This window comes from Ictidomys tridecemlineatus, chromosome 9 (assembly GCF_052094955.1).
Source record: "Ictidomys tridecemlineatus isolate mIctTri1 chromosome 9, mIctTri1.hap1, whole genome shotgun sequence".
Classification (NCBI taxonomy): domain Eukaryota; kingdom Metazoa; phylum Chordata; class Mammalia; order Rodentia; family Sciuridae; genus Ictidomys; species Ictidomys tridecemlineatus.
Window position 1 is genome coordinate 145,444,149 of NC_135485.1, and position 143,078 is coordinate 145,587,226.

The following is a 143,078-nucleotide window of genomic DNA, read 5'->3' on the forward strand; positions in this document are numbered from 1 at the left end:
AGGGGACGCGGACCCTCCCTCGGGGCGGCTGGCCCTTGCTGCTCATGGGTGCACCCTCTGGCCGCCCACCTGGGAAGCAGGAGTCCAGGGACAGCCACGTTTCACCTGTCCCCAGAGTGAGCACAGAGCACAGGAGGCAGCAGGCAGCAGGCTTTCTAGAGAGAGGGACGAGCAGCACAGGTCAGCTCCCGAGGTCTGTGCCCTCTCAGAGTCCTTGTGAGGGTCCACTGCGTTCTCTGGGTTTCCCCTTTTCAGCTGTGACTGGGAGGCAGGAGAGTGCGGGCCTGGAAGCGATTTCCTCCCGGGTGGGGGTCTGCGCCAACAGGAAGCCCTGCTCAGGGCTCGTCATCTTTCATGGGGAGTCCGCCTGGCTTCCGGATGCCTCAGACACCAGCCTCCTGGGACCAAAACATGCCCTGGGGCTCCAGCCCCCCAGCTCCTCCTGCACCCCCCTCCACCAGACCCAGCTCCCCAGAAAAACCCGCCTCTGAATTGCTGCAGGTGACCAGCAGAAAATGAGTCCTTGTTGGTATCTAACCCATAGTCGCAGGATCAGGTTACGTGCTCTTCCCCTGCTGAGGCTTAAGAAGGCGCGAGAAGCGGACCACACACCAGAGACAACCGTTAGAACCACAGACCCCCGGGGCTCTCCTCAGCGAGGGGAAGCTGGTGTTCCCTAGATATAGAAAGATATTAATCACGAAATGAAACGGAAACACCTTCTATTAAAGTCTTGTAGCCCTTTCAGAATAAAATACATAATACCCTCAGCGTTTGTCTCTAGTTCATATATTTAAAACACACTTTTCTAAGTTAGCAGTCTTTTCTTAAACTTTCAATTGCATCAATTTTGTTTGAACTATTTTGTTTAAACGACTGTTACTGAAAGAACAGGCTCAGCAATTTTCAGGACAAAGTAACATTTGAGAGTTTTTGATTAAAATAGGTGATTTTCTACAAAATGCTCAATATGAATTGGTGATTCTCCTAAATACTCAAAGAAGCCGATGCCGACATTTCAGCCTGAGGCTGTGATGTTTACCAGAGTAATGACACCAACACCTGAACTGGCACACCTGATTCTAGAGCGGAATTCTAGAGCTCGCGCATTCAGGTGGAAGGGCAGGGGCAGATGAGCAGACAACCACCACATCCCAAACCTTCCGGATGGTTCCTGAACCCGACTTCTCTCCCCACCCAACAGCACCATTCAGTCTTGTCTACACGTTGCTCAAAATTGCATTTTTAGAAACAAAGGGGAAAGAGGAAAATAAACTGGAACAAAGCCCTGCTCTTCATTCTCTGTCCAAGAAAATGAAATGTCAGTTTGTTGAGAAGCAGGACTGAATTTCCCCAGGGCGAACAGCCCCTCCAGGAGGAAGCCCAAGCCCAGGAGGGAGGCGCTGGCCCCCACAGGAACCAGCCTCAGGTTCCCCTGTGTGAAGCCCGTGCCTGGCCGGCGTGGTCCAGGCCCCCATAGGTGTGGTTTCCTGTTGTGAAAGTCCAGCCTTTGAAGGTGCTCTGGAGGAGCCGGGCCTCGTGCCCCAGGCATGTGGCTGGTAGAGACATGCCATCACGACACAGAAGCTACCAAGAACACAAGCTGGAAAGAGTCACCTGCCATCAGAGGGCACACTGCAGAGGCACGGTGATCTGCCCCAGCGTCACAGTCACTGCGAGGCAGGCCTGGGAGGGAAGAGGAAGGCCGGCTCTGCCTCCACGCCCACCCGCACCCACAGGCCAGCGGAGAGCGCCTCAGATAACCTTGGCTGGTGCTGCTGGGCACACCTCGGGACACAGGGACACACAAGTGAAGGGTGTATGCACTGCTGCCACAGCCCTGCCCCAGTAGAGACCAGACCCTAAATTGACCCTGCACAGCCAAGGGGCCCAGTGACAGTGCTGTCCTGGTTAATGAGAGGACAGGAGCCACCCAGCCCAGCAGGGTGGCCTCCTCCCAGGGAGGCCACCAGCCAAGGTTGGGGGGGAGACAGGCCCTGGCATGTCTGAGGACCAGGGGGACCAGGAGGCTTGGAGTCACCAGGGTGAGGACCAGGGGGACCAGGAGGCTTGGAGTCACCAGGGTGAGGACCAGGGGGACCAGGAGGCTTGGAGTCACCAGGGTGAGGACCAGGGGGACCAGGAGGCTTGGAGTCACCAGGGTGAGGACCAGGAGGACCAGGAGGCTTGGAGTCACCAGGGTGAGGACCAGGAGGACCAGGAGGCTTGGAGTCACCAGGGTGAGGACCAGGAGGACCAGGAGGCTTGGAGTCACCAGGGTGAGGACCAGGAGGACCAGGAGGCTTGGAGTCACCAGGGTGAGGACGGCAGAGGACCAGGAGGCTTGGAGTCACCAGGGTGAGGACGGCAGAGGACCAGGAGGCTTGGAGTCACCAGGGTGAGGACCAGGGGGACCAGGAGGCTTGGAGTCACCAGGGTGAGGACGGCAGAGGACCAGGAGGCTTGGAGTCACCAGGGTGAGGACCAGGGGGACCAGGAGGCTTGGAGTCACCAGGGTGAGGACCAGGAGGACCAGGAGGCTTGGAGTCACCAGGGTGAGGACCAGGGGGACCAGGAGGCGTGGAGTCACCAGGGTGAGGACCAGGAGGACCAGGAGGCATGGAGTCACCAGGGTGAGGACGGCAGAGGACCAGGAGGCGTGGAGTCATCAGGGTGAGGACCAGGGGGACCAGGAGGCGTGGAGTCACCAGGGTGAGGACCAGGAGGACCAGGAGGCTTGGAGTCACCAGGGTGAGGACCAGGAGGACCAGGAGGCGTGGAGTCACCAGGGTGAGGACCAGGGGGACCAGGAGGCGTGGAGTCACCAGGGTGAGGACCAGGGGGACCAGGAGGCGTGGAGTCACCAGGGTGAGGACCAGGGGGACCAGGAGGCGTGGAGTCACCAGGGTGAGGACCAGGAGGACCAGGAGGCTTGGAGTCACCAGGGTGAGGACGGCAGAGGACCAGGAGGCTTGGAGTCACCAGGGTGAGGACGGCAGAGGACCAGGAGGCATGGAGTCACCAGGGTGAGGACGGCAGAGGACCAGGAGGCGTGGAGTCATCAGGGTGAGGACCAGGGGGACCAGGAGGCTTGGAGTCACCAGGGTGAGGACCAGGGGGACCAGGAGGCGTGGAGTCACCAGGGTGAGGACCAGGGGGACCAGGAGGCGTGGAGTCACCAGGGTGAGGACCAGGGGGACCAGGAGGCGTGGAGTCACCAGGGTGAGGACCAGGGGGACCAGGAGGCTTGGAGTCACCAGGGTGAGGACCAGGGGGACCAGGAGGCTTGGAGTCACCAGGTGAGGACCAGGAGGACCAGGAGGCTTGGAGTCACCAGGGTGAGGACCAGGGGGACCAGGAGGCGTGGAGTCACCAGGTGAGGACCAGGAGGACCAGGAGGCTTGGAGTCACCAGGGTGAGGACCAGGGGGACCAGGAGGCGTGGAGTCACCAGGGTGAGGACCAGGGGGACCAGGAGGCATGGAGTCACCAGGTGAGGACCAGGAGGACCAGGAGGCGTGGAGTCACCAGGGTGAGGACCAGGAGGACCAGGAGGCTTGGAGTCACCAGGGTGAGGACCAGGGGGACCAGGAGGCATGGAATCACCAGGGTGAGGACCAGGGGGACCAGGAGGCGTGGAGTCACCAGGGTGAGGACCAGGGGGACCAGGAGGCATGGAATCACCAGGGTGAGGATGGTAGAGGACCAGGAGGCGTGGAGTCACCAGGGTGAGGACGGCAGAGGACCAGGAGGCATGGAGTCACCAGGGTGAGGACGGCAGAGGACCAGGAGGCGTGGAGTCACCAGGGTGAGGACCAGGGGGACCAGGAGGCGTGGAGTCACCAGGGTGAGGACCAGGGGGACCAGGAGGCATGGAGTCACCAGGGTGAGGACGGCAGAGGACCAGGAGGCTTGGAGTCACCAGGGTGAGGACCAGGGGGACCAGGAGGCTTGGAGTCACCAGGGTGAGGACGGCAGAGGACCAGGAGGCTTGGAGTCACCAGGGTGAGGACGGCAGAGGACCAGGAGGCGTGGAGTCATCAGGGTGAGGACCAGGGGGACCAGGAGGCTTGGAGTCACCAGGGTGAGGACCAGGAGGACCAGGAGGCTTGGAGTCACCAGGGTGAGGACCAGGAGGACCAGGAGGCTTGGAGTCACCAGGGTGAGGACCAGGGGGACCAGGAGGCGTGGAGTCACCAGGGTGAGGACCAGGAGGACCAGGAGGCATGGAGTCACCAGGGTGAGGACGGCAGAGGACCAGGAGGCGTGGAGTCATCAGGGTGAGGACCAGGGGGACCAGGAGGCGTGGAGTCACCAGGGTGAGGACCAGGAGGACCAGGAGGCGTGGAGTCACCAGGGTGAGGACCAGGGGACCAGGAGGCGTGGAGTCACCAGGGTGAGGACCAGGAGGACCAGGAGGCGTGGAGTCACCAGGGTGAGGACCAGGAGGACCAGGAGGCTTGGAGTCACCAGGGTGAGGACGGCAGAGGACCAGGAGGCTTGGAGTCACCAGGGTGAGGACGGCAGAGGACCAGGAGGCATGGAGTCACCAGGGTGAGGACGGCAGAGGACCAGGAGGCGTGGAGTCATCAGGGTGAGGACCAGGGGGACCAGGAGGCTTGGAGTCACCAGGGTGAGGACCAGGGGGACCAGGAGGCGTGGAGTCACCAGGGTGAGGACCAGGGGGACCAGGAGGCATGGAGTCACCAGGTGAGGACCAGGAGGACCAGGAGGCTTGGAGTCACCAGGGTGAGGACCAGGAGGACCAGGAGGCGTGGAGTCACCAGGGTGAGGACCAGGGGGACCAGGAGGCATGGAGTCACCAGGTGAGGACCAGGAGGACCAGGAGGCGTGGAGTCACCAGGGTGAGGACCAGGAGGACCAGGAGGCTTGGAGTCACCAGGGTGAGGACCAGGGGGACCAGGAGGCATGGAATCACCAGGGTGAGGATGGTAGAGGACCAGGAGGCGTGGAGTCACCAGGGTGAGGACGGCAGAGGACCAGGAGGCATGGAGTCACCAGGGTGAGGACGGCAGAGGACCAGGAGGCGTGGAGTCACCAGGGTGAGGACCAGGGGGACCAGGAGGCGTGGAGTCACCAGGGTGAGGACCAGGGGGACCAGGAGGCATGGAGTCACCAGGGTGAGGACGGCAGAGGACCAGGAGGCTTGGAGTCACCAGGGTGAGGACCAGGGGGACCAGGAGGCTTGGAGTCACCAGGGTGAGGACGGCAGAGGACCAGGAGGCTTGGAGTCACCAGGGTGAGGACGGCAGAGGACCAGGAGGCGTGGAGTCATCAGGGTGAGGACCAGGGGGACCAGGAGGCTTGGAGTCACCAGGATGAGGACCAGGAGGACCAGGAGGCATGGAGTCACCAGGGTGAGGACGGCAGAGGACCAGGAGGCGTGGAGTCACCAGGGTGAGGACCAGGGGGACCAGGAGGCATGGAGTCACCAGGGTGAGGACCAGGAGGACCAGGAGGCTTGGAGTCACCAGGGTGAGGACCAGGAGGACCAGGAGGCGTGGAGTCACCAGGGTGAGGACCAGGGGGACCAGGAGGCTTGGAGTCACCAGGTGAGGACCAGGAGGACCAGGAGGCTTGGAGTCACCAGGGTGAGGACGGCAGAGGACCAGGAGGCATGGAGTCACCAGGGTGAGGACCAGGAGGACCAGGAGGCTTGGAGTCACCAGGTGAGGACCAGGAGGACCAGGAGGCGTGGAGTCACCAGGATGAGGACCAGGAGGACCCTGCAGAAGAGGGCGGTGGGGTGTGTGCCAGCGACTGCCAGCCGTTTGTCACCACATAGAAGTCAGGCCACAGCCCAGCCTGGGGGCACAGGTCATCCAGGGGTATGAGGACATATCTGGGAACCAGAAATCTTCCAGTCCTGTCACTGTCCCCCCTGGACACCGGCACACAGAACAGGTGGGTGGGGGGAGGAACCAGCCAGACCTCTCTCCTCCTGCCACCCCCCCAGCTGATGCTCCTTCTGCACCCAGCGCAGCCTCCCAGGATGGACACGGGATACTGAGGACACAGGACGGGGAGCAGCAAGCTTCGTGGAGCAGCACTGTTGGGAAGGAACACAGACTCCAAGATGCAGCCAGGAGAAACAGCCGGAGCCGGAGCCGGAGCCGAGGAAGGAGGACCAGGCGGGAGTGAGGAGGGCCGGCGGGTGAGCAGATGCCCTGGGGGAGCCCCAGGCCCGGGCCGAGCAGACCCAGAGATGAGGCACAGGTAGAGTGCCTGGGGCTGCAGAAGGCACTGCTGTGGATGCCGTGGAGCGCACGGAGGGCGGTGCGGGGCTCACTGCTTCAGGTTCCTGTGCGCACAGTGAACCATCTACTGATCGGCTGGGACAGCGGCAGAGACTTGATCCGAGAAGAAGAAAGATGCAGAAGAAGAAAGACTGAACAAAGGGAGAGAAAGGCAGCGCGCCCTCCACTGCGTCGCTGGGCCACCAAGCTGACGGTGCGCTGCTCCAAGTAGCCGCTCACTCTCGCTGCACCCTCGACGGCCTGCTGCTGCTTTCACGTGTCGGGAGCGAGGGCGCTGAGGCTCCCGGAGACCCGGCTGGAGACCTGGCCAGCTGAGGCCACGCGAGCAATGCCCCCCAGAGGGGGCCATCTGAGGGCCAGCCCGATTGTCCTGTGGGACTCTGTCCTGGGCCCCGTCTTGCTGCAGGACCACAGCCTCGCTGCAGGTTGGCAGTAGGTGAGGCCGTCACGCAACTCCTCCTGTGTCTGGATCAACCTTTCTGAGGGATAATGCCTTCACTGCTGTGCTCACACCGATGGTGGCTGGTGACGTCTTCAGACAATTAACACCAACGTAATCCAAACGGCTGAAAATTCCTTCAGCCAGCAGGTCTTCACTAAACGGCCGAGGGGTGGAGGAACAGCACAGGACGATCCTGTCCTGGGAAAGGAGCAGGGTGGTGGACACCTAGGCCCCGCGGCCTAGACAGCACCTCTCTTCACGCTCAGGCCACAAGCAGAGCTCACATCTTCCAATAAACTGGCAAACTTTCACTCTGTGCCCCTCCAGGCCGAGCCTGTCTCCCGAGGGGCAATGTTTGCTCAGTTGACTTTTCTGTTTCTGTTTTTTGTCAGCCTTCACACACGATTAAGCACCCAGTCCATGGAGCAAGGTTTCTACTTCTGTGGCCATGGTGAATAAGATGCCTGATATTTTCACTTTTCCTTTCTAAAAATCAGCAAAGCGCTAAGAGTTTTTGTGAAGACAGAAAACCAACGACAGAAAAAATTTGCTTTTTTAAAGTTACAATGTCACATCTTCATGTCACACTCTCCACAGTGAAAAACTGACTGTCCCCTGCAGCCACGCTTCTTGCTAGATGAAAAGACCCAGGGCTTTCAACCACCAGAAATTGAAATGTCTTTCTTCTTTCAGAAAAGAAAGACCCACCCCATGATTCAACCTCACCAGAGTTGCTTTTAAAGTGTAGAACTTAAAAAAAAGAAGAAAAATAAAAGAAAGAAAGGTGTTCTCTTGACGCTTATCGGCTCTCGCCCTCCAGCCCGCCGACTGTGCAGTTCTGTGCGCCCGGGCTGGGGGTCACTCAGGGCAGGAACCGCCCGGCCCTGCACTGTGCCCAGCAGTGCCAGCAGACAGTAGCCTCGAGGACTCGCTGTCTTTCCACTGCCTCCTCCAACAGGGCTCCCTCCCCTCCCAGAGGCTCCCTCCCACGAACGCACAAAACATTCTCCCAGTCCAGCTCGAGCTGCCTCAGAACACGGGATTTCCAGCAGATACAGCACCTAAACCACATGGCCACTCGCCTTTCAGTACACGTCGGCACTGCCTGTGAGTCTAAGTGACCTGTGTGCCCAGCACCGACTGGGCATCTCCGTCACTCGGGTCTCTTCCTGGGCCCTGGGGGACAGAACCTTGAGACAGTGACGGTCCCTCAGCGGGGAATGGAGAGTCAGGGGGAAGGAGGGAGGGCTGGCAGGCTTCTTGGAGAAGCTTTTGACATCACCAAGGAAAGATTTTATTGATATTTTGAGAGTCATCTAACTGAAAGCACCAAAAATTGATTAAAAAATAACAACAATAAAGACAGACCACAATTCCAAGCCACTAGATCACAAATTGGGATTCTATCTTGGACTAAGGATCATAGCTAAGTTTTATAGTCTTGGGGAAAAACCCTGAGAAATAAGATTCGCAGGACTCAAGGTTTAAACCGTATCCACTGAAAGACACGGCCGGTGTGTCCCCAGGCACCCGAGGGACTGGAACTTCTCTCTAGTTTTTGGCATGTGACTGCAAGAGTCTGCAGAGACCCTTGCTGCTGTCCCCTGGTCTGTGCAGCTCAGGGTTAAGGAAGCCACGGGAGGCCTCACCACCTCAGCACAGGCTCTTCCACATTCAGCCCTCATCGGGCAAACTTTGCTGAGCACCTACTGTGTGCAAGGCTCTCTGCTGAGGAAATAGAAATGACTAAAATACAGTCCTTACCTCCAAGGAGCTCCCAGCAGGAGAGCCTACATTTGAACAGAAGCAAAACTAGAACAGCATTTACAGGTTCCTAGGCGAGGAGCAGGGGGCAGACAGAGGGGCCTTCCGTGCACACAGAGAAAGGATAGAAGCAGACCAGGAAGGCCCCACTAGACATCACTCAGAGGAGCGTCCAGCACCGTGCTGCAATTGCCTGTAGGACAGGGACAAACTGCTGGGAATGAAGGTCGGAGCCAGGGTTGAAAGGTCAAGCAAAGCTAAACTACGGAACCCGCCCAGGCTGGACTGGGGACTTTAAAAAAAAATACAGCAAGAGGCCGTTTTTGGCCTCACTTGGTTTAGTGTTGGAGAAGTCAGAGGGAGAGGAAGTCCCAGAGGAGAGAGGATTTTAGAGTGACCTTTGGGTTTATCCTCCCTGCTGTCACTTGTATTTCTAGTTCCCTCTTGGAAGACCTCATATTTAAAGTCACCCGAGCAGGTTAACAATGAGCTATCTGGAGGCTCCCTGCCTGGACACTGTTAGCCACATCAAACCTGAGGGTGAGCCTGGGACTGCCCCTGACAGCTTCCTCCCTGAGCCCCACCTGAGAAAGCAGAGCTGGCCCTAGCAGAGGCTTGGACCCAACACTAAGCCGTCTAAGACCGGAAATGCGCTTATCTTCCCACTAGAAGCACACTTCAAAGAACCAGGCGCACTTCAAAGGGTGTTTACCAGCCTGTCTCCAGGGCCTTGGCCCAGTATCCCCTAATAACAGCCCATTAGCACCTCATTAGCCAGGGCTAGGACGGGAAGCACCCAGGCTGATTCCCAGAGGGTTCCTGCTATTCTCTCACCACGTTTTTAAATGCTCTAGGATGTGTCTGAGATGCCCCCCAAAATGATACGCATCTGAGTTCTGCACTGGTGACTATGGTCACCTCAGCAGGTGCAGCAGGGCAGGGCGAATCCTACATCCAAGGATCACATGTACAAATCTTCCTTTAAAAGTACAGAAAAGTGAGCATCGGGTCTGGGAGCCTCTGGCAACCTGGATCCCCAAAATCTTTAACTGAAAATAAATCTCAGACCTTTACAATAACCTCTGGGTCTCTCGTGCTTTCTGCAGATTGGAATCCCTGTGGCTTGTACATCATTGTGTCAAAGCACCGCACCTGCACCTCGCAGGCTCTGAAATTCTCATTCCACAGCTCAAGACCCGCTTTGCTCATGAAAAGCAGAGCGGTCTCCATTATTCACAAGTGGCATCTGCTGACAGGGCACCCTGAAAGAGAGCTGAGCCCCCACGTTTTCCCAGGTGCCTGTCACGTGCTGGTCGGCCAGTGAGCGGTCCAACAGCCACACTGAGTCACCGGGAACTGCAGGGCTGCCACAGAACCAGGACCCTCAAACTCTGGAGTGCCCTGTGAGTGCTGAAGGAATCCCACCTATGGAGGAACAGCAGCGAGTGTGCGATGCCGATGTGCAGTGCAGTCGAGCTTCTCCAAGCAGCTGGAGAGAAAAGTGGGAGTTCACCATGGAAAAGCAGCCCCGCGTTTCTGAGGAGCACTGCATCCACACGCTCCGTCCCCCCGCCCAGGAGCCAGGCCGGTTCCCATGGAATGCTGAGCCACGATTCCTCTGGAAACTCCATCTATTAAAGAAGGAAGGACCTGCTGTCCTGTGAAAGCACGTGGGTAAGACAAATGTCAGGCCCCAAGTTCTAGACCAGTGGTGGAACCCAAGAGCAGTGCCTGGACAATTCACTGACTATGTGAATTCCACTTGGTGGCCAAGTATCTGATGAGCAATTAAATGAAAATAACACACTCACACAAGCCTCTAGAGCTGGTTAAGTATAAAGAGGAAGGCAGAGTGATACCTGACCCTTCCTCTTCGTCCTGATGTCAGTTACCACCACCAACACTTAGCTCCTTGTCTCCCATTGACAAGTCGATGAATATTTTTATTGAAATGATGCATATTATAGGCATTGTTCTGAGTCTTGCTTTTTTAATAATACACCTTGTAGATTTCTCCATATGCACATAAAATAGTTCTGAACATTTTCCTTCTTCATAGTGGTGTGGTATTCTACTATATAAATGTATGAAATTACTTAACTTTGGATGGATTCCAGTTTACTAAGCCAGATATTAAATTCCTTTTATTAGGATGTGGCTTCAATGTCATGGTAGTTTCATGAAAATTTGTTGGAAACCTTTCTCGGTTCAACTCTGGAAATCCACAGGGTGCTTTGGTACCTACTCTCATGGTTTGAAAGTTTAATATATAAAATATCATGAGTGAGACCTTTTAAAGGAGGGGTAGCGCTAATCTGGTTGGACTTTTAGCCTCCCAAACTATGGAATAAATCAAACTCCTTTTCTCATTTAAAAAAATTAAAATTAGGGGCTGGGGCTGGGGCTTACTGGCAGAGCGTTTGCCTAGCTCAGGTGAGGCATTGGGTTCAATCCTTAGCACCGCATAAAAATTAATTTCTGATACTGTATATTCTTGCTACCTTCTCGTCCAATTACAGTAACCGGTGATTTCTCTGTGGTTTGGGGGCTCTTTATTTACTTGTTAGTTCTAGTGTATTCTAATGTTTTTCTTTTGGCTATTGTCTTTATTTACCTCTGACTTCTGATTTCTTAAAGACAGTTTTGCTGGTCTCTTCCTGATTTCTTATAAGTTTATTTCATTTGGTGGACATGTATGGCTTTAGCTGTATAATAGATGTTCTCATACGCCATGTTTTTATAGTAGCTTTATTTTCCATATACTCTGCAATTTCAGTTCTCTTTGACCTAAAAATTGGTTGTTTCTGTTGTGTTGTTGTTAATTTCAAGTGGTTTTGGGTTTTGTCATTATATTTTTATGCTAGATTTTTATTTTCAGTGTGCTGTGATCTATTGCTGTCTTCTTTCTGCTTCATGGAGTTTGTGATGGTTTTATCTGGGTCTGGGTACATTTTGTCACTGCACCTGGCCGACCCTCTCCTCTTCTGTCCGTTGTCGTCTTCTATTGCCTCTCATTTCAGTTATATAGTATCGCCTTTAATTTGTTTGGAGTGTGCGAGACTGATGCGTGACCCATGTTTACAGCCCCCTGGCATAGCCCAATGTGGCCGTTCCTCTCTCTCACATAGTGATGGCAGTGACTATGAGCAGGGGACCTCTGCTGGGGCTCAGATGTGGTGTGGGCATGTCCCCCAAGGTCCACCTGCTGGTGCTTGGTCACTGTGTGGTGATGGTGACAGGAGGCAGGTTCTGTAGGAGCCGGGGCCTGATGGTCCCTGGAGCACTGCCCCAGGAGACTACCCCCTGTGCTTGGCACCTTCTCTGGGCCACCATTTCTCTTTCCTTGGTTCCCCATGTTATGAGCCAGCAGAGGCCAAAGAGATGAGGCCACCTAATCTCAGACTTTCAGCCACCAAAACTGTGAGATAAATAAACCACTTTTCTTTATAAGGTTCCAGCCTCAGGCATCTTGTTATAGCAACAGACAAAGACAAGCTCCTATTCCTCTTTCTCTCATCTGTATATCAGTATCTGTGTACAGATCCTGTGCTCCTTCTTTTCAGATGACGACTGTCTTGGCTTGCTCAGGCTGCTATGACAGATGACCACAGAAGGGTGCTTACACAACACCAAGTACATCCTCCAATTCTGGAGGTTAAAACCCAAGATTAAAGTTCTGGCAATTGGGGGCTGGAGTTGCGGTTTAGTGGTAGAGTGCTCACCTAGCATGTGCAAGGCACTGTGTTCGATCCTCAGCACCACATAAAAATAATTAAATAAGATAAAGGTATTGTTCCCAACTACATCTAAAAAAAAATTTTAAAAAAATTAAAAAGTTGTGGCAATTGTGGTTTCTCCAGAGACCTCTCTTTCTGTTTCACAGAGGGCTTGACTTGCCCTCCCACGTCTTTCCTCTGTGCACACAAGGATAAAGGAGGAGCTCTGGGTTTTCCTCATTTTCTTATAAGAACTCTGGTCCTGTTGGGTTAGGGATCTGCCTCGAGGACCTCACTTAACCTTATTGTCTCCTATTAACCTGTCTCCAAAACAGTCCCCTGGGGACCAGGCTTCAGGGTATGGACAGGTGGGGACACAGCTAGGCCCTGGTAGGGCGTCTCTGAATGGGGACAGTTGAGATTGGCACAGGAGAAGCCAGGCGGGCAAACAGAGGCTGCGACTACCTTGAATTTTAAAATACCGTCTCAAAACATTTTCTTCCTAGTTCTGAGACCCAGATGTGCCTCAGTGACAGGATCCCTGCGTTCCAGTTGCTGGACCCCAGTTCTTCCGGACAGGTCTGTCGGGGCTCCCTCCTGGCCTGAGGGAGAGATGGGGGAGCATGCCCGGACCAGGACGAACCAAGAAGTTAGGTAAAGGTCGACTGGCCGCCGGCACCCAGCCCTCCCTGGCAGGAGGACAGTCAGATGCACCAGGGACAACAGGCAAAGCAGGATCCATTTATTGAGAAAACACACACAGCTCATGTGATGTACAGGAGGCAGTCAGGGTAAAGGTCAGCAGGGTGGGAGAGGTGACATCTGCACCCATCCTACAGGCGGTCATGGGAGACACGAGCTGTCCCAGGGCAGAAGGGTCCTGAGCCCATCCTAGAGGGCGTCCGACTCTTCATAGAACCCACGGCAATTCTGGCTCATCGCTAGGCGCTCTCTTAGCCACACGTGGCCCCAGGACTGGGAAGCGGGTAGCAGTCAGCAAGTTAGATTTCCTCTTTTCTGATGCCACATGCCCCAACGTTACATCGTGCCCTACAAGGTCTAGATGCAATTTAGGAGAAATCCCACCAGGGCTTTGTGAAGTGCGAGGGGCGTGGTAACCACGGTTTACTATCCTAAAAATATAATTTGCATTTTGTGTCCGCAATAGACATTAGTAGAATTTTTATTAAAGGATATAACACACGGCTTAAAAATTAGCAAAATAACAAAATAACTGTGTGAAATCCATGTAGTCAACTGATTATCACAGAGGCTTCTATTGCGTTTTGTTTGACTCAAACGCAACCTCTGATTGTGACTGAGAAGTGTAACAATGACATGATGTTTAGGGGCCAAGATGAACAACCCTGACCTGAGTGCTTGGAACCACAGGGACTGGGATTTCTTTTTAATTCTGGAATGCCTGCGTGTGCGTGACGAGCTGTCCTGGGGAGACTCCCGGGGATGGGTCTCAGGTTTGAACGTGAGATTCATGTGTGTTTCAGATGCACGTTACACGGCACACAAAGCCTGAAGGTAAAATCTCACCATATTTTTACTAATTTTATAACGTGAAGCCAAGTTGGGTCCGTTGACACATGGGGGAGCACAGTGTGGCATCTCAGCACCACCACGTCCCTGATGGATCTGTGTGGCCGCCCTGGGCCACTTCTACTCCCTGACGCAGAAGCTCCGGGCAGCAGAGCACGTGGCTGTCCGTGAACACACTGTGCAGGTGACTGTGTGCAGGGCCCATGGCTGCTCCGCTGCTGGGCGCAGGCCGCGGTCCTGGGGCGGGAAGCAGCTTAGGCTCTGGGATGGGGCGGGTCCTTGCAGAGCAGCTTCCAGGGGCTTCCTCCAGAGCCGTCGGGGCTAGAAGGCTCCCTGGCTTCACAGGCTCACATGCTCCGGCCCCTCAGTGAGCCCACGGCACTCGTCCCCGGGCCCCCTCTCCACAGTGTTGACACTGTCATCTCCGTCTTCACTGGGAACCACGTGGGCCGCTTCACCATGGTCATCGGGAGCTGGAGCCCGTGTTGAAAGCCTCTCATGGCTCCTCTCCCGGCTCTCGGAGGACTCTGGTGCAAGTCCTCGGGACTCACCGCCTGGATCCTCCTCGCCACGGCACACAGCGCCGGCCTGCGTGCACACCCGGCAGGCACCGCCCGGCGGGCTCAGCCACTGAGCCCCGGGCCTCTGTCCTGGTGAAGTTCTCAAACCCACCCACCCAGCGCCTCTGCTCCCGCTGCTGGCCGGCTGCTGGCCGGCTGCTGGCCGAGTGGTTTTGCACGGACCCTTCATCCATCTAGAGCACCGTGCACAGGGCTGAGTGAGTCAAGTCACGCCTGGAGAAGGGACGTGGCCCAGAGGTTTTCTTGAGTATCAGCTGGAGGCCGAGCAGAGCAGTGGTCAAGGAACAACAAGACCCTCCCTTGTTGGTGTTCCAGCTGCCCTGCAGGAGCAGCGACTGCTAGCACAAAACAGAACCAACCAGAAAAGTTGTCTGGTGAGCAAGGCTTTTGTCGGCAGACAGTGGGCTGGTATCAAACAGTGGGGACGTGAGCTTCTGCTCATGACACCCTGCTCGGCTCAGGTATGCCTGTGGCACCAGCACGTCCAGCTCGGGCACTCTGTTCATGGCAACTCCTATGGGGGCCCTCGCTAGCCGAGCCAGTGCCTTTGTGAGGCAAAGCACCAAAAAGAGGGGTTTCCCCAGCATTCTGGATGTTTTTGGGCATCAGATTTTCACAGGCAATGACCTTGGCAAACTCGTCAATGAACACACTGCTTTGTCAGCAGCAGATACTTGATCACATCTTTAAAAATTCAGTGCCGTGTCTTCAACTTCTGCAACCAGTTTGCTCAGCATCCACGGTTCCCCTGGCTTTCAGCTCCTGTGGTAGACCTCTGCCTGGTTCCTGATCAGCGCACCATCGAGTGGCATGTGCCCACGGGAGCTCTGACCCGTCCATTTTTCCAGTTCTGAGTCGTGACGTCCATCATTAGTTCTGCACAACTATCTCTTGCTAACTTCTACCCCCACTTTCAGCGCAGACCCCTAAGAGTTTATTATCTGTGTCTTCAGGTAGCATATGGAGGTCCTTCCCATGCCACAGTCTTCTAAAAGCTGTTCCCCACTTAACTCTGCTGCCCAGATGCTCCAAGTGCTGGAGTTAAACACAAATGTCCCCTTGTGTGCTCGTCATCATCACCTCTAGGGACATCTCCCGGCTTTTTAAATGGTTTCAGTAATGTCCCCATGTCACCAAGCAGAGAAAAAGCAAGACACAGAAGGACCATGCACACAAGTCCCAGCCCCCCAGGGGCATCGTGGGGACCCCCATTATCAGGTCTGGCCTGCACGTGTTTGTGTGGGGGACATGAATGTGGGAAAGGACACATCACAGCTGCAGGGGGTGGGGAGGTGAGCAAACTGTGTGGCGTTCTCACATTTCAACTCTGACCCACACGAGAGGTCAGGCGAGGAAATGTCAGCACTCGAAGTCTCAGATTTGGGGCATTTTGGAGTTTGGATCTCAGATTCAGGATGCTCAACTGTGTCTGTTCGTGTTAGTAAGTAAAATTAGGATGAAGCAACAAGTCTGTGGACCCGCCGCTCACGCCTGTCGATCAACTGAGCAGCTTCTCTGCTGGTTCAGGTGGTGGTTGGGATGCTAGAAAATGCTTCTTCAAAGAAATATGACTGGACAGCAAACCCATGAAAAGATGTTCAAGACCTCTCGAGGTTAGAGAGATGCAAACTAAAACTACCCTGAGATTTCATCTCACTCCAGTCAGAATGGCAATGATCAAGAATGCAAGGAACAATAAGAGTTAGCAAAGATGTGGAGGGAAAGACTCATCATACATGCTGGTGGGACTGCAAATTGGGGCAAACACTCTGGAGAGCAGTATGGAGGTAGGTTACTCAGAAAACTTGAAATGGAACCACCATTTGACCCAGTTATCCCACTCCTAGGCGTATACCCAAAGGACTTAAAATCAGCATACTACAGTGACACAGCCACATCAATGTTTATAGGAGCTCAATTCACAATAACTAAGCAATGGAACCAACCTAGCTACGTTCCCTTCAACAGATGAATTAATAAATAAAATGTGGTAAACATACACAATGGAATATTATTTAGCCATAAAGAAGAATAAAATTATGGCATTTGCCCATAAATGGGTGAAATTGAAGAATATAATGCTAAGTAAAATAAGCCAATCTCCCCCGCAAAAAAAAAAAAAAAAAAGAACAAAGGCTGAACGTTCTCACTGATATGCAGAAGCTAACACACAATAAAGGGGAGCGGGTATAGAAGCTCACTGGATAAGACAAAGGGGAATGGAAGGAAGGGAGAGGAGATAGGAATGGGAAAGACAGTGGAATGAATCAGACAGAACTTCACTGTGTTCATTATGAACATGTGACCAGTGTACCTCCACATTATGCACAACCACAAGAACGGGAAGTTGCACTCCATGTATGTATGAAATGTCAGAATGCATTCTACTGTCATGATAATCAAAAAGAACAAATAAAACATTTTCAAAAAAAAGAAAAATATTTTTTCATTTTGTGTGTTCGTGTGTGTGTGTGTGTATGTGTGTGTGTGCCACAGACAAAATGCTGTGTATTTTACTCTGAGTTATGAACATTTTCTCCACCACCTGAAGCCTAGGTAATAAACAAAGCAGTTACGTGTGTTTTGATTTGTAGGATTTGCTGATTCCATGGTGTCACCACTGCCCTCATAGATGGTTCCAAGCCACCAATATGGAACAAGCTGAGGGCGCCAGATGCATGAGGTCAGCGTGAAGACCTGAGAGCACTGAGTCTCAACTGAGGACTGAGTGCTTCTGAGTACTCATGGACTTTGCGTTTAGTATGCAAACATAATTTTTAATAAACTGTAATTTTTAAAAAAGCTGCGTTACCACAATGTGCAGGTCGGCCCCAGGAGTGCTGCGGGTGATATGTGAGCCCCCAGCTGCTGGAGGCTCCCGCAGGCTGTCCACCTCTGTCTTCTCCCCTCCTGGCACCCGCACACGCGGGGCAAAGCAGCTCAGCCCCGGCGACTCTGGGGGCACCTGAGCGTGCTCAGCAGCGGAACCAGAGACCCCCTCCAGCGCTCCAGCACTGCAGCCAGGGAGCCCGGGAGGCCCCAGGGACGGGCTGCCACTGAGCAGCACCCTGCTGCCCGCCTGCGGCTCCTCGCCCCTGGACAGCTGCTCAGTGCCTGTGCTCATCCTCATGACCTCCGCACGGGCTGGCCGTCTCACTAGCCGCCGTCTTCCTGGCCTGCTCTGGCCCTTGCTGCTGGTTTATCCTTTCAAGGAATCACCTGGGCCACCCGCCCGTTTCCTCTGCCACCTGCAGAGGTCTTTAAACACCATTCAGTGCAGAGCCAAGTGACTTGTCCCAGGGGACACAGTCAAGGCACAATTTAAAACAGGTTCTGGGAGAAAATGCCGTGTGACTGTGGACGCCAAAACCAGCGTCCTCCACAGGACCAGGGCTGGGTGCAGAGAGAGACGCCCTCCCGCAGGGACGCAGGCGGCCTCCTGCAGAGGGACCAGGTGCCCTCTCTGCGGCCCAGCGCATCACACACGGCATCCAGTGGTGACAAGGGTGGACCTTGCGAGCAGTGTCCCGTAGCGCACAAGTCATTCCACAGCGCAGATCCTGTGCTGTCTGTTCTGATGGTGGAACACTTTCAAGTCAGGAAGAAAAAAAAAAAAAAAACAGCTGCACATCCTTCCCACAACGTCTCACATCTGCTGAGAGGAAACGTGGAACAGAGCAAGCAGGCCGGGTGACCAGCACGCTCTGGGCGAGAGAGCCTCGTAGTTAACATGGAAACAGTTGAACAACGGCCGCTTCCACATGTATCTCTTCAAAATTCCCTTCCCTGGGAGGGGAAGAAGGACTGTGGCCTAGAGCAAGATAGCGGGAGAGAAGAGTCTGTCTCTGGGGAGGGTGAGAAAGGGGACAGCACAGGACCCCAGGCTTCGGGGCAGCTCTTATCAGGGCCCATCTCCCTTCCCGCAGGAAGCCGTGGGGGGGCCTGGGGGGCCTTGTCGGCCAGGGACGGAGGCCCCTGGAACAACAGTGACCCGGGCTTCACTGAGGAGCTTCCAGCAAGCGATGCCTCCCCCCAAGTGACGTGCTCTGGAAATGCCCCCAGGCGAGAGGCACGAGGAACGGCCAGGGCCTGGACTTTTCCGAACAGAAGTAAAGAATGCAGCCTTTGTGGTGGAGAAGTGAGATCACTTTGAAAGATGAATGTCTAGAAACCCGGCTCTTGCGCAAGTGGCACGTCTTTTTGGAGACTCGGGAAAAAAAATGCCTCCTGGAGGTTGATCTTACGTCTGTTTCCAGAGGCCCCACTCAGCAGTGGGCGCTTTTGAACAAAGGGCGCCCCGGCTGCCGGTGGCTGCAGGCGGCCCTGCCACAGGCTCTCTAGCCACCCATAAATCTGTGGGAACTACTCCCCGCACAGTGCAGCCACCCTGCCCGGACACAGCGGCCTCTCCTCACCCCGAAACGTGGAGGCTGAGAGCCCAGGGAGAAAATGGCAGCGACGTCAAGTGTGGGAGAAAGGAGCCGACAGGTAAAACAAGAGGCCAGCGCGGCCGGGCCTGCAGCCCTCGCACACTCGGGCTTCTCCCGGCAGAAAGGCCCACTGTTCCCCAGTCAATTGTCTCCTGTTCCCAGGAGATTGCACGGGCGGCGCTCCCCACGGCCTCCGGAAAGTCCTGCCGACCCTGGGCTCTGATCCGGAGCGCCTTCCCCTTTCTCTGTGAGACCGGAGGATGTAGTATGTATCCGTGCTGTCAACTTGCCAGGCTCACTGGGGTGAGTCAAAGGGACCTGGCATTGCATCACAGGGATCCGAGCTGCTAATAAATGCAGCAGGCCCCGGCCATTGTTGATTAATTCTGACTAAAATCTAAACACCAAACAGCAAACACTCTTCAACTGCTCTGGTACCCATTAGCTTGATGTGTTTATTAGACAGGTCTGTGTTCTTTCAAGTTTATTAACAACAGATTAAAAAACTGCAAACAAACCTAGGTTTCTTTTTATGGTTTAAGAGTGTGGGTACCATTTGCTAATGTTTTTAGGGTTTGCCAGTATATCCAAACAAGGCTGAAAAAATACCATCATGTCAAATTAAGATCCGGGTACAAAGTATGAACAGTTATTGTTTATGTGCAGCTTCTCGTATTCAAACAAATAATCAAGGTTTCTATTTACTTTTATAACTTCTAGAATTGTCATGCTTTTAAAATCTATTTTGAACAGGGATTTAAGCAGTATTGTAGTAGGAGATGTAAAAGTTTTACAAGTCATGACTCAAAGATTCATTCAAAGATTATAGAGGTTAATAAGATATATTTAATTACAGTTACCTGTAGATCAGTCCTGAATTGAGCCAACTAGTACATGTCCCTGCAATATGCTATATGTTATTTATTACTAGTGTTTGAAAATTTAAAAAAAAAAAAGACAAGAAAATGCTCAGCATGCAGATAATCAACAGTGCCCCATAGCGAGGACCTAAGCGATCCCATACCAAGCAAGATTGCAAGTTTTCAAACCTCCTGGAAGTATTGTTGAAGTCTGGGCAGATCCTCGAAAATCCCTTCCCAATGTACCCTTATCAATCTGCTGGCAGCCATGAGCTACTCCAACTCATTCAGTGGAAACAAAGGAACAAGTTTCTATAAATAAACCATATTTATAGACCCAGGAAAATTAACATAAAAAAGATTTACCTTAATGCAAGGTATTTAAAGACTATACATTGACTTTGCTGATTTAAAGACCATTATATAAGTTTTACAACTATATAAAATTTCAATGCCTGGTGATTTTACATGCTTTTTAAAGACTGTGTGAAGGAGAATAATTCTCATGTTTGGGCTAAACAGAAAATTCTCGCCAAATCCAAATCCTCGGAGATCCAGAAGGTCATCTGAGGCAACATTTTGATTTGAGAAGCCTTCTGTGGGTGCATCTGCTTTTGCAATCTCAAAATGTTCAGCCCAAATCTGTCACTTCAATATCTGGATTTTCCCCAGAGATCCCCGACCACCAGAGCTCAGTTCAGCAACTCCAAAATCAAATCTCTCCCTCCTCTAATCCTAAATCATGTCCTCTTAATTTTTACAGCATGTAAACTAAGTTTTTATTCTGTTCCCCCCACCCCGCCCAGGAAAGCATAAAACCCCTGATAGCGAAAATCAGAAGACAAGGCTCGCACATTATAAATTTGATTGGTTCATTCCAACCCAAAGTCACTCTTAAGGTGGTGGCATCAGAGGGCATAATGGTGATTGTGTGAGCCAAGAATAGCATGCTTGAATTTCTGACCTCTGTAAGCAAATCCTTTTTACCAAAAGAAAGCATTCTAAGTATTTCAAAAACCATATGGTGTGAAAAATACACCACTGTACCTACGACGGTAAAGGTCGGGCAGCTCATCGAAATAAAAATGAATCACTGCCATGTTGCTCCTAGCACAAGTCCCCATGAAGGATCCGTCTGTTGGTATTTGACGGAGGAAAGGAAGGGACAGAAAAGAAGGAGGGAGAGGTCAGGGGGAGGAGCAGGGGTGGCCGAGCTTATCACAGTAAATAAATCAAATGATATTTTCAATCCTGGGTAGTGAAGAAAACTGAAAGAGTCCAAGAATAAATGACTCTGACCACCAACAAGTAATGGCTACCCTAGCAATTCGAAAGTTGGCCCTTTATACAATTAAATCTTGTCAGTTTTTTTTTTTAGTAGATTTGTATAATTAGCATCTTGCTATTTTTTTAAGGTAAAGGGAGAAAATGGGGAGATTTTATGAGAAAATCATCTATTTTATGTTGATTTTTACTGAAACAAAATCATTCAATGAGAAAACGACACAGTGCTTTGGTGGCACTCTGGGGCCTCAGTGTAACGTGCCCCTATGCACAATTTCCATGTTTTTGGCCTACGGTGCCTGGTGGTACCCTAACTGTCCAGCCACGTAGCTGGGCCCCCTTTTGTCCTCGGCACAGTCTCCGGCTCTATCCCCTATGAACCTAGACCCGCCCTCCAAGTCGCCTGGTCTTCAGACCCATACAGACACTAACAGCCGAGGGCAGAGGACCTGGATTCAGAAGGAAACGCAGCTGGAAGAATGAGCAATCATGACCTGAATCCAAACACCTCCACATGGTGGGCCCAAGGGCAAGAAAGGGTGGCTCAGTGTTTTCTGGGTGGAAAACAAAATCACTTCTAGTGTTTGTTGAACTGGCAAGTATGCTGAGCACCTTGCCATCTCTCCCTGCACTGTGACTGCCATGCCCCCCTGGGCTGGCTCTCCCCTGTCCCCTGGGCTGGCTCTCTCCCCTGTCCCCCGGGCTGGCTCTCTCCTGTCCCCTGGGCTGGCTCTCTCCCCTGTCCCCTGGGCTGGCTCTCTCCTGTCCCCTGGGCTGGCTCTCCCCTGTCCCCTGGGCTGGCTCTCCCCTGTCCCCTGGGCTGGCTCTCCCCTGTCCCCTGGGCTGGCTCTCCCCTGTCCCCTGGGCTGGCTCTCCCCTGTCCCCTGGGCTGGCTCTCTCCCCTGTCCCCTGGGCTGGCTCTCCCCTGTCCCCTGGGCTGGCTCTCTCCCCTGTCCCCCGGGCTGGCTCTCTCCTGTCCCCTGGGCTGGCTCTCTCCCCTGTCCCCCGGGCTGGCTCTCTCCTGTCCCCTGGGCTGGCTCTCCCCTGTCCCCTGGGCTGGCTCTCCCCTGTCCCCTGGGCTGGCTCTCCCCTGTCCCCTGGGCTGGCTCTCCCCTGTCCCCTGGGCTGGCTCTCCCCTGTCCCCTGGGCTGGCTCTCCCCTGTCCCCTGGGCTGGCTCTCCCCTGTCCCCTGGGCTGGCTCTCCCCTGTCCCCTGGGCTGGCTCTCGCCTGGTCCCCTGGGCTGGCTCTCGCCCACCACTTTGTGGTTCTGCTGGTCGTTTAGCCTGTTTTGCTCTTTTGGTGCTTCAGTCTCTTTGGTCCAGGGCGGAGGGCTGATCACTGCTGTTTATTTTCCATGTCCCACTATGTTAAAAAGGAGGGAGGGAGGCAGAGAAGACAGATGGATGGACAGAACAAGGACTTGTCTTCACAGTCCAACGTCCAGACTTGGCACAGAGCCATGCTCAATGACTATTAGTTAAACTTTTAGAGAATGAAGTTCAAGTACAAACTTCATTTTCAGCGCCGCTAGGAGATGGCCAAAACCCGCCATAAAATATATGAAAGAGTTTCCAAACACAGAGGAGGTGGGCCAGGGAAGCTGAGGGGCCATGAGGAGGTGCCTGGGGGCTGCCGGAGGGCAGCAGAGCCACCCAGCCGCTGGGAGGTGAGGGCCCTCGGCAGAGGTCGGAGGAAAACTCCCATCTGCTGTCAGGATCTCTCATGCCTGGTTTGGTTCCAAGATGCAGAAGAAATGGGCAGCGACGAGAAGCCACAGCAAAGGTCATATTTGCAGAGACAAGGAAGCAGGAGGAAGCTGGGCACTGTGAGGGGCACACCCAGGAAGGAGCCCCACAGCTGCCAGAGTCCCACACCAAAGCCACAGCTGGAATAAAAATCAGTGATCCTGAAGCCCACCTATCCCCCGAGTGTTCCTTCTAGAAGTGACTGGAAAACCGAGAAAAACTCATTTCTTGCAAAAATATTTTATCGGAAGGAAGGAAGGAAGGAAGGAAGGAAGGAAGGAAGGAAGGAAGGAAGGAAGGAAGGAAGGAAGGAAGGAAGGAGCATCTAGAAGGCAGCAAAACTCTAAGTGACTTATACGACAAAAACACAGCCAGGCACATCTGCAAGAGCCGCCTGCGTCAGGGGCTCCAGGGTCTCTGTGGACCTTCGTCCCTGTCCCAGCATCTAGCAGGAGGACGTGGATGGTTTGACAACACACACCTAACCACACACCTGGCTCAAGGCTACCACAGTCCTGCTTTAGGTGACTTCAGCCACTACCTGCTGTGTTCCACAAGCATCTTGTTGCCCGTGGCAACAGGCTATAACTGACTCGGATCCAGCGGGGACACAAGCAGCGTCCCGTGTGGCAGGCTTTTTGTATCACAAGACTTCTAGGATTATACCTTGTGTCTTCAAGCTTCAGCTCAAGAAGCAGAAGGCATTCCGAACATGTGCTGGGGTTGGGTTGCCCCTCCATCATGCGTGTCGGGGTTTACCTGTCCTTGTCATGGAGCTCAGAGGTGGGACTGCAGGAGTGGCCAGGTCTTGGGGCCTCTGCTACCCTGGATGGATCAGTGCCATGGCCGTGGGAGCCAGAGGGTGACAGAAAGGAGGAGGCCCTCAGTTTTCTCTGCTCCTGTGTGCTGGCTTGCTTCCTCCACGTCATGACAGCAAGAAGGTCCTGGTCAGACGCCAGAGCCATGCTCTCAGACTTCCAGCCTCCACCACCCTGAGCCCCCAGAACTTTTCTCTATAAATACCTAGTCTGCAGTATTATGTTTCAGCAACAGAAACTGGACGAAAACACTGTGAAAGCAGTAAAATACTTGATCCAGGAAATAAGATGCTTTCAAAATCACTGGAAATAGAGAAGAGCAGGAGTTAGGCGTTTGCCCTGGAAATACGGAATTAAAAACATATCGCAGTGCACCCTTTGGGAATCCGGAAGCCTCAACAGCTGCCGCTCAGCACTCAGGAAACAGTGACCCACAGCTGAAGCTCTAGGAGCAGCTGCACAGCCTCCAAGAGGTGTGTTCTTAGCATTTGTATGAGCCACCCAATTGTGTTGTCTGTCCCAAATTATGCCATCAAAATGTGTCTGAGATGCAACAATGGCCAGCCAGGATGATAGATTCCGCCATACACCTACTAACGCTCTGTTTAGGATCCCGGAAATATGAGGCCATTATTGGACCTGGAAGAAGATGGAACAGGAGTGTGCATCCATGAGCTAAAGCACATTTATCTCAGATGCATTAAATATCTTTACTAATGAGAACATTACACTGATTCTTACACTTATAATGAGCAAGCACTTTCTAGGACCCTAGATACACAGCTCAGGACACTGACACAGAACTGTGGAAGAAACTATTTTAGCCATCATCTTGTCCAACCTTAAACATGTGTTACCAAAATAAACCCGAGGCCCTGTACCCTGCCTCATACAGTATGCTCCAGGAGAAAACACTCCAGACATCAAAATGTTTACATGCTTTACTTCTTTATTCAGTCCTTTAAAGAAATACCTAAAGAAAACTAAATTCTTTCTACACACACACACACACACACACACACACACACACACACACACAAAATAATCCTCCAAAAATATGACTAGGGATGGAGCTCAGGGGAAGAGTGCTTGTCTGGTGTGCACAAAGCCCTGGTTTTAATCTCTGGTACTGAGACAAAGAAAAAAAAAATTGACTGTTAAAAAAATATTAAAAAAAAAATCTTGTCCTGCTGACTGTGCTTCTCACTGTTGCACACATCCTTTGCAATTGCTCCACTAAGCTCTTACTACTGACAACCCTCAAGAGCAGATGCCCACAGCTTCCCTGCCCCTCCCACCTACTAACTAGATCTGCTTACCCTATTTTTATTATATTAGTTTTTCTCTCTACTTTTCCTAAAACTCAGAAATTATAGATGCTAATCTAACCAAAAAAAAAAAAAAAAACCACAGCTAGAAAACTTGGGAAGATAACTTGATGCATAGAGATATATATTCTATGTTACTCGGGCAGTTGAACAGGATCTGACTGTGTTTTGAGCTTTGTATGTACCAGCCAATAGGTGCCAACTGCTGCCTCTCAGAACAATTGTGTGCCCCAAATGCAAAGCTGATTAGAAGCAATCTTTGCATTTGAACTAAATTGACCAGTAAGTGGCCCTGTTACTAACCATAGCCAAATTAGGATACCAGACAAGAAGTCATTTCTCCTTGATTTGGTCCAAGAAAAATGGAATAATACCAAATGACACAATTCCTAGTCAGGGCAAGAATTTTCACCCAAGAGCCACATGTAAATCTCCACATGAGTTTCTTTCTTTGCTATAAAATAAAAAGGTAAAAATTTGTGACAATCCTTAGAAAAATATTTTTCTTAAAAGCCAATTCATTTTATCTTATTATTAAGAGGCTGTAGACAAGTAAACCAGTTTCAATGAACTCAAACTAGAATTCACTAGAATCCAGTTTCTTACTCAAACAAGCAGCATCAAAATGTGATTCATCCATCATAGAAACAGTAGGAAAATGCAGAACAATGAACAGATTCTGACCCAAGTGAGGAAGAAATTTATTAATGTAGAAGAAAGGAAACAGAATCTAATCCTCCAGAGAAACATTTGCATCTCTGATCCCTGTTACTAGGAGGAATAGAAATTTTTTAAAGAGATTTAAAATATTGGCCAATATTTTATTTTGTGCGGATAAAATATCTTGGTGTTCAGAACAGCGACCTTGGGGTTGTCGGCCATGTGACCGGCTTCCAGACTCACTAGTGAATAGTTCTGCACTGGAGGCTGCCTCACTCAGGCCCCTGGCCAGCCAGCAATGCCATCATCCATTGCTTAGGGGAAGCGTGAGGCTGACAGACTCTCCAGGCACAGAAGTTAGGCAGAGAACAAAACAGCCGCCCGCTCTCCCGTGGACCCTCATGCCACCTTAGGGAAGAGAGGGCACATGAATTAAAGGGCGATAGCCAAGATGGTCCTCCAGGAGGCAGATGAGGAGGGGGCTCTGGAGCCCTCATTTGAGGACTTAGGCAAAGGCTAAATAAAACGTGCATCTGGGCCGAGGAACTGCGCGCAGAGCCTCCGGCCTGAGGAGGCTGCGGTCTGAGGGCTGCAGGAGGCATGAGCTGCTGCGGAGGCCGCCTCCGTGGGGTGAGGGGGCGGCTGGGGCCAGGCATGCACCTTGTTACTTATGGTTACTTATTTATAATTTGCTATTATTTCCTTTATTATTTTATCAGAATGTCTGAAGAACAGGAAAATAGCTTAATACATTGTGGAAAATGTACACAGTTACCAACAAGAATAACAATGTTAATGAGTGTTGTAGAGAACATGCACTATGTATTTTTTAAAGGAAAGCAAATTGCAGATTAAAGTGCACAGAAGAAAACAATTTTTGCTTTTAAAAATTCCTTTTCCTGTAACATGGAAAGAGCTCTATTATTCAATAGCTAAAGCACATTCCTGGGGCTGGGGGTAGAGCTCAGTGGTAGAGCACCTCCTTAACCTGTGCAGGGCCCTGGGTGTGATCCTCAACACCACCACACACACACACACACACACACACACACACACACACACACACACACACACATACACACACATACACACACACATACACACATACACACACACATACATACACACACACATACACACACACATACACACACACATACACACACATACACACACACATACACACACACAAAAAAAAGATTGACAAGTTTGGAGAGTTCTTAATTAACTGATAAAAACTTAGAATGCTCCAATGTATAAAAGCATTAGCAGGAAACTCACAAAAGAATATCACAATTGAGAAAAAAAAGTGTTTTTAAGACAAATGTGTGATGTTGGATAACACCACGTCAGCCATGCTCTAAAGGCTCAGAACACTGATGTGGGACTGTTCTAACAGGGTGAGGGTGAGGAAGTCAGAGGTCTGAACTCCAGTGACACTGAGCGGCTGTCCCAGGACGAGGAGGGCAGGGGAGAGGAGCCCACAGGAGCCCACGCTGGCCTTCCAGGAGCGATCCCAGAGCACTAGCGACCTCCATGCCCAGGAGAATAAATTCAGATGCTTTCAGGAGAAAGAGAACGCTGGTTTAGGCCTAGAACAATTTCTACCAGTAACTTTATAAGTGCAGTGTCCACACAAGGAGAAAGATATCCCAATGAACACCCCTAGAGAAACAGCAGAGAGTCAACCCACAGGAACTTCCGACATCAGAAATGTCAGACACAGACTTTAAAATAACCATGTCTTCCTCTCCCAAGCACATGGAGGGCAGAATCAAAAACTGGAAATTTTGTGAAAAAGTCAAATGCAAATTATAGAACTGAAAATCAAGAGAACCCAGGTTTAAGTTGAATGGGTGGGTTTTAATGATATCAAGGTAGGAAAAAAACTGAAGAAAGAATCTAGAAGATGGCTCAGAACCATCAACACACACAGGGACAGAGGACGGAAATTTCAGAGGAGGGGGTCGCAGAGGACACTGTGGGAGGCCCAGAGGGACACTGAGCTCCCGGGAGACACGGGAACGTGGAGGCAGGGGCAGTGCTGAGGGAACAGGGGCCAACTTCCCACGTTACTCAGAAAAGTTGAGATGCTGACTCCCAGGCTCCTGAACCAAGGTGGGGAGTGCAACCATGGCACCCAGCGGGCAGCAGGAGAAGGCCCAGGGAGCAGGCAGGACAGGACTGAGAGCAGCGAGGAGGAAGGCAGAGTTCTCCACAGAAACCAGGGGAGAGGCGGAAAACCCCCAAGAAAAGACCAGCCCGGGATTCTACACCCATAAAACCCCTTCAGAGAGAAGTCAAGAAAGAGAGGAATGAGGGGGGGGGGAGAGAGAGAGAGAGAGAGAGAGAGAGAGAGAGAGAGAGAGAGAGAGAAAGAGAAAGAGAGAGAGAGAAGAGAGGGGGGGAAGAGAAGAGAAGAGAGTGGAGAGAGAGAAGAGAGAGAGAGAGAGAGAGAGAAAATAGAGAGAGAAGAATGAGGAAGTGGAGGAAGTAGAAGAGGAGGAAGATAATTTGCCCATTTTTTTTCTAAAAAGTTTAAAAATCGAGAACTTTCTACCTGAACTGACTTCTGTGTATGGTGTGTGAAAATATTTCAATTTTACTTTTTTTCCATATTAGTAACCAATCACTTCATAGTGATGAGAATACAGATCCTCTGCCTGCTAAGTGGCTACTGCACTGAGACCATGAACGTGTCCATATGTGGATGCCCTGCACTCGCGCATTAGCTTTGATCCTCTGGTCTACTTGCTTATTTCTATGACCATTCCAAAATGACCTACCTACTGCAGCTTTGTGGTGAGTTTGGTATCTAGGAGGGCAATTGCCACACATGACTCTTCATCAAAAACTCTTAGCTGTTCTGGACTTCTACATACTGCCAGAATCAACTTGTCAAATAAAAAAAAAAAGACCATTGAAAGTTTGATTTTTCTAATCCTTGAACATAAATGTCATTTTATTAGGATTTTTATGTCTTTTAATATATTTCTAGAATTTTTCCATACAGATCTTGCTTGTAAGACAGTTCTGGGTACTTGATATTTTTCATACTACTGTTAGTGACAATTTAGGTTTCATTTGTTAGAAAAACAATTCATTTACTTCTGATTTAACTCAGGGGTACTCAACCACTCACTGAGCCACATCCCCAGCCCTATTTTGTATTATTATTATTATTATTATTTTAGAGACAGGGTCTCAAGTAGTTGCTAGTGCCACACTTTTGCTGAAGCTGGCTTTGAACTTGTGATCCTCCTGCCTCAGCCTCCCGAGCCACACCACCATGCCCGGCTCCCCAGCGCTTTTTGTTTTTTATTTTGAGACAGAATCTTGCTAATGTTGCACAGGGCCTCTCTAAGTTACTAAGGCTGGCTTTGAACTTGCATCTTCCTGCTCCAGCCTCCCAAGCTGCTGGTATTATAAACATGTAGCACCAAACTCACCTAATGATTTATTTTTAAATTGATTTTATATTCAGCAATCTTTGAAATATTCTCTTACAAAGTCTAACAATTTTCTGTGGATTCTTGGGAATTTCCCAGAAGACACCACCAAATCATTTTCAAATCATAGCAGTTTCCTTTCCTCCTTCCTATGTAAAATGCACTCTTTCCTTTCCTTCACTGAATCCAGATCAGTGTCCAAGTGCCATGATTTTGTTTTATTCTGAACACCATTGAAGGTAGCGTCGATATTTCACCCTTTAGTGTCACATTTAGCAGTTTTTTTCCCAAAGACCTTTTATCAGTCATATGTCTTCAACTCCCAATTCACAAAGCATTTTCAACATCATTGGATGTTGAATTTTAACAAATTCCTTTTCTTTCTCATTGCAATGATTACCTGGCTTTTCAATCTATAGTGTGGAGAATTACACTAATTGACTTTCTAATGCTAAACTACAGTTACAATCATGGAAAAATCCCAACAGGGTCATGATAGGATTTTTTTCAAACACTTTGTTGGATTTGGCCTAAAATACTTTGTTCAAGGATGTGGCATCTATGTGTATGAATGAGATTAATAAATCATTTCTGTTCCTTGTACTCTCTTTGTCAAGTTTTTGTTTCAGGGTTATTCTAGACACATAAAATGAGAAATGATTTCCCCTTTTTTCTATACCTTGGAAAAATTTGTGCACCATCTGAGTTAGTACTTCTTTGTTTAGAAAGATTGTTTAGTTTAAAAAAAATCCAGTCCCTGTGGTTTCTATGCAGAATTTTTTAGCTGTTGGCTTGAAAACCATCTTTAATGGTTATGGTACTATTCAAGAATTTGGTCAAAAATAAATACAACTTAAGAAGTTAAGAATTTGGTCAAAAATAAATACAACTTAAGAAGATTCTGGCACTACTACTCTATTTGGGTCTATAACATGGGACACCTGAACAGTCGAAGATTTAAATGTCTTTATTTTCTCCCACTCCATTCAGCAGATTCAAGATCCATCTCAGACAGCCCTCATGCCAGGACACCCGTGTCACAAGAGGCTCAAGAGGGGGAAGGTGGGAAGTGCCCCATGTTTCCCTGGGCCTGAGCAGCTAGCTCCTGGTCACTGCCAGGCACATGAGATGGTGCACTACTGGTCCCCATGCCTGACACGGCAGGAGTGGACCTCCTTCTGTAGTGAGAGCAGAATCCTGCAATGGGAGGCAACGGTCCCTCGTAGCATTGCCATCTTTCCCAGGGCTTACACCTCTGCAGGGAACGCACCTTCCCTGGCAAGATGGCTTCCCACACACTGCTGTGGCCCTGAGACCATCTTCCTCCCCACACCTCCTTCAGAAGCGAGCACCCCACACGTGGCCTGACACGTGGTCGGGCGGGGAAGGGACAGTGCTCCGTGGGTCTCACACTACCCGTTTCATATGTTTCACATTTAAGGGGTTGGGACCTGATCCTCATTCAATCTTCCTAAAGCTCTGCTATGTTCTGGTGCCAGAGCCCATAATTACCATGAAACAGGTTGATTTCAGGCTGAATTGCACTGGAAAATGACATTTTGAATTTTTATTGGCACTTTGAAGAGAACATATTCTTCTCCAGTTATTGTACTTTCAACACTAAAATACTGAGAAATAGCCTTTCCATATGTATTATAAGAAAAATATCTAAAATTTAAGATGTATTCCCTTCTCTTGCAGTTTTTATTAGCATTTTAAGCAAGTTCAGTGCCCATCAGACCTATTCTCGTTATTTTTATTGATGCCATATAGACAATCCATAATCGAAACCACTGGTGAAACGGCTAAGTCGTCTCTGCTCCTGCCAGGAAACTGGCAGAAAATTCTCATTTAAAGTTTGCAGGGAAAACCCAGAGGAAGCCTGCAGAGATCTTTAGCTGTATATTTCCCGGCAAGAGAATATTTTCCTTCCTTTGAAACTCCATTAAATTTTACTTCTCCAAAAGTGTGAAAACCAGGTGGCACTTAGGAGTCCCCCCCCCCTCTGGTTAGCCTTATAAAAACACGCCACGCTATTTTACAGGGAAGAGCCTGGATCCCTTCTGATCACCCTGGCTAAATGACACGTGGGACGCTGGGGTCCCTCCAAGCCTGGGGGGAAGAAGCTCGGGGCCTAATCCCCAGCCCTGGGTCCTCCCCAGGGAAACAGTGTCTTGGGCCGCCCTGCCCCTGATCCAAGCCCTCCCTGGTGTGGGCTCGTCCCACCAGGGCTGCCACGTGAGCCCCGCCCTCGCTGACCTTAAACTCCTCAAGGCCCACTAAGTCACTGGTCTCCCTAAACACCATCCAGCCTCAGAGCACCATTTCCCTCTGCAGAGACGCCTGGTCACTGTTCCCTTGAGGGCTCAGGAAGGGCAGCAGACTCATTTGCTCCTGTGGCGTGGATACTGTTCTGACCAGGCCCGTCTCTCAAGAGGCCCGAGCCCAAGGGAAATGTGAGGCTTCTGTCAGCCGCACTGCGTCTGTCTGCCGAGGCCCAACTCCACTTTGCCTGGTCCCAGCAGCCCCAAGTTCCAGCGGCCCCTGGCTGCACTGCGCTGGTAGAGACAGGCTCACAGCACTCAGGGCACCAAGGAGCTCAGAGTTCTCACAGCAGTGGGTTGGAACCTGTGTTTGGGGGAATCTTCGGGGCTCCTCAGATGGACTGGTGAGGTGCAGCGATGTCCAAATCCACTTAGAGGACAGTGGCCCGCCTAGAACCAAGTGCTCCATCTCCTCTTCCAGCTCTACAGTCCTTACGGGCTTGATGACAACAGGCACACGGTTCAACATGGGTGGGTCCACGTGCTTGATCACTTAACAACAGCACCCTTTGGGCTCCCGATAGAGGCCTGGGCTAAATCTTGGCCACCCAGTCTCAGTCCACATCCTCAGTGAGCTACAGAGGACCAACTTCAAGGGGGCAGGCCTCAGACACGATGAGCACGAGGTGCCTGGCTGAGGAAGACTTCCACGTCATTAAGGAGCCGCGCACTGTCCTGGAGGCCACAGGGCAACTGCCAGTGGAGATGAGGTGGGTTTCTTTAGCTGTTTTGGCACGTGCCCAGTCCGTGCACCAGTCGTGTTTCAGAGAACACTCCAGAGGTCTTGAGAAGTAAGGGTTCCTGAAGACCCGAGCTATTCACCCCTCGGAGGCTCTGAAGGCTGATGAGTGAGACCCCCTGAGGAAGGAAGAGGATCCAGAGACGCAGGGCAAGGTGGCTGGAGGGGTGAGAGGAGGGGACAGGAGATGAAGGCCACGGGTCTCTTGAGAAGGACAAGAGAGAAGCGTCTGGCCTCAGGGTGGCGGTGAGAACGGAACGAAGGGGCAGGTGGGGCTGCGGTGGGGGAAGAGGGGCTGTGTGGGTGCAGACGGGGACCCACACCCAGCTCTGCGACTGCCGCCACCCTAGAATGCACACAGGAAGCCAGGCCGGGCGACTTGGCAAGACCCAGACTCCAAAATCCAAAGGGCTGAGGATGTAGCTCCCATGGTAGAGTCCCTGGACTCCATCCCCACACAGAAGAAAAGGAGGAGCAGGAGGAAGAGGAAAGGAAGGGAGAGAGGGAGGGGAGGAGAAGGACAGGGTCCTGGGAGCTGGTCTCAGGAGGTGCATAGGGCAGAGCTCGTGAGTGACTGGTTGAGTGGCCTGTTGTGAAGGTGAGCCTGGCCGCACCCCCCATCTCTTGCCCCCCCACCCTCCCCTTCTGCCATGGCAGGACAAACAGGAAGGCCCCCCCAGGAGGCTCACCCCGGATCTCGGCTTCTCAGCTCCAGAATCATGAGCGAGACGTTTCTCCTGGCTCTACATCCCCCAGGCCGTCACACCCCTATGACGGCACAGAGAGCCCTGCTGGGTACCGAGGAGCGGGTACCTGCAAACCCAGCAGTGGCTTTGAACTGGGCCAGGACCCAACCTGGAGGAGCTGGGGGCACAGGTGAGGATGGGCCTGCAGAGCCAGGAGCAGAGTGGGGGGGCCTGGGAAAGTCCAGGGCTCAGGGTGGCTTCGGTGGTCACCACCAGGACGTTGCAGAATACCAAACAGCAAAGCCAGCTGAGGAGGCCCTGGGGGACGAGGACACACCTGTTGGTGGCTGAGGGAAAGGCCAGCCCTGCCTGACCTGGCTGAGCTGGGCCCACACTACAGACTGTGGAGAGGCGGGAGGCAGCCATCAGCGGACATCTGGCCTGAGTCATGGCCGCACGGCGAAGCCCTGAGGAGCTGTGGCTCTTTCTAACGCTCTATAGTGAAAATGGAAAATAATTTAAAGATATAAGTTTTCACTAAAAGGAGAGAAAAGTGAAAAGATTTCACAGACCAGCACACTCAGGAGAGCAGGCCCAGGGCGTGGCTCGCAGCCCCTGGCTCAGGAGCAGAGTCCCATGGAAGGGAGCCAGGTGCTGCTTCGGGACAGTGGACCAGGACCCCAAGGCATTTCGGATGTCCTCCAGCTGCCCCTCCCAGCCCAGGCCCAGGGTGGGGCCAGGAGGGCAAGCCTGCAGAGAGCCTGGGACCTCAGCCCCGTCTGCCCAGCACCTCCGCAGCTGCCTGGCCCACCCTCTGTCACGGCACCCAGAGGCAGGCCAGGGGTGGCCCTGGATGTCACCCTACAGGCCTGAGCAGCAGATCTTGCTGGCATCTCTGTGACTCTGCAGAAGCACAGAAGCAGTGACCGTGGGCCCTGACAGTCCCCACTTAGATTTCCAGGGGTGCTGTCTGTGGAGAGCCTGGGTCGCAGCAGAAGCTTGTCACAGTCTTTATCTGGAATTCTGCTGTGGTGCTCACGGTGCTTTTTCTGTTGCACTCATTTTGATTTTTTTTTTTAATACGTCACTAAGATTTCCTAACTGAGGTTTTTGAAACTCTCTTCCATTTTGTGTCTGAGTGTCTCTAATCTCAGCCCTACAACACTCTAAGAAAAAGAAAAAATAACACACAGGGAAAATGCAATGCATACATGATAAATTATGGAAATTATTGACCAGCAAGTAGCCTTCACACTTCCTAGATATCAAAGTCCACCTTCAACACACCTCACATGCAGCCTCGAACCATAAAAACTCAAAGCCAAAACCACGGCTACAGACAGGGTAGTAAAATATTAAAAAGAAATAGTTAATAAAAGCCTGACAAATCCAGCAGCCAGGTCTTGGTTTTCCTGCCACCGCGGTGTGACTGGCCATGTTGAGTCTGGCTGCTCCAGTCCACGGCCCTGAGCATGCGCCAAGGACCAGCTACCGCCTAGCACGTCCCTCGTACACTCTGCTCACATCTGCACAATCTAGAGCCAAACATGGAAGGTAAAACCAACCTCCCGCGGGAACACCATATCATACTTCTCCTTCCATTCACAGTTCTCCAGTTCAAAGTCCTTACGTCCAGCCTTTGCAAGATCCATCCCAAGTGCTCTGAAGAGGAGAAAACCAGGCTTCAGCCCCAAATTGGGATAATTACTGAAGATTTTTTTTTTTTTTTTTAGTTCTAGAATAACAAGCCCTGTTCCTCTCAGTAGATTTTCCTTGTTTCTCACGGTGTCTGTGTTAGGTCATTAATATGAAGTGATCATGTTTTAATTTTCACGAGCACCTTCATGAGCCAGGGAGTGTCACACACGTAGAGGAAGTGGATGCAGTTTTGCTGCTGCTATCGTTCACATTTTTAAAAAGAAAAAGTCCTTTCTGCAACCTAAGTGTCATTTAATGTTTAAAATGTGGAGCATCCTTACTGGGTGAACTGGGCAGCTGGGAGTGGAAGGAGATCGGCTGCACGTCTCCCCATTGGGCATCTCCTGAAAGCAGGCAGGAGAGTGTGTGCAGGATGGTCCTCTAGGAAGCGGGAGGATGGGCACCACCTCTCCACAGCATCCCAGAGAGTGAAATCATGAATGTCTGTAAAGGAATACTAACGAGGAAGGGGGAGTCCGTTACAGGGATAGGGAAGGAAGCCAGAGACTTCTCTAAGTGTAACTTGGTTTGATTTTGGAGTCGGGAACCACATAAATATTTTTACATAATTATAAAATGAAACTGCGTTTAAAGAAAAGAAATCTCTAAAGATAACATGAAGTGAATAAATAGAAATGTGTACCCAGTTTATGGCAAAACCCTAAAGGGAGAAAGATTTTAAAATCAAATTTTTAAATGTATGTAAGTATCTATCAGGATGAACACGGGATATAGCTTTTCTTTTAAAAAATCTCTATTTCTGGTTCTTGTTTGTAAAGGCTGGAAACAATGGTCAGCCGAGTGGAAGTGATTGCTCCTGGGGCCCACCCTGCGTGTTCTTAAAATAGCACCAAGTGGAACCAGGAATCTAGGGAGGTGGCTAGTTTCAGACACAAGGCAGGAAATACTCAAGGGAACCCTGAAACACCCCTCCAGAACTGGGACCCCTCGGACTCCCCGCCGGACTCTGGAGAGGGTCTGAGCAGGCTCTCTCCAGCCAAGGATGGCTGACCAAAATGAGTGACCAAAGTGACGAGCGTGACCACGTCACAACAAACAATGTCCTCGTGGTCCCCTTTGGGGAAGGCCAAGGAACCCACTCACTGTTTAACCTCTGACCCACACAGAGAATCAAGTAGGCTTCTGTCTGTCAGGGGTGGACGGAGCCTCGTGGCAATGTCGCAGTTGGTGAGAGGAAGTTTCTCTTTAGAAAAACACCCAACTAGGAAATAAAGACAATGCAAAGAAGCACCACCATTTTGCACCCTTTCAGGAATCCACAGGCCTAGAGCTGAACTCCACAGTGTGGTGGCCACTGGCCACGCGTGACTGTTTAGAGCCACTGAATTTCTTCACATTAAGAAGTCATTTCCTGTCACCACGTCTCAAGTGTGCAGCAGCCGTGGGGCCAGCGGCTACCCTGCTGTAGAACCCAGGGACAGGAGCTTTCCTTCACATGGAAACTGCTGTCAGAGGCTGCCCACAGGCCCACTGGACAGTGAGCACCGACGCCTGCCAACGCTGAGCACATGAGGACCCAGCTCTCCATGACAAACCCAAAGAGAGCCTCTGACCCACCAGCCTACGGAATAGAGGGACAGAGGAACACGTGCCACGGATCCAGGGAGAAATTCCAGGTGAGGAACACTAGAGAACTCTTCCACAGAGGACAGACGGGCAGCATGGTCCACAAAACCACCGCTGGAAAAATAACCGAGAGAGGAAGGAATCTAAACTTCATAGGTTAAAGAAACCTATCAAGCAATCCATAGTCCTTACTACAAGCCTGTTCCAAACAACCTATCAGATAAATGATCACAAATCTTAAAGTGTTATGGCAACTTGAAAGCTGGCTTGGTAATCGCTGACTTTAAGAAAGGAGTGCTAACTTGGTTAGGTGTGGTGGTGTCTGGGGATGTTTTCAGCATCTTAACGTTTTAGGCACCTACTGAGATGTTCTCCAGGAGAGGACACATGCTTGGACTTGGCTTCCAGCAACCCGTCTGCCGAATCTCATGGAAATCATCAATGAAACCAGATTACCTCTGATATCCACGTTGGAACTGGATCTTGGGTACACAGAGATTCATTAAATTATTCTCTCTGCTTTCACATAGGCTTCAATTTTCTATAATAAAAAATGTATTAAGACTTTCATTACATAAGCCAATTATAATCCACCGTGCTGTAAATCTGCAGGTGAACTAGCATTGGTATTCAACTGCTCCTCATCCGTGATAAACCACTTATACCTCCCAATCTTGGTAAAATTTATCACAACACAGACACCCACTGAAGGATGCTTAAAATTGGTATATTTGTTTTTTCCAAATAACTAATTAGAATGTTCATCTTGATTAGAACATTCTTCAGTTAAAGGGGAGAAAAGAAAGGCCCACAGGACTGGCACAGGGCACCAGCAGGGGGAGGTAGATGCTGGATTTCCTCGGAGATTTGTTTTGTTTTGATTTTCAAGAAATAATCCATGTTTAATCTGCATCTGGGAGGTTGGGGGCCCCTCCTGCTGTGTTTTCCAGAAGCAGCATCCTCAGTCCCTCCACCTTTCATTTCTAAGAAGGGCTCCTCTGCTCGAAGTCATTACGATCCGCCTTCCCACCTGAAGGGGTGACCGCCTCACACCTGACAGCGCTCTGCGGATGGCCCTGCTCCTCCTCCCTGGTCCTGTCTTCCTGATGGACGTCTAGACCTTACTCAGGCGTGTAAAAAGTGAGTAATCTCTCACTCTCCCCCACATGACGCCCATTGAACATTTGGGCTAAACTAGTACTCTCGTAAATAGTGCCACTCACTTACACCATGCCGTTGGACGTCTGCCGTGAGGAGTGAGCGTCAGTCCCCACCTCACGCCAAGGCGGTGGAGGTCAGTGCACTGTGGGGCAGCCACCCAACCAGCAAAGGCTTCCTGCCGGACCTGCCTTTCCTTCAGGCGGATCTGCGCGGTCATCAGCCTGCTCTCCTGTGATTCGTATTCCATCTAGCACACACTGAGCACCTTTGCGAACAAGCTGCAGTGACCTCTTGATTCAAATCCCCATAAGTCCTCCGGCTCAGGACCCACCAGCTCCGATAGTGTGTCCCCCTGTAACAGTAAGCAGCTCTGAACATTTTTTCATTTCTCAAGTTAGCATTTTCAATATGAATTTCTCCTTCCATTGCAAAACCCCCACAAACAGTGCTTCGGTGCATTGCATAATAATTTTTTAAATATTCTGTTTGATTCCCACCTAAAACTGAGCACGTTCTCTCTCCAATGCTCCTACGGTTTCTTACTGTCTTTAACCAATTCACGTGCAGTGCCCTGGACTGGTATCAAGGCCATAACTCCCCAGGAGAGACTCCTCCCTCTGGGTCCTCCCTCCTCACCCAGCCTGGGTCAGTCGAGCTCCGGGTCCTCCCATGGGCCAGGAGGAGAGGACTTCCCCTCAGGAACAAGTCCCCTGGGCCATGGGCGGTGCCACCCTTGCAGGAGTGGTGATTCCTCCCCCTTGCCCAGCCCCGGGCACGAGCTGCTGAATGCACCTCTCTTGGCAGGAAAGCCGGGTTGCTGGGCCTTTGGGAAGATCCGCCAGGGCCTCCTACTACGGCTTTCCTTTGAAGCCCTCTCTCAGGCGCCTTCCAGGTGGAGGCCAAGGCCACCCTGAGACCCAGGCTGGGAAGGGCAGGACCCCAGGCTCCCTGCCTTGCAGGTCAATGAGCGGCTGTCCACCCTCCGCGGTCACTGGGCAGCCCCTCCAAGACATCCTCAGAGCCCTGTGGCCCAGGCGCTTCCCCTCCCACCCGCAGGGCCTCTTCCTCCCTCCTGTTTCTACTGGGCACTTGCTCCGGTCTTCAGCGTCCACTGGATCACCCCCGCAGCGTCCTCCCAGCCCCCCTCCCCTCCCCGTCTCACAGGCAGGCCTCTGGCCTCCTCACGGGTCTGCCCTCTGAACTCCTGAGCGGCAGGTCCCCATCTTAGGTGGCCGGTCCTCCTCCTGGGTCCCCACAGGCTCCTTCCCTTTCCTGAGTTCTGGCATCCACCAAGGACAAACCCAGGCCCCAACCTCTTCCCTTCCTTCTGCTCTGGCCATGGCCACACTGTGTCCACCGGGGTCCAGCCGGCACTGTGTTTCAAACCTACCGCTGTTTTCCTGACACTAAGGACTTAGGGTGCGACCTTCAAGGAGATGAGAGAAGTCAGAGGCGCGCAGGACCTGCTGTGTGGCTTGGCAGAGGTCCAAGAGTCTCTGTCACTCGGCTTTCTGAGCCTGACCTTGGGGGGCCCTGTCCTCAAGTTTCCTCGCCTTCACTCCCTGCCCGGGTGGAGCCCAGCTCTGCTCCCTGCAATGCTGGGCCCTTTTCTAGCCCAGCTGCGTCCTGTGGCTGCCCCTCCATGTGCCCAGGCAGCTCAGGAGCAGCCACACTTACTGGCTCCTTCTCAGTTCCTCCCGACCGTCTCTGACCTTCTCTCAGAAGAGGTCTTGTTCCAGTGTCTCTGTTCATATCCATTCATACGGGAACTGTTGCTGCTTCTGACAGGAATGTGGTGCCGTAGTGGAGAGCCACTGGACAACAAGGGGAAATCACCCGAGTGCAGGCCTCCAGGGCCTAAGCTGCACATCAGAAAGGCCTGGGGCACCCTGACCTGGACAGGTCCTGCCTCTCTCTTCCTGGGGATTCCAGGTCAGGAACCCCATGGAAAACTCAGAACCCCCTAATAACCTCCTCTCCCCTGGAGGTGCTGGGGACAGAACCCAGGGCCTGGTGCCCGCTAGGCAAGGTCCACCATGGAGCTACATGCCCAGCCTTGACCACTTCTCCAGAGTGACCTCTACAGCCCCCGGAGGGGCAGGTGCCTGGAGCCTGGTGTGACTGTCCTCTGCGGGGCTCTGCCTTGGCTTCTTCACAGGAGCCCCCGTCACATGTGTCCACCCCTCCCCCTCCTGCTCTGGTGTTCTGAAGCAACAAAGAGCCATGACCAAGCCAGTACCCTTTCCAAAGTGAAAAAGGGACATGGTCATCACACTGGGCTTCACCTGCTTCGGCCAGGTCCACTCCTCAAGGCTGCCCGAGCCCCCAGGCTGGCCTCTCAACTCACCCATCCCTGGTGGCCCACAGGGTGGGAACAGCTGCAGCAGGCTGCGGAGGGTGAAGTGAGGTGCCCAGAGCAGGGCAGAGACCCACCAGGCCCGCTGCCCTGAGGAGCCTTCTGTCTGCAGAGCCAGACTCGATTTCCCACTGGCTTCCTCTGCCGTTGGTTCCCAGCCCTCTCTTCATTCTGGGAGGCTGAATTGATGGGGGGGGGCGCGGCTAGATTATGCTTTTGGGGGTCCCCATCTCTCACTATTCTATTCCTTATCATCCACTTTCTTCTTCCCTTCTGTTGCCCTTCAATGCTGCAGACTGGGTGCGGCAGACAGGGAGAGCCCGTTTCTCTCTCTGCATGGAACAGACGCGCTGACGTTTGCACAGTTCTTATTCTAATCCCGCTTCGGCTGTGGGTCTGACGATGTGGATGGATTCTAGGTAACACCCTCCCCACAAGTGGGACAAGTCACTCCCTGAAACACCTGAGAAACCACGGAGCAGAGCAGACTCGAGCGATGGACACCATCAGGTCCGACCTCATCAAACCAGCTACGAGCCCACGGGAGGCCATTGATACCCGAGATCCGATTTAACCCTCTGTGAAACAGACACACAGGCCTTCCCAGGAGTCAGGGATTGTAAATGACATCCACTAGCCCTAGCCTGGCTGCTGTCTCACAGTCGACCTGTTTTTACTTTCATTACCTCTCTTCATATCAGCGTGTCTGAGACTCACGTATGGGCTGCACCGTTGACCACTGAGTAGTAGAAATAAAAGAATCTCTCCAAATGGCTCACGGATGAGCACTCCCGTGACCCATGACACACCCACAGCACTCAGCGCTGCTGTCAGACAGTGCTGGCTACACAGGAGCATGTGCCCGGTGAAGGACACCAGCTACGACAGCCACTTTACATGGTTGTCCTGGTTCATTTTTGCCACTGGGCTATTTGTTAGGTTGAGTTATTTCCTATTATTATTTGAAGTTGTTCTCGGAACAGGAAAGAAGAAAGCCTCCTCCTTTGAATACTAATGCTTTAGTTGCATCTGATTGTGAACCCAAAGCAAGGAGATAACTTCAGTTCCCTTCCCAAAGGCCATTCTGTGCACCTCCATCCGTTAGGGGACCCCTTACCCCCCATCAGGGACCCAGGGCTCTCCCAACAGCAGAGCAGAAGGAAATGTTCTAGATGTCATTCATCCATTCATTTCCAAAGTAAGTCATCCCACAGAAATCGATGGGAAAAAAAAATCTAGCCTGCATTCTTCCACTTCACAACGTGATTTCAGATATGGTCTCAGTCCTGTTTTCGTAACAAATCACTTTCTTCACATGTCACACTGCATTTCAGGGAAAGCACTCATTTGTCATGGTTCCAACTTCAATGTCTGAGATAAAAGTGATGTTTTTATAATTTCTAGCTGTTGGAGTTTCTGTTTCTTCATGGTCTCTTCTGGTTCCAAAATTCTGAAAATCTTTAAGGCCACAGAGATGGCGCCTGATAGAATTTCTTTGTGTTACATGACATATTAGATCCACAGAGAGGCCCCTTTGCCTGTGCTGAGAACTCGTTGTGATGGAGACCTTAAGTCTTCCAAAACAGCTCTCTTTTTGGTGGTGTTCCGAGTAGTAATGACCAGAATGGTCACCCTAGGCCAGGCTACACATTGCACGTACAGTAGTTATTTAACCCTCCGAGTGCCATGTAACTAGATTTTCATTCCCATCTGGGACAACAGAGGCTTCAAGAGCTTAAGCCACTGCAATCTACATTTTGGTAAAATCTAGAACCTTCTACATCTCTCCCTGAATCTAAAACTTTTGTACTTTATGCAGTACTAACCAGAATAAAAATGAATTGAATAAATAAATTATATCATGCTTCAATCCGCCTTCTGCCCCTATAACGAATACCGAGTGTAATCCACTCATTTAGAGGAGAAGGTCCATTGGGGCTGGTGATGGGGTCGGCCCTGTAGTTTTGGCCTAGGGAAAGCTGGACTTCGTGGCAATGTGCATGGCAGAGAAAAACTGCTTTCTTCACATTAAAGGAGCAGATGACAGGGAGAGAGGGACCAGGCCCCACCACACCCCCCACGGGCAGCGCCCAGTGAGATCAAGTCCTCCCATTGGGCTGTACCCCGTCAAGGTCCCACCCCCCCTCCCTGTAGCGCCACCAGGAGAACCAGACCTGTACCCGGGGGCACTTCACCAAGCCAGGGCATGCCACCCCACAGCTTTCGAACACCTCCAGTCTGCCCCCGGTGAATCAAGACCAGAGGCCAGGGGCTGGGGACCAGCAGTCCCCACCGCGGGGCCATGTTTGGATTGACCTCCATAATGTTTTGATTTTAATTCAGATTAATTGCCAACCTTTAAAACTATGCAGAATCCACACAAAAGACAGGATAGGGAACTTCTTTTGACAAGTCAGAATGTCTGGTAATATGGGGCTCTCCATTCCCACCTGGGAACAGTAAGTGGGGTGCAGATGCCCCTTCTGACGGGGTGCTCCTCCAGGGGCCACCCCTGTTCTTGGCTGAGTTTGAGGGCCTGGGCCTCTTGGGCCTTGGAGTATGTGCCCCTCCTTTTCTCCACGGCATCCGATGGGGGGAAGCGTCCTCAACCTCATGAGTACACGGTGTCAAAGACTGCAAGAACTGAAGCCAGAGTGTCTTTTCCTCAATGGCTTCTTCTTGGGGTTGACCCAGAGACTGTGAGGCTGGGAGAACAGCCGGGGGCCTTCAATTAAAATAGTTCTGTCTCTGGTTACTACCGGAATAAACCTGTGAGCAGACAGCTGCTTCGCGCCAGCTGAAACGCTGGTCCGGGTGGGATGGCAGAGTTTACGACTTCAGACGAGAAACAGGGAGAGCAGATTCTATGCCTCTGCCAAGTTTCTTCCTTGTTGCCATGGAAGCAAGTGGAGAAATGCAGGAAGGGAAGGCTTCGCTCCACCAGCGTCTCACTTGGGCTCTCTGCAAGGCATCAAGACCTGCTCAAGATTCTGCAAATACATTTACAGGAAAACCACGGCTGTAGAAAACCCCTAAAATTACAACAGAACTGGGAAGGATCAAGACCACGCATTGGTCTTTAAACTCAGAAGTGGGACCCCGGGACTTGGTATTCTATAACAACACTGGAAACATTATTGACGTTAGTAAATGAACATCTGGATTGACTTGCAGTCTAAATTTAAGTGTCCTAGATATTTTTGCTCAGTTATAACTGGGCCGAGTTTTTCTGAGTTCTGAAATCTGTTTCTCCTGCCCTGCGCTTACACTTCTTTTTCTTCTGACTCTTTTATCTCATCTTTTTTCCATGAAAATCGACCTTGTTGTATAAATGTTTAAGAATCAGATGTCCACCAAAGGCTGTGGAGTGGGCCTGGATTCCACCCCTGACGTCCTTCTAGCTGGGATCAGGGGACCACTCCTGCTGCTTCTCTCTCTCTCATCCAGTGCTCTGTGCCTGTAAAGGCCAAGTCAGCTGAAATTTGCCGGCAGAACTCTAGTTGAGTGGAAATTAAAATTTTAAACCTTTCTGGAGCGATCTGTTAATTTCATAATTTAATATAAAGTCAGCCAGGGTCTGTGCCGTTTGGGACAGTAGTGGGGAGAAAACCTAAAGGATGGGGTGTAAGCCACGATCACGGCCCAGTTTCTCTCAGATTCTCCCGTGTACTCAGTGGGCAGGAATACACGTGCCATTACAGGTCAGCCAGACTCCCTCCACCAGGAGACCACAGAGACCAGTGCAAAAGGACCCGAGCCCTCTACAGAGGCTTCCACCACCCCCTGCCCCACAGCTCCCACACGCTCACACCGAATCCGTCCCTCGCCACCTGGGCTTGAAGAGCTTGGTCTCCGGGCCTTGGGTGGCCGCTGCTGTCTGGGGCCTGTTTCTAGCTCTGAGTCAAAGGGAGGCGGGCACCATCCCGTGCCTGGAACCAGAGTTCAGCCCTCACAGGCCCATGCGCCTGAAATAAGATGCTTCCCATTTCCCTTGGCTTATGTGAATAATGAAAAAAGAAAACAAACAGAAAAGATAACTGCACTGTGTTAGAAGCTAATCCCTAGCACAAGGATCCTCCAGCAGGCTGAGCCCCAGTCAGGCAGAGATCCAGTCTGCATCCAGCGACTCCGCGGACATTTATTTATAAGAGATTATGCCGTGACAGGGCTGCACGTCATTTAGAAATGCTCCCATTCCCCAGGGCCTCCGCTCTATTTATATGCAGGATCCTGTATTATTTTTCCTGGTGTTATGGCAACAGGGTTTCAACTGAGCAGAGCCATCAAGTTCTGACAGGCCAGGCTGGGGACTTGGCATTCACGCGGAGCCAGGGACCTGGGGCACTGAGCACAATCTGGGCTGCCCCAGTGGACAGCACCTGAGCAGGAAAGGCAGGGAGCAAAGGTGCTCAGAGCCACCGCCCCCAGGGAATCTGCCCTGGGGACCCCTGGGGTTTAAGGAACAGTTGCAAAGTGTGCTGAGCCTGGAAGTCAGCGTAAACCCTCCAGAGAGCAAAAGCCAGGTCCGGCGGCCACGTTTCGGGCTCCAGGTGGAAGTGTAGAGCACGTCAGGGCCCATCCTGGGGCTCTGGGGGGAGGATGCTGCCTCTGCAACCACGTTTGCTGTGGAGCACACTGTGGCTTGGTGAGCAGCGCAGCCCACCGTCACCCGGCACCACGGTCCAGATGGCCTCTCTAGCGCACTCCAGTTCTGCACAGATCGCAGGATGCCGCAGGTTGCAGAAGTGTCTCACAGACATCATCCCGAGAACCGCCCCTCACCCTGGGGCACAGGGAAGTAGCCCCCTGGGGCCCTGAGTATCCACGTGGAGCTATTTTCTGGAGTCGGCCCAAGCTTCTCCTGGGCCAGCACACTCGAGATCATCACCAAGCAAGTCCTCCCAGGGTACCCTGGACTTCTTGGTTCTAATTGAAGCAGGAAATTAAAAACCACAGGCTTAGCCTCTGACACCATCAGCCGCCACTTTCCAAGCCCAGCTTTGGGCCAAGAAAACAATCAAGTCAGGGTAAGACTCAGCAAGGGCTCCAGCCGCTCTGCCCTCCTGCCCTCCCTCTTTCCTCCTTCTCTCCCTCCTTCCCTCTTTCTTCCTTCCCACTGTAGATGTGTGTTCCTAAGGGCACTGGTGTTTATTGGGTTATAAAAGTGCCACACTGAATTATAGAATGGACTTTACAAAGGTGTCTGATGTTTTTTAATTTGAGGTTTGTTCTGTTTGTAAGTGTAAATAGCAAGAAGCAGGCAGGTCTCCTAACACTTGGGACGAACACTTCAACCGCAGTGGACTGAGACTCGCCCTCTAAGGGAGGTGGGGGGTGGGGGTCACTCACCGGCATACCCTTCCAACTTATATAAAATAAATTTTAAAGTCAGGGGGAGAGCCTGGCACAGTGGAACCTGCCTACAAGCCCAGCAGTTCAGGTGGCTGAGGCAGGAGGATTACAAGTTCAAGGCCAGCTGGGGCAACTTAACAAGACTCTGTCTCAAAGCAGAAAATAAAATGGGCTGGGGTGTAGCTCAGTGGTAGAGCACCCTGGGTTCATCCCCAGTACCAAAAAGAAAAGCCAGTAAGTGGGGTAGCAGCAAGAATGAGTGTAATAAGCTCTCTACTTGTCTTTCTAGGTAGACCAGAGCCTCATAAGAAAGCAGCTAGAAATGGCACGAGACTTCGTCCCTGCCGGGAGTCCCTGCCTGGGAGGGCAGTGCTGGCAGGCTGCTGCCCTGACGTGCTGGAAGGCTGCAGGGGAGGTCTCCTGCCCTGGCGCTTTCTCTCCTGGCTGCCCTGTCACTGTGTGCAGGACCTGTGGTGCTCAGCGACTCGCTGCCTCGGTGCTTGGCGTCCGCCGGCCCCGGGGATCCCAGCACACCTGTGGCCAGTCTTCCCAACAGTCAGAGACTGAAGATGTGCCTAAAGCTGTGCTCTTTAGGGAGACCCAGCCGTTTCCCACGCAGCACTGATGGTAACGCCTTCATCACAAGAGTCTTCTTCCTTCTCGGGAAAAGAATCTACGACACACATAGTTAATTGCTTGGATAACTTTCCTAGAGAAAACTGCGTATGCCTGGGTCTTACCAGGAACTCTGCAAACTCATTTTCCATCATCCCAAGGTCTTTCTTAGCTCTTTTCCAGTACCCGGGATTGAGCCCAGGGGCGCTTTATCACTGGGCCATATCCCAAGTCCTTTTACATTTGGTTTAGAGATAGGGTCTTTCTGAGTTGCTTAGGGCCTCACTAAGTTGCTGAGGCTGACGTTGAACTTTTGTTCCTCCTGCCTCAGCCTCCGGAGCCGCTGGGATTACCGGCGTGCCCCACCACACCCAGCTCTCTCTTAGCTCTTGTGAAAGGCTCTGTAGAAGGTACTAAGGATACAGTGACGTCCAAGATGCCAGATGTTTGCCCAGAATGAGGTTGAGTTCTATGGGAAGCCAGGCCATAACCATAAACCAGGCAACAAGCAACACCAACGCCAGAGGTGGGACGTCACCATGAGCGCCACCCAGCATGTCTTCAGGCGTGGTGTGTGAGGACGCCTCTGAGCGGCACTGAAGACGCGACCTGCTGGGTGAGAGCACAGTTCTGACCAGAAGCCTTCCCCTGACGGCAGGCCTATGGTCGCAGGGCCCCTCGCGACTACCTAGGACGCCAGAGGAGCGATTCCTGGCACATTTTAAACTTTCCAGGCCTCTAGAAGATTAGCCAGGATGATTTAGGGGAGAATGGATACCACAGGGTTAACCCGGTGCCACCTGCTGACCTGGCATGGGCATTTGAACCACACCAAGGAACAGGACTGTCCCCTACCGAAGCAAGAGAGAGAAAAGGGTTTTCAACCTTCAGGTTCATGGGGGTCCCTGGAGTCACCCTGAGTTCACATGCAAAATGAACTGGTTTAAGTCCTAGGTACTGAAATGTACCTAGTGAGAGCATCCAGCACTTTCACTAAATTTTAAAAGGCTCTGTGACTCAAGAAAGGGTAGAGCCATTTGGACGGTGAGTCTGAAGTGCTCCTTGCTCTGGAATCTTCCAAAAAGTTGACTGAGGCCTCCCCCACCCCTGACATACACATAGATCAAGCCTGAACTTCTTCATTCCGTGTACTTTAGTAGATTGACCTATCATCCTCCACTTGTGTTGAATTCCTGATGTCAAGACCTAGTAACACCTGCACTTGAAACATCGGCGAGGTAAATAAAGGGCAAATGCTTCCTCTTTGGGTGTCAGCTGCACCCCGACAACCTCTCCAGGGGTCTGGCAGGGACTTACCTGGCAGGTAGGCTCTCCAGAAGTGGCAGAGCCATTGCCCACCCTGACCCAGCCCAAGAAGAAGTCGACAGAATGTAGGGGCCAAGACCCAGAGCGACGGTCATCATCAGAATCACCTGAGGGTTTAATCTAAAGTACGGGCAGTGGGTGTTGTGGGTGGTCGCACGTGGGCCATGGTACTGTCCTTTCTAACTTTCTTGAATGTTTGAAATTTTCCATATTAAAAAACTAAAAAAAAAAAAAAACTGCATCTACACCTCCCTACCGGCCCGCAGGGTTAGGAGTGAGTAGACGTGGCATTTTGGCACAGAAGCACACACATGTAGATCCTGAGAATTCAAAGAGAAACATTCATGTGTGATTTCAAGATGTACACCTTGAAGACCACCGTCCTAAGGGACAGAGAAAGGCAGGGGACGTGGGTCCCTCTACTCAGCAACCAGCCTCCTGCCCTGCAGCCCTTGCTCCCTCAGTGACCTCCTCCTGCCCCTCCCAGAGGGGTAAAAAGGAATTGGGGGTGGGCGGGGAGAAATGCACGAACCAAACTCTGTTGGGTCCAGTGAAAAGGAAGTTTCTGATTCAGGGTCACCTTAGGAGGTAGATGTAAGAAGAACACTGGGGTAAGAGACGGAACTTCATGGCCAGCTCTGTGACCCACTGTTGCCTATGGCCAACTTGAATCGCATTCAACCATAAGCAGCAAATATGACCCGTTTAAGAAAACTGTTTCCCTCTGTGGCCAGCCCACCCACAGCGACACAGGTGATTCTGTGCACGTGGGGACAGTGTCCTTGAGCTCTGCGACCACTGACATGGCTCATCTCGCATCTTTGGGATTGGTGTTCTCCTCCTCCCCGATGGCTCTGATTTGCTGCAGAAGAGACGCACGTGGCTCCTCTGGGAATGGAAGGGCAGGGCGTCCGCTGGGCTCTCAGGAGTGAACCCCTGGAGAGCATCATTCTTGTGCCAGTAATTTATTAGGGAAGTTGCTACAGAAGAATCCAAATGCAGATGAGGGGCCCCAGAGAGACACGGAAGAAGCCAAACCCAGAGCCACTTGTTCAGATCCCTTGGTTGACCTGTCAAGAAGACCCCAGAGCCCGGTTGTGTCTCAGAGTTGCTCCTACGGAGGGCAGAGAGGCTGAGTTGACACACTCCCTCCCCGGGAAGCAGGGGCCTAGGAGGCAATGTGCGCTCTCGGGCACCCGGGCTGCCCCTGAGGGCTGGCCTCTGAAGGACAGCGAGGGAGCCGGCCAGGTAGGGAGGCAGGGGAGGGGGGGGCAGTGGTTAGACACCAACAGTATGCAGCCCACCGCCGGGACCCCTCCCACCCATGAAGGTCGCACATTAAGCCCTCTCCAGTCTGTGTGGGAAGGGGTGGGGACTTATCATGGAAAGGCTGATCCCACTCCTGCTGCGAGCGGCGCCCCCTCAGAACGGCCCTGGCTCTCGTCCTCTCCCTCCACCAGTCCTGGAGGACCACTGCCTCAGGGCTGGACACCTGTGGTTAAGCAGGCTGAGACCCAGCTGCCGTGTCCATTCCAGGCTGCAGGGGACTCTGCCTTTAACAGGTAAAACCAGGCCCAGTGGCTGTGAGGGGCAGCCCAGCGCACGATTTTTGGCAGGATGGATGACTTACCAGGTCTACAGTCCTCGCTGACTAACTGTTCCTTCTAATCTCAAATCAGCCTGTCCAGATGGGTGGCTTGGTGGGAAAAGCCACCGGTAGGGAAGAGTCACCACAGACTGACAGCTGTGGAGAGGAATCATTAAGGGGAAGGAACTCCAAATGTCTCAGTGGTATGCGCCACAGTTCCCAGAAGGAGGCTTTACTTTTCCACGTGTCTCTGTCACTTTCCTCCTGTGTGTTGCCACCTGGCGCCCTTTTGTTCCCCAGCCAGGCCCCATAAGAATGCAGGTTGCTTGGCAACTGATCCATGCACTCAAGTGTCTCCAGGAAATAACCCCAGTTCCTAGGATGGTGCCTGATCCAAGTTATTATAGTGAGCTCTGGTGTTTACACCTAAGCCTGAGAGGTAATCCTCACTTGCGGGCTTCCGTCCGTCCATGAAAACCCGCATACAAGCCGAAAGCCAATGACAGCAACAGGGCCTGTTCTTCCCCCCTCCCAAGATCTTTTGATTTTAAAATATATGAAGAAATGCTGGTACAAATTATTCCAATGTTGAAACATTCCTTGGTCAAATGTAACACAGAAACTGTATAAATGGTTGTAGGCAAAAATAATAAATAAGTAATTAATTAATTGATAGATATTTCCAATCTCCTAAACAGAGCCGTATAATCCAAATAATGTAACTGAGATTTTTTTAAATGTCCAGCCCTTCCAATCAGAATCTTATGAACACATGTGCACACACACACACACACACACACACACACACACACACACACACCCACGTCCAGCTAAAGCTGTTTCTCACCCTGGCAGAGGAAGCAGCGAGACGCCGAGGACAGTGCTGTGTCATTGTTGGCCCAAGGAGCCTGAGACAGAGGTTGTCTCTTCAGGGCTCCAAGGTCTCGGGAATGGGAGGGCCCATCGGTTAGGGCCAGAAATAGCCAAGTGTCCTGCTCCCAACACCTAGGGGACAGCTCCTGCACGCAGCGCCAGCCTAGACAGGTGTGCCCACTCCCTCTGGAGGGTTGATTGTCTACCTGGTTCCTGTAAGAGACACGGAACTATGTGCAGGAACTCCACAAACCACTGCTCCGGCTCCCTGAAGTGCACCACCTAGACTCCCACAGTTCAGCTGTCTTACAGCAAAACGCATGCGCCTTCTTTTGAGGAGGTTTCTAGGAATTGAACCCAGGGCCTGGCACATGCTAGGCAAGTGCTCTGCCACTGGCCACAGCCCTGCCCTCCAGGGGATTGGTGACATTTTAAAAGCATGACAGATTGAGGGCCCAGGCGCCTCTACGAGAACCTCCCCAGCAAATGAAGTCGCTGCCAGGGCCAAGGGAATAAAGCTGTGTTCTGTTGTGACGGCGTGGTCCCCTTCCACCCGGAATCTGGAGAGAGAGAGCACAAACCGGTAAAGAGTTTGAGGGTTCACGCCCAATACTGCTGAGAAGCCAGGAAGTTCAGAATCGTCATGTCTTACGCTGGTGGAAGTCTGATCTGAAGCAAGTTTAGGTACAAAAGATACCTGAAAAGATGCCCATGGAAAGTCGTTTATAATGATGCATTTATAAAGGAGACAATTTATAAAGTTCAAAGATGGATTTATTCACATATTAATTCAACAAAGTTTTTGGCACATACATAAGGGGTCAGATACACTTCTGGGGATTCGGTGGTAAATTTTTTAAGTCCCTTGCATGCCAGGAACTTAAAGACAGTTGGGGGGGAAAAACGTGAACTTTCTCTGGAAGTGTGAAAAACAGAGAACAGGGTCAGCGAGGCCACTGAGGGACAGGGTCGGGGAGCATTCAAGGTGAACCCCAAGGCTGGGGCCTGCACCACTGAGTGAGCTACACAGGGGACTCTCTAAGAAGGAAAATGTTATTCCCCCCCCCCCTGTGTTCTATCCCTGGGAGGAGGGAGGCCCAGAAAAGTTTAAGCAAGTCTGGAGAAAGACAAAGAGGAGAGGTGTGCCTGACTTCCCGGGGAGCCCAGAGGAAACCAGCACTGGAGGAATTCCACAGACGCAGAACAGGGGCCGCAGACAGGGCCTGGTCCAGGCCCCCACGGGTGGGGAGAGAGTCTCCAGCACCAAAGACAAGCTTCTGAGGAGGAAGAGGGAGGCCCAAAGGAGTCTGGTGGTCCAGAAAAGGGGGCCAAGAATCAGCTGTGAAGGCCGGAGGGCTGGTGTCCACGCAGGAATGGTGACCACACTCAGAGGCCAGCAGGTGCCAACAGAGAACAAGGCCGGGCTGCGACTGGGAGTCTCCTGCCCACTGAGGTCCTCGCACAGCTGTAGACACCACCTCTGTCCAACAATGAAGGCAGAGGAGCCTGGGTGGAGCTGGCCCTGAGTGCCCACTGGGGCCGTTACCAGAAGAGACAGACCTGCCACCGGAGGAAAGGGCGAGGGTGGTGGTGCAGGGTTAACGTTGCTCCTTTCCTCCTCCTCTTCCTTTCTTCTCTACTTTTTGCACGCTGGAGCTTGATGCTGATCAATCCAACCAAGATCTGGAATCCAAACATCGTCCAAGTGGTCTCGCCCTGGACCTGGGAAAGGCCCCTAACTCCCTGGAGCGCTTGCTGGACTTGCACCTGGCAGAGTCGGAGTCCACCGCGTCAGCATCTTTGGGACTTCCCCAGGAGATGACGCCATGACATGGGCGACTCTGCAGCCCCACGCCCTCACCCACCCACCACACCTCCAGCCACCCTCAGGGGCAGCGTCTGCTCCACTGTGCTGCCGGGGCCATGTTCTCATGGGAGGAGACTTTTATGACTCAATATTTGAAGTAAAAAATAAAAGACTGGTTCATAGGAAGAAGAGTGTCAGTATCTGCAACCCCAACTAAAGGCGCTGTCACTTCGAGATCACCTTCCCAGCTCTGTCTAAGATGTCCCTGGTGAGGAGGATGAGCGGGAGGCTATCAGGGTTCGCAGAAATCCCCGTGAAAGATACCCAAATGTTTTGGCTCCAGCTCAGTCCTCACTGGGAGGAGGTGAGACATGTCCCTGGGGCAGAGTGGTCTCCACTTACATGTTGCAAATCTGGGATTTTGATTTTTCACTAAGTCCCAAGTAAATTTGTGACTATGCACAAACCCCCCAGAGCCAGAAGCACCTGCAAAACTGGACACCAGAATGGCCATGTCTGCCTCAGCAGCCAAGCTCATCCCCATCCTGGGATGTCCTGAGGCAGGAAGGTAATGGAATCTTCCAGAATGCCACCTTGAAAATGGCCTTCGGGCACTAAGAGCCCTGGAAGTCAGGTCATAACACAATGGCAAATCCCAAAGCCACCAACCCACTCTCCTACTCCGTCGTCGCCAAGCCCTGGCCCCCTTCACCTTCTGAAAGGAAAGGTGAACAGTTCTCAGAGCTTTGGTTTCCTCTCTGAGTAGGTGACTCTAAAACCTCATCATCAAAACTGGAACGAGAGGTCTTTAGGTTCATGCGGATAAGCTGCAGTTTCCCCAGAGCCCACTGCCATCTTCCCACCACATCTAACAGTGAGGATGCTCCTGCCAGGGCACACTTTAAGAGGAAACAGCTTACTATAAAGTCTTAAACTCTTTTTCCAACCTTGAGCAAGACATTCGACATGTTGAGTTGATGTGGAGTGGAGTGCAGGAATTTTCTTGGGTTGAAATGCATTAGCAGCGAGTGCTGTACATAGAGGATCCATCCAGCCGAACATTATATATATATATATATAATTTTTCATATGCCTATTTCTGAGCTCCTGAGAAAATGGAAAATATGCCTCGTAGCTCTGATACAGCTATCAGGAATCCAAAAACACTTTGCACATATACAGCACAGTCCTTAGGAGTGTTCAGCCATGCACCACCGAGCTTGTAGGACCCTGCCAGCACTCTGCCGGCCATGAGAGCTGCGTGCTGTCCTGAGGTCCCACTCCATCACAGCCACAGGAAGCTGCACATGGGGTCCTAGAGTTTGTTTGTGGACTTGTTCTTCAAGAACACAGCTCTGACTTTTCCTTTAAAGCCAAATAAGGACATCAAATTATAACATTAGCTTAGAGACAGATGAGCAGGAAATTCCAAGGCTGAGTCTCTCCCTGCAGTTTTAACTTTCCCATGACGGACGGCTCGGTCCTACATGTGCAGCTTTGTATAAGAGTCAGCTTCCGACCTCAGTCACACTTGTTTTGTTTGTAACTTGCAAATGTAAGGGAGGGCAAGGAAGAACCCAAGCCAGGCCAGATCCACAGCCTGGAAGGCAGACTGGAAACAGATGGGAGGAGAAGGCTGTGGAGGCGCACAGAGCCGCGACTGGAGGAGAAGTGCAGGCGTGGACGGAGGTGTGAAGGAGTGCGCATCTGCAGCTACAGATTTCTCACACGGCGTCTTCATCTACTTCTCTCCAGTGACTGCTCAACAACAGTTTGAACCACATTTGGGTTTATTATTATTATTATTTATAGAGAACAGGAGCATTTGGTTCTCTTTGATTCCACCTCTTGCATATAAATCTTGCAACCAGTTATTAAGTGCTTGCGAAGCCCTGGCACCTCATAAGTTGTCAATTATGTTGGGCTACAGTGGGCTTCCTGGGAGGCAAGGACTCCGCGCGGGAGCACTGGCAAAGAAAGCAGGCAGGCGGCCTGACGGAGCCCGTAAGAACCCCGGTGGCTGCTGACAAGGGAACAGAGCTGACAACTAAAGCCCTCTAACCCAGAGGGACGGGGGCAGCTGGGACACCGGCCTTGTTGAAGGAAAGGATGCTTCAGACCTAGGCAAGGGGGAGGGACAGACCCGGCATAGAAGATTGATTCCTAATCCCGCTGGGAATGAATCATACAGAGGAACGTGGCTTTAGCCACAGGGTCTAGGCAGGAAGGGCCAGGGCAAAGCTGCTGGGTACACCCCCTCTTCCATCTGAGACGCTGCAAACTGGACCCTGTTTGAAGGGTCATTTTGGTACAGCCACCGGAGACATGGAGAAATATGAAAGAGGAAAAATTTACTCAAAGGGCAGGGCACTGTTACCTGGGGAACAACTGTGACTGTAAGTAATACTCAGTGTTGCTAAAGATGTGGTAAAACTGGTCGTACCCACCTATTACCGGGCTGCATCAGTCAATACAATCCTTTTGAAAAATTATTTAAAAATATGTATCCAAAGTCATAAAACTGTTAATAGCTGTGGTACAGAATTTTTTTTTTTTTGGTCATCTACCCGAAAGAAATACCCTAAAGATGGAAAATTTTCTATGCAGAAATATTTATGACAATACTAGATATAAAGTGAAAAACACACAAAAAACCAAACATCCAATAATAAAACACAACTTAGGTATAAATTATAATATATACACTTACTGAAATGATAAGGTACCCATGCAGATCCTATAATTGACATGAAATAGTCTACCCCCACCCCTCACAAAAACGATTGAACTTTAACCACGCTTTTGATAACTTCCAATTTATAGGAGGGAAAAACTAGATTAAAAGGAACAAGTTAAACTGCCCCCAATTAAGCAACCCAGAATCATGGAATCTGACCTAATGTCTTCAGCAGCTGCGTGATCTGGGAGAGCAAGGGAGGAGCTGGTGGTCACCACCAACTGCTCCAGATGTGGCTAACGTGGCTTACATCTGAACCCGTAATCTCCTTTACTATTAATTTTAAATCCACCTGTAGCCAGAGGCTACCATGTTGGATGATGCCCTCTTAGAGTTCAAGGACTTGAGAGACACACAGCCAGAGGCATTGTAGGGTGATTTTGGCTCCCGAAGCCAACCAATGAACGCCACGGACGTGAACGAGTGTTTCAAGGAAATTCGACTGTGGCCTGAGTTAGGCGTTGCCTTCATTAATCAAGATGGGGGGACACTAAAATAATCATTATAAAGCACTCTCATTAAGGAGGATGAAGTTTAATCAAGAAAAGTAAGAATCAACTAAGAGGTTTTTACAGAGCCAGGCCAGAATCAGGCATGAATTTTTTGAAAGCTGTATATTTGGGGTATAGTTATCTGTTTTCTTTCATTACAAAAAGTATAGATGAAATCACTCTGTCTCTGAAGGTAGACTGTCCAAATGTCACAATGTCACGGTTTCCTTTAAAATGCTTGTGCCGAGTGAGAGAAGACAGAGACGGATGAGGTGTTGAGCCTGGGCGGGGCTCTGTGGTTTCTTCTTTCCTATGTACACTTGAAAGATTCCCATAACAACTTCTAGCATCCCCCGTTACAAGGAAAATGCTCATGAGGACCAGGAAGTGAGAAGGCAGCGGTGCCACCCTCCTGGCCCCACCCTCCAGGGCTTCTGCCCCCCTCACGAAGGGTCCCATCAGGTGGTGCAACAGGCCACTGGCGGGGACATGCTGGCGACGGTCTGCTGAGAAGCAACGCACTGGAACGGAAGCCCGTCCTGCAGGAGGGATGTCACATGTGCTGAATTGTGACACCTGAGTCCAGCCTGGTGGCAAGGAAGGTTTTTCCTGCCAACTTCATGCTCTGGACACCTGAAGTTCTGCCTCTCAAAGACAAGCCATCTTCCAGGTGCATGTTTTAGGCTGATGATAAACAGCACAGCCTGGTTAGACAAAGTGCATGGCACGTCAGACAATCTCACCTCACGTCAAGGTCATCTTGGGAGAACACAGTGCCACAAAGGACGGGCCCTGGATCGCGGGGACTGTCAGGGTTTCAGTGCTGCGCGACACGGCCTTGGGTTCCCTCCCTTGTCTCTTCAGGGTGGTTCCCTGATGTCCTCAGGGAAGCTCCTGGGAAGTCACTTTGACTGATAGTCTTACTGTCCTTCCCCTAATGACCACCCAGCTCCTAAGTTGTGGCTTCTCGTTGCTGTGGTTTTGAAAACTGTGGGACTATTCATGCTGCAAGTATGAAGTTGAGGGTGAGCTTCTGTATGGATTTATGAATGGCTGTATCCCCATCCCTCTCCACAGGTGATCTGCAATTAAAAGAATCCTGATTTTTGAGGAAATTTGAACAAAAGAAAAATAAAAATAGATAAATGATAAAGGAAAGGGTGGACAATACAGAGCCTGAATGCACTTCAGCCCTCTTGTTGCTAGCTCTAGAAAATGGAGTTCTGGGTTGCCTGGAAGCCAAAGCAAACATGTTAGTTACAGGATCGCCACGCTCAGGAAATAAAAACCAACCCCTGACACAGATCTCGCACTGCCACAACAGGGGAGTGTGGTGGTCCTGTTCTGCTGATGCAGGGCTGCCAGAGCCCAGCCCCCCACTGATGGCCGTGTTCCAGACATGGATGTTGATGGCCACCATTTTACAGAGAGACCTATTTCTTTTAGATGCTATGGATAAACTTTAAACACCTCTGGCCATTAGATTTAGTTAGTTCTCAACCCTAGCCCTGTTGCTAACTTTGTTTCATGAGAAGAGACAAAGAAGTGTTATAATTGGAGCTCTCTATAATCCCCAGCTTCCACACCCTCAATCAAAAGATTGACCGCCAGATTTTAAAAGAAAATTTGTAAATCTGTAAATGAGCAGAGTGGACTGAAGGAAGGGATGCTCTAATTTGCACAGTAACTAGGAGATATTCTTTCAGATCCCTTCTCTGAAGTGAATTTAATCAAAGTTCATTCATGAATTTCAAAGCAAATCCACCAGCCCACTACTTTACCTTCCCGTTAGGTCCCTAACAACAGGGCTTGAGGTCGGTTCTTGGCTCTAATTCTTTTCTTTGCAGTGTCTACTGTATGTGGAGAATGTTTGCATGTTTGGATTCTCTGAATGACACAATGAATTCCCTCCATGATACCCCAACACAATTGCTCAGCTATCAAGGAAAGCTTTTTTATCCTGCTGAGTTCAAAGTTCAAAATTTATTTCTTAGCTTAATGCAATGCTAGTACAAGTGTGTTTAATATATTCATTCTAAATGCCATCAGAGGACGGTGGTGTCAACATTTTGGCTTTGTTTGGACAGCTTTTGTGCAAGTGCAAACACTAAGTGTATGAAATCTAATGAGATTAGGCGCTTACTGCAAAATTAAAGGCAGGCGACAAGACTTCAAAGACAGTACCGCGGTGCAGATCCCCTGTGTATTTCTTGGGCCATTTCAGCAAACCAAAGTTTGAGAATCCCCTTTACCAAAAGACTCTCTTCATATGGATACTTGATATTAAATGCCTCCTAAAGCCCACGTGATTTTTTTTGGGGGGGACACTAAGATAATCATAATAAAGCACTATCATTAAGGAGGATAAAGTTTAATCAAGACAAGTAAGAATCAACCAAGAGGTATTTATAGAGCCAGGCCAGAATTAGGCATGAATGTTTTAAAAGCTGTGGATTTGAGGTATAGTTATTTGTTTTCTTTCATTACAAAAAGTATAGAAAACAATAGAAATTTTGATTCTAAAACAAGATTACAATAAATGTTCTGAAGGATTTACTAGGACCCAGTCTATTCTAAATATCTGTATGAATGAAATCAATGCAAACCACAGCCTTATGAGATTGGTACTTAGTCCCAAGTAACAGAAACCTAAAGTATACTGAAATGGAACTGTGGTCTATTAAACTAGAGTATAGAACCAAAATCGGTAGGAGATATAAGCTGAGAATCTGAGCAAGAAAAAAGCCTTGTATCTAATCATCAGCATTTTTAACTTCAACCAGAGAACTGTCCACAGAGGGACTGATGAGCAGGTCTACATTACCTAAGGATCCATCCGTGCTTCTGGGCGAGGATCGCACTGTAAGAACCTCACTGTGGCAATGCAGGAGAGCACCCACTAACAGCCTCTCCTTTCCCAGAGAGAGGGAGAGGAGGAAGTAGGAGGGACCTTCACAGACGCTCCAAAGCAGCAGACAGTGCGTGTCCAGAGCCGCCCGGTAGTGAGAGGCTGGCTGGAGGAAACTCAGGTTTGGAGCAAGCAGTCAGTTTCAGTTTGGGAACGTAAGTGTTAAATAGAACCATATCGATTGCCGTCTCACCACTCCTTACCTGCTCAGTAACTGCATGTGGTGCAACATTATGTTTTTGAGAGATTCCAGTGGAGAGTCGCTGACAGTAGTGCTGTCTTGGATGTGTGTCCGTTACACCAAGAGCCTGTAATACGGCATTCGGTGCTTCAGGCCCCTGCCACAGCTCTCAAATGGTGCTCCAGCACCTCGCAGGCAGACGCAGCAGGAAGGGGACCCGCAGCCAGCAGACAGAAGAGATGGAGCCCAGGAGCCAGGCCTGCTGGCGCACCTGGTCCCCAGAATCCAAGCTCACTGGGTCCCAGTTTCAGTAAAAAACAGACGCGTGGATTCTATCTCCTTTGCCTTGGAAAACACTGCTCTCCTCAGATGGAACCGTGTCCCCCAGAGATAAAATTCTCTTTTCTCCCAAGAGAAACAAAGAGTGTTCAAGAAATTTCAGTGCCTTTACAGCAGCTCACCCCTATTCGCGGCCCATGCTGAGTTGTGAGGTAGACTGTCGTCAGCTAGGTGACTGATTAGCCTCGTCACTTCTGCCTCTCAGTCCCCAAATAGCTTAGCCTGGCCCCAACCTCCAAGTGGCAACGAATTTCCCCTTCAGGAGTTCCAAAGCCCTGGTAAATGAGAGGTCACTTTTTCTGTTCATGAATAGAAGAGGGAAATCCTGTCTTTAGCTGGAGCCACAGAAAAATATTTGGTGGGTCACCAGAAAACACCAGAGAGGACAGTCCATGCCCTCAGAAGTCGTCCACGCGCTGCGGGCAGCTGGCTCACGGGGAGCCCTGGGCAGAGCAGGGAGAGGACAAAGTGCTCTTTCTCCAGCTCACTGCAGAGAGGGGACGCAGGTGGCCTCTGACCCTGTGACCGGCCGGGAGTGGGCACTCCCTGGGAGGAAGTCTGGCTCTCACAGGAAGCTCCTGTGGTGACGATGACGAGGATGGCTGTGACCCACCAGGGTGGCAGCTGGCGCCCTGGGAACCGTCCGTGGTTCACCTCACTCTGACGACAGGCGCAGCCTCAGCCTCCTCTGAGGAGGAGCAGGTGAATCTGAGGGGGAGGCCGGGAGGGCGCTCTGGCTGCCTGGGGGGGCGGCCACCCCCAGCTGGTCCCTGCCCAGTCCTCCCCAGGAGGGGCCAAGGGGCGGAGAGGGGTGAGCTGGGCCTCCAGTCCCGCACAGCTCCAGCTAGGTCTCACTCTTCAGGCTTTGGCATGTCACTTGCTGGGGACATCTTCCCTGAGGTCCCAGCTATCCCAACCCACCCATCTGCTCTCAGGAGCCCTAACTTGCGGATCCTCGTAGCCCTAAAACCCCGGTGGCCCGTGGGTTCTGGGTGTGATTGCGTCTTAGGAGCTATATATTTTCATGTAATGTCTCCCTCTGCTCCTCCTGAACTTCAAGGCAGCAAGAGCCATGTCCTTTTGGTCACCCCTTGAGCACAAGGGAAGTGTCCCACCTGTTCAGTCACTAGACAAACACCCTCTCGAAAAATAATTCTCTTTGCTAGCCAGCACTCTGTTTCTCCAGGGCACTGAGACCTAATGGCCACTTAGGTCTCTGAAGACCCCAGGTGCTGCTGCAAAACAGGACGCAGAATGGGGCAGGCAAAACTCGTTTCAGTCACAAAGGACAGCATGTTGGCCTACATGTTCACACCGGATTCAGTACCATCCACTCTAACACAGTGCCCCAGTAGAATTCCCACCCAGCAGCGCCATCTTGGTTGGGTTGCCTCCCACCCAGACTAGACCTGGCCCACGTAAAGGATCAGAGGAAGGCAGCTCCGTGTCCCCAAGGTAGACCCAACCCCCTTTCTGGAAAAGTCATGAATAATCCTCCTACTGGTTATCTAAAATTCTGCCCTCACCCTCAGAAGGACCCACCCTTTGTTCCGGTTGAGAAGTTGATCGGTGAGTTTGTCTCCCTGCTTCTCCTGTTTTACAGCCAACAGGACACCTTTCTTGTCTGCTCAAACAGCGCTGGATCTTGTCATGGGTTCCAAATTCCAAGAGGGAAAATGGATCCAGTTTGGTGTAAGAAATTGGTAACATGAGCAAATGAAGATTTGCACCAAATGTTTATTACTATTCCATCAGCTGCCTGTCATGTTGGATTTTCTGGAAATGCCACAGAATAAGAATTGGGGCCCTTTCCTCTTTGAGGCAATAGAACTAAGAAAGGAAGCAACCAACGTATCTCTGGTCTGTGAAAAGAGAATGGTGAATACAACCAGCCTTTCCCAACAGAAAGCCACTGGTAGGGAGGGCCCATCAACCTGGACAGGCAAATTGGAAGGCTGAGGAGGAAGTCAGCTTATGGAGCCTCAAATTCAGGCTTCAATATACATTATCAAAACTGTTGCATAATAAAGTGACACAATAAAGTTGTGAGATGATTTCAGAAGTAAAATCGGTTCAAGCAGCAAGGTGAAGGCCACAATCAATTAGGAAACTAAATAGTCCTGGCTTGATTGAATGAGGGCCTCGGTTATCCTGGCTGGAGTGGACATGGGAGAGCAGGAATGGCTTCTAAGAGACCAGGGAAGAAGGACCGGCCTCCCTGGGTGAGGGAGCACAGCCCATGGAGCCCTGGAGGAATGCAGGGCATGGTAAGAGGTGTCCCTCTCTTCTGCCCCAGCTCTCTGGGTGACCTTGAACAAACCACCTCCCCTCCTTGGGCGCTCTCTCAGGTGTACGACAGCACTAGACCAGCCCAGCGTCAAGAGTTAGCGTTGAGCTCCGTTACCAGGGAGTTAGTAAAAGTCATTGACTGGGGGAGCCGAAGACTCGTGTTCGTGTTGGATATTGTGACAGAATGAGGTACGCCTCTTGGTCATTGTCCTGGCTTCTGAAACAATGTCAGGCCCACCAAGGCCAAAAGGAGCGTCTTTTCTCCTTCATAAGCCCTTTTAACCACACCTGAGTTTGTTAATGAGGTGACTTTGGGACAGCCTGTAAGCAAGGATTGGGGGTGGTGGCCAGGGAGCCAACCATGATCAGAGGGTTTGGACTTGTAGCGCCACCCCAGATCTCCTAGGAGGGAAGAGGAGCTGAAGGTAGAAGCCATCCACACCCAACATGAAGCCGGCCATGCTGCATGATCAAGTTCCTAAGGGAAGGGATTCGGGATTCAAGGAGTTTCATGTTGGTAAGCATCTTCACCCCAAGCCCCATGGGGAAAGAAGCTCCTGTGCTTGGGACTGTCCTGAACCCTCCCTATGTGTCCCTCCATCCGCTGTTCCTCTGCATCCTAACAGATCTAGGATAACCACATTCCCTGGGTTCTGGGGCCATTCTGGAAAACTCTCAACTCTGGGGAGGGATCCTAGAACCTCTAATTTGTAGCCAAATTGGACAGAAGTCATGGTAAGCTGGGGACCCGCCACTTGGTCCTGGTGTCTAAAGATGGGGAGTAGGTGGATAGACGTGAGCAAGGAGGTGGGAAGAACCCAAGCTCCGCTCTGGGTGGTGTGCCCTGCTGCCATCATGCTGCGTAGGGACGGCGACCTTGTGGTCAGGCAGCCTTGTCAATCTGGAGAAAACAGATGTGGTCTCTCTGGAAAACTTCCAACATGGCGAAATGGGTGTGGGTTCCCCAAGCCATGGCAGGAACCACGGTAACCCCAGAGGGAGGTCGCCGTAGGCAAACCAAGTATGAAAACTCATTTCCTCTGCTGGAGGCGGCCTGCTGCACATGTAGGGTACTTCTATCCCGCTAAATCCTCCCTTCATGCTCGTTCTAACTGGGTCTCTGGACTGGCATCTCTCTTACCCTCCACCCATAGGGAGGGGCTGAGCCTGGACAGGGGTCTCTGCCTGACTCCAGGCTATTAGAGCAGAACAGATTAAAGGGTAGGATGCCACAGAACCAAAGGCCAGGTTGACATGGAGGAGAAAACCCCACGTGGTGTGAGGAACGTTAGAGTGTAAAGGAAGAACCAGGAGGTTTCCACTTGAACTTCTTGGGTTCAAGGTAAAGTGAGACCCTGAGAAGAGGGAGTTGTGCCTGGGAGAGGAGCAGGCGGGGACGAGATGGAAGAGGCAGGGCCTGGTGGCTCAGCCACAGCGATGGACGGTGGAGAAGAGGAGATGGTGGTGTAGACTGTGTCCATCCACGGAACCCCGGGCACTGGGGCCTTAAGCCTCCCTGGAGACCAGGGTTCCTTTTGGCTCCAGGACAGAACTTCTGACACGACCTACACTGTCCCTTCCTTATTCCAGGCTGGTAGAGAACGGAAGTCAGTAAGATGGGTCAAGGAGCAGAGCGTTTCGTCCTCTCTCAGTCCTCCAGAAAGTCGCAAAGGCTCTGAGTCACCACGGGACACCATGCCCACTGCACCCCAGCCCCTTGCCTGCCACTCCAGGACCTTGCAGAGCCAGAGGCAAAGCCGACCGCGGGATGCTTCAGTGCTAGTCTTTGGGAGACCCCTGGTCCCTGTCTTTCAGTGCAATTCTCTTTGCCAGTAGACATCGGGGCTATGAAAAGCCTATGTGCTACACCTTTAAAATTCCCTTTGCCCTTAGCTGTGAATAGGGTTCCACTGTCTGCTGCCATCCTACCAGAGAGGGAGCATTGTGTCATCGGACAAAACTTGCACCCTTGAGCGACTGAGAGCTCGGTCTCCTCTAATGATCCCCAGGCAGGCGAACACTGCCAAGGGCACACACATACACCAGTCCTCCTCCAACTGCACACGGGAATGCAGAGTGCAACAATCCCAGCACCTGACCGCCTCCGTCCAACATTCTGGAGTCATCAAACTTAATTTCCCCTTTGTGCAATAAAACACCAAGAGGAAGCTTTAATGGATTGTATTGTGTAACGGTTCTATAAAAATAGCAGGCCAGCACTGGAGCACTTCCTTCCGGCCCCAGTAACCTATGCTGAAAGGGTACACACTGGTTGCCCGGGCAACCATGAGAGATGACACTGGGGGGAAAAACGGCAACAAAAGGACCATTTTTTGGCTCCGTCAAATGAGGTCTGGTTTCAAGCTTGTGATACAGTGAATACAGACAGCCCAGCACAGAGAGGGGGACACACTTAGCGATTCTGCTCAGGCACCAGGAGGCTTGCAAAGCGCCCCTGCTTCCGGGTGTTTTTCTCTCCCTTCTTCAAAGAGGGGGAAATGCCTTCCCCAAGAAATTTTATTTTTAATTTAAAGAAAGCAAAACCTTTGATTGTATTTGAACTGTGGCCATCAGGAAACAAGGTTCATTTGACTCTTCCTAAGAGCTCAAAAAATAATTTCAGTTTCTTTCAATTGTCTTTTCTTTTCTCTCAGCTCGCCTGGGATCTGCTCATGCAGGAAGCAAGTCGTTTAAAGGCAATGACCTTTATAAATAAAAAGGGAATCAGGGACACTCAAGCAATGATGCATTTTAAAAGTGCATAATAACCATTTCTGGGATCCCTCTTCACCACGAACATCAGGGACGTGGCTTCAAAAGATCATGATATCCTCTCTCCTGCTGCACTGAATGAGCACCCCTCAGGTTCCTTAGCAGGTCACCATCCTCACGGGCACTGCCTGACACAGTGGGCTGCCATTTTAATTTCAGAAAATTGCTTTTCTTGATCCAGTGGCAGACGGTTCCATGAGATGCTGACAGAGACCCAAACAACATTCCTCTCACAGGGAGGAAGTGGACCCTCAGAGATTTATCAGCATGGTTTGGAACCTCTGGAAAATAAAATCAAAGCTGAATCAAAAGCGATCAAGCACAAATATTTAGTATAAAGCAGCATCAATAGCTCTTTCAAAGTGATTCTTGAAATCGGAGCTCATAAATATGTAATATACTTTTAATCTGAAAGACCTGTTTAAATCCCCAGAGAGTAAAGGATTCATTTCAAGATTAGGTTCTCAGCAGAAAGCAGGCCCCTCTGATCAAGTGGGGATAAAACCCGGTGAAGGCAGGAGGGAAGCATGGTGTCCCTGCAGGCCGTGTGGCCATCCTGGGCACTGCTGGGCTGGACAGGCACAGCCAGGGCAAGAGCTAGTTGTGCCTTCCGAAGAAAAGACCCCTCCCCTGTGCTGTCCCTGCGGCCCCCCTGCCGCTTCACAGGGAATGCAAACCCTCGCTGCATCTCGCTGTCATTTGCTTCGTGGCAACTAACCAACATCCAGACCGTCTACCTGGACCAAAAAGAAATGGAGATTTAGAAATTAGGCATTTATTTCTATCAATGCATGTGGCCAAACTGGAGATTTGGGCATTATCGAAGGCAAAACTGCAGTCCTTCCCCACAGAGCAGTCTAATCATCTCTATTATATACGGAACAGATTAGGAGGGATTCATTTTTTTCCTTGGATTTTTTTTATTTTTATTTTTTGGAAACAGGGTCTCACTAACTTACCCAGATCAACCTCGAACTGGCAATCCTCCTGCCTCAGCCTCCAGAGGGGTTGGGATTACAGGCATGCACCAAGTTACCTGGCAGAAGTGAGGAATTTTTAAACCCGGATGCTGTGGAAACACAACATCATTCATTCTCCAAGCTGCAGACACACACTTGGGTCCCTGTGCCTTGGGGGAGCGTAGGCAGGGTGATGTGTTCCAATTATCAATCTTCATTGTCCCATTACACCAAGGGTTTTGAGTTCAACAGGACTAACTTGTAGATAGCTGGGGTTCATCCACACCTTTAGTTTGACCCTGAAAAAGGTACTGAAACAGATCTGGTAAAACAGACGTATAGCCATCTTTTGTAGAAGCTCAACTCCAGGGTAGAAGCCCGACCCAGGAAACACAAGTGTGTCTGGCTTGCGTCTCTGATCCAAGATTTCAATTTAGTGATGCTTAAGTCCATGGCACAAAATAAAGCACACAGAAGTTTCAAAGCTTGGTACCTGCCATTAAATCTAAGTCCTTGTCAGGTATTGAAGGAATGCTACATAACATGTGCTAGGATCCGTATTTCCCAATCGAAGTCCTCACTCAGCTTCCCGGCTTCCTGCACAGCCTTGGTCAACCTCACCCACTACTCACCAGTGATGCTATTACCCAGGTGGCCGCTCCTCTCGGAGGCTGCAGAGTTAACAGTGCCATGTCCTCATGTATCAAGGACTGCTACCACTTCTCAGGTCTTTCAAAGATGGCCCTGGTGGCTAGAGGAGAGGGCAGAGGCTGTCCTGGAAACACAGGTGAGTTTGAGCATCCAGAAATGAGTGGCCGGAGGAGGGAGGGGGTGAGCCAAAGGAATCCAGACAGTATGATCCACAGCATGTTCCAAGGATAATGGAGAGACTGAGGGCTTGGAGGAGAAAGCAGGTTTGCAGAAGAAAAATGGAAAGCAAGACAGGAAACACTATTATCTGCATTTATACAAAAGAAAATATGGGTCATACCACATGCTGGATTAAGTTACAAGAAAACCTGGATATCGTTTTCATGTGACTTGGAGCAAGAATACTAACTTTTCCTCCTTCTATTTCCTGATCTATAAAACAGAGATTAAGATACTAAGAATGCCAGGAGTGTAGCTCAGGGGTGGAGCCCTTGTTCACCACTCTCAAGACCCTGCGTTTGGTCCCCAGAACTGGCGGGGTGGGGGAGAAAGTAGCAATGATGGCATCGATTTACAAGACATCCCAAATAAATACTGGCCATCTCACCCTCTACTCACTTACGGTTCACTTTCTCTTTGTAATAGTTCCCATGTCAGTTTATTCCGTTGATTCTGGGAGGATCAGACAGTCCCCAGGGCAGCCCATGGCCATGGCCTTTAAAAGATCAACTCAAGTAGACACCTGTGAACTCCCCCAGTGTCCAGGAGGGGATGCCTGAGAGAGCAGGGCTGCCCCAGGTCAGGCCACCCCACAAGGCCAGGCCCTTCCTCCAGGACAGGCTCCTGGAGCAGCTGGACCCCACTCCGCCGACGGCAGCCACTCCCCACTGTCCTCAAGGGCCCCCGCCAGGAGGGCCTGGGCTTCCCAGGAAAGACGCAGCGAAGCTCCTGCTCCCGACCTTGGCGCTCGGCCAGCACCCCCACAGAAGGGAAGACTCCCCTCTGCCCTCCCCTTCAGAGGGTCTTCAAGGCACACCAAGCCCTGGCCCCAGAGAAGGGCACATCTGTGGCCCCCATCGTGGCGTCCACTTCCAGATCATTTCTGTGACTGGAAAAGCCAGGCTTGCATCTGGGATTGTGATTCTGAGTTGCTGGAGGAAGGCAGTTGTCACATATTGTTTAAAATTTGTTGGATAAAAGGGAATTTCTTCCAAAACATCAGGCCAAGCGTGTGATGTAAATTTACTGTCTATAAATTTACAATGTAGCAAGGGAAACTGAGCACAGTGTTTCAATTGGTCAGTGCCACAAGAAACGTTTCCTACAGCAGTGAAAAAGTGTGTGGCATTGTGTTGAATAGAGGTCCACCCAAGTGGGGAAATCAGATGCTCTTCTTCTGGGTGAGTCTTCCTTTTATGGCTCTCCTTCTCTTTCTGTTCATCTCTATTTTTGCCAACTTTTCTATTAAAACAATATAAATGCTTTACATAATTTAGAAAAGAAAAAGCAAATAAAATGTTGGTGCTCCAACCTCAGACCATCAGGCAGGGACGATTGTGGGCTGTAACTGCTGAACACCCAGAGCCTCCCCTGGCCTCCTGCTGCCTGGGTGGGCTGGCTGCAAGCATGCTCCCAAGCAGAGCCGGGACCCGGTGCTCTCCTCCTGAGCCACTTTCTACTTTGCTGTTCAGTTCTGATCTGGAATGAGCTCTTCCCCTGATAGTTTCAAGGCCCTCTCCCCTTGATGGTGGCCCTTGCTAAAAGTCAAGGTGAAGTTTTTACTAATTATTTATTTTCTGATACTGCATATTGAATTCAGGAGCATTTAACCACTGAACCATATCCCCAGCCCTTTTTTGAGTTTTATTTAGAGATAAGGTCTTGCTAAGTTGCTTAGGGTCTCACTAAGTAACTGAGGCTGGCTCTGAACTTCAGAGCCTCCTGCCTCAGCCTTCAACTTGCTGGGATTACAGATGTGTGCCTCGGCATCTGGCTATACATGGTTCTCATTTAACTGCACGTTCTGCTGTGCCAGGGAGCAGACCCCAGGGCCTCACCCTTGAGGAGAGCACTCTCCACTCAGCTACATCCCAGCCTTTTTATTTATTTATTTATTTATTTATTTATTTAGAGACAGGGCCTCACTGTCTTGCTGTGGCTGAGCTGGAACTTGTGACCCTCCTTCCTCAGCCTCCAAGAGCCTGGTAAATGTGGCCTCCTTAAAGGCACAAGAAGTTCTTAGTTTCTAAGATACAGCTTCAAGTCATATTACAAGATGAATGCCTATTTTACTTGGCAAATAACTATTTCATCTACCCAGCTCCTCCCCCTCGAAGGTTTTCCCACCCCAGAAGTGGACCCAGTCCACCAACAGTCACCTGCATGAGTGCCCAGGGCCTCCTGTGCAGGGCGCACAGCAGAACCCAGCTGCAATCTCGTCTTTCCTGAACAAACCACTGCTTCCTCAGTAGACTCTGACATGCTCGAGAATAAAGAATTAGGTCACCGTATCTTTTGAATACCAAGCTGTCACAGCTGGTCACTCTTGCTCACTGGTGCAGAGCAGACTTAGGCAGAGAATATTCTGTCGGTGTTCCGGCAGAGAGGAGTCTGCCCACTTCTGGAAGGAGCTAAACTGTCCCGACCTGGAACTAAGTGGTAGGAAAAATAAAACAGTCCAGAATAGCCAAGCAATTTACCCAATATCCTTTTTTTTTTTTTTTAAGAGAGAGAGAGAAAGAGAGAGAGAATTTTTTAATATTTATTTTTTAGTTTTCGGCAGACACAACATCTTTCTTTGTATGTGGTGCTGAGGATCAAACCCGGGCCGCACGCATGCCAGGAGAGCGCGCTACCACTTGAGCCACGTCCCCAGCCCCAACCCAATATCCTTTTTTAAAAAAGAAGGGGACATGTTCTTTAAGTGGTGAGATTCTTTTGAATAAACCAATTGTAGTTTCATGCGGTTTCTCTGCAATTCGTTTTCACTGCATTTATTATAAAAGAACATCTGGAAAAATCTGACTTTTAAGGGTCCAACTCTTCTTATCTCTGACTTGTTGGCTGTTTGTTATCATAAGTTAGCCACATTTTTTTATTAAAGGTAACCATAATAGAGTTGGTTCTTGAGAAACAGAACAGGGAAAAATTAAATCATAGGAGGAAAAAAGATTCTATCTTTTTATTATTAACAGAGCATGCAAGAAGTAAACCAGAAAATGCCTTGTTAATTAGAATTGCTTCCAAGTAAGAATTTTCCAAAGGATCCATGGCCTCAGTCAGGACTGGTTCTTAAATTATATATGTTTACATGTGCTGTGGTATTTTTTTAAGTTTACCAATAACCCCAAAACTCTGGGCACATATACAAAAAAATAAAATAAAATAACCCACAATTAAATTAGATTCAGCGGTAAAAAGAAAATGTAAACCTTAACTGTCCCATAAGAAGAGGAAGAAAACTCACCCCTGGAGGGAGAAAGAATGCCAAACCAGAACTCTGTGCGCTTGTCCCCGGGCCTGAGTGTCACTAACCACCATGTCACCTTACAGAGCCACACGGATGGCAGCAAGCCCAGGAATAATCATCCTGCGAGGCCAGTTAGCATCTTCCTTCAAACACAGGAATGACCTGCAGACTAGGTCCCCTCCTCCCTGCCAAGCCCAGGTCTGAGGCCACACCCTCGCCACTTCCTGTCCTCAAGCACCCTGGCCAGGAAGACCTTGGGCCGACAGCCACATGGCCCTGCCAACCCACAGCTCCCGCTTCCTCCTCAGACCTGGTCATTTCCCAGAAATGCAACCCAGGAGCACAGGCCCGATGGGAGGGGCGGCCCTGCTTCCCAACCCCTCGGGGGCAGCAGATCCACAGCAGCCACCTCTCCAAGACGCAGGCCAGGGCTCGCCCCAGAGAGCCCAGAGATAGAGCCCTGGAGGAGCACGGACCACACAGGCTCCCGGGGAAGGCTGAGCCAGCTGCAACAGGACTGAGGACTGGTGGGATCGAGGAGTAGGGCTGACAGCTACAGACCAGAGAAGCCTGCTGTGGCATTTCCTCGAGTGCCCCAGGCGGAGGACGCAGGAAGGGAAGCCTGGAGAAGCAGAATGGCCTCTGATGAGAGGTGACCTTCTTACATCTCTTCTTGGAATGCCAGGAAGAACGCTGCTACTTGATTAAAGGGTAATAAGTGCAATGGTGTGGCAGGCGCATGCCTTGAGCCCAGGGACTCAGGAGGCTGAGGCAGGAGGATCGAAAGTTCAAGGCCATCCTCAGCAAGCTGGCAAGACCCTATGACAAAAATTTTTTTTAAAAAGGCTGGGGATGTAGCTTAGGGGTAAAACACCCCTGGGTTCAACCCCTAGTACCAAATAGATAAATAAATACATCAATGTAACTAAAGCTGGCTTGGGGAGATGCTCAGGAAATGATATCACTTGATCAGTCACTCTGCCTCCCTGAGCACCAGCCATCCACCAGGCCATGCCAGCTTCTAGATTAGGAAGATTGTAGAAGTTTAGGAACATTTCTTCACATGTCACATGGGTCCTGGAGATTCAGAATCAGCAGCAACTGGAATTTACCAAGGACAGTGAGCTGCACCCCACCCCCAGCCCCCACGCATCCTGGCAGGTCCCCTGAGCCTGCCCCCAGCACAACACAGGGAGGTGACTCCCGAAGTCAGTGGGGTGACCAGCTGTCACAGCTTCGTCACAGGCTCTCGATGCAGACTCCTTTCCATTTCCACATAAGCCTCAACACCAGTCACATGCCAGTGTTTAACCTCCAGACCTCACGATAATCCATTCCTAGCTCATTATTCTTCTTCCGCTATCAGGAATCCCGCATCAGAAACATGGGTCACCCTTCCACACACTGCCTGGCGTCTGTTTCATACTGCTCTGCCACACCGTCTCCATCGTCACTCAGATGCCTCCAGGAGGGTCCGGTCCACACCGGGGGACGGTCTCCACTGTGGCTGGGTGTGGGATTCACTGCAGATGGGTGGTATGATTGTTGCAGAGGTCACTGTGAATGCAGAAAGGAAATCACTGCAGATCTTGTTCCTTCACCCAAGTTACTGATGAGAGATGTTAAAACCACTCCTGTGCCCCGGGGTGCCTCCCTCCTGGTCACAGGGCCATCAAAAGTGCGGGTTAAAATGGGTACCAGGTTTAGCTCTGCGGTCCTTTAAGCAGAGAGGAGATGCTGAGTTGTGCTGGAGTAAAAGGAAGCAGAAATGCTTCCTTAGCCTTCACAGCCATCCACGAGACTGGCCCCCAAGATCTTCCTCACTTTTTAATCTACCAGACTGTAGAGATGGCACAGTAACCGGGACTCGGTCACCCAGATCTCACCCAGCACCACTGCAGTGGCCGGGGGTTGAAGCCACCCCTGCCTCTGGTGTTGGGCTGCGCAGGCGGGGAGAGAAAGGGAACACGCAGAAAACAGACGTGGAAGTCACTGTCCTCAGGCCTTGGCCCGCCTGGTGTCCATCTTCCAAGCCCCACCAGATTTACAGTCAGAGAGGGAGCCGGGGGCTCGGCAGGGGGCGGAGCTCCTGTGGCGGGTTCTGAGGCTCCCTCTGACCCAGGGACTTTCTGCCAGGGAGTGGGGGGAATAAAAGGTTCATTTAGCTGGTCTGGGCTGTCCTTGGACTTCCAGGCAGAACAAACAGCCCTGGCCCTGCACGCTGGCCCGGCGCCAGGCAGACACCGGGATGCAGCCTGTTTATCAGACAGCACGTTGTCCCGAGCAGGATGTGGGCGGCCTCGGGAACAAGCAGTATGCAAATGAGCTTCCCAGAGACCCAGCGCCCTCCCCCACAGGCTCCCTCCAGGGGCTGCTGGCAGTGGCCTCCTGGAACAGAGAGAAAGGAGGGAGAGGAAGTGTCCAGAACTAACCGGATCAGCCCAGCATCCCCACTCAAGAAACACACCACAAAGAATGCACTCCAGCCACCACTTCCCCCAAAGAAAACCATTTGAAAAATAGGGTTTTAAAATAGAAGTATGCGCATATTTTTTAATATTCAAACATGAAAAGACTTCTGCATCAGGCTGGTGTAGTCTTTGGGCAGGGAAGACAATGCAGCTGTAAAATGCTCCATTTTCTCTCCAGAAAATTGCTTCACCATGCACTTGCTCCTGTATGAAAGGGTGCTAAGGACAGGACCCACCTCCACCTCGCGAGGTTGCGGGAGGTCTGGATGAGGTAACTCCTGGAAAACCATTCAGCAGGATGCCCAGCACACAATCTGAGCTCCGCAATGTTAGCAGGTTTTATGTCATGCACATTGTTGAGCTGAATATCATAAATCACTAAGGATGAGAGAAAACTGGCAGAGGGAAAAGTCTCAGGGTGGGAAAGGAAGAACAGGATCCCGTTTGCTAGTTTCAAGTTTAATAAGTTACTACTTTGTACAGACTTCAGAGCAAACAAGCTGGTTTATATAACCTCGGGAACATTCCCTAATCCAATCGGTTTCTTATACTATGGGCTTAACATTCACTTCATGAGCATTAAGAGACAACACACCAAAGTGCCTGGCACAAGAGCAAACAATAGCCACTCAAGAGTGGTCAGTATTTGCTTGCTCTACTTACACAACCCTAGGATTGGGTTAAATTCCAGCTACCTCCTTGTAGCTCTGTGACTTTAGGCAAACTACTTGAGCTTTCTGGGCCTGTTTCCTCAGCGTGGAATGGAGACCACAGCACTACTTTCCTCCCCAGGACGGCTGTGAGGATGGCCCTCACTGGCCCTGAAACCCAGTGACGACAGGTCAGTGTTGGTGGCAACAGCACTTACCACTTAACATGTGCAGTCAACCTCACGTCTGAATGTTGGTGAGCACGGGTTGGCCATGGGCACCCTGACGGACTGCCATCTCTGGCATGGGAATCCCATGGCCTCCTGACAAACTTCGTCAGCCCTAAGCGCTGACATGAATTACGCCTCATGAAGTCAGAATTGCTCCTTCAAAGTAGGCAGATCCTGGTTTTCTCCCGATGGCTGGACCCACCTTCTCGCATCCCCCACACCACCTCGCAGGGGTGAACCGTGCTGTCCCCTAGCTCTCCGTTAACTCACCCACTTGAGCTCCTCAGGAGACCTGAAGCTGAACAGAGGTTCCTCTTGGCACCCCCACTGCAGGATGAGCCTGACACCTGCACGAGCCACCGTGGAAGGCCTCACACTCACACACACACACACACACTCACTCTCACACACACTCACACACACACTCTCACACACTCACACACACACACACTCACACACACACACATACACACACACTCACACACAAACACATACACACACACACTCTCACACACACTCACACACACACACTCTCACACACTCACACACACAAAGACAAACACATACACACACTCACACACACTCACACACACTCACACACTCACACACACACTCACACTCACACACACTCACACACACACACACTCACTCTCACACACACTCACACACACACTCACACTCACTCACACACACTCACACACACACTCACACACACACTCACACTCACACACTCACACACACACTCACTCTCACACACACACACTCACACTCACACACACACTCACACACACACTCACACACACTCACACACACTCACACTCACACACACACACACACACACACACACTCTGATGAAGCATTCCAGGGCCTTCGGATATGGCTTCCACCAAAGCTTCTTAGAGGTAAACAAGCCCCGCCTAGTGCCTCCTGGCCCTCCTTGGTGCCCGTGATACTCCACCTGGCCTCGTCACGGTTTCCTTGCCACTCTGCCAGCTTCCCGGCTACCTAGGACTCAGGAGGAAGGTCCCTGCCTCATTTCACCTGTGCTGCTGTGGCTGGCACAGGGCCCTGTGGTTTGAAGTCTCTGTGCCTGGGTTCAAAACCCAACCTCAACTTAGCAGCTGTGTGACTTTGAGTAGATCACTGACAGCGTCTGCGCCTCCGTTCTGCCAGCAACACCATGAGGGCCATACTGGCACCGACCTCGTGAGAGCGCAAGGCAGACGAAGGCCTGATCCACGGAAAGGGCTCAGAACAGGGCCTGACGGAGCCATCCTGACTCCTTCTCCTGCCACCATGACAGGAGGATTAGTGAGTCCCACCCCAGGCTTGTGTTCCGGCCTTGAGGCCGAGAGAGACCTGTGTCAATATGACCTCCAGGCAATACCTGTGCCCTGGAGAACACAGCAAAGGGAGCTGAGAAAGTGCACTGGGGACCCTCCAGATGGCCCGGGAGAGGCCTCTGTGCTGGAGGGAGCCAGCCGCAAGGTCCTGGGGCGAGCTCTTGCAGACGGAGCAGACCAGCCCCAAGCCTGAAGGCAGCCAGCGAGAAGCATCTTGCTCCAGAGCAGAAGGAGTGCCCGGGGCCTGGCTGCAGTGGAGTCGGGGCTGGCCAGGAAGCCTGGCAGGCAGAGGGCCGTGTGCAGCGGGGAAGTCTGGCTTCCGTTCCGTGGGTGCAGGGATGCCTTTGTTGGGTCTTGCAAACTGACATGATCTCATTAATGTTTTTAAATAATCACTCTGGCTGCCATGTGGGTTGGAATCAGGGAGATGAATTTGGAAGCCCTTGCCATAATCCAACCAAAACAAAACGGAGGAACAAGAAGTAGCCAACTGGGGGCAGGGACGGTGGGGAAGAAGGAGGAGGAGCTGGGTGGGTTCTGAAGATAGCTCCTCAGGATGTGCTGGCAGGTCACCAACACAGATAACCAAGGTAAAGTGCTTATTAAAGGAGCAGCCGCTCAGATGAGGTCACACTTTCTTAACGCTGGGCGTTAGATCAATCTCCAAAGCCCAAAATGGCCCAGCAAAGTTAAATGTTCTCTAATGAACACACAAAGGGACAGAGCTAGAGGCACTTCCCAGCCAGGGAGGGGGACGCTGAGTACCCTGGCCAGTGGCCGTCTCATTCTTGGCCTGCAGCAGGCGGTGGGCCTCGGGGAGGACCTTGCTGGCGCCATGCCAACAAGACGTGGACATTCCTGCAGCATGTTGGCAGAGGGAGCCAGGCCCTGGAGCCCAGGCTAGCGGGGGGTCCCTCGAAGCCTGCGTGTAGCATGCAAGGGGCCCAGAAGGTGCGTCCCTAGCCAAGGACCCAGAAGAGCCAGCCGGCTGGCAGAACCACAGAGATCTGGGACCAGAAAACGATAGCAACCTCAGAACATGACTCTTCTCAACCCAGGGCAGAACACCCAAGGCCCAGAACAGCAAGTCAGACCCCAACAGACAGCCCGCCCCAGGGACCACAGAGGACAGTGGCCACAGGTGCTGCAGGGTCGTGTGGAACAGCCCCGCCCCCACCATCCTGAACCCCACAGGAGAGCAGCAGGAGTCCAACCCCTGAGCTCCCCCCAAGGAAAAAGGGATCCTAAGGAGGCCAGGCGCCAGCAGCTGGAAAATTCCAGTTTTCTCCCTTTCAATCCTACAAAAGCTTGTGAAGGAAACCGGCTTGAGTGCTAAAAAGAAAAAACATACATTTTCTTTGTCCATCTAATTAATAATTATTACATTTGGAATGTCATGATAAGTGTTGGCTAAAGCGTTAGTATTGGACAAAGTCCAATTCAAGCAAAAGTGTGAGAAATGTGTAGGAAACTTCAAAAGGAATAATGCAGCCGGGCACAGTGGCATACAAACTGTGATCCCAGCATTCAGGAGGCTGGGGCAGGAGGATCCCGAATTCGAGGACTAGGGAACTTAGCAAGACCCTGTCTCAAAATTCAAAACAGAAAGATCTATGAAGCACCCCTGCATTCAATCCCCAGTAAAAATCAGTAAGAGACACTCAGATAGATATCTTTTATCTGAATTTATTTCAGTTGGTCCAAAACACTTCTACCTACATCACATTCCTCTTTGGTATTCATACCATCAGTGTCAAAATGTTACAGCCAAGCAAAAGAATTTTAATGTTGTTAAATGGAGAAAACCTTCAAGATCATTCAAATAAAACTCTGTGGATTCTGAGTTTTGCTTGGGTCCAGGGCAATTCTTTTCTGGTCAGAGCCCCTCCCACAACTGAGCTGCCACTTCACAGTCCTGACACTCACTGGGCTGTGTTTCTGAAGCGGTTCCACCTTGAGCTCCAGCAGGGCTGAATCTCCGCATCGGCCGGAAATGATCTGCTAAGGAAACCCTCAAACCTCCAGCCATGCCCCAAATCCCCACGTGTCCTCCAAAGCTCAGGAGGCGTGTGAGCGCCTGGTCCTCAGGAGATCCCAGTAATGGTGCTGAGGCGGGGTCCCCGGGGCCTGTTTTTTAAGAGGGAGGCTCCGAAGGGACATTCACAGATGGTGAGTTCTGTCCTATCTTCCGTGGCGGCTTCTTACCAGTGAAGGAACAGGACCATTGGGAGCAGGACATACAAGGACATTTTTAAAAGGTCTTGTCATCTCTCTTCCATCTTTTCAACTGGGTCAGTTCACTGGGAATTTATTAGAAACTGAGATTTCAAAGTGAGGAAAGAAACTGTGACCTAAAATAGAAGAATAAATGCTTCACATTTGTAGAACGCTCCAGAGGGGTGGGCACTATGCCACCCCAGACATGCCACTTTGGCACGAGGATCATCTTGATGGGAAGCAACTGAGAATCCATCCACGTCCCCACGGATCTGCCCAAACCCAGAGCGTGAACCTCCGTCTGTGAAGGTGGAGCCCTCACCAGGGCGGGGGGAGCAGCTCCCCTCACAGGACGGGCTGCCCACAGAGGAGTCTGAGTGAGCAGACCCTCGAAAGAAGCCCTTCTCCTCCATTGGCCCCCCACCCGTGGTTTCCAGGTACTGCCCACAATTCGTCATGCCCTGAATCCCAGCCCTCTTCTCTTAGTAAAGGTTCCTGGGTCCCTGGATCTCACTCTCCTTGGAGTTTCTCCTCTGTGAACACCGAGCGTGTGCATGTTAAGAGCACCTGCCCATCTCTCTGTGCCAGCCTGTCCCTGTCACTGGGACTCAGAGGCACGCAGGGCCGGAAGGTAGGAGGAGGGGGAGCCTCTCCTCCCAACACCGTGGAGGTCTCAGGTTGCTTCCCAGACCCCGTCCCCTCCACTCTCCCATTGGAGCCCCAGGTCGGCACCCAGTGTCATCGTCACCAGCTGAGAACCAGACATGGAGGATCTCGCTGAGGGTGATCTCCAACCTGAGACAGGGCCATCGGGTGGCCCAGCCCCATCCTCACACCCCCGGGCGCCGTCCCGCTTCCCCAGCTGCCCTTGCCTACAAACCTGCGCGGCCTGACCTGGCTTCTCATCTCTGCGGCTGCAGGACAGCGCTCCCTGCAGACAGGCCAGGCCTCCTGCAGACACGGCGGCCCGGGCAGGTTTCCACTCTGCCTGCAGAAGCCTCCCCAGGTCTCAGCGTCCCCTTCTCTGAGGATCTACACCTCTCATCCCAGAGAATTGTGAGGGGAAAAAAGCAACTTGGCGACATCTCAGAGATTGTCGTCACCCCAGACCCACAAGGGACACCTTCCATAGGGTTGGTAGGAGGGACACTCGTGGACGCCTCCTCCTTGAAGAATCACACTGTCGCCTGGCTGACCACCCTCGAGAAGTCTCTGGACGTCTGGGGAAAGCCAAGGTGGTCCTGCCAACGCTCTTCTAGGAGCCAAGTCCATGCCCACGTTTCCAGCCTGCCGGTGTCAGCTGCCCCTCCAATGTCCTCAGCACAGAAAAGCAGAAGGAGCGGGGGGTGGGGGGGTGACCCACACCTGGAACTCCTGACCTGGCTTCCCACCGCATCTTTAGACCTCACCAGAAGGTCAGCCAATGCTCCCAAGCCCCCTCCGACCACGTCCACGTTCTCAAGTGTCCTGACTGCTGACTGGAACGGAGCTGTCCTCCAGCCAGTGCGGCCTGCGTCACTCGCTGAGGCTTCTTTGCATCAGGATGGCACTTGCTGGCTGGGCTGGGCAGGGCTGCAGCCGGGTGGTAGAGCACCTGCCCAGCACACAGGACGCCGGTTCCATCCCCGCACAGCAACAAACAACCCAGGAAAACACATGTGGTAGGCATAAAATCTAAGAAAATAAGAAGTTGATTGTTGTAATTTAATATTGTTTGTTGATCAGCATGTTCCAGGAGGCAGGTCTCAGAAGAGGCTCGTTGTCCTTGGTATTACTGAAAGGAAAGGGGGAAACGAGAAGGTGAAAACACGGCTCTTTCCTTCTTTCATTTATTTATTTATTTTATTTTTTTTTAGATGTTGATGGACCTTTATGTTATTTATTTATTTGTTTGTGGTGCTGAGAATCAACCCAGGGCCTCACACGTGCCAGGCAAGTGCATTGACACTGAGCCCCGGCCCCAGCCCGTCTTTCCTTCTTTGTAAAAGCATCTTTCCGGGACCTCTTCACCACTGTATCCCCAGATGTGGCCAGAAGCCAACGGCTGACCCTCCTGTGTGTTTTGGTCGCTCTGAGCCCAGGAGGAAGCTTGCCAGCACCTGCCAGCCCCACGGGGGCTTCCCAAAGGGAGTTTGCCCTCAGGGGTTTGGTTTTAATTCCAGAATTTTTTTTTTTTTTTTTTTTTTTTGGTCATAGAGTGGTACAAAAAATACGGTTCATGATAATTGGAAAGAAATCCATCCTGAGGAAGTGGACAAGTTTGGGTTCTGACTGCATGCACCCCAGGAAACAGACAGGAATCACACTGCCTATGATTGTTTAAAAACTGGCCTTTTCTGATGGGTAAGTGGAGGCTGCTCCTTGGGCCACAGGTGTTCAGGGCAGGGCCTTCTCCTTGTCACTGATAAATCACACAAAAGGGCACAATAGTGTTTGTTGACACTGATAACCTAGTAGATTGATCCCAGTACCTCTAGACCAGGGCTCAGCACAGCGGGGGACAGGTTGAATCAGAGCTCCGCCAGTCCTGGTGCATAAAGCTCGCTGAAGACCTCACCGGCTCATCCACACCGTCTACAACAGCTTTGGTAACACGAAAAGTTGAGTGGTTGGAACAGAAACCACAGGGCCACAAACCTACTGACCAACTGGCCCTTCACAGGAGAAGTTGGAGTAGCCCTGGTCCAGGGGAGCCCAGAGTCACGAGGCAGAAGGTGAGTGTGTACATCTGCCTTGTGACTCTCCATGTACAAGTCTCCGCCTGAGCAGATGTCCCTCAGAACCTGGTGTCTTCTTGCCAATCCACCAGTCAGTCTCCCCTTCGGCTCCCGGGCATCTGCAGGCCTGATCTCCTTCTCATCTGTCTCTTCTTCAAATCCGTGATGATCTACGGGACAAGGGGGACACCACCCCTGGTCTTCTCCCTTTGTAAACACAGTGTGACGACGAGGGAGCAGGGCAGAGCCACGGACGAGGCGCCCGCAGCTCAGCGGGGAGAAGACTTGCTGTCCTTGCAGAGGGGCAGTGGATGCAGCCTCTCAGGCCTCCCTCCAGGGCCCACCTCAGGCTGGGACTTCACACACCGATGGCGGCATCCAAGAAACCCGAGAGACAGCACAGCCGTGACCAGACGGCCTCTGCTTCCCAGAACACCTCATCACAAGGACACCCCAGAACAAGGACAACCAGAGCCAGCCAGAGGTGTGCTGCTTCCAGCCTCAGAGGCAGAAGCCATCCAAGGCCGAGGGTGAGCCACCCCGCCGTGTGACAACTTTTGAAAAAACAAACTGAAACACGGGTTATCTGGGCAAACGGGTGGTTTTCTCCTTTTCTCCACAGTTGTCCATGTGGCACACAATCGGGGCCATGAAAATCTGTCTTCCTTGGAAGAGTTGAGGAACAGCAGAAATTTGGATGGGAAGAGTCTCAACCCTCTGATTCTGCTAGAGGACATCGAGCCCAAACCACACAAGGAGCCAGAGGCAAAAGCCGACCCAGAACTCGGAGCTTCTCCTTTCTCCACATCCCGCCCAGCAGGTTTGTCTCTGCAGGTTGGAGTTCACAGGTCAGCTACCTAGGGAAGGAGCTGGGTGGGAGCGTTGGGGTGCTGTCACTGAGACTCTGGGCAGCCAGGTGCAACTCTGAGAAGTCCGCTCACTGTCCATCATGAGCTGTGGGCCCTGAGGTGAACAGTCCTGCGATGAGGTCCTCCCGTAGCTCCCCTGGCCACCACGCAGGCTCATGTGGCTGGGCAGCAGCCAGGCCCTCTGCCTTTGGAAGGAGTTCCAGTTCTTTTTTTGGTGACTGCCACTGCCCACTACTGCCCCTCCTGCTCCCTGGAGTGCACAGCAAAGACCAGAGGCCTTCCATATAATGACTGTGGTCGGCTGTAAATAGAAGGGACGAGCGGGCACCGTCTTGGTTGGGGATAATCTTAGCTCCGCAGTTTCATTTTAAGTATGCCCATCCTGGACTGGCACGCCAGCATTCAACCTGAGAAGCCTTAAAAATGGAAATTACAAAACCACAGAGTGGAACCAAAATTGTTCAGAGCGCAGTCACCGCGATCGAGGCACCCTCAGCAATGTGGCCAAGGAGAGGCCTGGCGGAGCCATGGGGCCTCAGACCACGCGGGCAGATGGACTCGGCCATCCCTGCAAAGGGACAGAAGACGGCACCCTCACCGGCTCCTCCCCAGCACACGTGGCCAGCGCTGGGCTACAGGGCCGTCCTGGGGAGGTGTGACAAGGCTCCCCAGCTCTGGGGCTGCCTCTCTGGACTGGCCTGGCGGGTGCAGTCTGAGGAGCCCTGGCCACTGGGTTCCATCCACAGAGCGGCTGCAAGGTGCCCCTAAAGACCCAGCCCGCTATTTCCCTGAAAATCTGGGTTTCAATCTTGGTTCATGTTTGCCCAGAAATATGGAATTGCGGGCTCTCCTCATAAGCCCTTCAGGTGGAGGCTGCGGCGGGCACGCTATTATTATCACTCTGCCTCGGGGCTGGCGCGGGGTGTGCCCTCGTACTCAGGGACGACCTGCGGCTGCCAGGGCTGGGCACCCCAGCTGCAGCTCGCAGGGGATCCTTGCAGATTCGGGCAGCGTCGGTGTTTCTCCCCCTTTGGAGAAACAAAATGCAACCCTTGATTAAAATACCCTCGACTCCTTCCGTCTCATGAGTCTGTCCCCTCTGCCACACTGGTGGCTGTGATTTGGAGATGCCACTCCCTCTCCTGGAGAACCCCTGGTCAGGATGTCCCTGCCACCAGAGAACATGGGGACGTAGAGGCGCTTGCAGAGCTCCGCGCCCCCACAGCCCCGGGAGGAAACACGCTCTGACCCGCAGGTTGAGCCAGTGCTCAAGTCCCCGCCCTGTTCCCAGGCCACGATGGACTGAACCACTCTCCACATGATGCACTCACGCGTCTCCCTGCTCAGCGTGCAGCTCTGAGTCTGGGACCCACCCTCCAGAGATGGCAGCCAGTCCACCCGCAGGAAGTGCTCCCCGTTCTGCCCACAGTCAGCTCTCCCCTCGCCCGACTCTGGCAACCCCTGCTTCCTGAACTGTGCACACGGTGAGGAGGGCAGCTCTCAGTCCCTAGGCGTGGCTTCCAGACCCACCACGGCACTGCTGCAGGCCGCCTTCCCACTCTGGGGAGGGTTGCTCCGTCCATGGGCCACCGTGCCCCGGCCCAGCCTCCAGATTGGGCCGACGGTGAACAAAACAGCTCCAAACAACATCGTTCAGGGTTCACTTGTTTGTTTTACAACCTATGTTTTTATTCCATTGGATAAATCATTACGTGTGACTGCTGGATGCAGCACGGTGTAGGACTTTCCAAGAGACGGCCTGGCTGCCAGGCTGGTCCCCTCCCGGTCTCACCGCTGCTCTGGAGTGGTGGCTTCCACATCTTCACACCCTTGAAGCTGCCAGTTGCTTTGAGTCTCAGTGGTGCTAACTGTGTATATCAGAACCTCACTGTGGTCCTAGTTTGCATTTCCCTAGAGACGAAACGACGTGCAGAGTGTTGAGGGTGCATATTTGCCACCTGCACACCTCGGGTACAATGTGTATTCAAATGTCTTGTTCATTCAGGGAGGTGTTTTCCTATTATTGAGTTTGGAAGGTTTTTCCCTGTATTCCGGATATGTGTCCTTTACCAGATATAGAATTACACATATTTTCTTCCAATCTAATTAATAAGTGTTTTAAATGAAGGAATATGTAGGGAAAAGTTCTTTAGAAAAGGACTATTTAACTCCACAAATGATGCAGATCCATGACTTTCCATCTTCATGATGCTGAGAATAATATTGCCGAAAACTTGGTAGCAGCAGATCTAAACTGGCCAGGCATTTGAAAATGACCTGAGTAGAGCACATCGGGGACTCAGTGCAGGCTACATGAGCATCCTCCTTAAAACAATGACGTACCGTTATTTGTTTTGAAAGAAAACAACAATAGAAAGTGTACATTACCTGCGTTTCCCCCAAAATCAGAGCCTCGTCTTTCAAGTGATTCCTGCCATCGATGTCCACTATTAGAACAGGCGTTGATGTCCACCAGGACGAGTCCGACAGGTCCACGGCTCCACAGTGACAACCTGGTCCACACTCCCTGAACTCACCTGCGGGAGGCATGCTACGGGATCCTCTGTCAGCCCGTGAGTGTGGCCCCGGGCCGGGTTCTTACCAGGAGGCTCTGCGCCCAGCATCCCACAGTAACTTGCTCCACTGTCACCCGACCGAAGGGGGGTCTTCAGGAGGGGGAGGTTTCCCTACAAATGAGGCACCCTGTCATCAAGTGGAGACCCGCTTGGGTCAAAGGACCCTGCTAGGTCCCAAAAGTGCAGCACTGTTCAGCTCTCTTTATTCCCAGCCAGTCAACAAACACGTTCCGTGTGCACCATGCTGTGGCCATCAAGGACACACAGCTGTGACCCTCAGTGGGCATTCCTGTCGTTAAGGACAAGAAGGTAACATGAAATGTGGGCAGCATCCCCAAGTGGGGCTGACGCTCAGAGAAAGACGCAGGCAGAGCGGGCAGTGGGCGGGTGGGAGGAGGGGAGCTACCCAGGAGCCCTCCTGCTGTCTGGGGCCAGCAATGCTGTGTCCGTTGGGGGTCGGGTCCACTGATACCAAGGCCTTCTGACAACTCATTTTGACCATAAGAAATACTCAGAAGAGGGATCAGACCACAGACTGGGAGTCCAGGAAAATTTCCCAGGGGAAGTGGGACGTAAACTGGACCGTGAAGGGTGGGTAGCACACAGAATCCAGAAGGGCGGCTGTGGAATCTGTCGCTCTTGGGTCTCCCAGCTTCTGAAAGCATCTGCCCACCATAGAAGTTAAACCCACCAGACGTCTGCTTCCAAGTCTCCGGCACGTCGATGCACATGACCTGGGCTCTGCTGGCTGGAGTCACCTGCCCCAGAGTGAGTGTCCACGCCTAGTGCCGGGCAGGGAAGAGGCCGGAACGTGCACAGGTGTGGGACCCGAGGGGGCTGCGTCCAGCCCTACAGGTGGCCAGCTCAGGGCTCAAGGAGCCCTTGGCCCCACCCTTCCTGGTCAGTGGTGCCCCGTGCTCAGCAGCACAGAAGTGTCTTCCCTCCTCTGTTTGCAGCGTGATTTGGGGCACGGGTCCTAGACACATGACCACTGAGTCCAGAATCTAAAGCCACCTAGTGTCTTTTTAGTTAGCACCTTCTCACCTGCTTCAGTCAGCTGACATGGGCTTTAGAGTAGCGATGGCTACTGTGCAGCAAGACCCTCTCAGACCCTGTGCAAGGCCAGTTAGCATCCTACTGGGCGTGGCGTGGACGCAGGGCTCAGACCTCAGCCACATCCAAGCAAAGCCAAGGGGACTTCAAGCCCTCAGTGCTACAGTTTGGATAAGTCCCCTCCCCTCCCCACAGGCCCAGGTGTTAGGTTTGTCCCCAGCCCACGGTGACAGTGGGAGGTGGTAGAACCTTTCAGAGGCAGAGCCCTGTGGAAGGCCTTCTGGTCAGGGGAGTGTGCCTCTGAAGGGCTGCTGAGTCCCCAGCCCCTTCCTCACTCTGTCTCCACACACCAGCCTTGAGGTGCAAGGGTTTCCACTCGCCACACACTCCCCACCATGACATGCTGCCTCCCCATGGACCAAAGGCAACAGGCTCACCAAACACAGACTGAAATCTCCAAAACTGTGAGCTGGATAAAACTTTTCTCTTTATAAGTTATTTATCTCAGGTATTTTGCTACAGTGAGGAAAAGCTGACTAACACACTTAGTCTGTATGACCACATCACAAACAAATTTCAGACCTTCCTCCCTCATTCCCATCAAACATACACCTATTGAATATGCACCCAAACATCCAAGATCCATCATGAGTCTCACTAGAATTATTGTGGGCTTCTACTCATGAATTATAGGATTATAGGACAATAAGGTACAAACACAATGACTTTTGGAATAACCCATACTTCTAGCTTCACCAAAACAGGGCCCAGGCTTAGCACCCACTGGCACTTCACATCTCTTCCAGTGGAGTTAGATTTGGGGTCTGCTGCTAAATTTTTCACCAATTGCCTCACCATCCACTCATCAAGGAGGACATGGTGCTGTGCCTGTATCCAGCCCCCAGACCCAGCGGGGCAGTCCTGCTCCTCAACACACGTGGCCTGAGTGAAATAAAGGCTCTGCAAGGGCGGCAGCCACCACGAGACACAAGGAGTTGCTTTCACGAGACAAAGGAAGTATGTATTCTGTGCTTGTGCCACAAGGACATTCCTCCGCCTCAGTATGCAGCAATAGAGGCCTTCTTCAGTCTCTCGGCCACACAGAACGGCCCTTGCAGCCCAGGCAGCCACAGAGGAAGTGGAAACAATCAGGAAGTTTAAAACAGAGTGGGGGGTACCTGTATGTAAAGATGAGCACTGTGGGGAGTGGGGGGTCACGGTAAAGGGAAAGCTTCTCACTGGTGAAATGAGTTGATATGATTTTTCTTCATTATTCAGATTTTCTTTTAATGCCTGAACAACCACATGCTGGTATCCCTAAGAATAAAGACTTGGTGTCTATTTTATTTGGTCCTATAAATAGATTTGGTACAATCAATTAAAGGTAGGAGGAATCACCTACCAGGCCCAAGCAGGCGTGGGCAGTGGATTCTCTGAGTGCCCCAGACTGGCTCACTTTAATGCTGGCCAGACGTCCACTGGCTGGGACCAGGGTTTCTCTACGTGAGGGCTTTGCCCCGAGTGCAGCTGCCGGAGGTCCAGCGCGGCCCAGAAGACGCTCCCTGAGGCTCTGCTGACCCCCAGCCCCCACTGCTCCAGGAATAACCAGGTGTGTGTTTTAAACGATGCCCAGCATCCCCAGGGATGGGGCCACAGCTGCCTGATGGCATCCCTGTTGCTCCCGATCCCTGGTTCACGGCCCCACTCCCTGCCGCTCCTGGGTCACCCCAGACGCCAGTCTTGAGCCTTCGAAGTCCAGGGTGTGAGGCTCCAGGAGCAAGCCAAAGCTGCCTTCTGTCCCTGCACATGCCAGCTGTGTGGTCTGGACACCTCCCTCAGGTCAGGAGGAGGACGTACCCTCTGTGTCGCCGTGTTATATGAGAATGGAACAGCACGCAGCAGTGTGTATCAGCCCTGCCACAGGAGACACCAACACCTGGTTTTCAGAGGTGGTGACTTTAATAGAAGAGCAATGACAGGGAGCAAGTGGCCTGAGAAGACCAGCGTTCCTCCGACTTCCGCGCACAGGACCTCTCTGGCATTCTGCTGAAGGGCACATTCTTATTTATTTGTACAGGGGATTGAACTGAGCCGGGGCGCTCCACTGCTGAGCTACTGAGCCACACCGACTCTTAGTTTGAGACAGGGTCTTGCTAAGTTGCCCAGACTGGCCCAACCTGCAGTCTTCCTGCCTCTGCCTCATGAGTCACGGGGATCACAGACATGGCCATGGGGCCACCTAGAATGCAGAATCTCCTAATGAACCCCCAAGAAAAACCAGAACTGCGGGTCCTCAGACAGTACCCTGAGCAGCCAGATGTTCCAAACCAAGGACTGCCAGGAATGAGGAAGACAGCCCTCCGCACAATAACTCACTCAAGGAGTGTTCTTAAGTGCTACCCAACCACCACACGCACACACACACACTCACACGCATGCACACACATGCACACATATGCACACATGCACACACGTGTATTCACATACACATGTACATACACACATAACACGCACACATACACACATGCACACATGCATATGTGCATGCACACATACGCACACACATGCACATGCACACACACAAACATGCACACACGTATATACACATACACATGCACTTACACACATAACACACGCATGTACACACATGCACACATGCACACACGTGTATTCACATGCACATGTACGTACACACATAACACACACGTGCACACATGCACACATGCATATGTGCATGCACACATATGCACACACATGCACATGCACACACACAAACGTGCACACACATACACTTTCAGATGTTTTCGGGTCAGCAGAGGCAGCTCCCTGTGCTGCGTGACATCACACCTGGGAACACTCAACCATTTCAAGCTGAAAGACTTTTGAAAACCTTGGCTCTCCACTCTGGCACCAGACTCCATTCCGTCTGCCCATTTCTGGCTTGTGTAACAGCCTTCCCCGATTGGTGACAGAGCAGCAGCCCCAACACTGCACCAGGGTGAGTTCCTGGCCTGGGCAGGGCCCAGTCCAGGGTCAGTGCAGTGGACCGCCAGCACTCAGTGAGCTGCGGGGCTCGTCTGGAGGGCCCACGGCTGCACCCGTAGGAACGGCTGTAAGGACAAATCAGTGGGTGCTGTGGAGCAGAGCACTTCCCAAGGCCTCCCCAGGAGGATGGGGTGGCCTCAGGGCCCCAGGACAAGCACTGCACTGAGCGTGACAGAAGCACCCAGTCCCATACGCACAGTGCCCTGTCACTCTCTTCTTCGAAGCAGTCGTGGGCAATCCCAGACTCCTGGAGGGAGCAGGGACCACCTCTCAGTAAGGTGGCACCATGTTTAGAAACGCAGGGTGCTGCCCGTGCGGCTTTTGTCCCCTGGGGAGATGCTCCCGAGACCCAGCACCACCAGGCACCAGCTCGGGCCGGCTCCACCGCGTGTTCCCTACGGGCCACTGAGAGCCCAGCTTCAAACCCTGTTTCGGGGAGCTCTGCTGAAGTCGGGCGTTTAGCTACACTGAGACCTGTGCTGAGTGCGAGAAGATGGGGGGCGCAGACAGAAGCCTGACAAGCTACGCTTTTGTTTTATTTCAAATATTGCAACAATGGAGCTCAAGCTCCCGTGGGCTTTGCCTAAATGAGGCACTTTTGAAAAGTACGGTGACTCTCAAGCCACTAGGGGATCGTTTCGGGGTCCATTTTTGTCAAATTCCTCAGCATCTCTCTTATTCCCAGGAAGAATGTCCGGCTAACAGCTCTTCAGCATCTGAAGGTTCCGGCTGTGGTTGTGGAAGTGCCACAGGCTGCACTCGCGCTGCCCTAACTCGCCGGGTCCCCCTGAGTGGGCGACACTCTGCCATGCACCTCTCACCCCGTCCCTAGAAGCTTGAGTAGGGACACGAAGAGCCCTCGAGGACTTTGAAGTTACCTTGATGGAAGTGACATGAGGCCCCTCAGGAAGGCATTGCACCAAACGGCAGCTCAGCGGTCACCGGCAGGCACTAACCAGGACGGGGAGCTGTACACAGGGGCTGCCGCCTTCGTACTCGGCGAGTCCCCCCTCTTCCTGCCTCAGGAGCTCTTTACACAACTGCGGTGGAGACGGAGTGGGTGACAGTCCGTGGGTTTGTAAAGGGAAGCCCGAAACACGGCAGGAGGGCTGGTGGGCTCAGGGATGGCCTTTCCGGGGAGCCTCCACCCGGGCCCGCAGTGTGCAGTGGCACGGTCCACGAGGACCACGAACACGAAGGTGTGCACCACATGCTGCTCCCCGTGGCCTGCACTGACCAGGGTCTGCCGTGTCTACCAGCAACTCTGCAAATAGCCTCCCCTGGTGACAGCCGTCGCCTGTGTTCCAAGTATGTGGAGAATGACAGCAATGTCCCCTGCACTTCCTGCTGTCACCTCCATCCAATCCCAGCCTCCGCTCGTCCTCTGCCTCACTGGGAAGGACCCTTAGGGGACCCAACGTGACACATTGGGTTCCAATGGGCCCACGCGGCCTCCACTGGTACCAGCAATGCTCCAGGCTCTCAGAGAGCCCCTGGCGAGACCTGAGCACCATCCCCGGCTTCCCCAGGACACGTCCCCACGTCTTCCCTCACCTGAGCTCTGCCTCACCTGGAAACCTGCTAAAGCCTGACCGAGACCTTAAGGCACCTTTAAAACTTATTTTGACAAAAAGGAAGCACCCATGTGGGTGATGATAACAGGTCACAGAAAGTTACAGGAACCGCACGGCCCCAGGCAGGACAGCAGCTCAGCACCGGTCACTGCAGCACTGGAAAGGTAACTTCACCCCGCGCTCGTGTGGCTGCTGGCACGGGAATTCAGAAAAGCTCCTGGCCCGGGGACTTCACCAGACTGACAAGTAGACAGGACCTGCCAACTGTGACCAGAGCTGGCTCTCCCACGCACAGTTCTCCTCACACTCCCAACCGAACCGTGCCAGAGCGATCCGTCATTTTGTTTGGTGTTTAAATGCGAAACAGGTCTCCCAAAAGTCATGCTTTCCAGACCTTTGACAAAAAGACCTCTCGGTTGTCTGTCGGTGTTTCCTTCTGCTCACCACCATGAGCCAAGCCACGTGGCACCCTCACCGGGAGGCAGCAGCCCGACCTGGACTCGCAGCCTCTGGAACTGGAGGCTAACTAAACCTCTTTACCAAACACGCAGCCTCAGGCATTTCACTCCAGCAACAGAAAACAGACTGAGTCACACAGTAGAAGTGATATCTAGTCTCTTTTTCTAAAAGCAATATCTATATTATGTTAACTATAATGAAATAACAAAGAAAAATTTTTTAAGAACTGCTGCAGTCCAGCTGCAGCAAAATAACCAGGGAGTGTCGAGCAACTTGTGTAGATTGATACAGCAGGAGTGGGAGCCGTTTATGGTAGGACAGGAGGGGTATATATACATCCCACACAGCTTGTCTAATTAACATAAACTAGATACAGCAGTCAACCAATAAGGAATCTTATTGGCTCGCTGGCGTTACTTCACAAACCACTCCCTCTGCAAAATGCCAGGCGCCATCCAGACTTGATTATGGACTCTTAACATTTCTCTGGCAAAATGCCAGGCGCCATCCAGACTTGGTTACAGACTCTAACAAAGAACCTTAAGAGTAGTACAACTCTACATATGTTGGAGATACTTGTTCTTCATATAATACAAATGGAGAACATTTTAAAGGAAGTAATGTTGCCGGATATGGTAGCACACACCTATAATCCCATCAACTCAGGAGGCTGAGGCAGGAGGATCACAAGTTCAAGGCCAGCCTCAGCAACTTGGTGAGACCCTGTGTCAAAAAATAAAAAGGGCTGGGGGTGTGGCTCAGTGGTAGAGCACCCCTGAGGAAAAACATAATATTCAGCCCCTTAAAATTTATGTAAGATTTTAAAAGTTTATGTAAGATTGAAGGTCCCACCCTCCCAGCATCACCACACAGATGACGAGCGTCTAGTGGTCAAGCCTGGGGCATGAGGAGAGAACCAGAACACCCGGAGTCAGCTCACAGCCTGTTCTGCTATCTCTGCAGAAACTCAGGAAACGAATGCCCACGTCTGCTCAGTGGGATACCCCGGAGACACAGTGTCAGGGCCTCCCTGGGCGTTATCGAAGCGCCCTGAGAGGCTCAGTTCTCCTGCTGTTTGCAGGGCCGCGACAGGCACAGGGGGACAGGATCACCTTACAGTGAAGAGCCGCAGCCTTGAGACACTTCAGTGAGGGGGCAGACGGAACAGGGTGCTGATCCTCTCCTCCCACAGCAGACTGGTGCCTGGTGTGCCCGGGGTATGCCTGTGTCCCCAGGCTTCATGTGCTGGAAGCCCAGTCCCCTGCACCATCATGCCAGGAGGTGGCAGGACCTTTAGGGGGTGGAGCCCAGCAAGAGGAGGGCCTTTAAGAGGAGATTGGGTGCCTGGGGGCACAGCTCCGAAGGAGTAGGTGGCTCTTGCCGGACCCTGCTGGTTCCAGTGGCTCTGGGTCTCACCAGGCAGTCTCCCTGTCACAGCTCCCATCAGTGTGGCACCATCTGCCACAGGCCTTCACCAGAGCTGAGCAGAAGCTGGTGCCATGCTCTTGAAACCCCAGCATCGTGAGCTAACTAAACTCCTTCTTTATAAAGTACCGAAAAGTCCCCACCCTCAGGTATTTAGTCACAGCAAAGCAAGACCAGACTAACACACTTTGTAGCAATTTTACCCACAAGTACATCTTCTTAATTTCACACTCAGAATCTCGGGGATCCCTTCATGCCAAGGACAGCGGCTGAACATATCATTCAACTACTATAAAGATGGAATTGTAGGCAATAACCAATAGTTCATCAATTTTTAAATATATGAAAATAGCAATTTGTTATGCATCAAACCAACAGAACAAACAATCCCCAGGGCTTCCCGCATGCCACATTGACTCTAGGCAGGGAAGGGGACCAGGGGAGCTGGGAGTTTCAGTGTTCCCTGAAGGGTCTCCAGGTCCCCCCAGTGCCATGGCTGTATTTCCCAAGCCATACAATAGCACTCTTGGCGGGCTGGGGCTGTAGCTCATCGGTACCCGTGAGGCACTGGGTTGGATCCTCAGCACCACATAAAAATAAATAAAATAAAGGCATTCTGTTCACCTACAACTACAAATAAAATTTTTTTTTTAATAATCCTCTTTGCACATTTTGTGTCAGAAAAATCATAAAGCAGAAAAATCCAGCCTCCTTCATCAGGTGATTCCAAAGCCACAGGAAATAATGAGCAAACAAACAAACAATAAACAAAAACCCTCGGCCTCTGAGCTGGTGAGGGCCACAAAACACCTCGAAACACAAGCTTTCAGGCGGACCAGCACCCGCTGTCCTACCTCAGCACGGGCTTGTCCCCTCTGTGTTGAAGAAGCCTCCCTAAGACCCCACAGGTGACTTAGATCCCCAACTAGTGGGTCCTGCACCATCTCCCCCAGGTTGTGTTCATGGACTTCCATAAAGTGACAGCATCAAGACACTGCCCAGGTCCCCAGGCTGGGCTGGCACCGGGGCCCATGAAAGCAACACCTGGTCCCTCAACATGGGGCCATGCTGCTCCTTCCTGTGGCCTGTCAGGCCCAGGTGGGAAGGATGAATGGAGGACGTGGGCCCAGTGGGAAGGATGAATGGAGGACTTGGGCCCAGGTGGGAAGGATGAATGGAGGACGTGGACCCAGTGGGAAGGATGAATGGAGGACGTGGACCTAGTGGGAAGGATGAATGGAGGACGTGGGCCCAGTGGGAAGGATGAATGGAGGACGTGGGCCCAGTGGGAAGGATGAATGGAGGACTTGGACCCAGTGGGAAGGATGAATGGGGGACTTGGGCCCAGTGGGAAGGATGAATGGAGCACTTGGGCCCAGTGGGAAGGATGAATGGAGGACGTGGGCCCAGTGGGAAGGATGAATGGGGGATGTGGGCCCAGGTGGGAAGGATGAATGGAGGACTTGGGCCCAGTGGAAAGAATGAATGGGGGATGTGGGCCCAGTGGGAAGGATGAATGGAGGGACGTGGGCCCAGGTAGGAAGGATGAATGGAGGGACTGGGCCCAGGTGGGAAGGATGAATAGAGGACTTGGGCCCAGTGGGAAGAATGAATGGGGGATGTGGGCCCAGTGGGAAGGATGAATGGAGGGACGTGGGCCCAGTGGGAAGGATGAATGGAGGACTGGGCCCAGGTGGGAAGGATGAATGGAGGACGTGGGCCCAGTGGGAAGGATGAATGGGGGACGTGGGCCCAGTGGGAAGGATGAATGGAGGACTGGGCCCAGGTGGGAAGGATGAATGGGGGACTTGGGCCCAGGTGGGAAGGATGAATGGAGGACTTGGGCCCAGGTGGGAAGGATGAATGGAGGACGTGGACCCAGTGGGAAGGATGAATGGAGGACGTGGACCTAGTGGGAAGGATGAATGAGGGACGTGGGCCCAGTGGGAAGGATGAATGGAGGACGTGGACCTAGTGGGAAGGATGAATGGGGGACGTGGACCTAGTGGGAAGGATGAATGGGGGACGTGGGCCTAGTGGGAAGGATGAATGGAGGACGTGGACCTAGTGGGAAGGATGAATGGGGGACGTGGGCCCAGTGGGAAGGATGAATGGAGCACTTGGGCCCAGTGGGAAGGATGAATGGAGGACGTGGACCTAGTGGGAAGGATGAATGGGGGACGTGGGCCCAGTGGGAAGGATGAATGGAGCACTTGGGCCCAGTGGGAAGGATGAATGGAGGACGTGGGCCCAGTGGGAAGGATGAATGGGGGATGTGGGCCCAGGTGGGAAGGATGAATGGAGGACTTGGGCCCAGTGGAAAGAATGAATGGGGGATGTGGGCCCAGTGGGAAGGATGAATGGAGGGACGTGGGCCCAGGTAGGAAGGATGAATGGAGGGACTGGGCCCAGGTGGGAAGGATGAATGGAGGACTTGGGCCCAGTGGGAAGAATGAATGGGGGATGTGGGCCCAGTGGGAAGGATGAATGGAGGGACGTGGGCCCAGTGGGAAGGATGAATGGAGGACTGGGCCCAGGTGGGAAGGATGAATGGAGGACGTGGGCCCAGTGGGAAGGATGAATGGGGGACGTGGGCCCAGTGGGAAGGATGAATGGAGGACTGGGCCCAGGTGGGAAGGATGAATGGAGGACGTGGGCCCAGGTGGGAAGGATGAATGGAGGACTTGGGCCCAGGTGGGAAGGATGAATGGAGGACATGGACCCAGTGGGAAGGATGAATGGAGGACGTGGACCTAGTGGGAAGGATGAATGGAGGATGTGGGCCCAGTGGGAAGGATGAATGGAGGACGTGGACCTAGTGGGAAGGATGAATGGGGGACGTGGACCTAGTGGGAAGGATGAATGGGGGACGTGGGCCTAGTGGGAAGGATGAATGGAGGACGTGGACCTAGTGGGAAGGATGAATGGGGGACGTGGGCCCAGTGGGAAGGATGAATGGGGGATGTGGGCCCAGGTGGGAAGGATGAATGGGGGACGTGGGCCTAGTGGGAAGGATGAATGGAGGACGTGGACCTAGTGGGAAGGATGAATGGGGGATGTGGGCCTAGTGGGAAGGATGAATGGGGGATGTGGGCCCAGGTGGGAAGGATGAATGGAGGACTTGGGCCCAGTGGGAAGAATGAATGGGGGATGTGGGCCCAGTGGGAAGGATGAATGGGGGACGTGGGCCCAGTGGGAAGGATGAATGGAGGACGTGGGCCCAGGTAGGAAGGATGAATGGGGGATGTGGGCCCAGGTGGGAAGGATGAATGGAGGACTTGGGCCCAGTGGGAAGAATGAATGGGGGATGTGGGCCCAGGTGGGAAGGATGAATGGAGGGACTGGGCCCAGGTGGGAAGGATGAATGGAGGACTTGGGCCCACCTGGGAAGGATGAATGAGGGACATGGGCCCAGGTGGGAAGGATGAATGGAGGACTTGGGCCCAGGTGGGAAGGATGAATAGAGGACTTGGGCCCAGTGGGAAGAATGAATGGGGGATGTGGGCCCAGTGGGAAGGATGAATGGAGGGACTGGGCCCAGTGGGAAGGATGAATGGGGGACTTGGGCCCAATGGGAAGGATGAATGAAGGACTTGGGCCCAGTGGGAAGAATGAATGGAGGACTTGGGCTCAGGTGGGAAGGATGAATGGAGGACGTGGGCCCAGGTGGGAAGGATGAATGGGTGACTTGGGCCCAGGTAGGAAGGATGAATGGGGGATGTGGGCCCAGGTGGGAAGGATGAATGGAGGGACTGGGCCCAGGTGGGAAGGATGAATAGAGGACTTGGGCCCAGTGGGAAGGATGAATGGGGGACTTGGGCCCAGGTGGGAAGAATGAATGGAGCACTTGGGCCCAGGTGGGAAGGATGAATGGGGGACTTGGGCCCAGTGGGAAGGATGAATGGAGGACTGGGCCCAGGTGGGAAGGATGAATGGAGGACTTGGGCCCAGGTGGGAAGGATGAATGGAGGACATGGACCCAGTGGGAAGGATGAATGGAGGACGTGGACCTAGTGGGAAGGATGAATGGAGGACATGGACCCAGTGGGAAGGATGAATGGAGGACGTGGACCTAGTGGGAAGGATGAATGGAGGACGTGGACCTAGTGGGAAGGATGAATGGGGGACGTGGGCCCAGTGGGAAGGATGAATGGAGGACGTGGACCTAGTGGGAAGGATGAATGGGGGACGTGGACCTAGTGGGAAGGATGAATGGGGGACGTGGGCCTAGTGGGAAGGATGAATGGAGGACGTGGACCTAGTGGGAAGGATGAATGGAGGACGTGGGCCCAGTGGGAAGGATGAATGGGGGATGTGGGCCCAGGTGGGAAGGATGAATGGAGGACTTGGGCCCAGTGGGAAGAATGAATGGGGGATGTGGGCCCAGGTGGGAAGGATGAATGAGGGACTGGGCCCAGGTGGGAAGGATGAATAGAGGGACATGGGCCCAGGTGGGAAGGATGAATGGAGGACTTGGGCCCAGGTGGGAAGGATGAATGGAGGACTTGGGCCCAGTGGGAAGAATGAATGGAGGACTTGGGCCCAGTGGGAAGAATGAATGGAGGACTTGGGCCCAGTGGGAAGGATGAATGGGGGACTTGGGCCCAGTGGGAAGGATGAATGAAGGACTTGGGCCCAGTGGGAAGAATGAATGGAGGACTTGGGCTCAGGTGGGAAGGATGAATGGAGGACGTGGGCCCAGGTGGGAAGGATGAATGGGTGACTTGGGCCCAGGTAGGAAGGATGAATGGGGGATGTGGGCCCAGGTGGGAAGGATGAATGGAGGGACTGGGCCCAGGTGGGAAGGATGAATAGAGGACTTGGGCCCAGTGGGAAGGATGAATGGGGGACTTGGGCCCAGGTGGGAAGAATGAATGGAGCACTTGGGCCCAGGTGGGAAGGATGAATGGAGGACTTGGGCCCAGGTGGGAAGGATGAATGGGGGACGTGGGCCCAGTGGGAAGGATGAATGGAGGACTTGGGCCCAGGTAGGAAGGATGAATGAAGGACTTGGGCCCAGGTGGGAAGAATGAATGGAGGACTTGGGCCCAGGTGGGAAGGATGAATGGGGTACTTGGGCCCAGTGGGAAGGATGAATGGAGGACCTGGGCCCAGTGGGAAGGATGAATGGAGGACTTGGGCCCAGTGGAAAGGATGATTGAAGGGACATTTGCCCAGGTGGGAAGGATGAATGGAGGACCTGGCCAACCCCGGGAGGCACAGCAGAAAAACGCAACACCAGGAAGGGGGACCAAGGCCATCTGCCCAGTCCTGGGGGACGTCACTGCTTACACCCCTGCCCATCGCACTCCTGCTCTTCCTCCCATGGGTACCTTCCACCTGGCACCCATGGGTGCTGTGGAAGGCCACCTGGCTTCTCTGTATGGCACAGGAGTGGCTGATCTTTGTGAGGGTGGGTGGTGGGATGCAGGCAGGTGCAGACACCTACCCAGAGCTTCTGAGGCTGCAGGAGCCTCCTCCCCAGGCCACACCCACCCCTCCTGCCAGGGTGAAGTCTTGTGATGGTTCACAGAAAAGCAGCAGCAAGTGGGCAAGAGAGCTGGCTTCCCCAGTGGGGGAGCAGCAAACCAGGCAGCCAGGAGCAGCCCATCTGAACTACTTGCTCAGCATCTTCACCTCCAGCCTGGAGAAGGCCCAGCCTAAATCCAGCTCCACCTGGCAGAAACCAGAGCAAAAGGGGTGGGACGGCACGTGGAAGTTCACCTGCACAGCTGGCCACCAGCCCTTCCCTTGCTGCCTTAGGAGGTGTCTCAAACACGCCATTTCTTCCTCTTATTGAGAAAGACCCTGCCCTTTTGCATTGGGTGCAGGGGAGTTGGTGTGGCTGGTCTGGCAGGGTCCCCTCCCCGTAGGGCGAGGGCTGGGGCTGGAGGTGAGATTGGAATCAGGCGTGGGGAGAGAGCTGCAGAGAGAGGCAGGCCTGGGGAGGTCCTCCTCTGCTCTGGTCAGCTCTTCTGGCTCTCAGCCCTGCTGACCAACTGTGGCCCCTTGGGGCTCACAGACCTAAGCAGCCGCCTGGAGGTGACACCCTCTCAGACTCCCCACCAGCTCCCCTCACAGCCTCTGCCCCAGGCCCCATGGCCTCATGCTTTCAGATGCAGGCTCTGACTTGCCCCTGGACCAGTGCTTCAGTGTGTCTGTCCTCAGGCCCCCTCTCCAAGCCCTCCTTTCCCTGACCTCCCAGGGATGCAGCTTGACTTCCTGCAATACAAACCCCGCCCACACTCACCAGGGCCCTGCTGCCCTGCAAACCTGGAGAATCTGCCCTGCTCAACCCCCTGTGCTTCCAACCACCTCCCGAGATGCACAGCTCCACCCCCATCCACCAGCACCTGGGGCCGGGGCTGACAGGGTTCTCACCTCTTCCTCCTGGCCCTACACCCAGCGCCTGAGAGCCGCTGCCGGGCCTGGGGCTGCCCCTGGCGCACCGTCCTTCTCTCCCCCAGGAGCACACTGGGTACAGTCGGTTTCATCTAAGTGGATCTCATTTGTGCCGGCTTTGAAATGCATTTTTATTTATTTGTTTTATTTAATACATTCAATGTTTCTTCCAAAGAGTCACATTTGACCTTTCCTTTTTTTAAGGAACCCACTGACCTACAGGAAGGGCTGAGGAAAAATCGCTTGTACATGACCCCTCTCCAAGGACTCTGTCTAGGGTGTGATTGCCGTGTCCTGGTTACTCCAGGTAAATCAATACCTAATCTGGGAGATTTGGTCAAATGAGATAGTATAGAAGCTAATTGAGGACGTACCACCTGTGGCTTTAACCCTGGGAGAATGGCCACACGGCCGAACACAGGAATGGACAGCAGAAGAGATGTTTGGCACAGCTGCACTCCGTGGAAGACCATGCCTGTGGTTTTAGATGCCTGGGTCACGACGCTCAGAGAGAAACCTGGGCTCAAGATGACTACTCTGAGGTCCTGTTTATAGAAGTGACGTGAACACACGAAGGTAGATACATTCTTTAAAAGACAGTCAGAAAATCAGGGGGCCCAGATGAGCACATGGCTAGTATCTGTGTCCCAGGAGCGCATGACTAGTGGCCACCCTTGGCACATTACTCTACATGCAAAAGTCACGTTGGGAGAACCTCGCCAATTAGATCTCTCAGACTAGGACTAACAGATAGATCAGAAAGCACTTGGCCTTTATTTTTCTAGTGTCACCTCTCTAAGTGGAGCAAGGGGACCCCCTTACCCTGCATGTGCTATGACGAATGGGAGGCTGTGGAGCAGCTGTAAAAGCTGTTTTACCTAATTGCACCCCTTTGCTGGAACTGGAATGGCTCCTGATAGAAATGTCTTTGGACTTTGATCAACATTTGTGCAGACCTTTGAGACTGTAAATGAGTCAAATGTCCATCACTTGGGAACTGGCTGAATAAACGATGCAGCTCAGTGGGGACGGGGGATATCTGCAGACGCTGCTAAAGAGAGGACCAAGAAAACGGTACAGTGAGGGTCAGACCAAGGTGCCTAGTAAACTGACTGGATGTGGGGGAGATGCAGGGACCGGCACAAGGTGAACCGTGACAATGAACCATCCAGCGCAGCTCCTCCTCCACAGCAGCAGCAAGCCAGCAGCTTCTCCACAGCTCAGCCACCACCTGCCCGGTTCCTGACAAACAGTAAACACTTAAACCTTAGCTATCAGGATGTTAGGTGTCACCAACCTGGCTGATTGGTTGAAGCCATGGCAGGGTTTCTAAGCATCAAAACCTATAAGACTGACTCATGAGACATTGTTCTTCTTTCTTCTTAGTGAAGAGCATGACAGGAAGACACAGCCGCCATCGCCGGCCACAGCTTAGCAGGCTACACCCACTGACACTCCACTGCGGCTCCCAACCCACAGGCTGCAGTCCACTCGCCTGCTCCCTGCCTTCCTCTCTCAGCCCCCAGGGGCAGACCCAGTGTCCCCCCGGCCTCCAGGGCCAGAAGAGCGGAGCAGAAAACTTGGTAGTCCTGGTGGACAGCCAGAGTCCCGTCCCCGTCCTTACAGAGCTGCACAACATGGGGTTACCCGGTCTTTTCAGAATTTAGGAAACATGATATCTATCACATCTGGGGGCCCTTGTCCTGAGATTCCCTTTAGAGACTATTAGAAAATTCTTTGGGGCACCTTTGCTAATAGCGATTCTTCTACCTTCCAGACTAAAATCATAACCACCTACAGCCAAGATCACTTCAGTGAGGGAGACAATGGAGCTGTCCTGACCCCAGGACTGTGCCATCAGCGGACGGGGCCGCCCCACCTGGAGCGGGGTGCATGCTGCCAGGCCCCTGAGCCGTGCTCCTGGACGCCTTCGCCACTGCAGGACACTGTCATCAAGATCCCTGTGGCATAGCCTCCTCCCTGGTGCTTTGATTGCTGTCATTCAACAAATATTCAGTGAGTGACTGGGGGTACCGGGGACGGTCCCAGAGGCTGGAATCTGGTGGTAAAGGAGACGGAGGAGGTCTTCATTTTCCACAGAGCTCAGGTTCTCGTGGGAGAAGACAGAGTGATCAACCAATCAACAAGGACTAGCGAGAAAACCCCGAGACAGCGGCCGTCCCATGCAGAGCGGTTAAAAAGGTAACATGACAGCGATCCACTTGGTGACAACCGTGAGACGGCCAGGTAGAAAGGATATGGGCATTCTTAATTTTAACAATTATTCTACTTGCTTTTCAAAAGACTTAATTCCAATGATCCTCATGTCCCCCAACAATGGAAATGTAAGTTCAAAAAGTGTTTCTTGTCTTCCTTTTTGACTAAGTGGAAGGACTTCTCAGCGGACAATAATGTCTCAAATTGGACCTATAAATGCAGTGGCTGTGAGGCGAGCGTCAGGACCTCCTCACGTCCTCTTACATACTGTCCCACACAGGCGCACGCTTACATATGCCTGTGAGTTCAAGAACGCACCTCAGTGAACACAAGAAATGGATGCGTTTTTCTGTTGGTGAGGTGAGAAAAGAATTGTCTCATGTTATTATAGACAACAGAGGAGTTGACTCTTGTCTCCATATATATAAAGATATAAAATAATATGTAAGTTATTATTATTGTTATTATGATGATTATTTTTGGTAGTTCTGGGGATTGAATCCACAGTAGGCAAGCACTCTACTACTGAGCTACATCCTCAGCCCTTTTTATTTTGAGACAGGGTCTCACTGAGTTACTGAAGCTGGTCTTGAGCTTTTTTTTTAATATTTATTTTTTAGTTGTAGTTGGACACAATACCTTTATTTTAATGTGGTACTGAGGATCGAACCTAGGGCCTTGCACATGCTAGCAGAGCCCTCTACCGCTGAGCCCCAGCCCCAGCCCCACAGCCTTGAGCTATTGATCCTCCTGCCTCAGCCTCCTGAGTAGCTGGGATTATAGGTGTGTTCCAACACACCCAGCTATTCAACTATCTTTTAAAAATGTCCATTCTGGCTGTGCAGCAAGATCTCAGGTTCAAAGCTAGCCTTGAAAATTTATTGAAACTCTATTTCAAAATAAAATAGAAAGGCCTGAGATGTAGCTCAGTGGTAGAGTTCAGTCCCCAGCACTGCAAACAAAAAGACGGTTAAACAAAACTGAGTTCTTAAAAAAGGCAGGAAGAGTGTAATGGTGTAGAAGAGACTCCTATGAAGAAAAACCTTGATGAGCATTAAAAAGCAACCCTGGAGGAGCTGAGGTATTTGTAGGAGTAACAAGCAAAAGAATGCCACCGAATCTGCCCTCCACAGCCTAGGGAGTGGGCCTTGCCGACACCCCTGTCCCTGTTATAGTCCTGTGAGCGGTCCACAGCTGTCCGTGTTTACAGGTAAATGTGCGACAGGTATTTCATGGGGGAAAATGCAACAGAAAAGCTTTCAACCACCTAAGGTGGGGGAAGGAGAGGCCTCTCCTGGGCTGTCCCCAGCCTGCCACCCCTCCCCATGGTGTGACAGCATTCAGCCACCATCCCCTGTAAATCACCCACACCCCAGAATGTGAGTGACGGTGCTGTCTAGGCCTGGCCTCCCCTTAGAGGTCCCCTTAGAGAACCCACATGGCAGGAGCAGGGCTTTATTTTACCGTGTATCACAAGCAAAAGCAATGGAAAGAATTCCACAATTCCACGCCAAATCTTTTTTTTTCTTCCTCCCTCCCTTGAAATTTGATCGTATTCCTAACTTTATTCAACTGCCTGGTTTCCTCTCCCTAATGGAGTGAAATTTATGTGCACGATTAGAGCATGGGCTAGGGAAAACCGTTGGAGTTTTAAAAGCTACATGTTTAAGCAATAGATATGGGGATCCTGGAAGAAAACTGGAATGTTCAGGATGTTATCGCAGACATTCCAATAGCTCGCCATTTCCATCCCGTTGGTAGGTAACGTGGTGTTGAACTTACTGGGGGAGAGAAAACGTTGACTTGAAGCTTCTCGTAAGGACTGCCTAGAGGTGCAGCTTTGGGGCTAAGATGTCTGAGGGTTATTTTGAAAACAAGGAGGAAGGTGGCAGGCATCACAAGAGCCACCCTGTTGGAGGAACACTGATGACAGGGTAATCCCAGACCCACACATCCAGCAGCTCGCGGGAAGCACGCAGCGCTTCTTGTTGTATCCATAGGTTCTTCACTCCGAATTTCAATCCTGATTTCAGTGTACCAGGGAGATTCACTATGAACAAAAGGACGCGCTTAGACCTTGGGGAAGAGGGACAGGCAGCAAAACTTCCATCACTAAATCACACAAACAGGCGACTCTCCGGCTTCCTCTCGCCCGCTCAGGTCTGGCTGCGGGGGTAGGGGAGCAGGAGTGCTGTCGTCCTCAGAGGCTCCCCACATCCTGCCTTCCTGCCGTGGGACTTAGGCGCTACCCTAACTTCATGTTTCTGAGCTCCGCCTGCACCTGAGGGTGTTTTCAATGCCCGACTTCCCTTTGTTTGCTATTCTGGGTGCTGGCCTGGAACCCAGGGCCTCACACACTGTGCTAAGCACACGCTCTCCCACTGAGCCACACCCAGCCCACCCTGTGCATCTCATGTCTGAGTCCTTCTATCCAGACACACCCACTCACACGCGCAGCTGCCTCCTGCAGGTTGGAGGTACTGAGTATGCTGTGTAGGTCATGCATCTCAACACCGTTCATTCAGATGTCAGAGTCCAGTGACGGTTCTTACCCAGACAGTCAGAAATGTTTGCCAGTTCCTACAGCACGCAAGCTTAAGAACGCTTTCTAAGATACACTACACCTAACCACAAAAACCCCGAAGGTAGCATCCCAAGAAGCTCATTGAACATACAAACTCTCAAATGTCACGACAGCATTTGGCACCCGATATAATGTCGAGGAAAGTGAGTTTAAAAGGCCCACGTGACTCTTCAGGCCTCTAAAAGTCAACAAGTTAAACACACGGGATTGAAAATAGTATGAAAAGAGTTTCCCACGGGGAACACTCATTTTCTTGGGTCTCTGTCATTGCCATCCACTGCTCAGGTCACCTTGTTTAGAGGCCCATTTTCCCCAAAGAACCAAATGTTGGTCACTTGACCAGAGTTGGGGCAGCAGCCATCAGGTGTGTGAAGAACATCGGGGACAGGCAGGCCATGCAGCGGGGACGGGCGGTTTCCTCAGTGCAGGGCTTGCTGCACTCGCAGGGACACTCGGAGGGCCTCCAGTCTTGGGTACTGGACAGTCCAGTCTTGGGTGTGGTGGACCTCCCTGGGCCTTAGGTCTTGGGTGTGGTGGACCTCCCTGGGCCTTAGGTCTTGGGTGTGGTGGACCTCCCTGGGCCTTAGGTCTTGGGTGTGGTGGACCTCCCTGGGCCTTAGGTCTTGGGTACAGTGGACCTCCCTGGGCCTTAGGTCTTGGGTGTGGTGGACCTCCCTGGGCCTTAGGTCTTGGGTACAGTGGACCTCCCTGGGCCTTAGGTCTTGGGTGTGGTGGACCTCCCTGGGCCTTAGGTCTTGGGTGTGGTGGACCTCCCTGGGCCTTAGGTCTTGGGTGTGGTGGACCTCCCTGGGCCTTAGGTCTTGGGTGTGGTGGACCTCCCTGGGCCTTAGGTCTTGGGTACAGTGGACCTCCCTGGGCCTTAGGTCTTGGTGTGGTGGACCTCCCTGGGCCTTAGGTCTTGGGTACAGTGGACCTCCCTGGGCCTTAGGTCTTGGGTGTGGTGGACCTCCCTGGGCCTTAGGTCTTGGGGTGGTGGACCTCCCTGGGCCTTAGGTCTTGGGGTGGTGGACCTCCCTGGGCCTTAGGTCTTGGGTGTGGTGGACCTCCCTGGGCCTTAGGTCTTGGGGTGGTGGACCTCCCTGGGCCTTAGGTCTTGGGTGTGGTGGACCTCCCTGGGCCTTAGGTCTTGGGTACAGTGGACCTCCCTGGGCCTTAGGTCTTGGGGTGGTGGACCTCCCTGGGCCTTAGGTCTTGGTGTGGTGGACCTCCCTGGGCCTTAGGTCTTGGTGTGGTGGACCTCCCTGGGCCTTAGGTCTTGGGTGTGGTGGACCTCCCTGGGCCTTAGGTCTTGGGTGTGGTGGACCTCCCTGGGCCTTAGGTCTTGGGGTGGTGGACCTCCCTGGGCCTTAGGTCTTGGTGTGGTGGACCTCCCTGGGCCTTAGGTCTTGGGTGTGGTGGACCTCCCTGGGCCTTAGGTCTTGGTGTGGTAGACTTCCCTGGGCCTTAGGTCTTGGGGTGGTGGACCTCCCTGGGCCTTAGGTCTTGGGGTGGTGGACCTCCCTGGGCCTTAGGTCTTGGGGTGGTGGACCTCCCTGGGCCTTAGGTCTTGGGTGTGGTGGGCCTCCCTGGGCCTTAGGTCTTGGGTACGGTGGACCTCCCTGGGCCTCATGAGCGGGGAGCCTGAAGTGAGGGACAGGGACGGAGGAGGCAGCGGAACCCCGCCCACCTGCAGAGACGGGGCAGTGACACAGGCCCTCGACTGGGGCTGACACGGCCGTGGCAGAAGCCTGTCCTCCTGAACAGACGTGCAGTAAGCAGTCCGACTTGTTGGGAACCCCTCCCAGACTTAGATCCGCCAGATGAGAAAACTCGCTCATTTGACAAGATCTCAAAGTCCCCTCTCTTTTCTTCCATTTCCCTGAAACTCGCCTCCTAGAGTTAACGAGGTACCTTGTTTTTAAACAATTTATCACAAGTTTTGTTTTTCCCTTAATCCTAACTGAAGATGACTGAATACTCAAGGCTTTTGTTTTACTGGAGCTTAATGCATGTTAGGCAGGTACTCTTCCATGAAGCTATATTCCTGATCCTGTTTTGTTTTGTCTTTTTTTTTAATATCTTTATTTTACATTTATGTGGTGCTGAGGATCGAACCCAGGGCCTGGCACACGCTAGGCGAGCGCTCACCGCTGAGCCACATCCCCAGCCCTGTTTTGTTTTGTCTTTTGATTTTAAGGCAGGGCCTCACCAAGTTGCCCAGGCTGGCCTGAGACTTCAATCCTCCTGCCTCGGCCTTCCTGCCAGCTCAGGTTACAGGTGTGTGCCACTTGAGACTCTTTTTTTAATATCACATTGTAAAAACAAATTATTAATTTATTCCTGTAAGTTTAAAAAAAAAAAACAATTCAGTGAAGATGACAAATGGTACAAACCATTGTTTGTATAATAGAAGCCCATACAACCAAAAACTTCCTTGAAAAAACTTTAATGGATTCTTTTGTCATCATAAAGATGAATATTTGTATGGTTTCAAGTGGCACCAATTCTCTAATATTTACATTAGATTAATATCTAAATAAGATGTTTTTAAATAAAGTAAGCGTTCAGAGCTGGGGACACAGCTCAGTGGCAGAACAGGTGCAAGGAATACACAAATAAATAAGGTCCCAGAACAAGGCTGTGTACTAGCACTTCATAACCAAATGCAGAAAGTCCCCTCCAGTGAATCCTCTGCCCCTACCCCACCCCATCCACTCCATCACCATCATGACACCAGACTGCTTTATTGCAGTAGAATTATGTTATAATGTTAAATTGCCATAATTCAGTTTCCAGGGTGGAAGAAAAGCAGGAGTCAGGTCTTTTAGAGGCAAATTAGCAAATGAAAAGAAGAGTGTTGAAGGAGAAAGAGTGAGTGGGAGAGACCCTGGGGGAGGAAGGGGCTGCTGGCCCAAGTTACTCCATGCCTGGGAGGCTCTGGTGTTGCTGGGTGTGGCTTCCAGGGACATCAGGACACCCGAGGCGACTGGTGACCTGGATAATGAGTGCTGGCAGGTTGGCTCCGGGACTTCTCTTTTCTCTCCTGGGTGCCCAGTGCTGCCCTCGAGGTTCTGCTGGTGCCTCCTCTGGTCAAGGGCCATCATCCAGAGACCAGGGAAAACCGAATACTGCTCCTCAAAGGGGGCTGACGCCAGCCTCCGTGACAGATGTCCCGTCCTGCAGAACACAAATTCACAATAAGCCATCAGACTCTTCTTGGGGACACAGCTGATGAGCTGTCGTCAAGTTCACCAAGTTCCTGAGTCTCCTGGGCAGAAACCACGCGGCTCCTGCAAACACTTCTCGACAGTGAGATCCACCTCGACCTCCCGGTCATTCAACCAAGAGCCCCTCCCGCTGGCAGGCCTGGATCCTCTGAGGGTCGGCGGGAGGAGGAGATGCCCAGTGAGGTGATGGGAAGAGGAACTGCAGGGCAGGAGGTGAAATCCGACTTCTCACGGAGGCTGCCCTTTAATGCAGCCCCCGTGGTCAACACCAGGGAGCTCGATGTGCTGAGGGGAGGGTTATAAACACGTTCCCTTTCATCCCACAGATATGAGAACACAAGTCACACTGCCATTGCTCGACGACTTTATGGCCCCCAATAATGCCAACACGCAGTGAATCAAAGGAAGCATTCCCGGCCGCCTGGATGGCAGCCTCACATTTGCTCCAGAAGGGACCCCAAGCAAGTGCGTCCCAGGCCAGGCTGCCAGTGGCCCTGGATGGGGTGGGGGAGAAAGGGCAGGGGGGACAAGACACAGGGGAGGCCCAGTCGGCTCTGAGTCAACCCCCAGCCCCTAGGCAACCTTCCTTCTCTTCTCCAGAAATGACAGAAATCAGGAAAGACTGCTTGGGTTTGCAGGCTTCTGACCCGGCCTATCAGACCCTCAGAGAAGTCCCAGCAAATTACTGGAAACTGCACTTTGAACTTGGCCTTTGGCAAGGAGCCCAGTCAAACAGAAATGCACAAGCTCCTTTCCTCCCAGGGCCCGCACCAGGGTGTCCCTCTAGACACTCCAGAGCTGATCCAGCAGGTTGGAATGAGGCCGAGCCAGGGAAACAAGCCCCAACCAGCATGACTTCCTACTGCCTGGGTTCTTGCTTAAAAAGTTTTTTTTGGCTTGTTCTCCCTCGTTTTGTTGGACTGGGTTACAGGCGCAGGTCCCGTCGAGGAAAAGACTGGCACAATTCTCACTGAACGCTTATTTAGTTCGAGGACTGCTTGAGCAGCCCCTCTAGGAGTGCAGACCTGTTGGGGTGCAGGTCGGGGGATTGGTCAGGCCAGTGGCTCAGCAAATTCCAAGAGCTCCCAGGAATGGAGAAATAATCAACTCATAACCCCACAGATATTTCTACCTCTGCCCAGGGACAGCTCAGCATCTCTGACCTGCAGACCTCACTTCAAGGTATTAAAATAAACCAACAGAGACTGTCATCGAAGGAACAGCCCATAGCTGCTTCTCCTTCTTAAGAGCAAACAATCAAAACATTGGCCTCTTTCTAACTCTGTTCTATTTCTAAGAAAACTCAATTTGCACAGGCAAATAAACTGTCCCATTATAAAACCAAGAGGTCACCAAAAGGCAGATAACACTAAAGGTCAGCTGGAGAGCCAAGCCTCTCTCCAGCTGCTGCGAGGCTCCTGGAGGAAGCAGCCACCCCCAGGGACCTACAACCTGTGAAGAGGAGGGAGCCCGGAGGAGAAAGGAGCTGCACACGGAGTCCAGGCTCAGCCCTCAGCCTTCCTTTCTCAGCTCTGAGCCCACGCAGCCCCAGCAGACCTGCCCGCAGGGACCTCACTCTTAAAGTGCAACTACTTTACCGCCCCCTCCTCCTGGATTCTTCCCCTACCATCCTTGTGTTGTTGCATATACAAAGTGCCATCTGCTCTCCCGATTATTTTAGGAAGAAAGTGTCTGAAGTGTGTCTCTTCAAGCCCTAAAGATTTCACATGGACGGACAGAGCTGTTTATTCCATCTCTAAGCCCACAGCTTCCCCTTCCCGGCCTCCCTGACCTCAGACTGACCCAGTTCTGCAAGAATCAACAGTCAATGAGCACCACACAATTAAAAAACAAAACCTGCTATCAGCAGCCTCACTGAGGACACTCCTGGCTGGGCTGGCACTCGACAGAGGTCCCCACACGTTTCCCCTTTGATTGTTAATGCAGAACTCTGGCCCAGAATTCACCCCTTGTTTCCCCCTCTCCTCCTTCCCAGTGATTCTAGTGGAAATAAGAAAAGACTACAAATCAGGGTGTGTGTCGGGTGAGTCATCTCACCATGTGTTCAATAGGCACTTACGATCATCTCTGACAAAGCAAATCTCATTTTATATATTGCTCTTGGACTCTGTGTCCTCATTTATAAAACAGGCTGATTAAAAAAAAAAAAAAACAACTCTTGAGGATGTCTTTCCATTAGATGGCAATTCTGAGTGGCCCAGCATGAGGGGTCTCCCCAGGGAGAGCAGGAGAGAGGTCGCTTGGTGCACCTTACAGTACCAGAGTGCTGCCTGGAGCCCTGGTCTGCCCAGGAGGCGGGCACCTGGGCAGCCCCACCAGTTTGATCCAGCAGTCCCAGTCAGGGCCCAGGTTGTCCTGAAGCCCGACATCTCTGAACCCCAAGTCAGAGAGCGAGAGGAAGAGGGGTCAGGAAGGGCAAAGCAGAGAGGCATGGGAGGCAGCTCCAAGGATGGCGTGAGCAGAGAGGGCGTGCTACGGGTGCTCCGTCAGGCCTTGGGAGCACTGCGCAGCCCTCTACTCTCAGTCAAAGATGGGCTGGTCAACAGGTGAAAGTAGATTATTCTGGCATATGCTGTCAAATGCTCACATTTTACTAAAAAATATGCAATATGTGAGAAACCGTTTATTGGAAGCACTTAAAACATTAAGCTGCTCTGACGGTCAAGTGGAAGTATTCTAAAACTCAGATTAATCAACCTTCTTTGAGAAAAGTAGCTTCATTCACGGAGGCCATCTGCCTGGAGGCACAGATCTGAATCTGAATCGCCAGGAAACACACAGCTAAAGCCCTTGTCCCCATGGAGAAGCCCTCAGCTTGTAAGCCTGCCCCCATTGCTACCTCTGACAAGAGAGACCTCCGTAGGCCAGGACTGTCATCCAGGTGGAAATCGTCCACCTCTTTAGGTTCTCACCTGCACTTCAGGCCCCAACCGGGGACTAGGGTTTCCATGAGAATCCAAGGGGACGCCAACCCTCAGCTGCGTCAAATCATCTGGGAGACCCAGGGGGGGCGGGCGACAGCCACTAGTGGAAGAAAACCAAGAGCGCTTCATCAGAAGATGGCCTGGTCAGGGGAGTGGACACGGGGCTAGAAGGCTTTCTGCCCCTGGGACTGGGTCTAGCCCCATGTCCACTCCCTGACCAGGCCGTCCTTCTAATGACATCACACAAACACACTGCATTTATAAGGCAGCTTGAAAAGTTTTTATTGATCTTTTAAAGAAGGCAATATTGAGATCCAAGAATAAAAAGCCAAGGGCTGAAACCGATGATTCCCAAGAGATCCAGCATGTGACTAAGAGGATTTCCAGAGAGAACAGAGAATGCGATGGCAGAAATCAAAGAAATCAGGTGAGAAAACTGCCCCTACCTGAGGCAGTGACGGAGTCCCCATGAGGGCCGCTAAGAAGATGGATGAAAAGGAAAGCATCCCGTGCCGACTCGAGACGGTCCTCAGGGGTTCCAGAGAGAGCAGCCTAAGGCCTCAGAAGGGTGCTTGCCACCCCTGGAGGAGAGGGCGTCACAGAGCCAACGCCAGCCTCACACAGGAAACCAGACCCCTGCCCCTCACCCACACATGTCCTCTGAGGCCCTGGCTGGGGACGATCTCACCGGGTCTCCTCTAGGGAGCCATTCGGCCTAGGCAGAGTGCTCCCACGGGGCATGGACTCCCATCCTGCAGCCTGAGCTCTCGGCCTTGCTTCACTCTCAGTCTCCTGGGCACCTCCTGGGCACCTCCGCTATTAAACTTGCTGCCTGTCCCCATCGCCCACCAGGTGGGGGCCTTCCCTTCACACTTTGATGGCACGCTTTTCTCCTAGATCCACGGGGGCTCCACATCCCTCCTCCTGAACGCCCGGCAGCATCCACTTGGGCTGCTCCACTCGACAGTGGGTCCGAGACAGCACAGGTCAGAAGGGGTCAGGTTGAGGCTGGAGTGAAAGGAGAACAGGAATCTCCTACTAAGGAGGGCCGCGACTAGAGCTGGAGAGTGGGGCTTTCCCTGTGCTGGGCTCACCAGGGCGCAGGTAGTGTGGGTAGAGAGCATTTGCTCAGAACACCATCTTTCCCATGACCCTCAGGATCTGCAAGTCCAGTGCTCAGAAAGAAACTCGCAGGAGCCCGAGTCCAGCAGAGAAGAGGTAACACCATCGCACACTCCGTCATAACCAACAGTCCCCCGAGTCCTTCGTGAAGCCCCGAGAAGCATCTGCGACATTGACATCAAAAGAGAAGGATTCAATAAAATAGGTGAACTGAACATTCACTTGTGCGACCCAGTGCCCCTGGCTCCAGTTCTGGTGTAGCTTGCTGGACACACTCAGCAGGTTCGAATCCTCATTCATGACCCTCTTTCCTAAACTCCTTCCTCGACTTCCTCGTTTTAGTCAGTGACGTCACCAGCATCCCCCTTACGTGGCTCCCAATCTCTGCGTCATACCACTTCCTCAGCCCATCCATCATCCATCGGCCCACGGACCCTCCCATTTACTGCCGCCAAATAAATGAAGTGTGCACCCCGATGCAGGATTTCCACTGTCCTCATTCCCTCCCTTCTTAGCAGCTCTGCCCTGGCTACAGCTGTAATGTTGCTGCCCAGAACACAGCTAGTCAGCCCGGCTCGGACCCTGGTTTGTAAGAAAGTGAGCCAGGAGGGGCTCTGACCAGGCTGTCTCCCAGGAGGGGAGCTGTGCCCTTCTTGCCATTCTCTTCCCCCTCACCTGCCTGCAGTGGAGACTTGGTGGATGGTGTCCAGCAGCCACCTCAGACCATGAGGCAACTCTGGGGATGAGAGTCTGCCTCCCTCAAAAGAGAAGCAGAAACATAGGAGAAACCCAAGTCCCTGCCCACAGCAGGTAACACACACATCAGATGTGAACTGCCCATCGCCAGAGTCTCATCCACGGGAAATGTTTCAGGTCAACTTTACTCACAGCTATATGCAAATGATAATTAGCAAAAGTTCACTCTCACAAATCATTGGTGGCTCCCAAATTCCAATGAATCAGTGTTCGGACTCTTGGTTCAGCACCCACGGCAATCCCAAGTCTGGACTGACCTTCATTTCCCGGCTGTTCTTCCACTCCTATCCCCGTGCAATCCACGCTCCAGCCAAACTAAACAGCTGTGATCCCACAGGGCATAGCCATCACCACAGTGTCTACGAGGCCTGCAGGTCATCAGGAAGGGGACCGGCATGGCTCCAGAGCAGGGGCTTCAGAAGGGTTTTTGTGAATGAGTTCTCCTTCTATTTTTTAAACTAATATCTTATACAAAGCTCCAATACATAAAAGATTAAAATTAAAAAAAAAAAAGACCAGCTCACTTTCTTACAAATGCTTCCACTGTTTCCTTCAAGGTGAGGAAACTGAAGTGCACAAGGTTGGGAGCTGATTCAAGGGCGGTTAGCAGCAAGTTCAAAGCTAGAACTCAGGTTCCCCAGTGGCTACTCTGTCCCAATAGGTGACGCCAACCGAGATGCTGAATGAAAAGAGAACTTAGTTTCTAATTAAGAGAAGAGGGGGATGCACTGAGCAATGCCTTCCAGGACTCCGAGCCCTGCCAACTCCACCCAGGAGAGATACAACATAAAAACAGCCTCCCAGGCAGGGCCCATGCCCCTCCGTCTGGGATTTTCCATCAGGACGTTTCCCATTCCGATCCACACCTCACCTCAGCAGCTGGCATAATTAACCCAGCAACCAGAGAAGTGAGATGATGTGTCTCCCCATGACACTCATAAAATCCCATTGTCTGGTGCTTCACCCTATAAAAAATACCCCAGGGTGAGCCTGCCTGGGAGAGCCGCCTTCTGCTGGGTTACTTTGGTCATCCTGAGCCAACTCCGCAGCTAGCGGTGGTGAACCAGCTGAGGCTGCCTGTACTGCAGGCCTGCTCTGGGGTCCTGGGAGGACCCTGACTCTCCCCATCTGCCTTTCCGAAAACTGCTGCCCCAGGTAGGGGTGGAAAGGACATTCTGTTGAAGATGAGGGCAGCGGAGTTCTGCTGTGTATTCCCCTGAATGAGGTCTAGTCTCTGCACCTGAATAGTAAGCTCACAGGAAGAGCAGAGGCCATGTGTAAGATTACACCCGCGGAGGAGAAATAACCGGCATGTGATGGTGGCATCCAGAAAGACAGAGCAAGGGAAAACAGAACTTGTGGGGGTCCCCGAGGCCAGTGGCCCCTAAAGAAAGTTCTCAGGCTTAACTGGAGGCCAGGGATCTACTTGCTGTCCCGAGAGGGCCAGGACAGGCCGTGCACCCTGGCCGGATGTTAACAGATGGGCCTAGCTCCTCTGGAGCCTGACAGCCACCCACTGTGCGACTGGGGCAAGTGGCCTCTCTAAAGGCCTGTGGAGTGGAGATAATGCAGTGTCCACTTGATGGGGTGGAAGAGTAGTGCCGGGGGGCGCCACACGGAGGCTGGCACTGCTATCTCCAGGGTTGACACTGGGTCCATTCTCCAGCCGCACCATAAACACCTGGGAGCGGAGGCCCTGCCTTACCTCGCCAGGCACACACGCTTTAAGGCGTTGGTTGATTGATTAATGCGCCCTGGAAGAGGAGGCTGAGCTCATTAGGTGACAAGTGACAGCATGTTCTTCCAGTCTCAAAGGGATCTCCACGGGCCCTTCACTGGGGAGACAGCGGCAGACCCCGCACCTTCTACAGCCTACCAAAGTGGCCGCTTCCCCGCGCCCCAGATCAAAGCCGCAGCCGTCCAGGGCGAGCCAGGGGCCGCGCCGGGACGCACAGGGTCGGCCGGGCGTCGCAGGCGGCCTGCAGCGGCGCTGGCCTCGCCGCGAAGCTCCGGCCCAGACTTGTGCCGCGCTCCATAAAACCCGCTCCGCCCAGCCTCCCGCGCCCGCCGCCTTTGTCTCGCAGCCGGCTCTCGCCATAAAACCCGGGGCCAAGCGCGCCTTTTCATTTGTGATGATCAAAGTGGTAGCTGTCTGGTGCAGAAGCGAGCACCTTTTAATATCTGTGCTTTAAAATTCCGGCTCCAAACTGCTCTGGGCTCACCTGTGCCCAGCTCGGGGGTGAGGCCGGCCTCCGCGGCGTCACGTGCGCCGGGATCGGGTTACCTGGAACGCGGGCCGCGGGAGCGGGAGCGCTGGGCGCGGGGGGCGCAGGCGGAGGGCGGAGGGCGGAGGGCGGGGAACCAGGACCCGGCAGCAGGAAAACAGGTTTCCTTTCCCGGGCGCCCGGGCTGGGCTGGCGGCACCAGCAGTTGGGGGCGGGGCGGGGGATGCCAGTTGCTCTTGTTTGTCTTGAAACAAAGGGAGAGAGGAGGAAGGTGGGGGTTCTGTTGTGTTTTTTGTTTTTCCTGCAATTATAAGTGAAATGCATCCTGGAGTTGTCCCGGTGGGGCCCCACGTCTTGGAATGCCCACCATCATGGGACAAATCGGAAGGGCTACCTTACAAGCAGTGGCTACTGAGAACTGGGGTCTGCAAGGCGTATTCTGGAACCCACACCACGCTCCTGAGCAGCCTGTGAGCTACAAGTTGCTTTCAGAGAACACTGGAGTGAGCAAGGTCTACTGTCCTCTATAAACAAGGCAGGGTAATGGGCTCAGGGCAGGGGCAGGGCCTCCCGGAGCCCAGGGGTGGGAGATGCACACCACCACCTTCGCCCATGTCCCCAGCACTTTCCCCCAAGACCAAGGAGGAAGAGTTTCCACTCGTCTGTGGCACTGGGGAGATGGATCACTAGCAGGCAGCTTCCTCCAGGGTTTAGATCTGGTTCCAGCAATCTGGAGCAAGGAGACGGAAGAGTCTGGGGTTTGGAAGACAGACCTCTACAGGGGGAACCAGACTTTCAAGATTAAACCTTAACGGGAAAAGGAAGAAAAATCAGATAATATCCTTTCTGCCATTCCTGAATACCGTGAGGAGTTCAAAGGTTTCCCCAGCCTGCGGCACTTGGCAATTATAATTACACAGTAAAATCCCTAAGGTTAATGAATAACCTCTAAAGGAAGTTGCTTCACATAATGACGGCAATTTCTCTGAACTAAATGTTAATAATAAGGCCTGTAATACTATGAGAAGGAAATGGTGGCAATTGGCAAATGGAACTCTGTTGCTTGGTAACAACCTGAGGTATGAGCACTCTCCTTACCTGCAGGAGAGGGGTGGGTAGAGACCCAATCCAGCTGGTGCGGCCACAGCTGACCAGCAGCCCGGAGTGGAAGCACAGGGGACAGGTCATTTTATTAGAGAGGACATTAGGAGGGGGAGAACCCCTGAGAATTACCTAGCAGCTGCATGAAGGAAATGGGTGTCATCTGTAAAGAGTGGAGGGCAGCAGAGTTCACATCAGCTGGTGCAATCACTGCTCAACAAATAGAACATTTCAGCAAATCTGTCCAAGAGCCAAATCTTCTCCCCTGCCCCCTCACTTCTGTTTGCTCCAGTGGGGACATACACTTTGAACCTCCTGTTTGTTTGCTCTGTTTAAGAGCAACTATGGAAGTTGAGAGTGAATTAGGAAAGGAATGCAATTAAGACAACCTAACTGCAGTGCTCCTTGCAGGGGACAAGGTGGTGCATTTGAACTGTAGCCTCTATTTAGTCAGGTAATTATTGCCAGTCTGGATTGCAAGAGCCTAGAGACAACTTCTTCCAGCTGGTCATTAATCAATAGGAAATAGCCTACAACAAGGTCTTTATTACCTTCAACCACTACAGGAGCATGTTCTGTGAGGGGCCAAGATAAGGCTGGGAGTTTTAAATCCCTGCTTGTTTTATGGCAGAGGTCCCCAGATCTGCCAGAGTATCTGTATCACTTTGATGGCCTTTTGAAAAATGCAGATTCATGGAACCACTCCTGAGCCTTGGTGCAGTGGATCTAGATCAGTATCTGGGAATCTGCCTTTCAAATCTCCATGATCATCAGTGCACTGGGGAAAACACTGCTCTAAGGTATGTGAGCAGAAATTTAGGGTTCAACCAAAGAGAAATAGAGTAAGTAATTTTTTACACTGAGAATTTAACACATTTCTTTTTTTTTCTCTAAAAGAAATTGATCTACACATTTAAAAGAAGAAAAGAAAAATGTACTCTAAAGACATTATTTTCTTGTGACATTTATTTATTTGTTTGTTTGCTTATTTATTTTTGCTGTGCTGAGGATTGGACCCAGGACCTCACACGTGCTAGCAAGCACTCTACCACTGAGCCCCAGCCTCAGCCCTATGTTTCATTTTTTAACATTTTTAAACTAAACGTGATGGGCACCGTGGTACATGCCTACACTCTTAGCTACTCCAGAGTCTGAGACAGGAGGATCACAAGTTGGAGCCCAACCTGGGCAACTTAGCAAGATCCCATCTCAAACTGAAATAAAAAATATAGCTCAGTGGCAGGACCACCTGGGTTCAATCCTTAGTACTGTAAAAAAAAAAACTGAATGTAAACCAAAAATAATTGAGTTTCTGACCATATCATCATTTAGTTAGAGGCTATTCACTATGAATCTAGCATCTTTCTAAATAGTCCAATAAAACCCTCTGCCGTGAGCACCTTGGAAGGCTTGCCCATGCAAAACCACAAACTGAGCCAAGTTTGTCCTCAATCTTGACATTTTGTCTTGGGGTTTTTTTGTTTTGCTTTGGTTTTTTGTGGTGCTGGGGATTGAACCCAGGGGAGCTTTACCGCTGAACCCCCTCCCCAGCCCTATTGATTTTTTATTCTGAGGCAGGGTCCCAGGACGTGGCCCAGGCTGTCCTTGAACTTGCAGTCCTCCTGCCCCTGCCTCCTGTGAGTCCCCAGGCGTGTGCCACTGCCCAGGCTCACCTGGCTCCTCAGAGGATGAGACTGACAGTTGCCCACCGAGGCAAGAGGGTGTCGGCTCCCCTGGTTCCTTAGAAGCCAGAAGCAGGTCCTCCTGGCCCCAAATCCTAACTGATGGTCTTCCTGAAGAGGTCACAGTACTTAACGCCCATGCTGTGGGACTAGGAGGCACTTCTGGGAACTTCTACCATGGTACTGATGACTCTCTTGACATTTAGAATAACCGTCCCACCCCCAGTCCTGCCCCCAAAGACACAAAACACCCTAAAGATCACACTTTGGAACCTACCCACCTTGGCCGGAATCGCCCAGTAGCTGGGAGCTGAGCCAGGACTGACCCTGGCGTCTCGGCTGTGAGCCTGACCGACAGTGACTGGCAGGGCAGAGGGAAGCTGTCCCTCCCCGGGGCACTCCCTACCCCCCAGGCCCCCTGCTCTCCCAGGGCACGTGTGGGACTCCGGTGACTCTCCACCATGTGCTGGGGCTGCGTTGACTCATCTGCCTCCTGGGCTGAAGCTCACCGAGGGCAGGAAGCGGGTTTACCCCCACCTCACTCTCCAGGCTGGGAGGGTGCCAGGTGCATCCGCGGCTCAGCACTGGGGACTGAGAGTGGGTAAAGGCCGTCAGAGGACACCGGAGCTGGAGGGCAGTTCCGCTGGTGAAGCAGATTCTATTCAGGACTGCTGCAGTAGAGGGGAAGAGAACTCGGGCAGAAAGACTCGGTTCTGAACTCCGCAAGGCCGGTGGGAATCTCCAGGCAGAGGCGCCTCCATGGGGGATGGGCTACAGAACAATTCCGAGAGGAGTGCCAGGGCCAGAGGGTTCTGACTGACCCGACTGGCCAGGCCAGCGTGGCCAGACACCCCCGAGGGGGGTGGGGTCCTGCTGCGGTGGCTCAGCTCCTCTTGCTCACGCTGGCTCCTGAGCTCTGGTTTCAGTGTGTTCCCCCAGCTCCTAGGTCCAGGGCGTTTGGAGGCCGAGCCTCTGGGGTGGTTAGGGTAGGTGAGGCCCATGGTAGCCTCAGTGGCTTTAGAAGAGGAGGAAGAAGCACAGAGCTGGCCACTCGCCCTGCGCCATGCCATGTCCTCTGCCAGCAACGACGCAGCAAGACCGTCCCGGGGCTGTTAGACTTCCCAGATCTGGGAGCCCCCGGCCTTCCACCATGGCCAGACCCAGCCCTGGAAGCTCATCCTGCGGAAAACCAACGTCCAGGAGATGAGTGCTGGGGAGAGAGGCTGGGCTCAGGGGCCAAAGAAACAAGTGGGAGCCCGTGCCCCAGTCACTTCTCGCCTCCAGGGATGGAGGGACGCGACCAGGAGGGAACATGAGGAAGAGAAGACAAGCACAGGAGGCACAGGAGTATCTGCTCTGCCAGGAGCTCGGAGCCACCCCTCTTCACTCTTCCCATGGCCGGGCTTTCCAGTCATGGTGGCAGGTAGGTGTCTTCAGCCTCCAAGGGGAGAGAGAAGGAGAAGCCAGCAAGTCTAGATCAAGTTGACCCTGTGCTGCAGTTTGGAATGAAGCCCTTCTCAAATGATGAACCTAGTGAAGCTGCAGGGGTTATTTAGATTTTCCCTTGGTAACACTGTACTTTTATAAATTACCCAGCCTCAGGCATTTTGTTATAGTAAGAGAAAACAGAGTCATAAAACAAGGAAGTGCACAGACGGGCCTCACTAAAATTTGGTCAAGCAAGGAATCTTTGTCAAGATCTCTGCTGCAAATGGCTTCTTTCTCCATGTTAACCATCATCTTAAATACTTTTTTTTTCTTTTGAAAAGAGAACAAAATGCTTAGCTCATCGTGAATTGGTAGAGCTGGCGATCCTTTTCAGATTAGAAGTTCCAGGGGACTTGAGAGTGAGCGCAAAGGAGGGGGACGTAAAAGTCAGAGTGGGCCCGAGCGAGACCCTCCACAGCACTGAGTCTGTTCACACCTGTACCCACAGGGGTCCCCGTCCTTCCCACCCAGAGGACAGGTGGGTGGCGACTGTGTTGAAGTAAACCTGTCCCACAACGGCCACTAGGCTATTAAAGTCGGTGTGCGCCCTTGGAGCCTAGGAAGGACAGTGGCCACTTCTGTATTACTTACCTTGAGGAGATGGCAAACCTGGGGGTCTGGTGCCTAACAGCACCACAAGAGAGTGAGTGAGCAAGGTCAAGGTCAAGGTCAGAGAGCCAATCATGGAACCCGGGTTTCCTGCTCAGTCACTTACCACCAGGATGACTGTAGGCTGGCAGCCTAAGCACCAATCTCTCTTTGTGAGATGGTAACAGTAGCCCTCGCGCCTTCTTGCAGGACAGTGGAGAGCCACAGCCAGGAGCACACAGCAGCTGGCACGGGACACGTGGCCACAGGTGCCAGCTCCTCGTGAGCTTGGTGACTGGTGTCCGTGACTCGGGCTGGAAGGATCTAGCATCCTTTGGAGTGCCTCTGGCCCCAACAGCAAAAGACAGGGGGGACATAATGGCCCCTGGGGTCTGCTAGGAACAAGCCTGCTGGCTCTAGCTGTCCTCCTCCGTGCCCCGGGGACTGTCTGCTCTGCTACATGTGGAGCCTTCACATCACAGGACGAAGGAGAGGTTCGAATACTTTACAGCTAATTTAACCAACAAACACGGTTAAACCACAGAATTCAAATTGCATCTTGGTTTGACCGAATATGCTCAGAAGTACAAAAGTTCTGTTTGTGAACACCCGGGACATGGTGCTGAGAAATCTTATTCTTTAAAATCATGGCCCTGGAGAAGCTGGCTCTTTGGAGCCCTATCAGGGACTTCAAGACAAAAATGGAACAGCTTTATGCTGAGTGGTTTCAAAGAATTCAGCTTTGGTCCAAGGGCCAATCAGCATTATTCCCTGCGTCTATGAGGACTAATAAAAAGCTTTCTCTTTTCTTTCAGAACTCATGGAAACCCTCTGTTCTCACTCAGAAATGCACAGAGTCCCTGTGCAAGAACACTTCAGGGAGACTGAGTCCCGGGCCCAGTCTGCCCGCTCTGCAGGAACAGATTCTGCCTTTTTCCCTCAGCATGGACAGTCTCATGATCTCCACGACAGAACCCGAGCGTGGGACCCTCCGTGAACAAAGCCCTGCTCTCCTGGACCTTCCCTTAGCTGACGATGGCATTGCCACCCAAGGAACCAGGTTCTCCTGGAGACCATCGGCCACCGCCCACGTGGCCACGGCTTAGATAGACTGAGCACTGCGGTGACCATAGGGACGCACCCTGGGCGACCTGTACGTCCTGGCGCCAGCTTGGCCTGCAAGGACACAGGTGGGGACGCTCGTGCCCCCTCCTGCTCCATTTCAGGTTCACCTCCAGTCCTCATGCCCCCGGTGAGTGGGGACAGATGCACGACGTCAGGTCCAGTGCCGACTGGGGCTCCGTGCCCTCCGGCCATCCGAGTCTAACCCCTTGGCGTTTCTGAACTCCACCTCCACTTCCTTCCTGCCACCACGACCTGCCCCGCTCCACAGCCCCTGCTCTCCCCAGCCCACCCTGTTCTGTCGGGCTCTGCTTCTCGCCTGCACCCCCAGATCCCTGTCCCCCAAATCTTACCTAAGGCTTTCATCCTGTTGTCCCTTACTTTGGGGAATCACCTCTATCGAGCCCTGTGTCTCTCCCAAGTACCAAAATAAGCAGAAACACTTCTCAAACCGACCACATCCGTTACTCATCCAGGATGAGCTAATTCTCCATATCCTCATGATTTTGAAGCAGAGCCAATTCGCTGCTTTCCCAGATTGCCAGTGGGGGCTCTGCGAGGTCCCCGCGTGTCACACAGCAGACCTCGTCTCCTGGCGATCTGAGCTGGGAGATGAATTCACAAGCTCCAGTCCCGGAGCCCACAAGGTAGAGAAAAGGGGTTTCCCCTCCTCCACGCGCGGCTTGAGCGTGCTGCACGCGTGTATGTTCAACAAACCATGTTTGAAAAGATAAAATCATTTCGTTTAGAAAATCTTGACCTCAGTTCTGTCCACACAAACTCCTCCGTTAATTCAGCAAGCCGCCATCCTCTCAGCGCGGAGACTGCCAGGGGCCGCGTGTGGATGGTCGGTTGCCACTTGGGGGATGTTACCTGAAACCCCCAACCCCAAAGAGGTGACCCACATGGGGCTTAGTGATGAAGTGAGAAGACATGGAAGGCAGGGACAGTGGGCTGGGCTGCTGGGGTGGGGAGGCCGCCGGAGGGTGACCTGGCGTGTGTGGTAATGGGGTTGGTGGGGTACAGTTTGTCAAGGGGTCTCAAGCCCCCTCAGGCCATGAGTCATCCTCAGAGCCATGGGGGAACTTCCAAATGGAAATTTCCTTTTCAAAAGAGAAATTCAGACCCTGATGTTAGGCAGAAGAGGGAGGGCAGAGACCATTTGGGAGCAGCTGCGCCTGGCAGGTTGCCGGATTGAAGTGTGGTGGCTTCCGCTGCTCCCTGGGAGTGGGGGACGGTGAGGAGGAGCAAGGAAGGCACTTCATCCCACAGAGCCTCTTCCACAGAGCTTCTGGACCTCCCAGACGCACCCGATTTCCTCATCAGCTTCTACCATATCATAAAAGACATTTCACTTAGTAACACGGAGGAGATGAAAGCAGTAATGTGTAACACACGCATTCAACACACAAACCTATTTCTATGGAGAGAGCAGATGGAAGGAGTCCAGCTTAGACTCCAGGCAACCTCAGTTCTGCTGACTTACACACACATAGAATGATTATGGCACGTTGTAATGGAGATGATGTATTTCTTGATGCAGGAAGTTCATAATTCAGGAAATAGAAGTTGGTGAAATTGAAACCAATTTATTATGTAAACAAAGGAAACATTGGATACAGTCAAAGCACTTAGGAGTTAGAACACTTGATTTTTAAGAAGTTTTGGAATGGAATACCTAGGGAACTATAATTCTTCAGTTTTTGTATTATATTTTCACTCTACTGTGTTACTATAATCCTCTGGATTTATTTAGAAGAAAATACAATAGATATCTGGAGAATCCAGTTTGACCTCGGTTTTCAAACTTTCCCCAAGATTTAGCTAGGAGTGTAAACACTTAGGTGCATAAACTGGTAACAGCCTACCTAATGGACAAGGTCTTCTGGAACCAGCCCCCCATCCCTATAAGAAAAAACGAGGCCTGTCCACTCTGAATGGGCCTCTATCGTCCCCCACCCCTGCTCCTTGACCACAGAAGTCCCCTGACCAAGGCCCAGGTCGATGGAGGCATCCAACTCCATCCTCCAGTCCAGGAAAGAGCACCTACAGCCATGAGCCTTTCTGGGCCTGTCTTTTCTCAAGATTTTCCACAGCGAGGCTGGGAGAAAGAGCTCCTGGGCACCTTCAGCACTGCGGGGCCTCCCCAGGACTGCCCGTCGCCCTGGGGCTGCCCAGGCCACCTCCACTCAGGAAAAGCAAGAATCAGGCAGAGAAATGAACAAACAGTCCTGGTAATCCCAGGCCTGGATTCCATGGCTCTGAGGCCCACCCCATCTCGCCCCCATTACAAAGGTCCCCACGTCCCCTGTTTGGGAGAGACTTGTAGAAAATGCATTCTGGCCAGTGCATCTTGCGTCCAGGGTTAACAGGATGGCTTCAGCCAGCTACAGTATGTTCACAGAATCCCAAGTGTGGGACCATTAATGAGCTTACCCACGGGGCCTGTGTGTGCCTCTGGGGTCCCAGCTCCTGGGGAGGCTGAGGCTGGAGAATCAACAGCATGAGGCCAGCCTGACAGCATAGTAAGTCGCCCCTCCTCCACCCTTGCACACGCACACACGCACACACACACACACACACACACACAAGAAATCTTCCCAAGGAAGAGCTTTCAATAAAAACTGAATGAAAGATGAAGGAGGGAAAGGCGGAGGACAGAGAGGTCTGCGTACTAAGAGTGCAGAAGAGGGTCACCAAACACAGGCACTGCCCCACTCCACTGTTAAAACCAGATGATAACGAGAGACAATGAAACTTGAATCATCACTGTTTTCTGGATATTGGAACTATGTGTGCTTTTTTAAAAAATAAATTTCTATACTTTATGATTTTTATTTTTATACTAAGAATGATGTTAAAGACCAATTCTGGTCCAATCCTCTCTTGGGGCCATGTGCAAATCAGACTTTATTCCCTTAGGTATATACACAACTGCATGACCCATGTGATTCCACCACATGCACAATCAAAAAATGAGAAATTATACCCCATTTATGTATGATATAACTGCATTCTACTGCCATCTATAAATAATCAAGACATTTAAAAAATCACACACACACACAAAAAAAAAAAAACCAAAAAGCCCTGATGACCCAGTCGTTCACTCTAAATTTTGAATTCACTTTGAATTTTCTTTCTAAATAAGTTCCCCTCAGCAGGGTGACTCGTCATCCATTTCCTTTCTCAACCTCTGGGACTTGAAAGGTAACATTTTTTTTTAATATGACAGTGGAATGCATCACAATTGTTATTACACATATAGAGCACGACTTTTCACATCTCTGGTTGTACACACAGTATATTCACACCAATTCGTGTCTTCATACCTGTGCTTTGGATAATGGTGTCCATCACATTCCCCTCGCCCTCCCACCCTCTGCCCTACCTAGAGTCCGTCTGTCCCTCCCCTCCCCATGGTCTGTGTAAGGACAGTAAATATTCAGCACCTTCACCAGCCTGGTTCTGGCTCTGGGCTAACACACTGCAGCAAGAAAGAAACATGTGGATCCAAGTGAGGTCACTCGCTAATGCCTTGATTATCTTCCTCGTTGTAGCATTGATAAAATATGAGAAATATGTTTACTCGAGTCCCTTCTTCCCTTTCAAATCCATTTCTGAGAGCCTCAGCATCTCCCTGGGGACAGGTCCACTGGGGCACGGAGTCAGGACCCCCGGCGGCAGCCCTGTTCTGCCGTCCCCAGGGAAGGCACTAGGGGCTTGGGGTTTCTTTACTGAAATTCTTGTTTCTGAGAGCTTTGGAAGGCTTTCCTAAAATAACGTCCCGTGAAACGGAGCTTTTCTTAGGCTTCAGACTGCAAAGGGACGCGGTGGGCCCCGTTCTCTCACTAGACCCCTCCCCTGGAGGGCTGGCGAGCCAGGCCGGCTCTATGGGGAGAGGCAGGGCCTGGCGCCTCGGCCACCTCCTGTCATCAAACAGTGGCTCTAAGTCATGTTTATGAGTCGGCCTTTCACCTGGAAGGACTTCCCAGTGTACGGCAGGACTCCCGAGGTCCCCTGATGAAGCACTTTCTGCGCAGCCGAGAAGAGAGTTTACGCTCATCTCAAGCTCCTTCATGGATGATGAGGGCCACGAAGGAGGGCCGGCGGGACCCAGGCCACTCCGCCCCACTACTCAGTGGGTCAGGAAGGGGGAACAGTCCCCCACCCTGTCCATAAAGCAGGATTGTGTGTGCACGTGTGTGAGTGTGCATGTGTGTGAATGCACACATGAGTGTATGTATCTGTGTGCATGAGTGTGAACATGTGTGTGTGAGCGTGTCACCAGTGTGTGGGGGGTGGTTGGCTTGGGTTTTCAGCATCTCTCTGTGACGTGCTGTGAGATGGGCGAGTTTCAGCCCACGGTCTCTGTCCTCGACCTGATCAATGCCCTGTCCCCTCTCCCCCCCCACCCCACTCACAGTGAGGGACTTGTACGTTTTCAGAGGATTACTTAGCCTGTAGAAGACGAGGTGACGGAAAATGACAGAAGACTATGCAGCTTGCAAAGCCTAAAAAAAAAATATGGACACTGGTCCCTTACAAGAAGCTTGCTGCTCCCTCAGAACCCAAGACCTGAAGAGAGGAGCCAACCTGCAGCAGCGTGGGCGTTCCAGCTGCAGACCTGTCTGGCACTCCTAGTGCCACTCAGAATCCGGGACTGACTGCACAGCTGGGCAGGCTGTGAGGTGGGTCTCCAGTGTCACTGGACGTCCTTGGCGTCAGCAGATTGCTCTGGACCGACAGGTTCGTGTCCCAACACGCACAGAGGAGACGCCACACGCCCAGCCTCTTCATCCACAGCTGCAGCCGACACCCAGCCCGACCGCGGGGCCCAGGCTCTGCTCTGCAGGGAGAGGGGGAGGACCCTTGGGCACAATCTGGGGAGAGCCCCAGGCAGGACAGGGCCTGCTAGGGTCACGATCAACCAAACAGGACGTCAGCCGCAGAGCCACACGTCCGTCTAGCCTGAGAACTTTGGTCTGGATCTTGGGCCAGCTTGTCAGCTGTGACCTGCATATTCACAAGCCATTCCCCTCCTTGCTAGCAATGAAGACAACGTTGCCAGGCCCCATGTGCAGCAACGAAACCTGCTTTTTGTGTAAGGTGCCAGCTAAAGGTGCCGCAGGTATCAGGCCCTGTCAGCTGCTGTACCAAGGCCCTCGGCAGCACGCCCCGCAGCCTGGACCCACCTGCAGGCGAGTGGGCGAGGCTCGAGCAGCCTCTGTTCCTGTCAGTCTTCCTGCCAAGTCCAGATTTCCCATCAGGATTTCAGCATCCTATTGGAAACTGAAGCATTCAATTCAGAAGTCGTTCTTCACTGATCCCTAACTTTGAAAGGTCTAGTTAAAAAATCTACTTATCCCCCCAAAGTCCCCCGCGTGGTGGAGACGCCATTTTCGACTGCCAGTGGGACCTGAGCACGTGGCTTATGGTGAGTAGCAGCTGGAAGAGACCGAATCAAACACAGGAGCAGACTCCGGGCAGCCCGGCACCAACCCCAGGGGCCGCTCCAGCCCCACAGGGACCCAGCAGCACTGGATTGTGGGTGAGTGACCGCGTCCTCCAGCGGCCCTGTTCCTCCACACAGTCAGACGAGGGTCACAGGGTGTTTGTCACACGCCTGGGCGGCACTTGGCATGGAAAGGTGTGGCCCCCTTGACACTCCAGTAGGGAAGCAGGCCCTGGGCTCCCCCCGAGTGCCACTGCCCACACAGGACACCCGCCACCGTGGCGTCCAGCCTCGTCTCGCCTCCGGCAGAGAGCTCTCCAGTTTCCACAGGCAGTTCACGCAGGGGTGACCCTTTGAGTGACCGTCAGAGTTGGGGTCACTCCCCAAGTCCTCCTCATCCTCAGCCTGCTGTGCCAACAGGGGAGAAGGCCAGGAGCCCCGAGTCCTACAAATGAAGCTGCAGACTCAAGAAGGGACCAACTGTGTCGGGGAGACAGTCCCCCACTTTTCTGGGCACAAGGCTGGCTCAAGGGGAGACCCTAAATGGGCAGAGTTCCGTCCTTCCCCTTCCTGAGCCCCAGAGCAGCGGGGCTCCTGGCCGGGGCTCTCCAAGCCCTCCTGCTGGCTCTCCAGGAGCTCCTCGGACAGGCAGGTCGCAGCCGCCGAGCGGCCTCGGCCTCCCAGGCAGACCCCCGGGGCACGTGGATCCATCCTGCTCTGCACAGTGAGCCCCGGTCGGGCACCTGCATGCAACCAAGCCAGCGGGTTGCACTGGTGGGGTCCAGTCTGCACTAGAAGTGGGGAGTGTTTAGAATCCATTCTCCTGTTAGTTCCCCTTCCCTTTCCTCCCCATTACGGAAATCGTGCACATGCACAGACACGGAGACGGTGACATGGGGACCTGCCACAGCTGTGCCCACCTCGTGCCAGCCACCAGCCCATGCTCAGTGTTGTTCCGTCTGTACCTCTAGCCCCTGCCCCTTCACATTAAGTTAGTTAAGACAAAACCCTAAATATCATATTACTGCCCCTCTCCCTCTCTCTCCCTCCATATATATATATAATGGTAATGGGTTTGAATCCCCAGCCTCACCCTTGCTAGCACACTACCCTGAGCTTCATCCCAGTGAAGCTACCTAATTTTTTAAAGATACTAAACATTTATCTTTAAGTACAGAGCAGATTCTTTCTCACTCTTTTTTTTTCTCTCTCTCTCTCTCTCTCTTTCTTTTTTCCTCCGGGGTCTCACTAAGTCACCCAAGCTGGCCTCAAACTCATGATCCTCCCACCTCAGCCTCTAAGAAGTAGGGATTAGAGGCAGGTGCCAGCACACCTGGCTAGGAACTAATATCTGTAAAAGATTAGATTTATTGATGCATCTAACTTGAAGTCTATCACCTTGAAGCATTTGGTCCATAATCACTGCTTAAAAACCAAAAGTTGATGATAACCCAAATTCATCCACAGTAGAGGAGGTTAAAACTTGTGGCCTGGGGCTGGGGTTGTGGCTCAGTGGTAGAGCACTTGCCAGCACACATGAGGTTAGATCCTCAGCACCACATTAAAAAAATAAAATATGTGTCCACCTACATACTAAAAAATAGACACATTTTAAAAAGGTGGCCTGTCTGTACTGAGGAACATCATACAGCTGCCTGAGACAAAGTGGATGAGTCTTACATAACCCCAAAAGCGAATGAGAGGATAAGTCATGAAGATTTTTTGACGTAAGAGTCAGCGCAGACAAAACTAAACATGGGGGAATAAGAGACGGCGAGGAAAGGGCCCGAGCAGTCGCAGTGGTGGCCGCCTTTCTGCAGCAGGAGGACTGCAATTCCATCAGGACACTCTGGAAATGGCCCGCTCCCTGAGCTGGGTGGTGGCTGCATGCACAAGTTCAACGTGTAACCGTTCGTTAACCTACACGTGAGCTATGCTCTCTGGGCAGAACCCACATCACGTGTTTAATCTTCTGTGATTGCAAGATGATTTCCCTCCACTTGATTCTGCAGAACTCCAGAGAAGAAGGAAAGGTTCCTGACACCTCCCAAGGCAAACGTCGGGGGCTGGGCCCCTTCTTCCTTTCTTACCCAGCTGCTCTGGGCCTGGACGCGATTCTTAACACAAGGCGGATGTCACATAAATAGTTGATGGTGCTGAGGGCTTAAGTAATGATTTCTATAAACGTCTGCCGCCGCGGCCCGGAACCCACTCTCCTGCTCTCATGGCACAATTTTAAATTGAGCAGAGGACTCTCACCACGCTGGGTCCGAGACTGACTGTAGGATGTGAGAAAGTCTCATTTGATTTCCAGGTTGGCAGAGGCCGGGACTCGTTTTGTGTTTGCAAAATGGGCATTTTCACATACAGTAAGTGGATCTGTAAATCAGCACATTTAAGGGGGGAAATTCAGCAGTATTCATCAAAAGCACTCAAATAATGTCCTTTGGCTGAGAAATTCCATTTCTAAGAAATTCTCCTAAAGAAGTGGTTGCAGAATTTGAATGCAAAGGCTTAGCTTAAGGACATTCAGGATAGTAGCACTGTGTAAAAGGGAGAACTTGGCAGTGAGGTACATGCCCAAGCACAGGAGTGGGTAAGCGGATGAGGTCCAGCCCTTGGACAGTATCTCATGGGGTCACTCAAGTTAACCTCGTGGAGAAGTATCATAAAACTGCACATGTGTTCGTAACAGTCACAGAGTGCTCTAGTGTGGCTCTTGAGGGTCACCCAGAGGCACATGTACTACAGGCTTGGCCCCAACAGTGTCACCGCTGGGGGGTGGAACCTTAGGAGGTGGGGCCTGGTAGGAGGAAGCTGGGTCAGGGGGGTGCCTGGGAGGGGACACTGGGGCCCTGCCCCTTGCCTCTCTTGCCTCCCGGCTGCTAGGGGGTTAGCAGCCTTCCTCCCCCCACCTCCCCCACCCTCCCCCATGGGGTTCTGCACCTCCACAGGCCCAAGCACGGGGCCCAGGGACCGCCGACGGGGACCTCCGGAACCGTGAGCCACGCAACCTTTGCTCCTCTGAGCTGATTTATCTCAGGTATCGGTGCAGCAGTGGAAAGCTGGTTGTCACCTAAAGTCCTACGCCCAGTCCAACAGGAGAGAGGGAAGGGAGGAAGAGCAGCCAAACCGCCTGAAACCCCCACCATTTGGTCATGGCTCCCTCTCCCTGGTCGCCTGAGGGCGGTGAGTTCAGAGGAGCAGGTCCCAGGGTGGTCTCCTTTGGAGATGAACATAGGGGTCCAGCTGAACCCGCTTTGTCAGGACTTCCATGTCCAGCAAACACCTCTTGGGCCAGAGCATAGGCTCAGTCCAGCTGCCACCAATGGACACCCGAGGAAATGTGCCGAGGGTGGGGGTTGTGTATTCCTCTCTGCGACTACCTGCATCCTCACATTATGGCATATCACGCACACTTCCAAACAGAGAGGTTAGGTATTTAGATTGCAACTTCATTACCCACAATTCCAGTCTTGCATAAGCACCTCAGTGCAGCAGCTGGCAGAAGCTTACTTTTATAGTGCCACATTTAAAGAAATGGAGTGGTATTAAAAAGATGATCTGGAAGATGTTTAAAGCCTTCCAATTTCTTCCGGTAACTCCCAGTCTCGTTTCCTGCCGCACCTACCTGCAGACACGGCTCTCGCCCATCAACACAGCAGCTCTCCTGGCAGTGATTCCAAACAGGTGCAGAGGGTGGAGAACCAGGTTTTAAAAGCCCTAAAAGCAAGACTCGTATCTGGCTAAGAATCACTAAAAGCCTTTTTGATCCACAGTTGATATGTTTTTTGGAAAGGAAGCTGGGTCTTACTCGTTATGTGCATCTGCATGTCATGTACTCACTTCTTTCACCAGTTTGAAATTGTCCAGTTTTCACAAGTCACTAGTTGAACAGCCACAGGCTGCACCCCTTTCTGTTCCACAATGAATTTTCTTAGGACTCTAATCAGTGCTAGCTGTTGGCACAAGGTCTTCTCCCTCCCTGAGAATCACAAGCACACAGGTACAGGAGCACGTGGTTTTGCTCTCTGGGAACTTGACCTTCTGCCTAAAGATTCTGCCATAAGAGTCCCTAATGCACTAAGAGCCATCAGGTGTGGTGGAGACACGGGGAGGAGCAGGCCCCGTATTCTGTCCACAGGTAAGATGTCGCCTGGCGGCCTGGGGCTGTGTGGTCTGGGCAGAACCACCTTTCTCCCTCTGTGCCAGCAGGTCCAGGGAGGCTGCTGCAGGCCGAAGCTAGGACGAGCGACAGAGCTCTTCCTGACCCACAGGCTGGGTGACCTCCCTCATCTGGCAAAGCCACAGGTGACATTACAACCAGAGTGTCCTCTTTCCCAGGATCAGGGAGAACGCCATGCAGAGGCACAGCGAGCTGCATCTGGCACAATAATCTCCTTCTTGCCCGGCAATCCAAGGTTAAATGAGGAGAAGGGTGTTTCTTAAGCCACATGGAACGGCCCCTCATGGAGTCTGATTTCACACCGCTGTGTCCTGTGGACTTAATTTCCACTGACACGGAAAACAGGCCCCAGGCCTCTGGAAAGGAGCAAACGGAAGAACTGTGTCCCGCCCACGCGGCCTTGGCAGGACAGTCTGGATTTGCTCAGGCTTCACCCTGGGCCTCCCAGGGCCTCGGATCTGAATCCCCTGCAGCTGTCCGTGGGGCCAGTGGAACAGCTCTGGAAAGCAAGGGGCCCTTCTCGGTTCTGCAGAGGTCAGACTAGTGTCCATGGATCAGCCTGTCCCTCCTCAGGGGTCGACCCACCCGGGAGGGAGGAAGGTGGAGTCTAAAGCACAGAGCACTTCATAAGGCTTCCTTACCCGCCCAAGACCCGTGTGACATGTGGGAGTCGCGTGTGAGGAGGAGGAAGGTGATCGGCAGCCGGAGAACCGGACCAGGAAGACTCCACACTGGTTTCCTTCCCCCGGGACTCTCAGGACCTTCCACTTCCCAGTGAGCATCCATGTCACAGAGTGTCTCAAGACACACGCCCAGGACAGCCCTGCTGTATGGACACATCCACCTCAGGTCCCCCAATTCAATATTCCACAAGGTCACCTGGATGACCTTGCTCTGCACACGTGTTTTGGGTTAGGACATCTGAATTTCCTGTAAGTTCCCAGGTGTTTTATGGTACCCCCCCTCAGAGGCTCACTACCTCCTCTAAGTTCCCGTTTCACACAGTACTGACACACACCCCTGTGGCTTAGCGCCAATGAGGCGAACTCACCCTGGGGAACCGGGGACCATCGATGTTGACAGACTAAAGCCCAGTCCGCCTTTCTGGCTGTGGGTGTGCGTGTCCGAGGTCGGCACTCACCTTCTCACTGTGGTTCAACAAGTGGAGATCACTGTGTCAACGAGTAGGAAGTCGCTGGATTATTTTGAGTTTTGTTCTCCATTTTCAAATCTGTTGTTCTATGAGATCTTCTCCCCAGGGGGTTTGTGAGTGATGTCACACCTGGATCAACAGCAGGACCGAAAGTCGTCCCCACTTTGATTTGCCACACAACGTCTAGTCTAACTGCGATTTCCTAGTAGCAGAACCCTGAAAGTCTGGTTGTCTTTTAAGTGTCTTTTCACCTAGCAGTAGTGTTCAGCGTTTGACCTTTAACTTGGATGTGGATTTATGGTATTCAACTGAATGCAGTTCTTGACCATCTTGAGGTTCATACGAATTCTGAAAAAAATGGTTATGAGAATTAAATTTTTGCTTTGTGAACAAGCAACTGTTAATACCTGTGAGTGGAAACACAGGAAACAAGAGCAGGTGTCCCGCGGCTACCACTTGCTGGCCCAGCAGTGGGTGGCGGTCACTTCAGCAGATACCTCGTCTACAAGCCCAGGTGTGCACGACTCTCTTGGCTCCCCGGCCGCCGGTCACTGGCTCTGGGCACCAGCAGACCTGGGGGCCATGCAGCTCTGCAGAGCTCAGAGGCCACGTGCACCCTTGAAGGATGGGCTTACACAAAGCTGACATGCACCTCTTCTTTTGACAGTCTACAAAGGGTTCTTGTTCGTTTTGCTGCTTTGACTTGGAATAAATAAACGCTCACTGGAGCCACACCTGGCTTTTTATGGGTTTGGTCATGTTGCAGGTCACATCACATCCCCCAGGTACAGCGGGGTGTAACGTGAGTTCACACATCGTGACACAGGAAGCCAAAGCTCTGGGTGTGTCCTCCTCTCTGGACAGCAGGGAACAATGGGATTCCACAACCTCAGCACTCGTTGCCACACTCTGGAAGTCCTGCTTAAGCCCTGGCTTACAGCCACGCCTGATTTTCTTGACCATTGGCTCTCTGGGCTTGCATTTCACTTGCCTGCAAACAGCAGACCTTTTTTATAGCATCCATGTAAGACACCACCTGTGTGAGTAGCACCTGGGACTTCGGCCCTCTGCCCACCCAGCTCCTGGGTAACCTGTCTCCTCCAATGTAACCTTCACCATGACAGCTGAGCTCTGCAATGATGAGGAACAGCCTGGACGGGATGTGTGCCTCCAGAGTGCTGGGCCTTCCAGAGACCATGCCTGAGCCTCTGGTGTGCAAGTGGGCAGGAGTGACGCTAGGCCTGGATCATGGGCCAGGGTCTCAGAGCAGCACCCCGGCAGGGCAGCCTGGGAGCTGGGAGACAGGGCCAGGCAGAGGTTTGCAGTACCTCTCGGGTCAGAACCCAGTGCTGGTGCTGCACCTCACACCACTCAACAAGGACTGCTGGGGGCAAAGGTACCTACTAAGTGTCTCCCCAAAACACACCTATGGCCCCTACTCCAATGTTCCTATGCTGTCCTCTGTAATCAGGCACCTGGAGAGCTTATTTCAGTAAGGTTAACGTTGGCCAAAGCACTGTGGCTCTGCTCCTTTGGAACAGGCTCTAAAGTTTGCATCTGATCATAAATGGGGATATCTGCCATTATCCTCAGGATCTCCCAGGTCACTGGAGGTCCTTGGTGTTTGTTTTTGCTTTTGCATTTTGCTTTGCAGCACCGTGGATTGAACCCAGAGGCCCTCACCCCTAACCTACACCGCAGCCCTTTTTTTAGCTTTCTGAGACAGGGTCTTGCTAAGTTGCCCAGCCTTGAACCTGCCATCTTCCCGCCTCCACCTCCTTAGCAGCTGGGGCTACAGGCCTGCACCACCACGTCTAGCTCCTGGATGTTTTAAAATACAAAACAGCAGTTTTTGTGCTACAGGATAAAACTGTGTTCTCATTGGGACAGTCATTCATTCATCCAGTTCTTCCTCTGCTCATCAGCTAATGTGCAGCTCTTTACTGAGCACCTATCAGTTGCCCCACGCTGTACCAAGGAACACAGCATAGCAGCAAAGACAGAAGTGAATACAGCTGACTAGAGTGCAGGGAGATGCAGGCCATAATCAAGACACAACTTGAATGCTGTAGCCAGGCACAGGGTGCACACCTATAATCCCAGGGGCTCAGGGGGCTGAGGCAGAAGGATGGAAAGTTCCAGGCCAGCCCCAGCAAGCTGACAAGACTCTGTCTCAGGATGAAATTTTAAAAGGGCTGTGGATGTAGCTCAGTGGTAGAGTGCCCCTAGTACCTCCACCAAAATCATGTAATAATAATGAATCAACGAGTGCTGTTTTAGAAGGAGCAATAACTGAGCTTGGTGGCGGGTCGGTCCATGGGGTGGTACGATGAAGCTTGTACTTGAAAAGATATCAATAGGAATAGAAGGATGATAGAAGAGAAGATGGTTCTAGGTCCAGACAGTAACACAAACAAGGACGTTAAACCATAAAAAGTGCCTGGGGCAGAGGGCCAGGGCACTGTGCGGTGGGGATGATAGTCTTGTCAACAAGTGCTGGTGGGAGAAGTGGAGATCCATGCACAGAAATGAACTTGGGCCCCTACTTCACACCACACACAAATCAACTCAAGGTGGGTTATTGCCCTAAATGAAAGCTCAAAAGCTGCAGAACTCCCAGGAGGAAACTCAAGAGTGAATCTCTGTGACCCGGGTCAGACAGTGACTTCTTAGGTATGGCACCCAGGATAAACCACTGAGGAGAAGACGGTCAGCTAAACAAACCTCAAGACATCTGTGCTTCAAAGAACACCATCAGGAAAGTGCAACTCGGCTATCCAGCATGGGCTTGAGCTCAGAATGTGAAGAACTCTTAAAACTCAGTCACGGCAAGACGAATGGCCCGCCTGCCAGGAAGGAAGGGCCTGGGTAGCCCTTCTCTAGAGAAGACGCGGAGCAGCGGCGATCCGAGAAGAGGCTCCGCTCCCTTAGCTACCAGGAAGACGTGAGCCACCCCCGTGAGCCACCGCTGCACACTCACCAGAGGACGACCATGACAAACTGTGGGTGAGGACCGGGGGGACCGCAGCACCCAGCACTGGGGCGCTGGAAAGCAGGGTGGCAGGTCCTCACGATGTCCACCCAGTTACCACGTGGACACCTCTCCTAGGTGTCCCCGAGAGAAACGAACACACACAACCAAAGTCTTGCGCTCTGATATTCCTGTGCAGGGCTGAAGAGAAGAAGGGGACCGCAGGACAGCCCAGACAGGGAGGACACTGAACGTCCCAGGAGCCAAGGCGCGAACCCAGCGGTAGTGTGCAGAAGTACCTGGGGGCGCAGGTGGGCCAGGACCTGTGAGCTGCCTCCAGGGCCAAGGTTAAGAGCTGGCAGGCATGCCAGCTAGGATGTGGGCTGAAGGGACAGGAAATGGACACACATAGGAAACTGGCAGATTAAAATGTCCAAAGGTGTGTATCAGAAGGGGAGCTCCAGAATCGAGAAAGGAATCTCAGTCATAGCCACGTCCCCGACAGGTGTAGCATCCCCAAGGCCCCCTGCGGACACTGTCCTCTGCTCCCTCGCTCTGCACCCCGCATGCTGGCTGGATAATGCCACCCCGCGAGACGCACCCGGAATGCGTTCACTTGAAGTCCTTGGTTATGAAAGGCTGAGCTGCCCTGCTCAGGATTCTGGTCGGAGAAGGGTGCACAAAAGTTAGTCAACCAGGGTCAAGCAGGAATGTTGGGCTTATTTATTCCCTGTTCTCCCTCCCCTCCCCCTTCTTTTTTGATTGACATATAGTGTAAAACTGAGCTGTCTCAAGTAGTTGTGAACACAGGGCCTGCAGGGAAGGATGGGGTAGACTTCCACCGCCGTGCTTCAGGATATTTGAAGAAAGCAACTCCATCCACTTTGGTAAAATTTAAGGATTAGATGATTCCATGATCACGTAAACCAAGTTCTGTTGTCCTTACCGGCTATCACTACCTGAAATGGAAGGTAGTTCCAGGCTCCCGTAAGTGGCTTGCACAGGCCCTCGAAGCCGTGCCTTGGATCAGATGACCTGGGCACTCATTAACTGAAAGCCAGACGATAGGAGAAAAATGATTAACTACTCCCCCAGCAGAGAGGGACGCGGCCTGGAGCCCTGGAGAGAACGCTCAGAAGAGCGACCAGTGAAGCAGATCATCTGCCCGCTTCCAGCTACAAGGCTGCGGAATGAAATCTTGGCCCCAGGGGCTTGCAAAGCCCTTTGCTTAAATTAGAAAGTAGACTCTATTAAAAAAAAAAAAAAAAAAGACACTAGGGATTTAAGGTAAGCGAGGTAAAAAGCAAAGTACCTGTTCTTGGTCCCGCAGCATACGCAGGTGGGAGAGCCTGGGTCATGTGGACACAGCACAGGCGGCACGGCCCTCGGGCAGTACGCAGCACCTCGGATGCACAACAGGGATTGATCGTGCCAAGGCTTGAGGGTGAGGATACAGTTTATGGCTGCCTAAAAGGTCTCACAAAATAAATTCTGAGACGAACTAAGCTAAAGATGAATTTCACTGTTACCAGCTGAAAATAGAAGAAAGATGCATGGGATAGGAGGGGGGCTACTTTTGTTTCTAAATAATAGGGTGGACAAACGGAAGAACTTTCCATCCATAACATCCCATCCACCACTGAAATTATGCAAGAACATCGTTGCACATCTCCATTAGTGTTTAAGATGTGTGTCAACGTGGTGGCCAGATCACCTATGCCTGGGAAGAGAAACAGAGGAAGTGGAGCGATTGGCTTAAAACTGTGGTTACCACTTGACGTCAGCTTTTGATGTGGTTTTGGAACTGTCTGGTTACTCCTAAACTAGCAGCTAACTAACCAGCTTCATAATGTGAAAATTAAAATGAGAGTCTTACTTTTTCAAAGTTAATTTTCAGGCACCACCTAATTACCCCAATAAAAACTCTTAACTAGGTTTTCCTGTTAAAAATCAACAAAAATCTTAGTACCAAAATTCAAAGAATATTCTGGAAAGAAACTATAAATGAGGACGTTACTGGTGCAGGAATGGACAGACAAATGGAAAATAGGCACCCTATCCCACTATTTTTTAAGAATGTGATGTAGAACAGTCAATTCCTCACACCAGGCAGTGAGAAGGGGTCTGTTGGTGGTGGTGTCCCTGCAGGTGGCGGGAATAAACAGTGGGCAAGTAGGGAAAACGTCCTTTAGACGCCCCCGTCCCCTGCAGAGCAAAGCCATCCCCGGGTAGACACATCCATGCAGCCAGAAAGCCCTGTGGGTCCTGTAGGTGCTGGGGACGCCCTCGGGAGAAAGGCTGGGACAGACATGGGCAGAGGAGCAGGGCAGGCCTGGGGGGGGTCAGACCTAGATGGCAGGGACCCAGGAGTGGAGCCCACAGGCAGCCACAGGCGGCCCCCCTTCTGTTCCACAGTGAATTTTCTTAGGACTCTAATCAGTGCTAGCTGTTGGCACAAGGTCTTCTCCCTCCCTGAGAATCACAAGCACACAGGTACAGGAGCACGTGGTTTTGCTCTCTGGGAACTTGACCTTCTGCCTAAAGATTCTGCCATAAGAGTCCCTAATGCACTAAGAGCCATCAGGTGTGGTGGAGAGACGGGGAGGAGCAGGCCCCGTATTCTGTCCACAGGTGAGATGTCGCCTGGCGGCCTGGGGCTGTGTGGTCTGGGCAGAGCCACCTTTCTCCCTCTGTGCCAGCAGGTCCAGGGAGGCTGCTGCAGGCCGAAGCTAGGACGAGCGACAGAGCTCTTCCTGACCCACAGGCTGGGTGACCTTGCTCGTCTGGCAAAGCCACAGGTGACATTACAACCAGAGTGTCCTCTTTCCCAGGATCAGATGCGTGATGAGCTGCGTAGGGTTCTATCCTTATTCCCTCCGGGTAGCTGCACAGGGGTGTGTGGGGTCGGGATCAGGGAGATGGGGGGAGGCCGTGAGGCACAGGACAGGCGCATCCCAGGGCCTTTCCCTGACTGAGCTGCCCTTCAGCGCCCTGGGCTACTGGGAAGGACTGGGCAGAGGAGGTGGCGCCATCAGAGTGGCTCAGAGAGCTCACTCCACACCCATGCGGCAGAAGCAGGAGGCAGGATCTTTCGAAGGTGGCGGAGTTGGGCCGAGGAGTCAGTGGGGCCTGAGGGAGGGGCCGAGGGCTGGGAGGGACGGGCTGGCTCACGGGCTTACCCAGGAGCCCAAGCCATCACACCCCTGCACCTTAAGGCTGAGCCTCAGAACAGGGAACTCGGTGGGAGCAGAGGCAGAGGGCGCTTTGGGACATGATGAGGTAGAAGGCGATTTGGGACATGGTGAACCTGGGAAGCTTGGGGCCACCCAAGGGGAGAGACCCACTTCCAGAACAGGTGTCCCTGCCGGGAAAGTCATGAAACCAGGGCAGGTGTCCTCGTCCCACGGTTCCTTCAGCCCGGACATGCACTTCTCAGGGGCCACACTCTGCATTGCCAGACTCTGGGGAGATGACAAAACCCCTACAGACGAGGGCCATCCTCCACCGAGCTCTAGTGGCAGGGGGAGGGCAGGGGGAGACAAGGGTGGTGATCATGTCCCCAAAGATGAGACAGGCCAGTCAAGCAAAGCCCGAGGGGCACTCACTCTGCGGCACTGACCACCTCTGTGGATACTGCATGGGCACCTCGCTTGCCACGTGGCCCGTATCTGGGAAGAAGCATTCTCAGCAGAGAATGCTGGGGTGCAGAGGCCCCGAGGCGGGAGAGCACAGGGCATGTTGTCGTGAGATTCCCCAGAATGCTCTCCCAGGGAGAGTACTAAGAGCCGGGAGCCAAAGGCAGAACCCCCAGAGAGCGCCATCAAGGACAAGCAAAGGAGATGCCGGAGGACAACTAAGGAAAGGCAAGGAGGGTAGGAGACAAACCAGGTGTCTTTCCAAAGAGGAAATGGCCGATCCCCAACCACCGCGGAGATCGGGACGTACCGTGAAGACCTCCTAGGAGCGGCAACTGGACTTAATTCTGACTTTGGGGAAAACAGTTTCTGACCTGGAGGAATTTCCAAACCCATTCCACACCTGAATGGAAATTCTAAAGAATCTTCTCTCTGGCATGGAGCATAACCATAATCACATCATTTTAGACAAACCCAGGCAACGCAGAGACGAGGATCACAATCCAACGTGATCACAAACTGATCCATGACTTAAGCCACAGAGTCCGTCCCAGCTGGCCTAGCCCAGGCCTGTGATCAGGGCCAGCACTGAGGTGGCTTCCCCGTGGGGAACATGGAGCCTCCGTCTCTGGTCTTTCATGGAGGCCCAGACTGGCCTTAGGTGCATCCTGGGAACTCTCCGCCTGCGGTGTGTGGGTGTCCCCACCCTGTCCCTTGAGCTACATGAACGCCATCATTTATCAACTGTGTGTGAACACAAAGCTCCAGGCTCAATGAAACCGAGACCCAGCTGGCGGGGCTCGCTCGTTCCCTTCAACCGCATTCCAAGGCTGCAGCAAACCCCAATCCACTTACCACCCACAGCAAGGCACAGGTATCAGGGTGTGGATTGATCCGCATCAGAGGGAGAGAACATCACGGTAGTGAAGTCCACAAAAGGCTCAGTATGTAACTCCAAAGAGCACCCAGGAATTTAGCATGCCCTCACTCACACCTGTCCAAGGACTAATAATAATAACCATAATGATGATAATAGATTCTGGTTTTTTACTGTTTGAAGTGAAACCAATAAATTTAAAAATAAAGAAAGGAAGAAAAACTCCAGCCAAAGCTCTCAGCTTCTTCTAATTCTTGAATTTCTAAGAAATTGTTTATTTAGCTGTGTTTACACATAAAAAAAAAATCTACATTAAAGAACAAATGCTCAGGGGCTCGCAGGGCGGAGACAGGAGAATCCGGAGTTCAAAGCCAGCCTCAACTCGGCAAGGCGCTAAGCAACTCATGAGACCCTGTCTCTAAATAAAATACAAAATAGGGCTGGGGTGTGGCTCAGGGGTCAAGTGCCTCTGAGCTCAGTCCCTGGTAGCAAAACAAAAGGTGCAGGTCACCCTGCTGGCTGAGCCCTGATCCCTCTCCTCTCCAGAGGCTGACTGCAAAGGAAACGGGAGGAACTCACAGTCGAGGGCCAGTTCTTGGCCGGGGTTGTGAGGAAGGAATGTACTTGGACGAGAAACACAGGGTCCCTGCCCTTGGCAGCTCAGGCAGCCTCTGTGGGCTGGGGAGGGGCTCGGGGCTAGAGGCCCAGCGCTGGGCAAGGCCCGGGGTGCCATCCCAGCCCTGCAAGAAAAGAGTAAAAACAGCACAAAGAAATAGGAAGGCTGCGGGGGGCAGCTGGGCAGTGGTCAGCGTTGCCCCGGGCGTGTGGGGGTTCTGCTCAGGCAGCGCGCTGGGGCCCGAGGGCAGGGGTCCGCTGCCACAGGTGGGTGGGAGAAGGTGCTTTGAGGAAAAGAAAAGCAGGGGCTGGGTTGTGGCTCGGCGGTAGAGCACTCGCCTGGCACATGCGGGGCCCTGGGTTCATCCTCAGCCCCACGTAAATAAAATAAAGATCTTGTGTCCAACCACAACTAAAAAATACATATTTAAAAGCCAGAAAAGAAAAGCAGTGGTGAGTGGTTCAGAGTCTGATGTTTGCACTGGAGTTAGAAGCAGAGGCCAGCCCACTGTGCTAGCCTGCGGGGAGCAGAGGCCCCAGACTGAAAGGCTTCCACAGCCGCATCCTAAGGTGCGGGCTTTATCCCCTTCCCAGCCCCGGGCAGCAGCTTCCTGCTCATCCCCACGCAGATGGAATTGGTGTTGGGGTTCAGGTTTTCCCTGGGTCGACTGCATTATTAGGGCTGAGACTCTGTGTTTTACAGCCACTGGGACAAGAAAAGTGAGGGCCGTGTACAGACAGGCCATCCTCCTTGTGCAGACGGACCCCAGGGTGACCGATGATGGTCCTGGAGTGGACCCTGGCCAGGGAGGTGGGGTCCTGGTTCTTGGGAGGACCATCAGGAAATCCACTGTGACGTGTCACCATGCGAGGGTCCCGGGGGCAGTCACGCACTCCTCTAAGCTGGGGCAGGTGTAGGAGTTCGTTTCCACTGCCCCATGCCGAACACGCTCGGAATGACCCCTGTGTGTGGCCCAGGAACAGAGAGCGTCGCCCTTCACTGCGTTTGGTGACTGAGAGGTCACTGAGGGACATTGGGGCCTGAGCCCCAGCCGTTCTTCCCTCCCCCAGAGCAACCAAGACCTCTGAACTTGAAGTTTAAGGTGAGAAGGGAAGCGAGGAACCTCTGCACACCACATCTTGAGCAGTCCTCAATAAACGTCCAGGGCTGCTGCTGCCCCCGCTCAGGGGACACCAACAGGGTGCAGGGTCAGGGTGCGTGGGGACTCTTCTGTACCCACGGCCTACCAGACAGCAGCCTCACTCAGGGCAAGTACTTCTTTCTTTATTTTTTTATTGATTTATCAATAAATACATACATACATGACAGTGGAATGCATCACAATTCTTATTACACATGTGCAACACAATTTTTCCTATCTCTGTATATGAAGTATGTTGCACCAATTTGTGTCTTCATACCTGTCCTTTGGATTGTGAAGTCCATCACATTCCTCCATCATTGCTAACCCCAAGCCCCCTCCCTTCCCCTCCCACCCCTCTGCCCTGTCTAGAGTTTGTCTCTTCCTCCCATGCTCCTCCTCCCTACCCCACTACGAGTCAGCCTCCTTATATCAGAGAAAACATTCAGCATTTGGTTTGGGGGGCGGATTGGCTAACTTCACTTAGCATTATCTTCTCCAATGCTATTCGTTAACCTGCAAATGCCATGATTTTATTCTCTTTTATTGCTGAGTCATATTCCATTGTGTATATATACCACATTTTTTTAATCCATTCATCCAATGAAGGACACCTAGGTTGGCTCCACAATTTAGCTATTGTGAATTGTGCTGCTATAAACATTGATGTGGCTGTGTCCCTGTAGTGTGTTGTTTTAAGTGCTTTGGGTACAGACCGAGGAGTGGGATAGCTGGGTCAAATGGTGGTTCCATTCCCAGATTTCCAATAAATCTCCATACTGCTTTCCATATTGGCTGCACCAATTTGCAGTTCCACCAGCAGTGTATGAGTGTGCCTTTTTCCCCACATCCTCGCCAACACTTATTGTTGTTTGTCTTTATAATAGCTGCCATTCTGACTGGAGTGAGATGATTATCTGAGAGTAGTTTTGATTTGCGTTTCTCTGATTGCTAGTGATGATGAACATTTTTTCATATATTTGTTGAATAATTGAATGTCCTGAGAAGTGTCTGTTCAGGTCCTTGGCCCATTTGCTGACTGGGTTATTTGTGTTTTTGGTGTTTAGCTTTTTGAGCTCTTTATATACCCTGGAGATTAGCGCCTGTCTGATGTGTGAGGGGTAAAGATTCTCTCCCAGGATGTAGGCTCTCTGTTCACCTCACAGATTGTTTCTTTTGCTGAGAAGAAACTTTGTAGCTTGATGTCATCCCATTTACTGATTCTTGGTTTTAATTGCAAGTTTTTCTTTCATAAATAAATAAAGTAAAACAAGGAGGCTCTCCGGCCAGCGGCACACCAGGTCAGCCCCTTCCTGAGCCTCCCGGAGGGGACAGCCAGGGTGAGGGCCGCCTTGCGCTGGAGGCCTCTGCCCTGCCTGGGGGCCCGCGAGGACCCCCGGGGTTTGTCACTGAAATCCTTCTCGTTCGTTTCTCTTATCCAGAAAGAACCAGGCTTAAGTTTTGGGGTGCGAGGACACATTTCACTTAGGAGGCCTAGGCCCTGTGAGACTCAAGCAGAGACAAACCCCAGGTGACTGTCCCCCGCCCCCCACCGGGCCCCTGGTTTTGCTCCACCAGACCACATTATCACCTTGAGCTTTCCCGGGTCTGACGTCAGTGGGGCTGTTGTTGAATCCCGTGGTCCTGGGGGTGGGTGACTCTGGTCCTCAGAGACATAAAAGGCTGATTCAAGTTTTTGGCAAACTGTGACTTAGTAGCTATAATTCAATAATAAGGCTAAATTGTGGGTGAAAGTCTCCTGAAAACTTGGGCTGACTTTCCAGGAGCTACACCAGGCTCTTACTTCAGTGGCTCCGAGCTGATATAACTGGGACACAGGCAATAATCTTCTTAAAACCCCTTAATCTGGTAAGTTTTCTACAGGGTGGTCATATTTGAACACAGACTGGATGAGCAGCTCGCTTATATTACTTTGATAAAAAGCAACTAAAATAACGTGCACCGTCTTTAATTTTGCAGGACAACTTTTAAATTATTTGGGAAAACAAAGTGGAATTGAAAAACCAAACAGCTTTCACCGCTGACCTGGTTCAAAGTCGCGTACTTCATGCTCTTTCACGGTAGGTCTCGGTTTTCTTTTTCTTTTTCTGCAGGGTGCAGATGGCAGGAGGCAGGTGGCACCTCCTACCCCCCACACACACTCGGGCCAGTCGCACGGGAGGGTCACCATGGGGTGGAGAGAGCCAGCAGGACCTACCAGGCCGCGGCGTCTCCTCTGCAGGGCTCCTCTGGCGTCCTGCTGCCCCCGCCTGCTCTCCCCTTCAGAGACTGAGCCCCAGTCCCTCGCGGACGCCCTCCCACCCCCACTGCAGGCTGCTGAGGGAGGGGGAGACTCGGCCGCTCCATGGCGCCCGGGCCATGGCCGACACAGAGGATGCCCCTTCTTCAGGCAGATGGAGCCAGCTGCCACCAGAGCACCAGGGTTGCCACAGGTAGCCAGGGCCGCACTGCCCGTCAGCTGGGCCCTGCTGCAGCCACCATCATGCGCGGTCCTCGCGGTCCTTCCTGTTCCTACCAGTAAACCCAGGGCTGGCTTCAGCCTGCCCCGGCCACAGCGAGGTGTTGCAGAAGAAGCCTGTGGACAGGCCATCTCCTGGGAGCTCGCCACAGACCACTGAAGAGAGCCTCCCGCTGTGTGGTGCCCGGATTAAAAGGATGGAGAGCCTGGGGGCTGACCAGGCCGGATCATCCCGGGACAGTCAGCCCAGGAGGGAGGAGGAGGCATTATTAAGTCCATCTCCGTGTGGGAGCCATAGCTGGCCCCCCGCCCTTTCATCTATGTGGCCCATAAACTCCTTTTGAGCGAGACAGTCTGCAGTCCAAGAGTGCTGCCCAGTACAGCCGTCACGGTGGAGAAGGCCAGCCTCGTGGCAGAAGCTGATCACGTAGCGAACTCACCTGGGGTTTGACACGAGGGCCCTGGAGAAGGATTTCAGTTAAATAAATCAACCTCGTCAGCAGGATCCCATTTCCTCCGCCTTTTTTTTTTTCTGTGACATATGATGCACGCAACTGAAACGCACGACTGCCTGAACTTCCTGGGGATTGAAAACTGTTCTGGGCACAGCTGAGCCGTGTCAGGGACGCTGGCACGCAGAGCATGCGGGAGCCACCCTCCACCGTGGGCATGGACACTGCAGCCCTCCTCCAGAGCAGAGGGATCCTAGAGAAGCCCCTCTCAGGCCCTCCGCCTCCTCCCCAGAGCCTCGGAGGTCTCCTCCCGGGAGGACAAGGCTGCACAGGCCAGCTGGGTGATCTGCTGTGGGTCTGGACACTCTGGACGCCCATGTGTCCAAGGCATGGTCACCTGAGGCAGGAGCCTGGGAGAGGTGGGCCATGGGAGGTCTTGCAGACCCTCAGGTGTGCCCCTGAAGGGGGCGGGGACCCTGGCTTCCTGCCTTCCCTTTCCTGTCCAGGCTGTCAGGTGAGTCCTGTTGCTCAGAGCCGTGCTCCCCTCCTTAGTGTGCTGCTGCCTCACCACAGGCCACATGGCCAGCCACTCACGCACTGAAGCCTCCAAAACTGGGCCAAAATGAACCTTTCTTCTTTATAAGCTGTTTGACTCAGGAATTTGTTACAGTACCAGAAAGCTGACTAACACACTGGGCCCTGCTCATTACCTTGGGCCACACCCTTTGGTCCAATCACATTTCTGCATAGCTGTTCTTCATCTAGCCTAGGCATAAAAACAGAAAATACTCTCTGAGTCTTCAGACCTTCATTTCTGAAATCTCACATAAAACTCTGATTAGATAAATTTGTAATGCTTTTTATGCTTTTTTTTTTGGTGGTGATAGTGGTTATTATAAGAGTGTTGGCTGCGACACTCACGTCTTCCCTCCCCTAGGATGGCTGGGAATTACCCAAGGCACTAATGCCCCTGGTGCATTTCCTGTCCATCCATTGTAAATATCGCATGGGAAGTGGTTTGGGGACATCTTTTCATAGCTATTGGGAAGCCAATCCTCTAAAACTGTGTTAATAAGGACAACACCGAGCACATAGGTCAGGCGAACTTGCAAAGAAACAGAAATCGTGGACAACAGCAGAGTCCGCTGAGAAGGGTCGCAGTGAGCGGAGTGGGCTCTCGGTTGACAACCGCAGAGGTTTGCTCTTTGCTCCAGAAACACGCGGTGGAGGAGGGAAGAGCCGCCTGTGTCCCTGTGTCGGGAGGTGGGTGCAGGAGGGAAGAGCCGCCTGTGTCGCGAGGTGAGTGGGACTTGTTTCTTGGCTCCTTTGAGTTTTCGCATCTCAATTCCATGACTCTAATCTTTCATATGTAGAAACGCGAACTTTCACCCAAATTCACTCCCACCTCAGGTCTCTGTCGGGGCTGTCACCTCTCCCCACGGCCATCGTGGTAGTACCTTGGATTATGTTTATTTGAACCTGAAAAAAATTAAATCTTATGTTCCAAAGAGTAGAACCGCCTGAATGATTCCCAGGTTTAGCCCAAAGCTAAGTTCCTGTTGCTGTTCTTATTTAAACATCTGAGAGCTGAGGGCCCAGGTGGGGTGGACGGGGCAGGGCCGCGGCTCCTTCCCCTGGTCCCTTGGCTCGTTGTCCTGGGCTGAAGGACGCCGCCGTTGGCCCTGTGTTTGGGGGCGCGGACCCCTCCCTCCTGCGGTAATGGCGGACACACCAGCTCCGTGTTGTACCCCGATGAGCAGCACCTCTTCCCCTCCCCCTGAAAATCCCTCATCTCTAAAATGGCTGCCGCTGACACGGCCCCGACGCCCACCGAAGCTGCCTGTCGCCGGGGTGGAGAGGGGTCCGCAGCCTCACAGCCCTCACGAGAGTGGCGGTGAGGTGTGTCCCTGTCCTGCAGCCTCCCTGCGGCGCGGCTTCCTGCGCTGAAGACCAGGAGGGCAACCCACACTCCCAGCTCCCTGGCTCCCCGCTCCTTCAGGAAACTGAGGCCGCGGGGCCCCCATCACCCCCTCCCAGGGCATCCCCCAGTGCGCTGTCAGGACCGAGGTGGCAGAATAACGCACTCTCGGTGTCTTAGAAAGGCGCGGACGGGCCGCGGCAGAGCAGCCAAAATCCCAGGTACCTCAGAGATCTCTTGTCTCCCTGAGGAGTCTGGGCTCTCAGTGGCCCACATGTCAGTATCTTCATTCCAAAGTAAAAGACAGTGCGCTACACGCCCTGTCCCCTACACGCCCTGTCCCCTACCACGTGCATTTTACCCCATTTACAGAATAACCTCCAAGTTGAGTGACAGTCCAGAGGGACAGAAGGTTGGCCGTAAATCTCATCCCTCGTCTCTGGTAGACTGGTAGACGAGGACACTCTGTGGGCACTGTGGCAATGGGACAGTCACAGTAAGAGTGCCAAGGACTCAGGGGCACAGCTCCTGTCCTCTGGAGGCCTGCAGCCGCTCCGCACGCTCTGCTCGGTGGCCACTCACCAGCTCCCCATGGCAGCTGGCTGAGGAGGAGGCAGGCCGTGTTAGGGAAGCTTCTAGAAGACCTGCTGGTCGGGCTCTGCAGCCCCACCCAACAGTGTCCAAGGACAACTGGCCAGGAAAATGCCTGCAGGCGGCCGAGCCCTGGGAGGCGCTGGGATCCCAAGCCGTGGGCGTGGCTGATGGTTTGGAGTGTGAAGGGTGGTGAGGAGGAGCCTTGAGGAGTCCTGGAGGTGAGCTGGAGGCCTTGCCCTGGGTCAACGCCCAGCGGAGCCAGAGGTGCTGTCCACAGTCAGGCTGCCACCACCACCCGCTTCAGGGACCTGTCATTCCCTCTGCTCGGCCGGCCGTGCCCAGCTCAGTCAGGAAGCAAGAGGCTGCAGGTGGGGAGGCCCAGCTCCAGGAGCAGAAACCGAGGCTGAGCCCAGAGAGGGCAACAAACAAAGGCACAGGGCAGGCCGTTGCGCAGGGCCATTTCCACCACGGAGAGCTCTTCTTGTCCTCACCGGCCTTCTCGTGTTGCTTTTATGTGATGGGATTCGTGTGCAGAAGATGCTGGCTCACCAGCGAGGGCCTGCTGCAGTGTGGTGTGCCTGTGCCCAGGGCGCTGGAGGCCCTGGCTGCCATCCTCAGTACCCACCACCAAAAAAATCATCTTGACGTGTACCCCAGAGGCTCGTGTGCTAAAGAGCTGGTCCCCAATTCAGCCATGTGCAGAGGTGGGCTCTGGGGAAGGGGGTGGATCACCAGGCTCTGACCGTGCCGGTGGAGTGGCGGGTTGGTAAGTCCACTGCTGAATAGGTCATTATTAGACGGGGCTCAGTTGGAGGCAACAGAGCACTGGGGGGTGCCTTCCAAGGGCACAGCTTGTCTCTGGACCCACGCCCTCCACACTCTGCTAGGAGGTGCAGAGGTGGGTCTCACTGTGGCTTGACTCACATCTCCCACAACAGAGGGCCCGAGCGTCTCCTCATGACCTCGCTCACGGCTCACCTCTTGGCCTGGGTGAAACCCGGAGGCGGGCCCGTTCAGATGTGGCCCTGTGTCTTTGTGCAGAAGCTGTTGTTTCCTCTTTTGGATTCTGGAACACAAAGAAGTGTCAGTGGGAAGGTGGAGGAACCAGAGCATGGGGCGCTGCCCGCGGGAATGTCACGTGGAGCGGCCTCTGTGGAAGCTCCCCCGACACTGAGTGTGCAGGGACCTGTGATGCAGCAACTCCAAAGTGTAGAGAGCAGGACTCAAGAGGCCCTCGCGCACCAGCATGCAGAGCACACGCCGGCACTCCATGCGGGTGTCCGTCAGCAGACGCACGGATAGACAAATGCCGTGTACCCCAGAGGCTGGTGTGCTAAAGGGCAACACAATGTCATCCGTCCATAAAAAGGAATGAAATTCTGACGTACACTACAACATAAAGGAACCTGGAAACCTCATGCTATGCCAGGTGCCGCGGCTCACGCCTGTAATCCCAACCTCTCAGGGAGCTGAGGCAGGAGGATTGCAAGTTTGAGGTCAGCCTGGGAAATTTAGTAAGACCCTGTTTCAAAGTGAAATATACAAAGTTCTGAGCTGTAGCTCATTGCTAAAGTGTCCCTGGGTTCAATCCCCACAACCAAAGAAAATACCATGCTAAATAAAACAAGCAGACACAAAAGAGCAAATATTTACAGTTCCCCTTGAATGAAGAACCCAAAATATGCCCTGCCATTCAGAG

At 52.4% G+C, this 143,078-nt stretch overlaps 4 long non-coding RNA genes across 4 annotated transcripts; 2 read left to right on the plus strand and 2 right to left on the minus strand.

The window, feature by feature from the left end:
- Nucleotides 1-62,128: 62,128 nt before the first annotated feature.
- LOC144366959 (uncharacterized) lies at nt 62,129-70,070 on the minus strand. Its single transcript, XR_013426179.1, has 2 exons — nt 67,812-70,070; nt 62,129-66,996 (listed from the first exon to the last, which is right to left on the minus strand). It is a non-coding gene; the product is annotated as an uncharacterized LOC144366959 (long non-coding RNA).
- A 32,304-nt stretch (nt 70,071-102,374) lies between these two features.
- On the minus strand, nt 102,375-111,128 carry LOC120892612 (uncharacterized). Its single transcript, XR_005737393.2, has 2 exons — nt 109,919-111,128; nt 102,375-102,823 (listed from the first exon to the last, which is right to left on the minus strand). It is a non-coding gene; the product is annotated as an uncharacterized LOC120892612 (long non-coding RNA).
- On the plus strand, nt 110,463-116,655 carry LOC144366960 (uncharacterized). Its single transcript, XR_013426180.1, has 2 exons — nt 110,463-114,127; nt 115,596-116,655. It is a non-coding gene; the product is annotated as an uncharacterized LOC144366960 (long non-coding RNA).
- Nucleotides 116,656-137,484: 20,829 nt separating this feature from the next.
- LOC144366961 (uncharacterized) lies at nt 137,485-139,714 on the plus strand. The gene is made up of 2 exons (XR_013426181.1): nt 137,485-138,017; nt 138,347-139,714. It is a non-coding gene; the product is annotated as an uncharacterized LOC144366961 (long non-coding RNA).
- The last annotated feature ends 3,364 nt before the right edge of the window (nt 139,715-143,078 follow it).